The 142577-nt window shown below is 44.8% G+C and overlaps 6 protein-coding genes and 1 long non-coding RNA gene across 14 annotated transcripts in view; 6 read left to right on the forward strand and 1 right to left on the reverse strand.

The window, feature by feature from the left end:
- LOC125438690 (leukocyte elastase inhibitor-like) overlaps nucleotides 1–9580 on the forward strand; it is a 17453-nt gene extending 7873 nt beyond the window's left edge. For both annotated transcript variants that reach the window (XM_048507130.1, XM_048507131.1), the window contains exons 5-9: nucleotides 238–381; nucleotides 1650–1767; nucleotides 4160–4302; nucleotides 5744–5899; nucleotides 7696–9580. In XM_048507130.1, the coding sequence (XP_048363087.1) occupies nucleotides 238–381; nucleotides 1650–1767; nucleotides 4160–4302; nucleotides 5744–5899; nucleotides 7696–8097 (963 nt within the window). In that variant the 3' untranslated portion in view covers nucleotides 8098–9580. The remainder of the gene's footprint in view (nucleotides 1–237; nucleotides 382–1649; nucleotides 1768–4159; nucleotides 4303–5743; nucleotides 5900–7695) is intronic.
- Nucleotides 9581–21780: 12200 nt separating this feature from the next.
- LOC125438693 (leukocyte elastase inhibitor-like) lies at nucleotides 21781–32766 on the forward strand. Its single transcript, XM_048507137.1, has 7 exons — nucleotides 21781–21948; nucleotides 23921–24007; nucleotides 26192–26320; nucleotides 28522–28639; nucleotides 29185–29327; nucleotides 31161–31316; nucleotides 32362–32766. Exons 1-7 carry the CDS (start codon nucleotides 21781–21783, stop codon nucleotides 32764–32766), a joined length of 1206 nt encoding a protein of 401 aa, XP_048363094.1.
- An 11903-nt stretch (nucleotides 32767–44669) lies between these two features.
- On the reverse strand, nucleotides 44670–54164 carry LOC125438697. Its single transcript, XR_007245385.1, has 3 exons — nucleotides 53886–54164; nucleotides 50254–50365; nucleotides 44670–44724 (listed from the first exon to the last, which is right to left on the reverse strand). It is a non-coding gene; the product is annotated as an uncharacterized LOC125438697 (long non-coding RNA).
- LOC125438695 (serpin B10-like) lies at nucleotides 50521–57577 on the forward strand. The gene is made up of 5 exons (XM_048507139.1): nucleotides 50521–50622; nucleotides 51766–51893; nucleotides 54244–54386; nucleotides 54807–54974; nucleotides 56901–57577. Exons 2-5 carry the CDS (start codon nucleotides 51809–51811, stop codon nucleotides 57303–57305), a joined length of 801 nt encoding a protein of 266 aa, XP_048363096.1. The 5' UTR covers nucleotides 50521–50622; nucleotides 51766–51808; the 3' UTR covers nucleotides 57306–57577.
- Nucleotides 57578–61152: 3575 nt separating this feature from the next.
- Nucleotides 61153–77375, forward strand: LOC125438691 (serpin B10-like). The gene is made up of 8 exons (XM_048507132.1): nucleotides 61153–61210; nucleotides 63571–63747; nucleotides 65665–65703; nucleotides 67174–67308; nucleotides 70483–70600; nucleotides 72550–72692; nucleotides 74827–74994; nucleotides 76587–77375. The coding sequence occupies exons 1-8, from the start codon at nucleotides 61199–61201 to the stop codon at nucleotides 76989–76991; spliced, it is 1197 nt and encodes a 398-aa protein (XP_048363089.1). The 5' UTR covers nucleotides 61153–61198; the 3' UTR covers nucleotides 76992–77375.
- Nucleotides 77376–78400: 1025 nt separating this feature from the next.
- Nucleotides 78401–97703, forward strand: LOC125438689 (serpin B6-like). 5 transcript variants are annotated; one of them, XR_007245383.1, is made up of 9 exons: nucleotides 78678–78987; nucleotides 85304–85481; nucleotides 87595–87741; nucleotides 88556–88693; nucleotides 91984–92101; nucleotides 92261–92403; nucleotides 94667–94834; nucleotides 95636–96060; nucleotides 97428–97703. XR_007245383.1 is itself a non-coding variant. In XM_048507128.1 (8 exons), the coding sequence occupies exons 2-8, from the start codon at nucleotides 85314–85316 to the stop codon at nucleotides 96876–96878; spliced, it is 1287 nt and encodes a 428-aa protein (XP_048363085.1). In that variant the 5' UTR covers nucleotides 78401–78494; nucleotides 85304–85313; the 3' UTR covers nucleotides 96879–97703. The 5 variants fall into 5 exon arrangements, 4 of the variants coding, with proteins under 4 accessions (XP_048363085.1, XP_048363082.1, XP_048363081.1 ...); XM_048507128.1 differs by lacking the exons at nucleotides 78678–78987; nucleotides 95636–96060 and adding an exon at nucleotides 78401–78494 and having other exon boundaries at nucleotides 96474–97703; XM_048507125.1 differs by lacking the exon at nucleotides 95636–96060 and having other exon boundaries at nucleotides 78682–78939; nucleotides 96474–97703.
- A 4409-nt stretch (nucleotides 97704–102112) lies between these two features.
- Nucleotides 102113–142577, forward strand: part of LOC125438692 (leukocyte elastase inhibitor-like) — a 164189-nt gene continuing 123724 nt past the window's right edge. For 2 of the 3 annotated variants that reach the window (XM_048507135.1, XM_048507134.1), the window contains exons 1-2: nucleotides 102113–102275; nucleotides 106884–107068. In XM_048507135.1, the coding sequence (XP_048363092.1) occupies nucleotides 106901–107068 (168 nt within the window). In that variant the 5' untranslated portion in view covers nucleotides 102113–102275; nucleotides 106884–106900. Of the gene's footprint in view, nucleotides 102276–106883; nucleotides 107069–108790; nucleotides 108929–111323; nucleotides 111442–113665; nucleotides 113809–116311; nucleotides 116480–117329; nucleotides 118541–142577 lie in introns of those variants that run through there. The other variant, XM_048507133.1, reaches the window with a different exon arrangement.

The following is a 142577-nucleotide window of genomic DNA, read 5'->3' on the forward strand; positions in this document are numbered from 1 at the left end:
AGTCTCTATTAAAGGGACAAGAGGTTTTTTGCCAGGCAGTTGGCAACCATGACCAGAAATTATTTCCTATCTTTGGATTTGGGTTAAGGGTTTGGGGCCTTGTGCAATATATAATCAAATACCATCAGGCAAAAAAAATTAGCAGCCTTTTAAAAAGCATGCGGAAAATAGATTTGTTTAGGGTGAGCTGTTTTCGTTAGACACAGACTAAGTTGAACTATCGTTGGGTTTTTGAAGGGTGCAGGAGCCGTGTGCGACAAACCTGGAGGACCTCACTCCCAGTTCAAGACACTCTTGTCTGCCATTAACACTCACACCAAAAACTATGCCCTGAGTGTAGCCAATAGGATATATGGAGCAAAGCGGTTTGAATTCGAGCAGGTAAGGAGCCACGCTTCCACTTCTCTCTGTTGCTATTCATAACTGATTAATACATTGCAGAGAATTCACGATTTTGGTATCAATGCTGTGTTTTTTTAATGAATGCAATTTTTGATCTGGCTGAAGTTAGAACTAAGCCCCATTGAAAGCAAGGGGACTTTTGTGAAAGCAATTGGCCACTTTGGTTTCAGTAGCACTTAAGGGCCGTTTCTGCCCGGTCCAAATGTCCCGGGATGGGCAAGTGAAATATCCTGGTTTCAGTGGTGGGATTCAAATAATTTAACAACCGGTTCCGGTGGTGGGATTCAAATAATTGAACAACTAGTTGTTTGCAAGCAACATTTTAACAACTGGTTCTGCCGAAGTTGTGTGAACCTGCTGAATCCCACCACTGCCTGGTTTGTGCAAGTTTTCCGCATGATTCCTGGTGTGGGCCTGCCCTGGTGTTGCCCCGTGATATTTCCCTTAGCCCGGGATTTTCAAAAATCGCCAAATTGGTGGGTTCTTTTTAGATATAGCTTAAGTTATGGTTATACTATATATCATGTCCATATTATATTCAGTCTAAGATAATTTACAGTTGGCAGTAGTGAAGGGTTGCTATAATAAGATCCCACTTGATGATCGTGCTGTTGTGATCATAAATCTCTTGAAGACTTCTTCCTGGCATAGTTCCACTAATGCAGGGTTCGCTACTGTTTTAGTGTCCAAGATCCGTGACTTTTTGGGAGAAGTTCCTTACAAATTTTTTACAGTGTTTGCCATGGAGATCAGAGCAAAATAAACTAGTTGTGTTATCGGCAGATAAGGGCAGATGGATTATAATGAAAATGGCAAAGTATGTAGCATCAGTTATTAAGATATAGTCAAGAGTATTGAAGTAAATTAAATTAATAAGATAATGTAGTTATGGTCGATTATATCTTATATGATTCTATGGATTTTATAGATTTAGATTTACTGTCAGGGTTATGTTAATTTGTAGTACTATTTATCAACTATGTGATAGTTGTGTTGAATCTGATAGATGTTAATTTTGTTGATTTTCAAGATGTTTCAAGTGCTGCCCTAGTGTTTTTGGAATGGCGCCCAGCATGCCAATTACCACTGGGTCGACCTCAGCTGGTTTGTGCCACAGATGCTGATATTTTTATTGTAATTAGTATTAGTATTATTGTACTTCCCTTCTTTGTGCTGTATTGTTTACTACGGTTGTGCTGAAGCAATAAAATGATCAGTAATTTAAAACTTGTCCCCTTTATGCGCAGCAATATTTACGATGCACGAAGGAGCTATATGGTGCTGAGCTGGAAAGAGTTGATTTTCAGCATGCTCTTGAGGAAACAAGAAAGAAGATCAATGCCTGGGTTGAAAAGCGAACAAACAGTAAGAGGACACCAGCTAATTTAACTTATTCATTAGCAGGACCATTTAGACATCCGACAAACTGGTGGAAAAGTGGGCAGCAAGTACCACACATTTACCCCATGCATTTCTGAGGCCCCTTCTGCACAGCAAATGTATAATGGGATAAAAGAACCCGTTTTCCTGTTGTCACGTTCACATGCGTCTGTGCAGACAGCAATTGGAGCCCACAGAAACAATCCGGATTGCTATCGCGTCTTCGCATGGAAGCATGTCTATTTTTTTATTACTTCCCACCCATGCATAATTATGCAGGCATGCACAAATGAACCCCCACAGTCATGCTGATGTCCCACAATATGATCATTTGCACCTGCATAGCTACGCAGATGCAAGCTGCAAACATTTTTTTAAAGGAAAAGGGAGGTGGATATGATGCTTCCTGCCTGGTTGTTTACTTGCGAGCGGTTGCAACCCGGGATTAAAAATTCTTTTTGCTAGTTTAGCAATTTTCAAAAAAAATGGGTCTGGGGAAATAACCCCCCCCCCCCAAAAAAAAGGGTTTTTAAGCATCCTACACCCGTGTTTATTGGCCCATGTGGAAAGGGCGAGAGTTCCCTGCCACCCTGCCTCTTTTGCTCTTCCTGAGGGTCTAGTGGGCTGCAGAAATAAGGCAAAGCGTGTATGTCGCACTTTGCAAAGTCTGAAGATGATTGGATCCATACCAGTAAATTTTCTCACATGATTTGGATCAGCCAAGTTTAAAACTGGGCAACATTTCCCTCCAGAGCTGATTTTTCACTGTCAAAATGCTCCATGGTAGATCCAGGAGCTTACCAGCTGCAGTGCTTTTTGCCCTGCTTCTAACTCTTCGCAGCTCTCTGGCTCTTCTCAGGAATCTTGACTCCTTCTTCACGAGCCTGGTGCTTTTCCATTTGCGCCACGAGCTCTTCCACAATCTCTACCACTCATGAGTGGAAGAGCTCCATTTCCCGCATTCTGACTGGCTGATTCTCCTCCCATCCCCCCCCCCCCCGCTTTAAGTTTAAATGACTCTGAACAGAAAACAGACACTGAGAATCGGCGCCCTCCACCCCCTCTGTGTGTCAGAGAATCGGCGCCCTCCACCCCCCCATCGAAAATCCTTTCACACGTGAGAGAATCACTGCCCTCCACCTCCCTCTGTCAAAAATCTTTGCATGCATGAGAGAATCACTGCCCTCCACCCCGTCAAAAATCCTTGTGTGTGAGAGAGACTTGCCGCCCTCCTGTTGGCAGCGCCTGCACACCCTGCTTTTCTGTATAAAAACCAAGGTTTCTACCTCTGTGGTTTTCCTTCCACTACAATGAAAACCATGTCTCTTATCACACGCATGGATTTTAGATGGGGGGAGGGCACCAATTCTCAGCGCCTGTTGTTTGGTGGCCGCCCACCACCTGTTGATTGGTGGAGCAGGCCAGAGATGCCGTGGTGTTTTTCACGACAGCAGAAGCCACCAGAGAAACATAGGGGCATTTCAAAAGATCCTCAACTTTGGCAATTTTTCAAAGCCGTGGAGCAAAGGCAATGCCTCTTGTCCCTTTAATAGAGACTTAATAGACGTATTTACTTCCACGTCATTAAAAGTTTCCGGGACTTGTTTCCAACAGCATGGCAGACATGGTGCAGCACCAGGAGCCGTGAAGAACTCCCAGCTGCATTGGAGTATTCCCTGTGCTAACAACAGTACAGTTTTGCCATGAAAAAGCAGACCAGGTTATGAAAATAGATGCATTTCAGGTTCTTTGAAGCTTACGTCTCATTTTGGATCATTTTAAAATATTATATATTCCTCTCCAATCCTGCAAATTTTTTTAATTCAATAAGCCTTTATTGGCATACAGAACATGCAATATAAATACAGTTAAAATTACTAGATAAAAACTTCACACTGGATCATAAGTTCAGTTCGCAAACCTCAGCCAGAAACTTTGCCACTGCGAGACAACAGTCAAGGTCATTACAGTTTAAGAGCATATTTACTTTATCAAGCTCTGTCAGGGTTTTCATAGAGTCAATGATTTGTAATAATAAGCTGGATCTTGGATTCTGGTAAAGTGGGCAGTGGAGGAGAATGTGCGCAATGGAATCCAACTGCCCTGGGCTGCAGGGGCAAAGCCTCTTATCGTTTGGTAGACCCTTGAGTCTTCCTCTATGGAGCGGGGATGGCATAATGTTAAATCTAGCCAGCGTGTAGGCTCTCCTATATATAGAGTTGGTAAGCGCTGCAATATAGTAGGCTGGGTTTCCCTGCACAAATGGAATTGCCATGTTCATTGCAATCCTGCTAAATATTCCACGAGTGAATGATGAAAAATGATCTAAACCATTTCTCTCTCCCCCCCCCCCCTCCCCGTGTTCTCTTTCCAAAAGATAAAATCAAGGGCCTCTTTGCTCCTGGTGCTATTGATGAATCAGCTGCCTTGATCTTGGTGAATGCCATATATTTTCAAGGAAAGTGGCAAAGAGCATTTAACAAAACCAACACACAGGAAAAGCCATTTTGGATAAGTGAGGTATGGCATAGCTGGAAACTTGCTGACCAAGATAATTTTCAGTACCCAACATAATATGTAGCCTCTTGGATATGATGGGACAGAGACTGGATTTATGTTTTGGCACTGGCCAAGCAACACATTATATCAGCTGGGAGAGTTAACTAGCTACCAATACAATCCTAAGAAGAATGACTCCCACCTAAGCCCATTCATTTCAATAGGCTTTGACTGAAATAACTCTGCATGAGAGTGTGCTGTAAATTGTGTTGATTATCTACTCCAAGGTGAGATTCTAAAGGAGCTACTACTGGTAGGTTTGGAGGTAGTGTATTATCTAATGTACCTTCAGTCCCAGAGGTATGTAAGTATACTACAAGACTGAATAAGCTGGGAGAAGGCAGGGGACTGAAATTTTACATGAGGCATGAGGAACAGAGAAATCGTGCAGCGATGCTGGATGCACCAAGCAGCCAAATGTGTTCTTCCACTGTTGGTCAGGAACCTTCTGACCTGTGGAATGTTGCTGGAAAAAAGTGTTTGGGTCCCCTTCCTCTCTGTGGAAAGTCAGTTTTGTGCTTAGAGTTGCATTTATGTGATCCTGAATTTCACAAGCTGTGGACATGGAGAAATCTTGCGTTCACAACCACCAAGGGTCGTTTTTGTCAGTCACTGGCTTCACAGTCCCTTTCTCTTCTTCCAATGCTGCGTCATTCTTGACTCTGGGGAAATGAGAAATTCTCCCATCATAGTATTGCAGAGGCAGAAAAAGACCCATCCTCCTTAGTGAAATCACAACTCCTTATATTGAAAGGAGCCCTGACTCTTGGGACATTGGGGAGACGTTGGTAATCTCGTTGTTCAGTTATTTATTTAATTCAAACCACTTGCACAAAGCAAAGAACACGCTCTGGAAGCAGCTAGGCCAGTGATGGCGAACCTTTTCGAGACCGAGTGCCCAAATTGCAACCCAAAACCCACTTATTTATCGCAAAGTGCCAACACGGCAATTTAACCTGAATAACCCCCTTGAGCAGGGTCAGCCTGCTGTAGCCTCCAGCAAGTCCCACATGTTGTGCCGCTCTGTGCCTCTCTAGCATCTCTGCTGCCTCTGCCCCCCCCCCCCCGGGGGCAGCAGCCATCTGGAGCACAGGCACCAGGCCCGCCACCCTCCCTGCTTGCTGAGGTGCACTCGCATCAAGTCCAGCAACCCAGGCCAGTCTAGATGTGTGTGTGTGTGTGGGTGAATTCCCCCCCCCACATGACAAACTCTGTGCGCACGTGCCCACAGAGAGGGCTCTGAGTGCCACCTCTGGCACCCGTGCCATAGGTTCGCCACCACTGAGCTAGGCTGCACTGATGTCATTTTGCTCTTTAGAGGAAATGTCAAACTGTTCCTTAACTGCATTATGATTGTCCTTGTAGCAGACCCCCAACACAGTGGTTGCTTTGTTTATTACAGAATCAGAGCAAGAAGGTCCCCATGATGTACCAGAAACATAAATTTAATTGGGCTGAAATAAAAAACCCCAAAATTAAACTGCTTGAGCTGCCCTACGACAACAAGGATCTCAGCATGATCATTTTGCTTCCTGAGGACAAAGGAGGTTTGGACCAGGTAATGTGATTTGATTTCTGAAGTTGTTAACATATCACTGTTAATTGGCTTTGTAATGCAGATTAGCCACTCGTGTATTTCTGATTACCCGATTTGCAGGAGAACGGATACATTAGAAATGCAACTCAATCCCCCTCTCCTGTTTTCAATAGAAGTTGTAGAACCAAGGAATTGACCTGAATTGATTCTATACTCAAAAGACTTTCCCATGTTATGCAGTTTTTTTTAATTTTATAATATTAGACATTGTAAAAGTAAGTCAGTTATTTAAATACATTTGGTGCTCTGTGCAGAAATTTGGCTTTCCCGTCCTGCTACAGACAACAAAGATGAAAGAATCCCAAAGTACATAAACAATGAACTGCTATTATTTTCCTGCTTTTTCTATGCTTCCAGCTGCTCTCTTCAAATGTATTTGTTTAACTGTGACACTAAATATTTAGCGTGTTCAGTGAATATTTTTTCAAGAAAGCAATGCTTTTGCAACCCCGAATGTAAGAACTGTATCAGAGCATTTCTTCCAAGCAAAAGTTTCACTGCAAATGATTCCCTAGTTCCCAAACAATACATTTTAATTGGTCTTTAATGAATGCCGAGTGCTACCCATCCCGCCTTGCAGTGCAATCCACAGGGAAGCCGTTTTGCGTCAGCCAGGGGCAGCATAGCCATGCCGCCTCCAAAGAGGAATGGGGAGGCATGGCCGAGATGAGAAAACCATAAACTCAGCAAAACCCCCAAACCAGAGGTGGGATCCGGCAGGTTCTCACAGGTTCCCGAGAGTAGGTTACTAATTATTTGTGTGTGCCGAGAGGGGGTTACTAATTGGGGATTTTGCCATGCGACTTCTGTTTTACTGACGCCCCTCCTCTCAGCAGTAGCGCGCAGAACTTGAAGCAGTCTAGCTGGAGGTTCACCGGCGTGCGCGGCAGCCTGCGCCTGCGTGCATTCGTTTCCCGCCCAAGGACTGGTGCAGCGGCTGAGTCCTTACCACAGCCCCGCCCAGGAATGCCCCACCCCCAGAATGCCCAGCCACGCCCCCGTTGTGCCCCGCCCAGCCCCATTGGCGTTACACCACAGTTTGAATCCCACCACCAGGGGAACTTGTTACTAAATTTTTTGGATCACACCACTGCCCCAAACACACCATTGTTTTCCAATGGGCTGTGCATAGGTTTTGGTGGTACATCTCCAGGAGCTGAGGGGGGCATTCCTGGGCTGAAAGAAGAAGAGTTTGGATTTGTATCCGGCCTTTCTCTCCTGTAAGGAGTCTCAAGGCAGCTTATAAACTCCTTTTCCCTTCCTCTCCCCACAACAGGCACCTTGTGAGGTAGGTGGGGCTGAGAGAGTTCTCAGAGAACTGTGACTGGCCCAAGCCCGCCCAGCAGTCTCCACGTGAAGGAGCAGGAAAACAAGTCTGGTTCACCAGATAAGAGTCCACCGCTCGTGTGGAGGAGCGGGGAATCAAACCCACTTCTCCAGATTAGAGTCCGCCAGTTCTTAACCACTACAGAAAGCCGACTAAAGTTGGCTCCTCCTCCAGGAATGTCCCCATAACAGAGGCACACCAGCGTAGCAACAGTTTTTGCCTTCAGGTGATGCAGAGCTGCGTGGTGTCCCCCCACCAGCATTAGTGCCCATGTCAGTGGCGTAGGTGCCACTTACAGCACCTGGACTGGCAACAATGCCAGCAGTGGGATCATGCCAGCTCCGTAGCCTTTTCCCCACCCCTGCGGACTGTACTGTTAGAGACCCTTTAACTTCATGCTTCTGTGGTGTCCCTCTTTTTTACTGGACAGGTTGTGAAGGGCCTCTCCTACGACAAGGTGCAAGAGTGGACTCGCTCATCAAACATGAAAGAGGAGAAGATAGAAGTTTACCTGCCCAAATTCAAACTGGAAGGAAAATATGCGCTCGGGGGAACTTTAGGAAACATGGGAATGACAGATGTTTTCACACCAGGGAAGGCTGATTTATCCGGCATGTCAAAGAGTTCACTGGTTGTATCCAAGGTCATACATCAAGCTTTTATAGAAGTCAATGAGGAAGGTACAGAAGCTGCAGCAGCCACAGGTGTAGAGGTTGTTCCAGTGAGTGCGAGAATTTACCCAAAGGTCGTAGCTGATCGCCCATTCCTGTTCTTTATCCGACACAACAAAAGTCAGAGCATCCTTTTCAGCGGCACGGTTGTCTCCCCTTAATTGCTCAGTGCTTAAATATGCATTCTCTTGACAGAGCTATAGAAAATCCTATAGTGTTAAAAGAAGCAAAGTTATTCTGTTTTATTCATTAACGTTTCTAAGGCTCATTCCGCACATGCAGAATAATGCACTTTCAAACTGCTTTCAGTGCTCTTTGAAGCTGTGCGGAATGGCAAAATCCACTTGCAAACACTTGTGAAAGGGGTTTGAAAACGCATTATTTTGCGTGTGCGGAAGGGGCCTAAGTTTGGGCCACTTCTTTAAAAGCGAGGTCCTTTATGCTCACCTCTTCAAACTCATCTTGTCTTGGGAAGTCTATCTGTTCACATCTTCCTTCTCTGTCCATCAACAAGGCAGTGAGGACATCCTCAGTGACACCATTGGGGTTTCCAGCTCTGAATGGAGAAATACCTGGAGATTTTTGGGATGGCACCTGGAGGGGGAGGGGTTGGAGGAGGGAGGGATCTCAGAAAGGTACAATGCTATTCAGTCCACTCTCCAAGGCAGCCATTTCCTCCAGGGAAACGATCTCTGGAGATCAACTGGAATTGTGGGAAATCTCCAAGCCCCTCCTGGAGGTTGGCCAACCTAGACGCCATGCACCTTTTTCTTCTCATAAAACAGCTTAAAAGATATTTGTACATGTGCAGATTTAGTTAGAGGGCACAGCTTAAATAGAGGTAGATGACAAGACAGAGGCCTAGACTGCAAAACCTCCAGACCTCCCTTTCCGTTTTCATTTCTGTTATATCCAACACACTTTGCCCACTCTCAGAAACTGCTGAGCTTCTCGGATCTGAAGCGCAACGAGTTCTGAAGAATGGGAAACATGTGCACCACTGAGAATCTGACCCCAAGGTAATGTACGCTCGACTTGAAGAGATCAAACATGTGCAGAAGACCATTTGGTCTCGAGCTTATTTCTGGCGAGTGTTGGGGATTTCCCAAGTGGCACTGAAATTTTGTTTTAGGATTTTCCACTAGTATTAAAAAAGACAGACCCACATCAATACGGTACGTTTGGCATGCCCACTTCTCTCATCAACTCTTCGCACTTCAGACTGCAAAACTTAATAGGTCTCTAAAATTGATTTTTCACAGATTGTCGAAATATGTCTCTTAAATATTATAACCTGAGCCCTGGTTTTCACATAAAATTTATTTTACAATCGCCTTGCACAGGCTTCCTTTTATCTCCACCATTGTGCAAAGCAATATATTGCTTGCTCATGAGATTTACAGAGTGCAATTGGAAAAAAATCAACAAGCTTTGCCCGTTTACAATCATAACCAGAAGTGTATAACCCCACTTTCATATGTGCATGTTGCAAAATATTCTGTTGACTTTCCCTTGTTATTTTAATTACATATGGGTTTGTATTCCTAAGCATAATTCCCTAGAAGTGGCTTGTAAAGTAATGTCTTCTATGAAATGAATTCTTACCTGTAGCAGTGGACAAAAATAATAAAGCATTTAAAATACTGTTTTATGTTGTTCATAGCCCCACATGGGGCCTTTCCCCACTCACCATATGCTGTGGGGTAACCTCGTGAAAAGACCCGGGGATCCTCTGTGCTCCCCACCGCACCAGCGGCCGTAGCGCAGCCACCCCGAATCTGCTGCTCTCCCACCTCCTTAGTGCGCGCCAAATTAGCTCCTCTTAAAACAGCAACTTTTCTCAAAACGCCGCGCTTGCCGCGGGGTGGTGGAAAACTTGGGCATGTTTGCGCGAAGTTGATTCTGTGACGTTCAGCCCTCCGAGTAATCAGGCAACAGGCTTCTCCATTTTTTAAGGAAGTTGAGACGTGTGCACAGGGCGACGTTCCAACATCGCTTTTACTGCTTGAGCTCCACAGCTTTGCACCAGCCATTCACGGCAGAGTGCTGCTGAGTGTGCGAACTTGGCTTTTAAAGTGAAAACTGGGTTGCGGGGAACATAGGAGGTGGAAAATGAAACGTTTTGATGACGATGATGTTTACACGTGTATACGTGCCAGCCAATCAAAATAGAGACCCGCCCTCCGCTGGCCGCGACTGCCGCGTGTCAATGACGTGTACACCTGTTAGCCCATTTACAGTTTCTTTCTTTAATCTGAGTTCCATGGGCTTATGCCTTTTTCACCTGGGTTCCTGTGCTTTATAGGCCAGTCCCATGCGCTGATACCCTTCTAAATGCATTGACTTCAAATCCATTCAGAAGGTATTGTCAAAGGTTTTCATGGATGGGATCAACCGGCTGGGGATTTTGCAGGCTGCGTGGCTGTGGTCTGTGGTCTGGGATTCAGCAGGTTTGCACCACTTTGGCAGAACTGGTTGTTAAAATGGTGCTTGTAAATAACCAGTTGTTAAATTATTTGAATCCCACCACCAGAACCGGTGGTTAAATTATCTGAATCCCACCACTGGGTTTAACCATTTTGGGAAGGCACTGTTCATAGCTGAACGACAAGAAAAATTAATTAGGTGATTGATTTCTGTTCTTTGTGATGATGCAGAAAAGCAAGCATTTCTGCATTTCGATTTGAGGCAATTGTGCTATATTTTTAAAAAATCAAGAGTCCTGTCGAGTAAACAGTAGCAAATCTGGCATTCAAATTGTGTGCTGCAAATTTAGATGCTCTTCAGGGACAAAAACAGATTCCCCACAAAAAGTTCCATTTTAAAAACATTAGATAGCGTAATGTTCAGAAAGAATAGCTTAATGCCCAGAAACACCACAGAACAGTGGCATACCTAGGCAAACTGGCACCCTGGGCAAAACCTGAGTTTGATGCCCCTCATTGATGCCCCCCTTCCCAGACGGCCCCAGCAGCCCAAGTTCACCGGAGGTGGAGCTCCCCATCCTCCTGCTCTGCCTCTAGTGGCTTGTGTGCCACTATACAGAGTGGGCGGGACTTAGCCAGAGTAGGTGGGGCTTAGAAATCAGGCACCCTTACATGACTAACGATTTCTGCACCTTGGGCAACTGCCCACGTTGCCCAATGGGTGGTACACCACTGCCACAGAAGCCTATGATGGCTCCACCAAGTCATGGCAAGGCATGCCAATGGTCTCCATACATTTACCATACATGGAATAAGCCAGTCAATGCATGGGAGCACCAGGCAGCACACATGTCACCCAAAGTCACCATGTCACTCTCTGGTGTCACCCCGCAGGCCTGAAAAACACAACAAAGGAGAAACAAAGGAAAAGTATACCCTCAGCAGTATAAAGGGATTGAGGAATGGCCCAGAGAAGCTCTGTGACTCTTGTAATCTAGGGATCAAATTTCCTTTGGCAAACATCTATGCTTAATCATGTATGCACAAATAAAGAAGTCTGGGCACACCACATGGCTGTCTCTGTTCTCTTGGGAAGGCAGGCCCCTACCCAAAACTCCTACCCAAAACTCAGTTCAGGACCCATCATAGGGATGATGCCCCCAGGAGAAGATGGAGCTTTGTACATGGCCAGGTCAACAGAGACACAAAAGCAGGCAATAAGAGAAGACAAAATCATTGTCCTCTCCTTCATTGCTTATTGAGAAAAATGGTTAAAAAGGAGTATGGGTTTGAGTCAAACAAATACGAAGACCCCTCTTTTTCTCCTGGGCTTACAAACTCCTTTTCCTTCCTCTCCTCACAACAGGCACCTTGTGAGGCAGGTTAGGGCTGAGAAAGTTCTGAGAGAACTGTGACTAGCCCAAGACCACCCAGCAGGACGTGTGTGGAGGAGTGGGGAAACAAATCCAGCTCCCCCCTCTGTTTCTGTATGTGCATGTGTACTTCAAACAGTTCAGCACATGCGAAGGTCTTTAAACAGCCTGCTTTTGTCAACAGGAAAAGAACTCTATTTACTATATCGTAACAGCTCAGAGCAGATTATGTAAGGAAAAGGAATGTCCTACACATAGGCTATTGCAGAACTAGGAAAACAAATGAAAAGTTACAATCTCCGGTTGAATCTTAACTTTGCAGACTTTTACCTCCACATCCCTCCCTTGGATACACCTTTGGAGCAAGCATTGATCCTAATGTTGAACTTGATCCCTGCATTTCAATAGGTTTCTCAGCTTGTTCAACCATTCCTGCCCTTGCTGGCTGGAAGTTACTTATCCTGAGTCTGGGAGACTTCTCCTTTGTGGGACTGTAGGCTCCTATTTTCATGGAATGCATGCAGTGGTGGGATCCAAAAATTTTAGTAACAGGTTCCCATGGTGGTGGGATTCAAACAGTGGCGATAAAGAAGGCCAATGGGGCTGAAGCGGGGCACCCTGGGGCGTGGCGATGGCATTCCGTGAGGGCATTAATAATTTCTCTGTTACTGTAAAACTCTTTACTGTAAAACAAAGTTCCCAATTTCCAGCTCGTATCTTTCTGTCCATAATTTAAACCCCATTATAGCAAGTCCTATCGTCTACTGCCAACAGAAACAACTACTTCTCCTCTAATTGACTGCCTGTCAAATACTTAATACTTTCAAATACTTAATTTTGTTTCTAGAAATCAAAAGGAGGATACTTTCCTTAAACAAGGAACTTGACCATATTTCTAAAACATGTTTCTAAAACAGCCCAACAGGGAGAATTATCCCGTTTTCTACCTTCGCTAACCAGCCACATAGGAAACAACAGGACTTTATGATTTTTGGACCGAATGGAATTTCTAACGGAAAAGCAGACCCAATTAGTAACCCCCTCTCGGCACACACAAATAATTAGTAACCCAATCTTGGGAACTGGTGAGAACCTGCTGGATCCCACCTCTGAATGCATGTCTTAACATGTTTCATTGCCTAGCTCTTGTTCAGCCAATAGGTCCATCTTACCCCTCCTGGCAGTTTGTGGAAATGGTTGTCTCTTCAGAGAAACTTATCTCTGTGCTGCTGACACTTGGTGCTTTCTCTGCCCCCTTTCCCTGGGAAAGAGTGTTGAAAGAGAGTTGAACAGCAGAAGGGAATTTCGGTGAATTTCAGTGAAACACCTTAAATCTCATGTTGATGGCAGACACATGGTGTATTGTCCTAAACAAAAGGCCATTTCCCCAAGAAAGCTGTAGCATGCATGACACACCTGGACTTGGCTGATTCCCACTCTGCTTTTGCAAAGGAGGAAGGTGTAAATGACCATGGGACCTGAGACACAAAGGAATGTGAAACTGACTTAATTCAAGGGAGGGACAGACTCTCCTTCATCACTTATCAGGATTCTCTCACTCAAATTGCATTGGCTGCATCTAAAGCCAACCAAGATATGCATGTAGACAAGCTGGAATATGAGTGGAATGCAATTAGCTGCTTTCGAATTTCCTTGATGAAAGCTGAACAAACATGGCTTCTGTTTTCAGGAATTGCTTGCCTGGCTGGCTTTCTGTCTCCCTCTATCACGGACCACCCTGGGTTAGCATGGGTGTAGGCGCAGAACAAGTATTGAACAATCTTTTAAGTTTCCATACTGATATATTTTTTAATTACATTGCCTTTATGATTTTATGCTTTAATTATGATCAATTAAAAATGAACCAAAGTAGGCCTTTTGCTCTCTGCCGTCTGTTACGAGCCAGATCAGCAAAAGCCTTGGCATTATAAACTAAGTTGTTTTTGAGGTCTTCTTGTCCTTAACCGGCACTATGAGTCTGCTCTTTTCTGATACAAAGCAAGAACATGACTAAATGTTTAGGTTCTTTGTCTAGAAAAGTAGGACAGTAGAAAACAATAACTGATAAGGGGAGGTTGAGCCTAAATTCATGAGACGTCAAAAGCAGAGTACTGACGTCTTCCAATAAGGGCACTAGTTTGCCCCAAATGTTTTAAGTAAGGGGATGATCTCCACCCTTTCAAATGATTGATTGATGATGATGAACTTTGGGGTGTATTCTTTTTACTGCTATTCTGATGTAACCTATAAAAGTAAGAGACAGTAGCCATTTTAAGGGTGGCTCCCCTAATCCTTGCTTGCCTGTCTGTTGGCTGAATAAAATATTTCTCTGATTTTATTCATGTTCGGCTTGAGCTTTTTGGCTTAAATATTTTGAACCCGTTACCCTGCTGTAACATGGGAAGAGGAGTCCTTGGAGGAGGAAGACAACCTGCCCTCCAAGGCTCACTTTGGTAGACCCTCCCAATAAGAAAGACTTCCCAAGGTTTGTGGCTCCTGAACTTTACCAGACTAACTTTCCCAAAGGGACCCTGAGCCAGCAGGGCCTACTTATGGCCAGACCCACCGCAGTCTGCTGAAACACCTCAGGAATAGAGAAGGTAAAGGCTAGAGCTGAGGCATGGACCAGGTGCAGGAGTATGCACCTGGTGGCCCAAGGCCTTCCCTCTGCCAAAGAAATGTGAGGAGAGACCGATAAGTCACCACAAGATCTGGGCCTCAGTTCTCCTCACGAATAGGGGAACCGACTCAGCTTGTGAGGAGAAGCCTTACGGGGAACGCAGCAACACCTGTAGGAAAACTCTCTATATAAGGCTGCAGCCAGTATAGGATCAATTAGTGTCCAGCCACTGTAATGAGCCCATCAGTTACCTACCTTGTATAAGTTCTTAGAACATTGCTCTACATGGCCTTGGACTACTTGTGGACTATGATTCTGGACTGGACAAGTACCCCAGTAGAACTAAGAGAGTGTTCCCTCATAAACCTCTGCAGCTTGGAAAGATGGCTTACTGTGTACAGGTACAAAATTTGAAAACTGCTCGGATAATTGGTTAAGATCAGGGGTCCCCAAACATTTTAAACAGGGGGCCAGTTCACTGTCCCTCAGACTGTTGGAGGGCTGGACTAAAAAAAACTATGAACAAATTCCCATGCACAAATGATTGTAAAATGTTTGATTTCACCTTTCAGCCTTTCTGTCATGGTCTATTTTTAGAACAGTGACCAAAGTATGTCAAGTACAGGGTGGGCTCCAAATATTGTTGGGGAGGCTGTGGAATACCTTCCCCTGTTAAAAAAAAAGAGCAGAACTTTCCCAATGAAGCATGCCATCTAACCCAGGATCAGGTATCTTCCTGGGTTCTTTCCTCCCTAGCAGCCAGTGAGCGATTCGCCAGCCTGGCTGATGCCAATGGGAGTGAGGCGGAACAGAAAGCCTGAGAGCAACACATGGAGTAGCTGAGAGGGAAGGGCGGAGCAGGCATTGCCACGTGTAAGGTTTCCAACTCTGGGTCAGAAAATTCATGGAGATTTGGGGGTGCCATCATGTAACTGCAATCAACAGCCGTTGGGGCCGGTTCCTCCTCTCCCTCGAGCCCCCACTGCACATGAATGGAGCCATCACCGCCATGCCTGGCGGGCCGGATAAATGCCTTCAGGGGGCCACATTTGGTCCCCGGGCCGTAGTTTGGGGACCCCTGGTTAAGATGAATGGTTTGACCATTCATTATTCATGAAGAATGGTTCAGATAGGACAGGGGTGTCCAGCGGGCGCTTCAGATGTCCCTGGACTACAATTCCCATCAGCACCTGCTGGCATGGGCTGATGGGAACTGTAGTCCATGAACATCTGAATCATCACAGTTGGATACCTCTGAGATAGGAGTACTCTTGTGCTGAGCATTCTTCTTCATTCTCTCAAGCAGGTAGGACCTGCTTGCCACCTTGTGGTAGGACAGTTGATTTGCATTTGTTGTCTGAATTATCTTCCCCTAGGTAAGTTGCAGCAGACTGAATAGTCCTGTGTACCTGATCTTGTCGGAGCTTGAAAGCTAAGCAGAGTCAGTCTGGGTTAGTATCTGGAGAGGAAACCACCAGAATAGAGCTGTTTTGCAGCAGAGGGCAATGGGAAACCACCCTTCTCATCTCTCGCCTTGAAAACCCCATGGCTCTGGGGTTGCCCTTAGTTTTTTGCAACTTGACAACATAGTATTCCGATGATGATGATGATGATGATGATGATGATGATGATGATGATGATAAACTGTAGTGGTTGCTGACCTTGTGGCAGGCCCTGCCCCTCTGGGCCAGCTCCATATCCTTGCTGGTGCCGGCGGGAGACACCGCAAAAGTGAGGGGGGCTGGCAGCATTGCTGTGGTACCCCCGGGACATGCTCATGGCACCCCAGGGTACCTCGGAACCCTGGTTGGGAATCGCTGGCTTACATATTAGTGAGTATGTACATCTGAAGTTATAAAGTTAACTCTGTTAGGTCGTTTCCCCACTTACCATCGATCACCCTTTGCTTTCTGAAAGTGCTTTACTCTCAGCGTGCGTCATGCTTCGAAGGCGCCGCTTCCTCGGCTTCCCCACCCACTCGGCTCTAAGCTTCCGCGCGGGGTCATCAAAAGATGCCGTTTTGAGGAGCGCCAGGAATGACACACGCTGAGGGGACGCGAGAGCGGCAGCTTCGGGGCGGCTGCATTGTTGCAGCCCCTGTAGTGGAGAGTGCCGCAGGACCCCGGACTACTTGGCGAGAGTAGCGTGCAGCAGATGGTAAGTGGGGAAACGACCTTAGTTTGAGCACACCAGCACCAGCACCACCACCATGACCATGAGCACAAGACCACAGATAGGTACCAAGATGTAACCAAATGTACTGTAATGTAGATGTGTAACAGGAAAGAAAGGATTTCTTATTTTATCTCCATGTAACCCTCCCTGATAGTTTGTAAACTCATTTATAAAAAGCAACTGAGAATCTGTCCCTTTTTTTCTACCCTGAATATATACTATTCTACCTTTCTGTTCTACCCTGCATATATTCTGCCCTGCATACAGTACTGAAAAGAGCCAGTTCGTAACAAAGAGTCTCAACTGTGGGACTAGGGAAATATTTCAGAAGTTCAATTGGAAGCAAAATGTTGCAACAACTTCCTTACTTTCTTCATTGTTATGTTCAAGCCATATTATGTTCAAACCATAAATCAAATGTAAATATTGATCAAGCGTTATAGCCACACACCTTAACAACGTAGCATAAAACCAAACCAATAAAAGAACCAAACCAATAAAATGAAAATATGCAACAAGATAAAACGCAGTAAATCAGTTCCATAGACAAAAACAGAACTGACAGATCTATTGTTGTGGGTTGGCCAGGCATAAACCTTTTCCTTAATTTTATTTATCATTGGATTTATTCACCACCCTTTCCTGGAGGCTCAGGGCTGTTTCCGTCATCAGATAAAAAAAATACATAAAACATAAATACTTCAAAATTACATTTACAAAATTTCATTTAAAAAAATATCAGCGAAGAACTCCTATAGGCCCACAATTCAATTCAATACGTAGATCCCACCTTCTGTTATAAATTCACTATTTGATTGGAATGGGACCCCAATAGAGGGATCAAAGGGGACAAAGTAATTGGGGAGGGAAGGGGAGGGGGATTAAATTGATAACTACATAAAGGAGGCAACCCTAAATGTAATCACAGGGTTTTACATCTGCCAAAAGAAAACAGATGTGATTCTCATCTGACTCCACAGACTGTGGAATAACGTGGCTCAGTCTAGATTGAATACTGTCACATAATGGCCATAGAAAAAAATAGTGGCCATTGGTCTTCTTCGTGGTCAGAGGCACATGGGCAGAAATGAAAATCAGGAGAGGTTCTACTTTATCGGCCTCAATATAAGCTGAGGGCATTATCCGAAATTGGGTTCTCATACAAGCTCTTCTTTGAGATGCGTCTGTAAGCTCGGATAAATACTGTGAGAATTTTGAACTGGCTTAAAGCAAGAATGCAATCTCAAAAACTTTGAATTTTGAGCAAACAAAATGTCCTGACGTGCTTCCTTATTTTTACCCATTCACAAATGTTATTGTCGTCCCAGGCTTTAATAGTTTTGAGGAGAGTAAATCACAAAGTTATTGAATGGAAGTCAAGACCTTGAACCAATCATTTTCCTTCAGGTAAAAGTGATATCCATATGAAGTGTATTAGAGGCACTAGCCAATCTGAAGAGAAATTGCAAGAGCTTTAGATGAGTTTTCATAGAAACTGAAGACAGAACGGCCTTGGTATTTAGATGTGCTGCCAGGGTGCCCTGAGGGAGACCTAAGATTTTCCTCACAAAAGTATTCTGGGTGATGTCCAATTGATCCAACATGTTTTGGTTCCCTCCTTAGATCTCAACCTGATATAATAACTGGGGAATTACCTAATAAAATTCCTGAGGGCTGAGACAAGAAAGTGTCCTCCTTCAGTATAGAAAATTTTTATGATAGCCCTATAAGAGCATTGGGCAGATGTAAGAGTGCAATTTAGATGCGCCCGCCATGACAAGGAGGACTAAAATGTAAGTATTTAAGTAAAGGATAGACAATGCTTAAAATTAGGTTGTTGTTTAACCCTGTGGGCTTTGTGTCTGAGGGAAAGAAACACACACACACACACACACACACAAGAGGTACTATCTTAGTATTTCTATATATTATAAGATATGAATAAACAGTGGCACTGTGTGAATGAAACACTGGCCCCTTCTGCACACGCAAAATAATGCATTTTCAAACCATTTTCACAACTGTTTGCAAGTGGATTTTGCCATTCCGCACAGCTTCAAAGAGCACTGAAAGCAGTTTGAAAGTGCAATATTCTGCATGTGCGGAATGAGCCAAAGTCTGAGTCCTCAACCCAAAAACTCAGTGAGGGGCTATTATTAAAAAGGGTAAGCTATCCTGCCTGCTAATGTCTTTGTGAGTGAGAAAGAAGACCTGAAGTACAGAATCACCATGGCTGTCTCTGAGAGCAGCAGTGGAGTAGTGGTTAACAGCAGGTGCATTCTAATCTGGAGAATCGGGTTTGATTCCCCACTCTGTCACTTGGGTTACGGAGGCTTATCTGGGGAACTAGATTAGCCTGTGTGACCTTGGGCTAGTCACAGTTCTTCTGAGCTCTCTCAGCCCCACCTACCTCACAGGGTGTTTGTTGTGAGGGAGGAAGGGAAAGGAGTTTGTAAACTTCTTTGAGTCTCCTTAGAGGAGAGAAAGGAGGGGATATAAATCCAAACTCTTCTTTTCCTCTATATTTTAAAAGACACAAGAAGGGTAGCAAAAGTAACAGCCTGACCTACTTGTAGTCTGGAACCTGTGTGAGTGGAGAAGGGGCATCACAATATCACTTCCTGGAACTTTGAGCCAGGTGTGGAATAATAAATGTTCTTGCTCAGTCTTTTCCTAAAACCAACTGGGTTGAGAAGCAGCAAGCTCTTACATTGTGCCCATGCAGACATAATTTTCTCAACCAAGTTATGGATCTCCTATTTTTGCCGGGGATTTGCTTGTCATTGGAGCCTGCAATTAATTTTTAAACAGAAGTGAGATCCCACCACTGACCTATGACCTTTCACCAGAGGACCTATGACCTTTTACCAGAGGACCTATGACAGAAGTGGGGAGGGGGGGATGCAGAATGCTTGTGCCAGCTAATGTGGTGAACCAAAAAGCCACTGTTTCCTTTCAGCAAGAAATGCCAAGGGATAAAGGAACACGGCAAAATGCACTCTCTGGCAAAGGTAGCAGATTTTGACAGACAGCAGTCATAGTGCCGTAAGAAAAGGTAGTGGTGCAAAAAAGTGAGAATTGCTATTTTACCACATCATGGCAAGACAGTTAATAGCACATCTCTATTTTCATATCTATCCAACGCATTTTAGAAAAATGTTAATTGTGCGTTCGAAGTGCCATTAAGTCACAGCCGACTTATGGCAACTTCATATAGTGGACACAGCAAAGGGCTTTCATGGCAAATGAGAAGCAGGGGTAGTTTGCCATGGCCTTCCTCTGCAGAGTCTTCCTCAGAGGTCTCCCTTCCAATAACTGACCCTACTTAGGTTCCAAGATTTGAGGAGATCAGCCTCTATACCATGCTGCTTTCCCTCCTCCTTTATTTACTTAGAAAATATATATGTACTGCTTCTCCAGAAACTGCTCAATGAGACTTACATTTTTAAAAAGTAAACAACCTTAGTAAAACAAAACCAGCCAGAGCAAAATCATCGTAGTCCAGTAGGCATAAAAGCAGGAGTGCGTCAGCAGAGAAAGCTGCTCAAAATAATGTCAAAGTCGAGCACAAAACAGGAAGACTCCAAGGCCATAGAAAATATTCAAATGTAAAGTCCATATTATTGTCCCATCTGCTGGTCATATCCCATTCTTTCTGTTAAAAGCTTCACTGGGGCTGTGTAAAATTCTGTAATCTTTAGGTTTCTCTTTCACTCTTAAATGATCTTTTTGAAATCTAAAACCTGGAAAATGTTATCTTCGGGCGTTTTCCCACTCACCATGCGAACTCAAGTTCGACCTATGTTCAACCCAAGTGCTCCCCACATCTGCTGAGTTCGACGTAGGTTCGTCCTGCTCTGCTCCGTTCTGCCATTACATTTTCGAATCCATCACGATGGTGAGGTGAACCGACGAAGCTAGGTTGAACGCAAGAAAAACCGACGGAGTGGGAAACGTTCGTCGGGTCGATTCGCCGAGTCAGCCAATCACAGGCAAGTGTTTTGGGCATGCGCAGAACGGAAGACTCGCACTGGGTAACAGTGTAACACCTGATCATCGCGCGGTAATGAGGAGTAGATTGGATGCCCGCTCGTAGCAACGAAGTAGCAGCGTAAATTTTTTTTTTAAAAGGGGCGCTGCGTTCGCATTCCACGCCCGAGCGCAGCAGCCAATCAGATATGACGAGTGAATGATGAGTCGAGGTGATCCCGCCCTCTGAACTCGGGTCCGGCAGGACCACCTCGGCTGCTGTGGGAAGCAACGAAGGGATTAACACAGGTCGACTCTTTCAGCCTCATGAGTCGACACTATTCTACTCTCGAGTGGAAAAATGCCCTTCATGTCTCAACACTCACGTATAAGATTTTTCTAACACAAAAAGGTCCACTTCTACACGCTGTTCTTGCCTGAGGGCCTTTCCCCACTTACCTTAAGCCCCGCGCTACTCTCCTCAAGTAGCGCGGGGTCCCCAGGCACTCCCCACGACAGGGGCGGCGACAGTGCAGCCGCCCTGACGCTGCCGCTGTCGTGCCCCCTCAGCACACGGCATCCCTGGCGCTGGAGAAAATGGTGCCTTTTGATGACCCCGCACGGGGTCATGGGGACGCCAGGGATGCCACGAGCTGAGAGCAGCGTGCGGCATAGGGGGGATCATGGAGAGTGGGGAAACGCCCTGAGTAATAAGATAACTAGAAACACCTTTGCTTTATCAAACTTAATGCTGGCACCCAATATTGTAACGAACCCACATATGCTGTCATTCCAGTTTTATCAAGAAAACACCATGATACCAAGTTCACTGTGACTGTGGGCTTGCAGTTGTTCTTATATTCTTTCTATTGACATGTATCAAAATCCCTTCAAAATCAGAATTTCCACTTCATGTCTATTAGTGATTGTAAATAATGTGTGGCTCTTGATTTATTAAATGAGGAACAATAGTGGCATGTTATCATCATCGCTACGTCAGAGGCTTGAACGACGGACGGAAAACAAGGATACAGGGAATTAAGCAAAGTCAGACACATATTATACAAAACCATGTTATCGTATCTAGAAAACTTCTCCCAGGAAAACCACACCTGATGTTTGCCACTCAGGAAATATGCCTCATAGGTTAATGTGAAACAATATACATGGAGGCCTTCAAATCAGGTATTTCGTGCTGTGACGCTCTCAGCATAACAAGGAAGAGCCTAGTCTTTCTGTTCTCATCGGTTTGTGGGTGTCTTGGTTGCCGTCAGCTTGAAGATGTGTTCTCTGGATGCCGCTAACACCAAATTTTGCTTGGATCTGTACAAAGAGCTGTGCAAGCAAAATGCTGGAGAAAACATCTGCTTCTCCCCATTGGACGTTTCAGCCGTTCTGGCCATGGTCTTGCTGGGTGCAAAAGGGACCACCGAAGCTCAGATGAGAAAGGTAGGTATCCTACAGTTTCCTGAAGGAGACCTGAGAAAACATTATGGAGCCTAAGGGAACAAGATCATCATATTTTTTCTATTATAAATGCATAGGTACAAAGGGACATTTTAAATGCATCCTTTTAAAAGCAATTATTTGTCCCATGGAACCTAGGAGGGTGGGATCCTCACCATCAGCCACAGCCAAAGATCAGTTTGAGGAGGATTTGTTCAAAAGTAGAAAATTATTTGAAGAAGAGGGGGAGTTTGGATTTATACCCCACCTTCCTCTCCTGTAAGGAGACTCAGGCCCCTTCCGCACACGCAAAATAATGCATTTTCAAACCACTTTCACAACTGTTTGCAAGTGGATTTTGCCATTCCGCACAGCTTCAAAGAGTACTGAAAGCAGTTTGAAAGTGCATTATTCTGCATGTGCGGAATGAGCCTCAGAGGGGCTTGCAAACTCCCTTCCCTTCCTCTCCCCACAACAGACACCTTGTGAGGTAGGTGGGACTGAGAGTTCTGAGAGAACTATGACTAGCCCCAGGTCACCCAGCAGGAATGTAGGAGTGGGGAATCAAACCCAGTTCTCCAGATTAGAGTCCACATGTTCTTCACAACCATACCACGCTGTGCTGAGCATCTTTGGACTAGGACATAGACTCTGCTTCCTGTTATAGAGGCTAAAATGATTGCACTCACACTTGTGAGGACAGTCCCTCAAAGCCGTTTGGGACCCACAACTTATTTTATCGGAAATCCACATGGGGTTCCAGCAGAGGGGACTTAGCTTGTGGTGGAGGCTCTTGCTGGCGATTTGATGACATAGCCAGTGGTGTGCCAATGTCATTTCCTTTGCCCATGAGAAGTGACCTCAGTGCATTCTAAGTGTCCACAAGTAATGTGCTGATATAACTTCTGGTCAGAGGGGGGTGGCATCAGTGCACAAAAATGCTGCTACCCCCATTTTGACACCAGTGTTTTGACATCAGTGTTTTGTATTTGATGGGAGAGTGGGCGCGGGGGAGGGGGGGAAAGGGAGGGAGATGCATCCAACCGGTTTATTTTATGCAAATAAATATCAGGAAAAAATAGACTGAAAAAACCTTTAAAACATCTGTCAGCTCAGGCAACCACCGGGATCTAAGGTGGGAAACAGATTGAACGCTACAGAAAGTTTTGAACTTCAACTGTTGGTGCTGATCAGATCTGCCAGCAAAAAGCTTGTCAATGGGATCCCAAACCAGTGGTGGGATCCAAAAATTTTAGTAACAGGTTCCCATGGTGGTGGGATTCAAACTGTGGTGTAAGCCAATGAGAACAGGCTGGAACTTGCCGGGCTTGACGGGGGCTTGGCCGGGCATTCCGGGGGTGGGACATTCCTGGGCAGGGCTGTGTCAAGGACGCAGCCACTGCGCCGGTCCTTGGGCGGGAAACGAATGCACACAGGCGCAGGCTGCCCCGCACACCGGTGCACCTCCTGCTAGACTGCTTCAAGTTCTGCGCGCTACTGCTGAGAGGAGGGGCGTCACTAAGGCAAAAATCACGTGGCAAAAATCACCAATTAGTAACCCCCTCTTGGCACACACAAATAATTAGAAACCTACTCTCGGGAACCTGTGAGAACCTGCTGGATCCCACCTCTGTCCCAAACCCATAAGAATCAGATGAAACAAACACTGAGAAATTCTGAGACTCCTTTTAAAGGTTCTCTGTTAAAGGCAGTAGGACATTGCTGAAGTGATGGGGGCTTCCTAATTTCTTCAGGAAGGCTGTGCCATATGGCTGGAGTAGCTACAGAGGAATGGGCAGCCATGAAGTGCACCATCTCAGGATCTGTGATAACCCAATGATGTTACAGGCTGTGCTAAGTGAAGATGCCTCATGGAGACAGACTTGCCTGCTTCACAAAGAATGCTTGGCTTGCTGTGACCTACAGGACAAGTTCAAGACCAAGAGTGGCCAATCACTTGGTTTTTACCTTGCAGGTACTTCATTTCGACGAGATCAGAACCTCACGAGATGGAGACGTCTCTAAAAAGGGACCCCTCCAAGACCACAGTGCAAAACAGCAAGTAAGAGTACCTGTTAATGTGATGAGGGAAACAACAGTTAAAGGGGTGCTTTTCCATTAGGAAAAAAAAGAAATGTTTACATTTTAGGAGTGCGTTCGTGGTATTAAAGATCTGAGTTCCACGGAACTTCATCAAAGTCACCCTCCTCAAGAACTGGCATATCTGGCTGTTGGTCTGCCTTTCGGAAAGCAGGGAGCAGAGAAAACATTTAATATTAGTTATTTAAATGGTCACCCAGCACAGAGCATTCAACGGATGCCCTAGAACACAGGTGTCAAACTCGCGGCCCTCCAGATGTTATGGACTACAGTTCCCATCATCCTCTGCCAGCATGATGGGAACTGTAGTCCATAACATCTGGAGGGCCACGAGTTTGACACCTATGCCCTAGAAATAGTATAAGCAGAGGGGAATGATTAGCCAGGAAGCTAGAAAGGAAAATCACTTTCTCACGTGGGATTTTGTTAAATTTTCTCTGGAAAGATACATGTTCCATAAATTGGACAATCCAATCCATATTTAGGGTTGCCAACTCCCGTTTGGAAAATTGTTAGAGATTTGGGGTTGGGGATGCTGGACTTTGGGAAGGGGTGGGAGCTCACTGGGAATATAATGTTGTATTCTCTGTAGTCTGGAGATGAACTATAATTCCTGAGGAACTCGGGGCCCCACCTGGAAACTGTCAACCTTCGTTCACATGAAAGGAATGCATTAAGGCGACAAGTATTCACTTGATAAAAATACATGAGCACTCAGTCATACTGTGAGAATGCGGTTTAAATAATCTGTACCTAGAATTATTCAGAATTATCCTTCTTCCACAAGGAGGGTTTTCACTGTGGAAGAGGAAGTATGATTGTACATTTCAGGGATTTCCAGCAGTATTTATTTATTAAAATATTTATATCCTGCCATTGCATGGGGATGTGTGGAGACTCATTCCATCAAAGACACTGACACATACTTGTTGGAAAAGAAGTCGACCGCAGCCCAAATTTATTTAACATATATCCAAAAACATTGAAGCTGGGCGAGCAAAACAGAGCACATCCTGACCCCCAGGCAGCAAACCGCTGATCCTGGTTATAGGGCAGCCCCAGCTGTGCCGGGCCCTTCGGACAGAGCCCCTGTCCCAGCGCACATCCGGGAGGGAACCAGAACAGGGGTTGCTAGGTGCTGCAGCTGGGCCGCCAAATCCAATTTGTGACACCCCTCTCCCCTGCCCGAGACGGCGAGCTCTCAGCGCAGCCTCAATGCTTTGCTTTCTTGAGCTCTATGGCCACCACGGACCTCATATGAAGGCCCAGGGATTAGAGGAAGGAGTCACCAAGCAAAATTACCCAAGCTACTACCTTCCCAAAATAGGATGTGCTCTTCTTAAACAGCCCAGTGAACTACGACAATATACAACACAGCCAGGGCCTGGCCAGTCGCCCGTGGCAGCGAGGCCCGGTTCCGCCCGGCGCCCGCGCCTCCTCGTCAGCAGGCTTGAAGCCCCCTGTCACGTGCCGGTACCTGGCCATGTGACAGCCTCGGCTGGCCGGCGGGAAGGAAGGCTTCCATTCGTTCCTCCCCCCACGCAATTGCGCCTCCCGCCTGAAGCCTCGGGCGTGATTTCTTGTGGCTCAATGTGGCTGTTTGATGTTCACTGAACAACAGGGAAACCTTCCAAAGGACAAAAACTTCCTCCACATAGAGATCAAGGTACAATATGGTGTGGGGAGACAAAACTGAAGATGACATCAACACTGGGATCAGAACTAAGATCAAAACAAAGATCATGTATCTTCAGCACAAATTGTGGGTTTGAGGTACAGCCAAATTTGGAGTCAGTGGGCTTAGGAAAGTGTATTTACACTTTACACGTATTTACGCCAACTGTTGCTTCACCATTTTATTTTGGTGAAGATACTGAGAATTCTCTGTTAGAGATTTCTGCCTTTTCCCACAAAGCTACAATTCCTGGAGTTCCTTAGGGAGAAGACATGGCTATTAGAACTGAGTCACATCCCTGGGGAAATATGCTTTTAAATATAGCATCTATTCTAGCAAATCCAGGAATGTTTGCTTGTTTGGAGATTCTTGTGGCTATAATTGTGAGAAGCATAAGATATCAAGTCGCCGCCACTCAACTAGTTGTGCTGATACATTCTTCCTTTTTTTAAGATGGCTGCAGAATTACAGTGTGATAAATATGGAGGCGTTCATTGTCAGTTTCAGGAATTATTATTACAAATCAACAAACCCACCAATGACTATGAGTTAACTATTGCCAACAGACTTTATGGAGCAGTGGGTTTTGAATTCATTCAGGTAAGTTGAAGAAGAACTTTCAGTAAATGTCATTTCTGCTCTAACTGCCTACAGTTTGCTGTTTAAATAACAAACTGGATCTACAACAGCAGCTGCAGCCTTTGGTCCATGTTCTTGATATTATGCATGAATGAACAACGTAAGGAGAGAAAAAAAAATCTGCTTGTAATCTGGAAATAAACAATGGATGTCTCCACATAGTTGTTACCTGAATACACACCAAGCTGATTTATACTGAATCAGAGGTGGGTGGGAGAGATCCCTTCCTTCCTTCCTTCCTTCCTTCCTTCCTTCCTTCCTTCCTTCCTTCCTTCCTTCCTTCCTTCCTTCCTTCCTTCCTTCCTTCCCTCCCTCCCTCCCTCCCAACCAGCCAGCCAGCCAGCCAGCCAGCCAGCCAGCCAGCCAGCCAGCCAGCCAGCCAGCCAGCCATCTAACCTAACCTAACCTAATCTAATCTAATCTAATCTAATCTAATCTAATCTAATCTAATCTAATCTAATCTAATCTATTTTTCAAATTACTATCCCACCCTATTTCCGCAGGGCTCAGGGCGGGTTACAACAATCAATAACAATTTATAAAAACAGTTAAAATAGAACCGTACAAAAATTAAAACAATTAAAACAGTAGCACAATAACTCCAGATAACAACATACATACAGAGTTACTACAAGAACAGATGGCAAAACATCATCCCTTCCAAATCATCCTCATTCCCCCTTCCCACCCCCTTCCCACCTCTGATGCCATTTAGTTGGCCAGCAGCAAACTGAGTCCCAGGCCCTGTCACTGGGGATGCATCAACATCGCTTCCAGCATTCACCAGAAGTGACATCATCACATTGCCAGCAACATGGGGACACTCTGGTATTTGGGCAAAAAACTCTATGGTAAAAATGGCTTCTGCCATTGAGATTTTGCTCAAATACCAGAGCATCCCCATGTCACCAAGTCCAGTGTGTGCCAGAAGTTACATTGATGAGTTGCTCGTGACAGAGGCCTAGATCTCAAGTTTGCTGCCAGAAGTTCCTGCCTATCCCTATCCTCACCAGTTGCCAAGAGATACCTCTAGAACCAGACCTTCCGTCCGTCAAAGTCGGTATTGTCTACTAACATTGGCACTCGCTTAGGTGGAAGTATTTCAAATCACTTACTGCCTGGACCTTTTAAACTTAAAATGCTGGAGATTGAAAATGGGACCTTCCACTGAGCCACAACTTCTTCCTTCAGTGAGTTTAGGATGGTGTAACAATGCTCCGAATGGCACAGCTGGAATAGGGTGCGCTCTGCACTAAATAAGCCTTTCTGATCCAAAATATATTGAAAGTGAAGGACAGTCTCCTAACCTCAGACTTCAGAGAAGGACTTGACTAGACAGTCAGAGAGATAGAGGGATCAAGGCACCTTTACTCTTCTGCTCTGATGCTGTCCATTTGATGTGTAGACTGACACTCTCAGGGACAGATCCTTCCTTCCTGTTTCTTCTCCTACCCTCCCTCCCTCCATCTTTCAACCATGAGAGCAGGGCGCAGGTCCTGTATCGCCCTCCATCCTAGTTACTTAGGCTAGATCAGGAAACTGTATGTCCTGTCTAGAAATGGAGTTCCTACAAAAAAGTAGTATATTTGTTTGAACAGACAAAAGGCTGTGGGTTATTTTTGCTCCTGGCAGAGAGATGAAATGGGGCTAAGCTGTGTACTCTTGTTAAATTGCCAGATCTACAATCTAAGCGGTTCTTAAGAGACTAAGATTCTTGAATTCCAACAAAATATACTGGGCTTTTGTGGATTTGTGTGTGTGTCATTCAATGGACCTCTTTGTGCTGCACTCCCTTCAAAGAGGTTCCCTTTGTGCCAGAGATCTATTCCGAATCCGTTCCCAAGGAGGATGAGGTAAAAGAGGAACCTTCAAGAGGTACAGCTCAGAAGAAAGAAGGGAGAAAAACATGCCTGGCACAACACCCTCAACTATGCAAATTTCAAAGGAAAGCCACTCCTGGGGGTTGCTGTTCCTCACAAGAGATAACCCGAAGCACTCCCTCATGGGAGAGCTGTTGTTCATATTACCCTCATCTCCACAAGGATTGCGATGCTGACGATCAACAGTAATGTCCTAATAGCATAAGTCCTATCTAATGCATTAGGTAAGTCAGAACCTCTCAGTACTATCTACTTGGTAACATATGCTCTCACGTTCTCCAGCAATATGTACGTAGCACGAAGGAACTATACCATTCTGGGCTGGGAAGAGTTGACTTTTTGAATGCAACTGAAGAAGCCAGAAAAACTATCAATTCATGGGTTGAACGTCAAACAAAAGGTAAGCATGCATGCATTTCGTATGTGTTTAAAAACCAAATGAATGCATCACAAACACTGATAAATTGATGCTGGCATGTATTTACAATGCAGCCTCACATCCTTGCACATATATTCTAGGTTATTTAGCAAATCTGCCTTTGCATCTTATACCTGTTATATAGAATATTTTCAGAAAACACCCATTGCTGCACTGGCAGGATATTACCTCACAAGGTTCAGGCTAGGTTACTACTAGGAAACAACTCATGGTTTAATATGGAAACAACTGGAAGTGATGCATTTATTGGCGTATATTTACAAGACATTTGATATTCACATCCTATTAAAGACAAACTGTTAAAAGTATAGTTGTTGCTTTAAAATTTAGCTAAAAGAAGATAGAATTGTTCAGGTTTGTCTTTATATAACCTGATTTGTTTGTATTGTTTATTAGCCATTTGACCTTTCCAAAGATTGCTAGGGCCAGATCCCAAAAATGATTGTTCCCAATATGACTTTTCTTCTGACGCTGCTGACTTTCTTTGATTTCTTTTCACAACAAAGGCAAAATCCAGGACCTTTATCCCTGCGGTGTCCTTGATCCATCGACTGTTCTGGTGTTAGTAAATGCCATATATTTCAAAGGAAAGTGGTTGTCAAGGTTTAGGGAAGAATACACCAAAGAAATGCCTTTTTGGCTGAATAAGGTATGGCTTGTCCTGCAACTGGAATGGGGGAAATGCCTTTCAGGGGAAATAGGTGCAACCATTATCCTTCCATTCTTGGCCAGCTCTTCTCCTCAGTTTCTTGTTAATCACATTGCTGTTGAAAGGCTAACTAAGCAAGACATAAATCTGATCTTGTTGTGAATAATGCAGTTTGTACATAGTCAGATTTGGCACACACCTATCTTAAATGGGGGCAGCTCTGCATTTGCATTGGAACACACAGCCAGATGTACATCACCAGTAAACATCGCACATGACTGTTGAGGAGGTACATTCTTAGGCACACTGCTACAGAGATGGAACTCTGTATTCCCAGAAAACATCTTGCACTATCAGACTATAAAACCTTCCCTTGTGTTGGTATGTCTGGATTGGGGCTAATGTTTCCTTCCAGTTATTTTACACCAGTGCTTTGCTACAGCGTTTAAAAAGCAGTTCCTCTTCTTCTCTAGCTTTGTCTTCAAGATTAATTAGAGTCGCCATATTTACCTGTATTGCTTAATAAACCCTGTTCAAAGGAGAGCCATAATGCTCGCCAGGTTTAATGTTATGCCTTCTGCCTTGCTGCATGGCAGATTTAATAAGCAAGAAAAGGCTAAAAGATTGTGCCCATGTAACGATAGCTCAGTTGAATCTCTGGCCCACCAATTACTTCACTGTCTCAGATTCAAGGAAATCAGATCCAAGTATGTGAATCTCACTCCTTTACATTTACCCGATCTCCCCGATTTAATTAGATTACACTTCTTGTTGGACAACCCTGATCCTTCTCTCTGTATGATAGTGGCAGACTTTCTTCTGGAAATTACTAAATGCCAGTAGATTTCCTTCGTCCTAACATGTATATCCTGTATTGTATATGCTTTTTAATCTGTTTTTATTATTGTTGTACTGCTGTATATGCCAATAAAGGCTTGCTTAATAATATTTACTTTTCTCATCCCACTATGGTGAGCAGAAATACTGTTAACCACTGGGCAGCCTCAGCAACTGTCCTGATGTGCCCAAATAATTGAATTTTGGTTCAGATGCCGAAATCCCCCAAATCCCCTCCCCAATTTCTAGATGTATTTTTGGGGATGCCTGTGATACTCTTGGTTTAGTTCAGCACTCTAGCAAAATAGACCCACCTAAAATGAGAGCCAGTGTAATATAGTGGTTAAGAGTAGTGGACTAATCTGGAGAACTTGGCTTGTTTCCCCACTCCGCCACATGAACCCTGCTGGGTGACCTTGGGCGAGTCACAGTTTTCTTAGAATTCTCTCAGTACACACAGAAACAGGCAACGGCAAACCACCTCTGAACATCTCTTGCTTTGAAAACCCTACAGGATGGCCGTAGCTCATTTGTGGCTTGGTGGCACTTCCCACTATCACCAAAACCATTAAACTTGATCCCTCTGGAATTCAGCCTCAGTTCTTCTAGATCAGGGGTGTCCAACTTTGGTCTTCCAAATGTTCATGGACTGATTCCCATCAGCCCCCGCCAGCAATGTTGGGAGGGGTTGATGGGAATCATAGTCCATGAACATCTGTAGGGCCAGAGTTGGACACCTGTGATCTAGATATTCTTCATGTGGGGATTCAATGGGGACTCATACTATGGGGCTTCAAATAATTTAACACAAAACCAATTCAAAAATGTCAGTAGTGGAAAATGTATCTTCTGTTTCAAGGAATGCACATATTATATTTTCATTCATTTCAATGGCTATTTTGAAGTGGGAGGCCATCCCCAATAGGTGTTCTGTGCCATTTTATTCTAATTATGCTAAATTCTTATTTCAAAGACATTTTTTCCACTTTGTTACAGAAAGAGAGCAAAAATGTGCCAATGATGTTTCAGCTGGGAAACTTTAAATTGTGCAGAATTCAGGACCCTCCCGTTCAAATTCTTGAACTTCCTTATGAAGGCGAAGAATTAAGCATGATGATCCTGCTCCCTGAAGATGATGCTGATGTAGAACAGGTAATTAACAAAAGGAAAGATGTCTGAAGTTGTTAATGGGAAGGGCCACAGTTCAGATGCAAATTGCAGGATTTGCATTCAACTGGCCAGTACTTTGGCATCTCTAGCTACAAGGATCCCAGAAAGCTGTGCTGGGAGGGTTCTTCCTGAGACCCCAGAGAGCTGATGATGTCTACATTCAATAATACTGTCCTCAGGAGACCAATGGTCTGATTCAGAATAGATTAAGTTCAAATGGTGATAAACAAGATATTAACGTGGCGATATCCACCTATGGTCGTTTCTCCACTTACCTGCTGCTGCGCGCTACTCTCCCCAAGTAGTGCGGGGTCCCCCAGCACTCCCCACTATAGGGGCAGCGACAACGCAGCCGCCCCGACACTGCCGCTATCGCGCCTCCTCAGCACACGTCACTCCTGCTGCTCCTCGAAACGGCACACGGGGTCGTGGGGAAGCCCAGGAGCGCGCCAGAAATGACGAACGCAGGGAGTAGTGCGCAGCAACCTTTGGTCGAGGTAAGTGGGGAAACGACCCATGTCATTTCCTTGAATCGACTATTTCGGCATTCTAAGGGGCACTCTACTATCCATGGGTTTGAATCCCAGCATTATATTTTGCCATACAGACTGACTGCTACAGAGATGTCCAAACTCTCTAATAAACTTGGATCCACCTAGGTACGAAAGGAGTTCTCATTATGTAATTCTTCCATTTCTCCTTCTAAATCTTGATCAATTGTTAGGGCTGTCAGTCTCCAAGGGTGGCCTGAAGATCTCCAGAATAATACCTGATTTACAGGCTCCAGAGATCAGTTTCCCAGAAAAAATGGTTGCTAAGAAGGGTGAACATTATATCACCCTGGGGGCACTCCCTTCTCCAGCCACTTCCTCCCAAAGCCACATTTGTCAGTCCTATCCATAATTTTAATCTTGCTGAAGTTCAGCCTAAAGGCCTATTGAGGTTATATGACATGGTATACTATGAATGCAAACAGTTGTCCCAATCCATAGCGATATTGATAGGTCTGTGATTTTTTTCATTCAAGATGGCAAGTCGTCTGGACTACGAGAAACTGAAAGAGTGTATCGATCTGGGAAACCTGTGTCCCCGGGAAGTGGAGGTGTGGCTTCCCCGGTTTAAACTAGAACAAAGAATTGAACTTAAGACCGTGTTGCAATCAATGGGAATGAAAGACGCTTTTGTGAGGGGACAAGCAAATTTCACTGGAATATCTGACAAAATGGGGCTGTTTGTGTCTAATGTCACTCACAAGTCTTTTGTAGAAGTCAATGAAGAGGGCACGGAAGCAGCTGCGGCTGCTGGTGTGCAAGTAGTTCCAATGTGTGCGCAGTTTCCATTGGAGTTTAAGGCAGATCGTCCATTCCTCTTTATGATAAAACAGACAAAGGCAAACAGCATTCTCTTCTTTGGTAAATATTCATCACCATAAATAACATGCCATTTGAAAAAAAAACCCTCCTATTTAGTACTGTAGCAGGGAAAACTAATCGTTATATTAGACCCATCTTTACTAGGCTTTAGTTTTTCCCTTTTAGAGGCGCAAACGTAGCTTTAGCCCTATTTTCAACCAGGCATGTAAACTCTTCTTAGCTACATTCATCTTGGAGTGAATCTCTTTGGAGATGATCCTTATGCATATACTTGCTTGCTGCTATCCTATTGCACAGTTGACATGTTTGTAGTGGGCGAACAAGAAAGATTTCTCCAGAAACACAAGCGAAAACCACATTCTTCTCCACCTACTGAAGTCCAGACTTAGCCTGATTCTCCTGCACTGTGGCCAACCTTGGGCAAGCGCAAGAAGATGACATTCAGTGGGAGAGCTTGGTTCAAAAATTGAAGGGGCCACGTGGGCTGCTCAAATGTATTCTTTGTAGACACAAAGCCCCACTTGGTCCCTGATTTTTTTACCAGAAATACCTTTGGCAAAATAAATGAGCTCAAGCAATAATTCCTTCTTGAAGAAAGCTCCTTTGTTTTTGGTGTATTGTCTTTGCCACTCCTTTGGGACATCACCAATGAAGGCATGATCTCCTGGATGCAGAGGAATTGGGGGAGGGGTTGAGTGGATGATTTGCTTTTGTGTTTCTAGGTTTTAATGGCTGGATTTCAATAATTGCATGTTTTATGATGTAAACCACCTTGAACAGGTTTCTGAAGAGCAAGAATGCATAAGTTTTAAACAAATAATAAATGGCAATGATCATTTTCTCCTTCAGGATAGTTTCATGAAACAATGATCAAATATCTGTGAATACTAGTTGTGGCTGGTATTACCTACCGTACAGCATTCTTAATAAATGCTAGTAATCTTTCCCAAAGCATCCTGTTTTTATTGATGGAACTGCTGTAGAAACTTTGTGGTCTTTTCTGGGTGGTGCAAAAAGTGGCGGAGCAACCAGGGGACAGGGGGGTTGCGCCACGCACAAGGTGCATGGCTTTGAGTCACATGGGGCAGAAAATTCTCTTATCCCCTTCTCCCCACGCCCCCCCCCCATGGTGCTCCCCCCCACAACACCCCCCCACACACTTACTTTAACAAACCGAGCAGGCTGGAGACAGAGGCATTCCTCCCATTGGGTAAAGTGGGCAGCTGCTCAGGGCGCCACCTTGTGGTGGGCGACAAAAACGCAGGTTTGTTTGTGGGGGATTTTGTATTTTCAGTGTTTTTTTCCGGTTTTGGCCTGCAGGGGGTGCAGATTTTAGGCTAGCAGCACCAAAATTTCAGAGATTTTTTTGGAGACTCTCCTGATGGTATGACTCAGGTTTGGTGAGGTTTGATTTAGGGAGTCCAAAGTTATGTGGGCGCCGCAAGAAGGTGGTGTCACGGGTGGGCACCGTGGAAGGGGGTGCAAAAAAGCCAGAGTGCACACCAGGCGCACTCTGGCCCAGCTACGCCTCTGGGTGCAAATAATGGTGTTTAAACCTGCAGGACAGATAGATGCATCTGGCCTTAACTAAAAGAGTTGTTAGTGTGCTATTGTATTTGAGATAGCAGAAACTGTTTTTCTAGAATCTAGTAGATGACAGAGCCACAGTGAACTAATGAACTGAATGAGTCACTTCTGCATCACCCCATCTCCTTGCCACCAATCTTCACCCCGAGCAAAGTTAAACTTTTACTGAAGTCAAACGGTCAATGCATGTAGGGAAGAGAGGGGAACTTTGTGTCCAATGATTTCGAATGAACTCTGGGCAATGGGCTTCCAGTTCTTCAGTGTTGGCTTAGAATAGCAATTGCAAAGGTATAGCTCTGTAATATTATAACAAATGCATTATCCAATAAAATTCACAGTGTGTGTTGTAGTATGCTGGGAAAAGCTTTTTAATGCCTGAATAAATTTAATGAACAATTTGCCCCATTCTCTAGGATATAGTGGGTCAAACTCGCGGCAAGATGTTATGGATTCATAGTTCTATCACCCCCCCGCCAGCATGATGCTGGCAGGCGATGATGGGAACTGTAGTCCATAACATCTGGAGGGCCGCGAAGTTTGACACCTATAAAGTGATCGTAGTGGAAAGGACCTTTGGCACTCCGGATAGTTATGGGATTGGTTTCCCATCAGCCCCTTCCAGCATGGCCATGCTGGCAGGGGCTGATGGGAATTGTAGTCCATAACATCTGGAGTGCCAAAGGTTCACCACCACTGCTCTAGGATGACTCTTGACTGCTTCATTTGCTTACAATTTGGCACCATTCTCAAAACTCTGTGGGGCTTTTCAAACAGTTTACAATGTGAGGGCATGACAAATTTTGGACTAGTTTTGCCTCATGATCCCGTGCACAAATTGTTTTTCATTTTTGCTGGTTTGCGGGGGATGTCTGTGAAGCTACAGTGACACAAATAATGCACATATTGCAGTTTCTCGAATCATGTTGCCGTAGCTTTGCAGATGTCCCCCTCAAAACAAGAAAAGGAAAAACAACACGTGCAGGGGATTGCTAGGCAAAGCAAACTTTATTCATCTACTTTTTACAGCAAAATCGAGCACTTGGATAAGCTGCAAGCAGAGGAAACCTCCATGGGGAATCTCCCCGGAGAATCTGCTGCAGCACAGGAAATGGTCAGAATGAGGAACAGAAATAAAGTAAGAGGTTTGGGCGGGAAAAAGAAAGCATTTCCTGCCTGCTGGTGTTCGCTTAGCAGGCAGGGATTGTCCTCAAGTTTGGAATTTTATTTTAAAAACTGGGTTGAGAGGAATATAACTGGCTGAACTCATTTTGGGTAAGAGAGCTTTTTATAACATTCTAAAGACGTTATATTTGTGCTGTACAGAATCCACCATCCTTAAAATCTGCACACTGGGGAACATTACATCAAAATCTTGAACTTGGATATACATCAGGCAATACAATCTCAGTAAGCACAGAAGTGTGCTTCTGACCCCTTACAGGAAGCATGCTCCTTTGGTCGGGGTATTTGCCTAGCTGGGCCATTTGAGTAACAGTCACTCCTACCTTGAAGTGGGCAGTGGTGTATCCACTCCTAAAGAAATCTGCTGTGGACCTAGAAGAGTTGAATAACTACCATCAAGCACAAATGTACCACTGTTAAGCAAGGTGATTGAATGAATAGGGCCCGACCAATTTCAGAGATTCCTTGTTAAAGTTCATCTAGATTAGATTAATGCAATGTGCTCTACATGGGGCTGCCCTTGAAGGCTGTCCAGAAGCTACAGTTGCTACAGTATGCTGCTGCTAGAGTATTGACTGGAGTGGGTCATAATCGCTCCTCCCTTGTTCCTCTGAAGATGCCAGCTACAGATGCAGGCGAAATGTCAGTAGGGAATGCTGCTAGAACACGGCCATACAGCCCGGAAACTACACTTGATTCCAATTTGCATGTGAGCTTAATTCAAGGCGCTGCTATTGACTTTTAAACCCCTGCGAGGCCTGCAGAAAATGCCCTAAAGACCACTTTCTCCCATATAAACCTATCTGATGATCACTCAGGTCATCCTCAAATTGTGAGAGGTTTACAATTCTGTAAGACAGCCCTATGGAAAAGTCACTTCCTGTTTCTTCTAGGTTTTATTTATCAGGAATCAGTAACAAGGACAGAAGTATTGATCAACCACTAGAGGGCATGCCATATCTTTAGAAGTTGGATTTGACAATCACCACAATTTTATACAGCTTTTCTGTCTTGCATTCTGCCCTGTTGTTGTTGTTATTATTATTATTCATTCAATTTAATAAACCACTCTATCCCCAAAGGGCTCTAGGGCTCAAATAGACTGTGTACTATTTGTCAATGTGACTTTTTAAGAAATGATAACATTAGTAGGGACTGTGGACAATACTACTGTCTGCAGCATGTTGAAACAAGGATCCTATTATGAAATTCTGCAACATTTAATGTGTCACATTAATGGCTAAGCTTTGCTTCAGTTCTGTTTTTAGATTTCAGGTTGGTTCTACAACCCTAATTCTCACCCTGTTGCTTATATTGACTCACTCCGTGTAATCCACCTGGAGCCCAAGTGAGAAAGGCAGTAAAAATAATTTCCATTCTCATTCTAACTCTTCGATTTTTCCTATGATTTTTCCTTTACAACCCATGATGCACCAGATGACCAGTTGGAGATGCACACACACATAGGTTTTATTGAGCGTTCTGACAAGAAAGGCCAATTCCAGGAATCTTTTTTGATGATGTTATTGATTTTAAAAATATTAATTGCAATCACAGTCAATTGATTGCTTACAATCACAACCAACGAACAGTTTATCAAAACTCAAAATACAGCACCATATACACAAATTCATCTTCATGTTCAGATTCATTTTCAAATTCAGATTCATGGATTTGTTATGGCAATAAAGGCTGACTTGACTTGACTTGACTACACACACGGACATCCCACCAAACTGTCAAGAGACATACCTTTCATTGAGAACCGAGTTCTCTCTAACCAGATAGCAATTAAGGCTTATGTGCTAAGATAGCATAAGGAAAGGAATTGAGAATAAAACTGCAAAGATTGTCATGCCCTTATATAAAGCAGTGGTGCGACCGCACTTGGAGTACTGTGTTCAGTTCTGGTGGCCACATCTCAAAAAGGATATCGACGAGATAGGAAAAAAAGTGCAGAGAAGGGCAATGAGGATGATTGAGGAACTGGAGCACCTTCCTTATGAGGAGAGGCTGCAGCGTTTGGGACTCTTTAGTTTGGAGAGGAGACGTCTGAGGGGGGATATGATTGAAGTCTATAAAATTATGCACGGGATAGAAAATGTTGACAGAGAGAAATTTTTCTCTCTTTCTCACAATACTAAAACCAGGGGGCATTCACAGAAAATGCTGGGGGGAAGAATTCGGCCTGATAAAAGGAAACACTTCTTCACGCAACGTGTGATTGGTGTTTGGAATATGCTGCCACAGGAGGTGGTGATGGCCACTAACCTGGATAGCTTTAAAAGGGGCTTGGACAGATTTATGGAGGAGAAGTCGACACGGCTACCAAATTCATCCTCTTTGATCTGAGAGACTGCAAAAGGTTTAACAGTCCGCGTGCGCAGGAGCAGCAGCGTTATAGCGCCATTGCTTTCACATCCTGCATGTGAGCTCCCAAAGGCACCTGGTGGGCCACTGCGAGTAGCAGAGAGCTGGACTAGATGGACTCTGGTCTGATCCAGCAGGCTAGTTCTTATGTTCTTATGTTCTTATCAGTTTGCAGTTTCTTTTTAAGTACTAAATACATTTCTAATTTTGCTTAGACAGAACTAAGGCATTTATAATTAATTTATGATGTTATGGTGCTGTTTCAAATTGGAAGCATCTTGAGCAGTGCTCAGAAGACACAGCGTATAAATTCCCTCAGACAGTAAATAGATGATACATCAGTATCCCAAGTGCACAAAAAGCTGCATAGGTAAGATTTTTTAAAGTGTTTGGCCCTACATTGAATCTGCTAATAATAACAGAAGGATTTATATGGTCATGAGTTATGCCTGGGCTGGGCCACCTTAAAAGATCCTGGTGTCAGCCCCAAATAGGGTCAATTGCCTGGTGTGGGCAAGCCCAATAACAGCCCACAAGGGTGGAAATATTTAACCTTATATTTCTCTGGAGATTAAAAGGGACACTCAGAGAATGGTTTCTCAAATAGAGTATGCCTGCTTCTCGAAAGCATAAGCTTACATGCCTTTTGCACATACATTTGAAATATAAACACATATTTTCAGAATGACATCTTCCTTCCTTCTCAGCAGTTTTCAAGATAGGCTAGTCTGTCTTAGTCCAAATTCCAGGAAGCATCTCCCTCCTACCAGGCCTGGCCGTACCAGTCTCTTTAATCTCTTGGTTGCTTAACAACCTGTGCCTGTTACTTAGGACTTTGGGTGAAAACAGAAGAGTACACTGTACCACTAATTAAAGAAGAGGTAGGGGCTACGATATGCATAGACACACTAAGTACCAAAATTAATAATTGCTAATAATTACTTGCTACCATAGTATACACAGAATATATTTTTTAAAAAGCCACCTGCAATGTAGCTGAAAAAGGTTGTGCACTCAGTCACAAAAACCTCATATTATACTCCGTAACAAATTCTTTTGTCAGTAAGTATCACGTGTATAACACCATCGATAGAAAATGCATTTGGCATGAGCATGGATTCATTCAGTTTGATGTTGCTTCGATTTTGTACTGTTGTATCGTGAGATATATCCCTTATTAATATTGAATTCATTCTGTTTTTACTGTTATTAAGAAGTTTTTTAAATGAAGCAGAAATACACAATAAGAACTAACTGTTAGAAGCAAACTACGCAGTAGCATGAACCTAATAATTTATCCAAGTAACTTTGTGAATTATTTAGTGCAGCGCAAATCTATGGCCAGGAAAACACTAGAATGCAGAAAGTTGAAATTGTCCAGATTCTCCCCAATAAGAGTGATTCAGTGAAGCAGAGCTAACTAAACAAAATCCTCCGAAGAACCAACTCCACAGAGCTCCTCCCACACCACACCTGCTATAGAACTAAATGCTGAGTGAAAACCTTAGTGCACAACTTCTATGTTCTGAATCTGAGTCATAGTTTCTTTGAAAGTTGTTGCGACAGGTTATTTGAAATTCAAAGGGTGCATCCTTGTTAGGACTGAGGAGTGCCACCTGAAACTTAATAGTACCTAGTCATAGTTGAAAAAAAGGGTGCAGGGTAGAACGTGGAACGGAGGCATGTTGCCAGCCTGTTACCTAGCAACGGCTGAATAAATATTTACATTGCTTCTAAGAAAGTGGAGCTTGCAACACATAATTGCAACTGGAATTGAAAACTATTGCAGGGGGTAGGTTTGACTGAACAGATACTCCGGCGTAGCTAAAGCTTAGTCCAATATGTATTTACAAGTCAAGATTAGACATTTTTACACCATTATATACCCTGGTACAATGATATACAATTACTTTATGGTACAACCCTTCTTTGTTATTCCCTAGTCACAGTGGTCCATTGCCCATGGAATGCTTATCTCAAGGCTGTCCTCTGGACAATGGGCTTGCGGAAGGCTTTCCTGGTGTTTCAATGTTTACACACAAGGAGGCAGCCCAGTGCCTACCCTGCAGCTGCTTGCTGAAGCCTCAAATGGCTGCTGGTCACTCCGGTTCTCTTAACTCTGCCTGTCAGCAACTTTAAAGGCACAGATCTCATCATATGTGGGAGTTTCAACACTAGAGCTGATATTCTCCCCCTTCCCCTCCATACACACGCACGCACACTCTCTCTCGCTGCTGCTACTGCAAAAGAAGTGAAGAGAGAGGCTTGTCTTACAGTTTTAAAAGTCCTCCTGATCATCAGAAGGACAAAAGCAAAGCAGGGGAGATGGAGTGGAGCCCTGCCTATGCTGTACTTCACAAAAGCCCTCTCTGTTGTTATTTTAGATGGCTGGTTGTGGGTGAAGGGAACGTGTCTGGGGCAAAGCTGTGCTGACTGGCAAATCTCCCTGCTCTGGCGGTGAAGCAAAATTAAAATCATGCCAGAAGTAGTCTCGCTTGCCGCGGGGAGAATGAAAAGTGAAAAAAGAGTTTGAAGAAATACATCCATATAAGAAATCTTGCTGTGACAGACATTCACCCCCACCATGCAGCAAACACGTTGTGTGTCATTGGCCAGTTTGATGTTTCTCCATAAGCCATGGCATTGTCCCACCTTTAGCTTCAACCATCTCTAAACTTTGGGAAATCATTCTGGGTGGATTTTCTTGATTCTACGAAAAGCTTCACCTGCTGATTCTACCTCATCGGGCTTCTGCTAAAGATACTAGAGAAGGCCAGGATGGCGAAATGGATTCTTCTGGCTAGCTCAGGGGTAGGGAACCTTTAACACTCGAAGAGCCATTTGGACCCGTTTTCCACGGGAAAAGAAAACACTTGGAGCCGCAAATAATTTTTGACAGTTAAAATAAAGATAACACTATATATATATATAGGGTTTTTTTTACCTTTTACTCCGCTCATTCTGAGAAGCGCTGGATGCGCCCACCCTGCTGCCTGCAGGGCGGGCAAGGATGAAGCCGGCGGCTCGGGAAGCCGGCGGCTCGGGAAGCCGGCAGCTCGGGAAAGTGCCTGCCCCACTCCAACGGGGCGGGCGAGAGGGGAAGCCCACGGTGCGGGCGAGAGGGGAAGCCCACGGAGAGGGGAAGCCCACGACCGCAGGCAGTTGGAGCGCCTGCCCTGCTGCCTGCAGGGTGGGCAAGGATGGGGCCGGCGGCTCGGCTCGTGGAGCCATAGTGCAAGTGCAGAAGAGCCGCATGTGGCTCTCGAGCCGCAGGTTCCCTACCCCTGGTCTAGCTGGACATCAGGATCTGGCAGGCTCAGATAATCCGTGCTCTAACATCTCACCTCACTCGGGATCTCAAATTTCCTATGAGTTGCTGTGACGATAAAATGCAGCCCCAGATGGATTAATTAATTAATTCAGAGTGCGCTTTGTATATTTTATATTGTGCGCCTGAAGTCAATCAACATGAGCTGGCCATGATCCACAGTTCACCATTCGATTCCTTTGGTAACATGTTATCCTGGGAAACATTCATCTTATGGACACAGATTTGCATGGAAGATTTCAGCCTTCACATTGAATGGACAAAATGAATGACACATTTGTGGGATTTCCTGGTTTTCACAGAAGAAGTTTCTTCCAGGGCTTTTACTCAAATCCTCGGTGATTCGCTCTGCAGCAATGCTTGTGACCTTACAGATATTGTACTTTAATTATTACACCCCTTTTAGGTCATGCTCTTTTCTCACGCTTCAATCTTTCCACGGAGACGCTGCTTTGAGACAAAAGTGTATTGCAACATATAGCTTGAGGAACTAGGAAAGTAGCCGTAGGAGTAGTAAGAAATCCTATATAAACAGTCAGCCTTCCTTTTGGATTTATAGAAGGGAGCAGAGAGTGCCTGTGTGTGTAGCTGGATCCAACAAGGTATGTAAACTTTTGTTTCTTTACTTTGATGTTGGGTTATGTTATGAAACTGAATTTAATTCATCTCCTTAAGAATAGTGATGGCCGCACATTGTTCTAGTTACTAGTATAAATGATATGAGGCAAAGAAATGTAGCTTATGGTCTATTCCCACACAAGCTTACTCAGAAGTAAGATCCGCTGAGGTCAGCAGTGCTTATTCCTGAGAACATGTGCATTTATATGTATTTACTCATTTGCTCAAGTTTTTCTTTTGAATGGGGAGCACAGTGGTTAAAAATCATTCTCTCTGTCTTTGTTTCACCCTTACAACCACCACCATGCGAGGTCAGTCAGGCTGAGAGAATGTGACTAGCGCAAGGATACCCCGGGTATCCCCATGACAAAGCTAGCATTTGAACCTGGATCTCCCTGCTCCTACCGTGTTTCCCCAAATATAAGACAGTATCTTATATTAAATTTTGCTCCCAAAGATGCACTATGTCTTATTTTAAGGGGATGTCTTATTTTTCTGTGTTCTGTTTGTTGGGCATGCTTCCAAACAAAAACTGTGCTATGTCTTACTTTCGGGGGATGCCTTATAATTTGCACTTCAGCAAAACCTCTACTATGTCTTATTTTTTGGGGATGTCTTATATTCGGGGAAACAGGGTAGTCCAACACTCTAACCCATAGGTGTCAAACTCGCGGCCCTCCAGATGTTATGGACTACAGTTCCCATCATCCCCTGCCAGCATCATGCTGGCAGAGTATGATGGGAACTGTAGTCCATAACATCTGGAGGGCTGCGAGTTTGACACCTGTGCTCTAACCAGTGGTGGGATTCAGCAGGTTTGCACCACTTCGGCAGAACCGGTTGTTAAAATGCTGCTTGTAAACAACCAGTTGTTAAATTGCTTCAATCCCACCACCGGAACCGGTTGTTAGATTATTTGAATCCCACTACTGACTCTAACCACTACGCCACGCTTGCTTGCAGCCCTGCTATGGTTAACTTCCACAAAATTACTTTTTGTGGCATCAGAAATCAAAGAAAATCGTATCTTCTATGTTCGTTTGGTTAACATGTGATGAATTTCACATGATTTTTGGATGAGTAGCTCTGAATGAAGCTTACTCAAGCAGGCATTTGTGTAATTTCAAAGTTTGTCGCTAAAGACAGCAATTGTGATTTTTAGCTATCATGAATCAAAGCACTTGCCAACGTCCCCTGCTTTTTAAATGTCTGAAGGAACATAATATACATGGACTGCTGAGGCTAATTTGAGGCCCTTTCTGCACAACACTAAGGCCCCTTCCGCACACGCAAAATAATGCGTTTTCAAACCACTTTCACAACTGTTTGCAAGTGGATTTTGCCATTCCGCACAGCTTCAAAGAGCACTGAAACCAGTTTGAAAGTGCATTATTCTGCATGTGCAGAATGAGCCAAATAGAATGTTTTCAGGCAGGAAATAAAACGCTTCCTTCATAGATTTTTTAGCCCAAGACCTTTTAATTTCCTTCCTGAAAACATTTTATTTACATGCTGTCACTGGTAATTCTTTTTTGAAAATGCTTTCACTTGCTGCTCAATCTTTTTAAAGGGTTTGCCATGCCTTTCCATAGTCTTTGGACGTCCTCGTCAGTGCCATTGTCTGAGCTCTCGCCAGCTGTCTTGCACTGTATTTCTGTCAGTTTTTTTTTTTAAATTCAGAGGGGCCTTAGCACGACCCCCAGAGAACAGCAGCTCAAGGCTTTGAAGCTTCGTAGCTATGAATCTAAGAAGTTTTATTTAAATGGAACAACCACAAAATGGCATCCGGGAAGCATCCGGGAAGAGTTCCGCAGGGCCTGTAAGACTGAGCTATTCCACCGGGCCTTTGGGGAGACCAGCTGCTGATGTGGGTGCCCAAAACATTCTGAGAAACACTCTGAGGCCCACTGTCCCTCTTTCTAAGAAGAGTTTTAATAGCTGGATGCCATCTATTTTAAATCTGAATTAGTTTTGATAATTGAATGCTGCATTTTAAGTCTTAATTTAACTTTGTATTTTGTTTTTATGGTTTGTTGATGTTGTACACCGCCCTGAGCCCTTCGGGGGAGGGCGGTATAAAAATGAAATAATAAATAAATAAAATAAAATAAAATAAAATAAATTTTTGAGGGACAAACTGGGAGTTTTGAAAACATTTGCAAAACATTTGGAAAAATGTTTTCAGGGGCTTGTGCGGAAAGGGGCCAGGCTTGGCCCTGTATCCTACTAAGGTTGGAGACTATCTAGGAAGGAAACTTGCTAGCAGGGAAGGAAACTAGACTTCTACTGGGAGATGGTGATGGTTGTTTGAAGATTCTTCTTTGACAATATCTTGTGCCTTCAAGAATTGTTAGTCATGGAAAACCCTGGTCTGGATGGCCCATGTTAGCCCAATCTTAGAAGGTCCGCAAGATCAGCCCGTCAGTAAGTGGATGGGAGACCACGAAGTAAGATAACAGGGTCTCTATGCAGAGGTAGGCAATGGCAAAACACTTCTAAACGATTGAAAGACCCATACTGAGGTCGCCATAAGTTGTCTGCAACTTGATGCCCCCCCCCCCCCGAAAAAGAGATGTGGAAAAGTTCTCTAGATAACCCTTTTCTCAGCATGGAGATATTGTCTGGGTTGTTTTTAGCAAGTGTAACCTCTATCTGTGGGTTCTGTGGGGCAGAACTTGGAATGAGTTTGCAACAACAAATTTAAAAAACAAAATGGTTTACTTTCTTAACATATAACATATAACATCAACATTTAACATCACACTTCAGGTTGCATTTTCAAGTCCTTCTATTTACAGTCTACTGATACTGCCAAGTCCAATTCTTCTTTGCAAGTGGGTTGGCTCCTGAAGACTCCAAGGGCTTGATGAACAGGATTCAACACGATAAAGGTTTCCAGGAGAACTCTCACCCATTACAAACATAAAAAACCCTGAAACAATAAACTCCAACATTTACAACATAGCAAAAAATAAACTACCTTCCCACTAGTTCCCAACAACATTGCAGTTACCTTAACAAGGTGTTACGGGCTTATACAATTCAAGGTCCGAGTCTGGTAGCCTTGTCTCCTCCAAACTACATGAGCTCTGCAGCCTTCTGCTGCTTTGAGTCTCCACCCCTTTCTGGGTCAACTCATTCTGAGCATGGGGGTTTCACAAGCAGCCATGAAAGATGACATCAGGAGAAAAACAGCACCATTTAAACAATAGCATTTGGGGAAAGGCAAACTAGAAATGGGGCTAGAATAGGTAAAGTGGATTTTGACCAACAGAAATCCAGCAAGAGTCAGCATTGTGCAATGTTAACCATATAGTATGTGAGCAGCCCACAGTGCCATCCCAAACAGAGCTGCACCCTTCTAAGTCCACTGAGGTCAGCAGGCTTAAAAGGGAGTGACTCTGCTTGGGAGGGTAGTGTTAGTTGGGTGCCACTCAAGTATTAATTAGCAGAGAGTCTAGTGAGGAGAAAGGCAAGGATAAACTTGGCAGAAAAAAAAGTCCTTGGGACCAGGAAGGTGATCTGTGGAATCATGGTGACAAGAAACCTCTTTCTTTTGCAGCAGTTTTTCCAAGGCAGCCAAACCCTCCTGCTTAAGTCCCATTAAAGAAAAGTTTCTCAGGGACTGATTGACATAGGTGAACCTCAGGACCTATTGTGTGCTGCGGAGGAGTGCCGGAAGCATCACCGTTGTCCATGAATCATGGTCTTGCTTTGACTGATTGGACAAACAAAGGGTGGATTATTCTTAAGTTTATTGGAGGAAAGTGCTGTCAAGTCACAACCGATGTATGGCAACCCCGGAGGGTTTTCAAGGCAGGAGATAAACAGAGGTGGTTTGTCATTACTTGCCTCTGCCTAGCAACCCTGGCCTTCCTTGCTAATCGCCTATCCAAGTACTAGCCAGTTTAGCTTCTGAGATCTGATGAGATTGGGCTAGCCTCGGCCAGCCATGTCGAAGCACAATTTATGCCGTAATAGTTGATTAGAAAGCAAGACGCTGAGGAAGGAAACCTGTGCACTAAGTATGCTAAGTATTGAGAGCTAGCATGGTGTCATGGTAAAGAGTGGTGGACTCTAAGCTGGAGAACTGGGTTGACTCCCCCACTCCTCCACATGAGCAGTGGACTCTAATCTGGTGGACCAGGTTTGTTTCCCTGCTCCGACACATGAAGCCTGTTGGCTGACCTTGGACTAGTCAGAGTTCTCTCTCTCTCGCAATACTCTCAGCCCTGCCTACCTCCCAAGTTGTCTGTTGTGGGAAGGGGAAGGTGATTGGACGCCATTTTGAGATTCCTTAACAGTAGAGAAGCAGGCTATTATTTAATTATTTAATTATTTAATTATTATTTAATTGTATTAACTGCTGTTTATATGGAGTTTTAGTGAGTTTTATTGATTATTAACTGGATGGAGCTATGTTATTTGTTTACTATGTATTTTGGATGATTTGCTCCTTTATTTGATACTGTATGAATTTTATGCTGTACACCACCTGGAGCCCTTCGGGAATGGGGCCGTATAGAAATCCAAGAGATAGATAGATAGATAGATAGATAGATAGATAGATAGATAGATAGATAGATAGATAGATAGATAGATAGATAGATAGATAGATAGATAGATAGATAGATAGATAGATAGATAGATAGATAGATAGATCATGGATAGATCATGGATGGATGGATGGATGGATGGATGGATGGATGGATGGATGGATGGATGGATGGATGGATGGATGGATATATATATATATAAAAAAACACTCTTCAAAAGTTTGGGAAAGAGAGATTCTGCTAACATTTTGAAGGACGTGCTTGGCTATTCGCACCTTCTCATATAATGAAGGAACAATCATTTGTGCAATGTTGTTTTTATCTAGGCCATCAGCTGTGGACTTGCACAATGCATGTTCTTGCACATGGTTCTGAAGACATGTTTACCTCTAAAGACCTGTCTACTCATTTGCAAGAGCACCCAGTCTGCATTGCGCAAGTTAAAAGCGGATGGCACACTGTCTAGTTAAAAGCTGTTATCTTTGGGGAGCTGAAAACATGCTTTAAATATCCCGCTCCAGAGATGGTGTGTCATGACGAAGGGCTTTTCGGACAGGAAGATAATTTAAACCACACTGGTAATCTCTAATGGCACCAAATGCTTACAAGACAGACAATGGTTCCTGTGGTTCAGGCACTCGATTGTTCCAAAGAGTTTCCGGTTGCCTACATCAGAATTGTTTTTTGAGCGTCTTTGACAGAAGAAAGGCTGGAACACAGTCACCAATGAACTCATGTCAAATGAAATTTCTTCCTCTCTCTACCAGCTCTAAACAATAATGGAGGCTCTAAGCATGGCAAATACGGGGTTTGCCCTTGACTTTTTCAAGCATGTGTGCCAGATTCAAAATGACAAGAATGTCTTATTTTCACCTTGGAGTATTTCTACTGTCATGGCTGCGGTGTATCTTGGGGCCAGAGGCTCTACTGCCGAGCAGATAGCAGAGGTAAATTTGAACTCTTAATTTAATCGCTTTAAGAAATTGCTTGTGCTAATGTGCAAAACAATTGCTGATGACCTATACTGTTACCTATAAGGGAGTCTTATTTTGTTAATCTGTGAGCAGACAGGAACTATTTCTAGTTTTTCTAATTCCCAAGAGTAAAGCACGTGTCCCCCCCCCCCCCCCCGCCCCATAAGTGGCAAACGGTGCTTGACCCTTAGAGAGATGTACTTAGTCAGTTTGCAAAGGACCTTCGGACAAACAGCTTTGTAGAAAGCCAGTGTTATCTTAGTCTGACCTTGAGCCATGCTGATTAAGAAACCTGACTTCATTAAGCAAGCTAGTAGCAAACAAAAAGAAAGAGTATTGTCGAAGGCTTTCACGGCCAGAATCACTGGGGTGCTGTGTGGTTTCGCCTGCATCTGTGGCTGGCATCTTCAGAGGATCTGATAGTAGGAAAGGAAAGCAAGTGGAGTATATATACCTGTGAGTAAAGGTCAATAGGTCAGGGCATCTGAATAGGATCCTCTGAAGATGCCAGCCACAGATGCAGGCGAAACGTCAGGAGAGAATGCTGCTAGAACACAGCCATACAGCCCGGAAACCACACAGCACCCCAAAAAGAAAGAGGTTAGGTGAGGGTGATTCTTTGTATCCAGGTCTCTCAAAACCTACCTTTGTTTCAGCATGGTTGGGATATCCACTTGTTTTCCAGGAAAAGGCGGGAATTACTGCCCTTGTGAAAATTTCTTCAGACATGTGCTGAAGCACATAATCTAATATGCCAATAAAGGCTTTCTTCTTCTTCTAGTGAAGCACAAGGTGTAATACCTTAACATGTGGTGTCTGTTTAAGGTTACCTCCGTTTTTGATAGGTTGTGAGACCAGTCGACTTGGTCAGCCCAACACAGCGGTGGCGAACCTATGGCACGAGTGCCAGAGGTGGAACTCAGAGCCCTTTCTGTGGGCACGCGTGCACAGAGTTCATCATGTGGGGGGGGGCGTAAAATCACCCCCCCCACATACATCTAGGCTGGCCTAGGCACGATCCTTTACCTGGGAGTAAGCTCAGTTGCTGGTAATGGGGCTTGCTTCTGAGTAAACCCTCCCAGGGTCATGATTCACCCATTCAAAGGGTTGCATGGTTGCTTCACCAAGCTTACTCCTGAGTAACGCGCACCTCGGAGCCAGCCATTTTTTCTAAACTGAAACCTCAGTATTCAGGTTAAATTGCCGTGTTGGCACTTTGTGATAAATAAGTGGGTTCTGGGTTGCAATTTGGGCGCTCGGTCTCGAAAAGGTTCGCCACCACTGGCCTAACACATTTACTTGTATCCATTCTAATTGCAGGTGTTTCATTTTAAGAAAGCTGGAAGAACAGGGGGCAGGAGGACCATCACACGACAAGCATATTCCAACATGGAGGAGCTTCTGTATAACCCCTGCATCTCTATCCAGAAGGTATCTTTTTTAAAAAAATTAAATGTCTCTGAAATGTATGCAAACGTGCCTTGTTTTTAAAACAGGTTTGAAAAAGCTGGCGTTCGTCTCTGATTCTGACTTTCTCACATTTTCCAAAGAGCAAGACTTGCATGTGCCCTCATCTACATACAGTTTTTCCACTGACAATTTAACAGGCATGCCGGTCAAACAAGCTCAGAGGAGATCGTTATTGTGCTGTTGTGTGAAGCGCTGTCCCTTTTTGGTTTTCAGTTGCAAAAGTGTATATGGTTGGTCCAGTGATGTGCTGTATGCTGCCAGATCTTCTGCTGGCTCTTTCATACTCAGAAGTCAACTGCATTGATTTTAAGAGTCTTAGAAGCTTTCCCCACTACAGAAGGGAGCTAAGGTCGACTCGGTTCCCTTCAGTGGAGGGCGATTCCAGGCTGTCCCCACAGCAACTGAGTTGGCCCCCTGGAACCGAGCTAAGTGGGCAGGATCATCTTGGTGCCTGTTTAGCTCCTCGATCGTGATTGGTGCTTGTGACGGCAGGAAACGGGAGCGTTCTTTTTTTTTTTTACAGTTTTTACAGTTTACAGTTACATGTGCTTTCTGCCCGCCACGACTCTCCCGTTCTGTGCATGCCACAAAAGCGGCTCGTGATTGGTTGAACGGATGAGGTGTTGTTTCAATGCTTCCCCGCTTCGAATGGTATCGACCTTGTTCCAGCAGAAAAGTGTAGTTCATAACTGCGACAAGGATGTCGCAGTTCTGGGGGGGTGGGAACTGAGACAAAACAATGTTGAGCTCGGTGGCAGTAGGGCAGGGGTAGGGAACCTGCGGCTCTCCAGATGTTCAGGAACTACAATTCCCATCAGCCCCTACCAGCATGGCCAATTGGCCATGCTGACGAAAACTTTGATAGGGTAGCAGTTCCTGAACATCTGGAAAACGATTCTACAGTAAAGGGATTCACTGAGGCGAACCTAGGTAGAAACCAGTTCAACTCTGTCAGTGGGGAAAGCCCCTTACTCTGAGTACATTTATGTACAGGGTTGCAAATTCTTGCATGGTCTGTTGATCAACCTTTCTTTGGTGATGGTTGCCAATCTGTACGATCAGTTACAAAAGTTTAGCTAGTATTCTGTTGAAAATTTGGATAAAAGTCATGACACTAAAAGTACCCCTCCCCATTAAAATGATGGAGGGTGCACTAATATCTTACAGCCAGTAGAAATAGGACATAGACATCAGAAGCCAAATACCAGTGGTCAACTACAGATTTCAATAGAAATTAAGCGTAACTAAAAAGTTGGGTCCTTCTGAAATAAGATGGGTTCAAACACTTTTAATTTTCTGTTTCTAAGTTGAATCCATCATGTGCTGAATAGCCATTGAGGACTACTGATTTCGACCTCTGAGTATAGGGTTTTGTGGGGGGTGGGGGAGTATATTAGAAACTTCTAATACAATCTATTCCCAAATAAAGTCTTATGATATCAGGAGAATTGTTCTTACTACCTTGTTGCTGGAAATGGCAGGATAAGAGGTTTTCTCACAGGTGCATCTGTTTGCACGGAGCCTCTAAGATTGAAGATGGCTGACCTTGTACTTTTTGACTAGGAAGTGATGGCTACATAAACAAAGGAGGAAAAGTAAGAGAAAATGTAGGATAAAACAAAATGCAATAAAGAGCAATTGTATACACATGGTCAACAATTCTGATTAAATGTGAATTTCAATAAATGCTGCATTTCTTTTCTTTTTTAAAGACACCTCTCAATATAACCAACAATATCCATTCAGGATTCCAGGCGCTTAGCCAGGAAATCAACCAGCCTTCTAAAAACATCCTGCTAAGAAGTATTAATCAACTATCTGGCAGATCAACGCTGTAAAGCGGAGCTTTAGTTTTATTGCTGAAAATGTGAACCAAATCCACTAGCCGAACAGGTTCTGTGAGTTTGCTAGAAATGCATGCAAGGGATTGGGGAAAGGCCTTGGAATTCGGCTTCCTGTTGCCTCTAGTGTGTTGAAGCCATGTGATCTTAAGTGCTAACCCACCTACCTAAAAAAAATTATGTTTGTTAGGCAAAAGGCTGATATTTCCAAGTAAGCACCTTCATCATCCCAACTACAGAAACAAAATAATTTTAAGCTCATCATAAGTACAAAGCAAATGGTGGTGCTAAAATCCCATTCATTCATTCATTCATTCATTCATTCATTCATTCATTCATTCATTCAGTCAGTCAGTCAGTCAGTCAGTCAGTCAGTCAGTCAGTCAGTCAGTCATGTTTATTGTTTCTGGCCATAGGCTGTTACAATTGCCTGTGAAAGTATAAAATTAAAAACACACAATTTAGGAATCAAAATCATGCATCTTAAATAATGCGACAATCTTACAAAATCAAATAAATATCCAAATCAGGCTGCACTCTTTGCAACTACTTTGACCCTTAGTGGCTGGAGCAAAAAGTGAGACAGAGCAAAAAGTGAGACGTTATAAGCAATAGAAGATACCTTTTCAGATAACAGCATAACCAATTTATCAGCAAGGCTACCACTGCTTAGGTGCAATTTGTCCTGCATGTAAGGGACTATTCAGAACTATCTGTGGGTGTTTGGGAGGGGTGTCTTGAATGCTGATTTGCAACCAAGGATGTTGATGCTCCTTGATGTTCAAAGAAGGTTGGGTCCTTAGCCATTCTCCTAATGCAGTGGTGGCAAACCTTTGGTACTGCAGATGTTATGGACTACAATTCTCATCAGCCCCTGCCAGCATGGCCAATTGAGGTTCGCCACCATGGTCCTAATGCCTCTTCCACAAATTCAAAGGTTCGCCACCACGGTCCTAATGCCTCTTCCACAAATTCAAATTCTTCTCCAAACCTACTATTGGCTCTTGTAGGGAAAATGCACAGGTGCAGGCAGGAAACATCTATCTTTCTATAAGAGCCAATCGTAGCACGAATTGGTATCAATTTAACCATTTCATTTGAAATCATATCAGTTTAACAATTTCATTTGTTTCTCCCTTCAGGAATTCTTACAGTCAGTCAAGAAATATTACAACATGGAACCACAAACTGTGGATTTTCAGAACGCTTCAGATGAAGTCAGAAAAGAAATTAATTCCTGGGTAGAGAATCAGACAGAAGGTGAGCTCAAAATAGCTGTTCTGTCATTCTAAATCCTTCTCTAGTTTGGTTGTGGTGGGTTTTCTGGGCTGTGTGGCCGTGGTCTGGTGAATCTTGTTCCTAATGTTTCGCCTGCATCTGTGGCTGGCATCTTCAGAGGTGTACCACAGAGGGAAGTCTGTTACACACTGTGTCCAGTCTTCTCACTGGAGACAGTGTGTAACAGACTTTCCTCTGTGATACACCTCTGAAGATGCCAGCCAAATGCAAGCTGCTTTGGAACAGATCCTGAACCCATGACCACACAGCCTGGCTCCACCACAACTCAATGAATCCAACCCGTGAAAGTCTTTGACAATATTTCTCTAGTTACTTTTCTTGCCTTTTAAAACATTGGTGTATTCTATGTTTAAACATGTATGTGAGCATTTGTATGACATTCAACCTCCTTTCTTGGAGAAAAAAGTTGCCCTATAATGAGCAAGACCATTTGTCCACTTAAGGCAGTATTTTCTACTCCAGACAACTGTCATTTCTTCACCTGCTACCTGAGATTCTTTAACTGTAGACTATAGAGATTTAATCTGGGACCTTCTGTATGCAAGGTTTGTGCTACATGAGTCACGTCTTTACTGATAGCCATTTCTGAGATCTTTTGATCGTGCTCAGTTGTAGGTTGATCCTGATCTAGGTGCCAAAAAATGTGAAGTGGAAAAGAACGCACTGAATTCCCACTATATTGATGAGTCGTGTTTGTATAAAAACACACATCAGTATCAAAAGAAACTTATAAGCACAAATTCACCAGCTTAATTCAATAGGACTGGTTTAATGCATATTGTTCCATACATTTATAGTGCATGCTGTGATGATCTGTTTAGCATCATCAGGGTGTTATGGCAATTTATAAACTAACAGAGCAGGGGGAAAAAGGAATCCCTTAAGGAATGAACAATACACAGACAAAAGAGAAGGAAGAAGCAAGTGTAAATGAGAATGAATACACAAAATGCAGCGAATCATATGCAGTGGTACAATGTCTAGTTATGACATCCCCTTACATTTAACAATGTTGACAAACTGGTAATTTGTTCACTTGTTGACAAACTGGTGATTTGTTCGCTAAGAGCAAATGACCTGCATTCACAACAAGGTTTAGAGGCTGCTGTATAAGATGATGTATTTGTTGTTCATATTACAGTTGTTTTAAGTACAGAGATGGCAACCAAGATGGTTAAAGGGCGGAAGCAGCTTTCCAGTGAAGGAAGGCTGAAGAGTCTGGGTCTTCTCAGTTTAGAAAAAAGGTGACTAAGGTCGATTCCGCGCTTGCGTTATTGACCTATAAGTCTTATTCTGCGTTCAACCTAAGTGCTCGCAAGCATTGTCCACCAGGATCGGCGTGGTTTTGTACTCAGCTTCACCCCCGATGTAGCGTTCCAATTTCCGACTCCAGTTTGGGAACTACTACTTTTCAGGAACCAGCTCGAACTGGCTTCGACTTCCGGTAAGTCGCGAGATCTCTGGTGCCAGGAGGTCCCCTATTCAGCCAATCACAGCTGAGTGTTTGGGGCATGTATACAGCTGGCCATTAATCAAAAGCGCCACCCGTGGCCCACTCCATTCCTGTGGCAGTTTTTTTTTATAGCGTGTGTGGGGATAGGATGGAACATACGGCCGTGAGAACGGTAGCCAATCCGGAGCGAAGCCAGCGAAGAGGGCACAGGATGATTCAGCCCTCAAAGCTGGGATGCAAGCTGGTTGCAGTGGGGAACAACAACGGCTTTGACTTAGGTCAGTACCCTTCTCAGGGAACTGGGTCGAACCTATTTTACTCATGTGAGGAATCGCCCTAAGAGGGGCATTTATAGCTGTTTATACTGATCAAAGTAAACCTTTGCATTCCAGTGCCAGAAGGAAACATCAGGGAAGGCCTCTCAGCCTTTGTTCCCTGTAGTTGATATAATTGGTTGACCATTGTATGACGCAGGATTCTGGACTAGATGAACCACTGACCTGATCCAGCAGGGCTCTTCTTATATTCTGATTTTCTCAAATTCTCTTTTGGAAAGCTTCCTATGTGGACCAAAATATTGTATTTATTGCATATTTACCAATGTTGAGGAGACAACTGCAGGTGACCATGAACAGAGTTTCCTTTATAGCAAGAGAAAATGTGACCTTTAGATAACTCAGAGAATGGAAGTATTTTGGGGAAGGAAGTATGAGGAAGATAGGACAAGACCACAGAGTTCTTACAACTATGAACACATTTTGCAGAACTGGTAACCTCTAAATCCATTGCTATTTTTTTAAAAAAGAAATGAAATGAAAAACAGCTGCAGAAACATAACTTTCCCCTCTCCCTTAAAAGGTAAAATCCAGAATCTGTTGAAGGAGGAATCCATAAATTCACTTACCCGACTGATTTTGGTGAATGCACTTTACTTCAAAGGAGACTGGTCAAAGACATTTAACAAGGATGACACAACCGAACAGCCATTCAGACTGAACAAGGTACAGATCTGCTTAATACTGAACTAACAAATACTGTTTCCCCGAATATAAGACATCCCCTGAAAATAAGACGTAGTAGAGGTTTTGCTGAAGTGCGAAATATAAGGCATCCCCCAAAAGTAAGACGTAGCAAAGTTTTTGTTTGGAAGCATGCCCGATGAACAGAACGCAGAAAAATAAGACATCCCCTGAAAATAAGACATAGCGCATCTTTGGGAGCAAAAATTAATATAAGACACTGTCTTATTTTCGGGGAAACATGGTAGCAGTCAGATTCTTAGTCAATTAGCATGTCTGTGATGGCACAGATGGACTGTTTTGCTCAGAGGAATATAAACAAAGGTCTCTACCTCAATGCACAAGATAATATTTTGTTGTCTTCGAGATTTAGTATTAAATGTTACATTTGTCCTCTTGCAGAACACAAGTAAGCCCATAAAGATGATGTTCCAGCATGGAAAATTTAACTGGAACTACATTACAGAAGTCCAGACTCATATTCTTGAACTCCCATATGGCAATAAAGACCTCAGCATGTTTATACTACTCCCAAATGACATCAGCGACAACACCACTGGCCTGGAAATGGTAAGGAAAAGAAAACTGTTCATGCGAATTTTGTCAATTTTGCTTTTGCTTTTTAACTCAGATATTCAACGGATTTTGCTTTCTTTGAGTACAGCAGAAGCAGCAGGGCTACATGGAAAGACGTATGCAGATATGTCCAGTGGTGGGATCCAAATATTTTAGTAACAGGTTCCCACGGTGGTGGGATTCAAACTGTGGCGTAGCGCCAATGGGGCTGGGCGGGGCATGACAGGGGCGTGGTCAGGCATTCCGGGGGGTGCGCGGGCATTCCTGGGCATGGCTTTGTGGCAAGGGCGCAGCTGCGGCGCGGAATCATAGGCGGGAAAGCGAATGCCGCGCGAGGCGCCCAGGCTGCCGCATGCCGCGTGCACACCTGCTGGGCTGCTTGCCCAAGTTCTGCCATTGTGCTGAGAGGAGGGTAACTCAAAGACCAAAAAAATCGGTGGCGAATCACTCACCAGTGGCCCCTCGGCACACAGGCAATTAGTAACCTACTCTCGGGAACCTGTGAGAACCTGCTGGATCCCATCTCTGGATATGTCTAGTTAAATTGAAATTGACTCTTGGTATTTTTTCAACCAGTAAAAGATTTTCTGACAAATGTCATGCTGTGTGAAGTCATATAAAATTAAGAGTGGGAAAGTTATATCTTACTTCATCATTTTACACACACACGCTGAAAGAAAAACTAATCCAGTAAGTCAAAGGCTTTCACGGACAGAATCACTAGAGTGTTGTGGGTTTTCCCGGTTATATGGCCGTGTTCCAGCAGCATTTTCTTCTGATGTTTCACATGACTCCAGCCACAGATGCAGGCGAAACGTCAGGAGAAAATTCTACTTGAACACAGCCATGTAACTCGGAAAACGCACAACACTCCAATAATCCAGCAAGGTTTAAAGCAGAGGAGTCAAACATACAGCCTGGGGGTTGGAACCAGCCCTCCGAGGGAGCTTATCAGGCCTGTGAACCAGCTGAGGCAACCCTCGCCACCCCACTTGCTCCTGGTCTGAGTGAGGAGAGGGATTGCCCCAGCTGGCTCACAGGCCTGATAAGCCCCTTCAAGGCACCCACCTCACCTCACCTTGGTACTGTTCTGGAGCCAACTGAGGGAACTGCCGCCACCCCCACCCCAACCAAGGGCATAGCCAGTGATAGGATCCAAAAATTTTAGTGGTGGGATCCAAACAGTGGTGTAGCGCCAATGGGACTGGGCGGGGCACGATGGGGGCATGGCCGGGCATTCTGGGGGCAGAGCATTCCGGTGGCTGACTGTGGCGGACGAGGGCGCAACCTTCGCGCTCGTCCTTAGGCTGGAAAGCGAATGCCGCACGAGGCGCGAGCTGCCACGCCCGCCGGTGCACCTCCTGCTAGACTGCTTCAAGTTCTGCGCGCTACTGCTGAGAGGAGGGGTGTAACTAAGGCAAAAATCACGTGGGCAAAATCGCTAATCACTAGTAACCCCCTCTCGGCACACAAAAATAATTAGTAGCCTACTCTTGGGAACCTGTGAGAACCTGCTGGATCCCACCTCTGGGCATAGCCCAACCCAGTCACATTTAGGTCATATCCGGTCCTTGTAACAAATGAATTCAACATCCCTGGTTTAGAAGATTCATCAAGTACTACATATTTGGTTATATCTGGATAATCTTTCTACAGCTTTAGAGGTGATGGACAAGGATGCCATCTATAGATGTGAGAATGGAAGTTGGGTATGATTGGCAGGTTTCATAATAATTAGGAGTGTGTGCGTTTACACTGTAGATGTGGCAATCAAGAGTGGCTAATTTGGACCTGAGGGTAGAAAATACATGTTCTGAGCTAAGCAGACTTGCACCCAACTTGGATTCATTTGACAGAGCTGCATACCTTTTGTACTGATCATTTGCCAATTTCTTTCTCGCTTTCTTTAAACAACTGCAGCTAGAAAGAGAATTGACTGCTGAGTCTTTATCCAAGTGGACAAGCCCAGAAGAAATGGAGGAAACCAACATACGGGTGTATCTTCCTAGGTTCCAATTGGAAGACAGCTATGAGTTAAAATCCACTTTGAACCAGCTGGGGGTAACACACGCCTTTGATGCCGGTCAAAGCGACTTCAGCGGGATGTCTGACAAAGACAATCTGGTTCTGTCTCAGTTTTTCCACAAGTGCTTTGTTGACATTAATGAAGAAGGTACCGAAGCTGCAGCGTCAAGCGTCGCCGATGTAGCCAGCCGAAGCCAAGGGGATGCAGTTCTGTTTGCTGCAGAACACCCTTTTCTCTTCTTTATCAGGCACAACATAACTAAGAGCATTCTCTTCATGGGGAAGTTCTGTTCCCCCTAAGCTATTGCAACTGCATTAGCAGGCGGGAAGGAACTTGCTGCAACAGGAAGACACCATAGTCCGGCCACCACACTTTCCTGTGTTTTGAGGGAACAGAACAGTAAATGTTCACCAAAAGTCAACTTCTGTTGTAGAAACGACCAAAGCACATGTTGGCTGACCTAGAGTTTTTGCAGGGTCACATTTCCCACTCTACAGCTCTATCGATGGTAATATTTAGTGCAAATATAAACTGGAGCATTCAGGAAAAAAAACAACGGATTTTGTCGAAGGCTTTCACGGCCGGAATCACTTGGGTGCTGTGTGGTTTCCGGGCTGTATGGCCGTGTTCTAGCAGCATTCTCTCCTGACGTTTCGCCTGCATCTGTGGCTGGCATCTTCAGAGGATCCTCTGAAGATGCCAGCCACAGATGCAGGCGAAACGTCAGGAGAGAATGCTGCTAGAACACGGCCATACAGCCCAGAAACCACACAGCACCCAAACAACGGATTTTTCGTAAAAATAAAAAGTAGTCCAAGGAAATCAGCCAAGCTACCACATTGTTCTACTAACCCTGTGTGTTGTGTCCAGCAACATAAACGTTGACTTATTATAGTTCCATTGTGTGAATTTTTTGTTTCATGCTCCAGTGGACAAAATACTGCATGAAAGAACAAAGAATGTGCCTGCAGTTCTCCTGGTTTTTTTCTTAAAAAGACTTCTCGGGAATTTGCAGAAATGTAGAGTTTGGTTGCTTTATGTTTTACCTCTGCAGGTTGATATTTTGCATAATACTGTCTTATTTATTTGACTGCTGCCTAGATATTTCGTATAGTTTTGATGGTCTGAACAAGTTTTTGAATTGTACTGCTTTTGTTACAAAGATTTATTTATGTTACTGCTTGAAATATTTTAAGTCTGTGTGTCTGAGTATTTTGTTGAGAAGTCATATATCCAAATCCAAACTGAAAATAAATGGACAAAACCTGTGTCTGGTCTGTTGTGTTTCCAGTCCTATTTATCCCCATTCAGGTCTCTGCGGTGGCTTTAAATGCTTTGCAGTATTGTGTCTTGCTGCAAAAGCCAATCCCAAGGAAAAACCTGTTGGCAACACTGGATCTTTCTAGAATGTAATAGCATTTTGAGCAGTGCCAGATTTTCCTAAAGGTTTGGCAGGCCGAAGCCTAGGGCCTCAAAATCTAGGGGGTCTCTGGCCAAAGTGTGTAATATTTTTGACACTGTCAAAGGCCTTTCTTACACATGCTGTCATAATACACTGTAGCCTCTTAACAACCCTTCAATGATTTTCTTTGCAGAGTACTGAGAGCACCTCACATTGGGCCTTTCCCCACTTACCTTAAGTCCAACACTACTCTCCGAAAGTAGCGCGGGGTCCTCCTGCACTCCCCACTGCATCCCTGGCGCTCTTTTAAACGGCACCTTGTGATGACCCCGCACAGAGCGCGGGGTCGTGGGGACCCCCAGGTGCGCACCAGAGATGCCGCGTGCTGAGAGCAGCACGCGGCAAAGGGAGGATTAAGGTCAGTGGGGAAAGGCCCATATTGACCTATTCCACTCTTTGTCACGGAATCTGGAATATCAAGGAATCTAGAATATCATTATTGAAACCAAAGCATGGATCCTAATGATAAAATACCTACTTAAAATGTACTAGAGACCATTGACAGCAGATCTTATTTCACATTTTTTTTACTGACAATTATGTTTCACAATGGCCTAAAATTAGAAGTATCGGAATCTCCCTTGAATCGCTACAGGACTGTGAAGAACAGTTTATCCGAAACAAATCCAAGAAAGATTGACCACGAGCAGAGGCGTGGCTAGGAAAAATGGGGCCCGGGGCAAAATCTGAGTTTTCTGCCCCCCTTCCCCTGCATGGGCGGCCGCCCTCCCCCACCAAGACCACACAACGATTTTTTGTACCAGGTCATCTCAAAGTCACCATCACATTATAGAACATGACCCACCTCACAAATCTGAACACAGCAATGGTCCATGCCACACTAGCCCTGACCACTATCTGCTTAGGCCTGACTAGTATCTGGGATACCAGAGTGATGACACAGAGGAAAGCAATGGCAAACCACGTCTGAATATCTCTTACTTTGAAAACCCTACAGAGGCGCCATAAGTCAGGTGTGACTTGACCGCAGTAGAAAGAGAGAGCACATCGAAATATAGTTTCCAAATTTTATGGTTTTCATAGTCATTATACAGTTTAAAAGTGTTAGATTTGCTACCCAAACAAGAAAGCTGATATCTTACCACCCTTGTAGATAGAATGTGGTGCAAAATGAGCGCACATGTGAAAGTAGGTTCATTGTTCATTTAAATAAATGCATTCAGTTTTGCGACAGACCTTGTCTTACAATAAAGTGTCATTTTGCTGCCCCAACCACCTTTTCTTCTGGTAAACAAGGGCCAGGCTAACAATCTTGTCAATTCTCTGAAGCTAAGTAAGATCAGCCCTAGTCAGTTCTTGAATGGGAAACCACCCAGGAAGTTGCTATGTAGAGGCAGGCAATGACAGCCTACCTTTTCTCATCTCTTACCTGAGGGAAACTTGGGCGATGAAGGAGAGGCGCAAGGCCAGCAGGAGAAGGAGGCAACCCTCCAAGGCCCAGGGACCAGGTGGGGAGCTGTTGGGGTGGAGCCGTGGCCCCGCCAGACCCCCGGACCGGGGGAAAGCCCCTTACCATGTGCGGCCCAGGGACCGGCCAGGGAGCTATTGGGGGCAGGACCACGGCCCTGCTGAACCCCCAGACTGGGGGAAAGCCCCTCTCTGCATCTCTCCACAGCCCAGGGACTGGCCAGAGAGTTGTTGGGGATGAGGCCGCAGCCCAGTCGGACCCCCAGACCGGGGGAAAGCCCCTTGCCGCATCCTATTGCAGCCCAGGGACTGGCCAGAGAGCTGTTGGGGGCTCCATCTCAGGCAGTGGTTCCAAGATTAACACTTAACAGTAACCCTGCAGCCACTCTGGTTTGTTCCCAGTTACCTCCCCTTGCTTCCACCCAGATGCTTTGGCCTGTTTCTCCTGTAATGGTCCCTCACTAGGTGACTCCTCACTCTGGCCACCACATCTTCTGGTAGGGTTAATGCTGGCAGTGGGGAGGGGAGGGACTTCAATGGGGTATTATGCCATGGAGTTTAACTTCCAAAATGGCCATTTTTTTCCAGGTGAACTAATCTCTGTCATCTGGAGATCTCCACCCACTATCTAGAGATTGGCAACCTGAGGCCCTGGAGAGCTGGTGCCAATCAATGTAGACAATACTCATGCTGATGGACCAATGGTCTTACTCATTATAAAGTAGCATCATGTGTATCACTATTGAAGGTTATGGTGGAGTGGGTATTTGAACCTAGGTCTCCCCTATCCTGTTTAAATACTATAACCACTGTCCCATGCAGGTACTCAGAAAACATAGGCCAGTGGTGGCGAACCTTTGGCACTCCAAATGTTATGGACTACAATTGTAGTCCATAAGATCTGGAGTGCCAAAGGTTTGCCACTACGGACATAGGCATTGTTCATACATGAAAAAGCACCTATACAGCAACATAGTTGGGATATGTAGTAGTTTAATTGACAATTTTGTTGGAATAACACACTAGGTAGCAGATATCAGATAAGCTTTTGAATTGTAACAGCCTCCTTTTTAGCTGTGAGCGAACTCAACACTTTGCTACTCAACTTCTGCATTCATTCCAAAAACAAGCATTCTTTGAACAATGCTGAAAACTGTTGTATGTGGTAATAAAGGTAGAAAGTCAAGGATGTTGAAACGGAGGCTATAAGTAAGGAGAAGGATACGTTGCTTTATATTTCTGCACAGTGATCGACTAGTAGACAGACCCAGCCTGGCTGCAGAAGCACCTCAAAGCACCTCTATGGAATCCAAGGTACTGTTCAAATTTCAAACACGTATAATTTACTTTATTTTAATCTTCACCTTTCTTGCATGAAAAGGCAAAGACTGTATCCAGAAAAGGGTGAGCACAGAATTCAGCTTTTCTTTCTGATAGCAAATGTCTGCCAACGACTGTTGTAAGCATTGCCTTATCTTGCAATATATACAAATAAGGCCTCATTGAACTTAGTGGGCTTATGTTTCAGTAAGAACCTGAAGGACTGCAGTTCCCTAGTTTACCTCATTTATTTACACTTAAAAGAGTTACAGAGAATAGACCAAGAAAAGAAAAACAGACACACAAAAGTACATTGAACAAAAGGGGTCCTGAATTTGCTTGCACCAAATATTAACACATATGAAGATATTACGACTTGTTCTTTGATAACATAACAAAAATTACTCCTAAATTATTACTACTGATAAATTTCACACTTTTCTCTATTCAGCCTTATTTTTGATGATCTTATATTCCTCAGATACACATAAACTCGTTTTTTTCTGCTTAACCCAAAAAGTCTATCAAGGGTTTTCAGTTAACTAAAATTTCAGAAAAAAAAATCTTTTCTTCAAGCAACAAAGGGAGCTTAGCCATCTCAGCCAACTCTACCAAATTCACAAACTGTTCCTCTATTGTAGGTATAGATCAGTGGTTCCCAACCTGGGGATCGGGACCCCTTTGGGAGTCGAACGACCCTTTCACAGGGGTTGCCTAAGACTCTGTGCAACAGTGTTCTCCATCTGTAAAATGGATAAATGTTAGGGTTAGAACATAAGAACATAAGAACTAGCCTGCTGGATCAGACCAGAGTCCATCTAGTCCAGCATTCTGCTACTCGCAGTGGCCCACCAGGTGCCTTTGGGAGCTCACATGCAGGATGTGAAAGCAATGGCCTGCTGCTGCTGCTGCTGCTCCTGAGCACCTGGTCTGCTAAGGCATTTGCAATCTGAGATCAAGGAGGATCAAGATTGGTAGCCATAGATTGACTTCTCCTCCATAAATCTGTCCAAGCCCTTTTTAAAGCTATCCAGGTTAGTGGCCATCACCACCTCCTGTGGCAGCATATTCCAAACACCAATCACACGTTGCGTGAAGAAGTGTTTCCTTTTATTAGTCCTAATTCTTCCCCCCAGCATTTTTAATGAATGCCCCCTGGTTCTAGTATTGTGAGAAAGAGAGAAAAATTTCTCTCTCTCAACATTTTCTACCCCATGCATAATTTTATAGACTTCAATCATATCCCCCCTCAGACGTCTCCTCTCCAAACTAAAGAGTCCCAAACGCTGCAGCCTCTCCTCATAAGGAAGGTGCTCCAATCCTTCAATCATCCTCGTTGCCCTTCTCTGCACTTTTTCTATCTCTTCGATATCCTTTTTGAGATGTGGCGACCAGAACTGAACACAGTACTCCAAGTGCGGTTGCACCACTGGGGGGTCACCACAACATGAGGGTTGGGGGTCACCACAACATGAGGAACTGTATTAAAGGGTTGTGGCATTAGGAAGGTTGAGAGCCACTGGTATAGATGGAGTTTTTCATTTTTGTTGCTGTCATATATATTCTTGCTGCTTCCATACTTCCTTCCATACTTTCTCTCCAGATATCTGACTGTAAGTCTCAAAAGGAGTGCCTCTGATTTCACTAGTATATTACATATTTAAATCTGTTGACTGTAGTAATACCTAAAATCTAAGAAATGTTTAAAGATCCATCATAAATGATAAGAAGTCCCTTTATAGTGATCACATTTTCAACAGTTTTATGAAAAAATTATTGGTTGTGGGAAATCAGGGGTTGAATCTGGTATGAATGGAGGCAGCAAGAACATAATGGATCTCTCTCCTGTCTTTCTCTCTGAAGCCTCTTGATTCCTTCTCCCCAACTTCTGCCAAAAGCCCAGGAACTCAGGGTCTGGGTGGAGAATCCTTTCCCTTGTTGCATGAGATTTTTTACTACCAGCAAGTGCTCATGGAGGAAGAGTTGATTTCTGCCAATTCCTCTTTCTGAGCCTCACCCCACTCCATTCCCAAATGTCCTCAAAACTCGTAGAGAAGTTTCCTAGAGGTGAAGGTGACTGAAGGATGAAAGGAGAGGTCTGTCCTGTGAATTCCTTCCATTTACAGATTGCAGTAGGCTCAAATCCTTTGTAATTGAGGCTGCTGTAGGGTTCTTTTAAGCCAATCTGAATGTTTTGCTATTTGAGCCGAACTCTTGAAAACTACAGTCACCTTTTTCAATAGAAAAAAAGGAGAAGGGAACCTTAAGGCTAAACCATTGCTCTCTCATCCCCAGGTCTTATTTTGGGGTGATTTTACATAGTAGTTACATCCTGTATCTCATATTTACCACAGGTTTTAGCAATGGACTCCCTCGCAGTATCCAATGGCAACTTTACTTTGGACCTTTTCAAAATGTTGACTCAAGCACATCCAGGCAAAAATCTTTTCTTTTCTTCCTGGAGTATCTCATCTGCTCTTGCCATGGTCTATTTGGGAGCAAGAAATAAAACCGCCACCCAGATGGCCAAGGTAGGTTTTTAAATTTCCCTTTGATCACCTCACATTGACATTTCCAGATGGTTTGTAGATGTAATAGAACAGTGATGGCGAACCTTTTCGAGACCGAGTGCCCAAATTGCAACCCAAAACCCACTTATTTATCGCAAAGTGCCAACACGGCAATTTAACCAGAATACTGAGGTTTTTGTTTAGAAAAAATGGTTGGCTCTGAGGCGTGTGTTACTCAGGAGTAAGCTTGGTGGTAGTTGGTGGCTTTGCTTTGAAGCAACTGTGCAACTCTTCCAATGGGTGAATCACAACCCTTGGAGGGTTTACTCAGAAGCAAGCCCCATTGCCACCAACCCAGCTTACTCCCAGGTAAAAGATCGTGCTTTAGTTCTTCACATGAAAATCAGTGGGGTTTAACAGCGCTTAAGAGGGTTACCTACACTGCCTCCCCAAAACTAGGTCTTAGGTTTAATGCAAATAATCGAGCCCAGCGGCCCAGGCCAGCCTAGATGTGGGGCGGGGGCACTCTGCGTGTGCCCACAGAGAGGGCTCTGAGTGCCACCTCTGGCACCCATGCCATAGGTTTGCCATCACTGTAATAGAAGAACAAGATCCTGAATGTTACGTAAAACAGTCTTCACAGCAGCAGTGTTTTGTCAATATATGTTTTCTGGCCTCCACTTACTTCGGGATGAGCAGCTTTGTGAAAAAAATCCAAGAGGCCTGATTGGATCAAAAGAAAAATAGGGAATGTTGGGTTGCTCTATACAAGCTTACTGATTAGGAAAGCACTAACCTAATTCCCAGGCAGATGTGCTACAGCTGTGAAGTCTCATCTTGTGCATAGACACAGCCTTGGAAACCTGTGATTCTGGTTACACAGGAAACACCTCGCCCCCTTTCTTTGGAAAATGATGCCGAACAGCATCATCTGCCCAAACGGAAGAACCAATCTTAAATTTCCTAGGCTTCCTCAACACTGATGTTCAGAAAAGACCACAAATCAACACTTTTGCACATGCCGAGAGTGCCCACAGGTTCCTCTGTTGTAGTCAGATGCTTGGCTTAGAACCTCCCAATAATTTATTATGGTCCCTGCTCCAAGGCAGCCATTTTGTGGCGGCTTCCCGCCTTTTCTCAAGATCTCAACAGTGGCCACACGCTCAACAAGGTTGAGTACCCTACTTTAGAAGAAGAAGAAGAAGAAGAAGAAGAAGAAGAGTTTGGATTTATATCCCCCCTTTCTCTCCTGCAGGAGACTCAAAGGGGCTTACAATCTCCTTGCCCTTCCCCCCTCACAACAAACACCCTGTGAGGTAGGTGGGGCTGAGAGAGCTCCGAGAAGCTGTGACTAGCTCAAGGTCACCCAGCTGGCGTGTGTGGGAGCGCACAAGCTAATCTGAATTCCCCAGATAAGCCTCCACAGCTCAGACGGCAGAGCGGAGAATCAAACCTGGTTCCTCCAGATTAGATACAGGAGCTCTTAACCTCCTACGCCAACACTGCTTTACAGACTGTGTTGTATAGAGGGAAAACACCAGAAAAGGAAATGTTATGAAGTGGTTAACGTGCTTATGTGACCCAGTCCAGAGACAGAAGGTCGGATGCCTTCAACATGTTTGGTTACCTTGAGTGCTGAGTAAACAGAACAAGTTGGGCGTTCTAATGATGGCCTTATTAAGAAAAAATATCTTATTGTCTGCGTGTTGGATTCCATAGATATTTGCTACTGATAGGAGGGAGAGTGGTTTTTGTCAATTCTTCCGTCATACTGTTTTTGAGAGTCCCCCATTCCCTGGGGTCTATTGGGCTGCAGCAGGAAGGGAGAGGCAGGTAAATCTGCAGTGCTGATGGAAATCCCTTTGATCAACTACAGCGATCCACAGGATCCAAGCCACTAACTGTTTTATGCCATTCTCTTTACACTTCTTCTTGCAGGTACTTCACTTCGGCAGAGGTACTGAAAGTTCTTCCCAGGTAATATAATCATGCAACATTTTAAAACAAGCAAAAACATTGTATTACTTAACAGAGTAGTCACACAAAGTAATTCTCACATTGTCAGCAAGGCAGAGTACTTACAAATGAACAAAGATCATTGTACTGAATAGGACTTATAAGTAAACGTGCTCAGGGGATTTTGCAACTTGACTGCTTAGGAATGCTTAATTCCTATTAAACAATAATTTAATCCATATTAAGATAATAAATGTATACATATTCATTTAAGCTCAGTGAATTACCGTGTGCAATGAAACATAGAATTATACATGATGGTCTTTCTTAAACATTATTACAATAGCACAGGCTGCCATATAATTAGTATTGTCAAGTTAACAACATTGAACAAACATCTGTCATTTAGTTGCCCTCAATTAAGGTAGCATATTGCTAAATTGCTAAACAAAGAAAACATGGGGTTGAGCATTGTGTGTGAGTGCAAAATTGCATGAGGTCACAGCTGATAGACGGCCACTCCATCAGGTTTTCAAGAAAATTGACATGAGGAGGTGGTTTGCCATTGCCTCTCCCTGCATAATGACCCTGGACCTCCTTGCTGCTCTCCTACTCAAGAACTAACCAGGGCTGAACCTGCTTAACTTCTGAGATATGACAAGATCAGGCTAGCTAGTTGAGTATTACTACTGGCAAAGCATCATATGTGTTGGAGAAAAGCTTCTTGCACTAAAGAAATATGCAACCATTAGCTGAATGGGGTGGAAAAATAAATCCATTGGAAGTTCTTGTTTTGGATACGCATTGCAGCATACTGAGGCTGCCGAAACTCTGAAAATACTGACATCAGTCATAAGATTAACTGGGAAAAGTGGGTCAAACAAACTCCTAAGTAGGTTGCAACTTTCCAGGTTTGTTGGGCAGTTACTTCTACATCCTTCCTTGCAAAATGATGGCTTGGGGCTTTAGTAAGGATACTGTACTAACTGTATCACATCTTATAAGAAGACATTTTGATTAATGGTCTGTCTTGTACACAGTCTGCATTGGGTCGATCCTCATAACCTCCAGAAGGATCCAATAAAGATTAACAACTAAGACGTTCAGTAGAAAGGATGACTGAAGAAAGAAACTGCATCTAGACCAGAAGATAGTTTATAAGACAGCCATTTCGAACATGTGATGGAAGATGGCAAGGCTTCTTCAAAGAGAACAGTCCTCTTCTTCAAAGAGAACAGTTCCATTACTATTTTCTTCACACAATTCTCTTGCTTCAAAGCAGATCATGGGTAGGAAGTAGGGGTGCTAGAAGGTCCAAGTGGACCCTAGGGTCCTATGCTGCTGATCCCAAGATTAATTCCATGGGTTTCAGCAATGAATTTCTTTCCCTTGCTTTTTTCAACTGTATTCCCAATTGCTGATATGAACTTCGGTATTACTGTATACTTTAAAACAATGTGATTTTGGCGCTTATGGTGTTCCATTTTACAGAATCCAGATTCTGAAGATGAAAAAGTCCACCATGAATTCCAAGAACAGATTTTGCAAATCAACCAACCCAAGAGCACCTACTTGCTCAAAACTGCCAATAGACTGTATGGAGAAAAGACTTATCCTTTCCTTACTGTAAGTAGGATATTTGCACTAAGCTGCCCGAAATTCATTATTTTTAATTTAGTAATTTTAGACGTTATTAAATATTGTAAATTAGAGAGTATTGTTCTAATTAGAATTGAAACTGATTATTCTTGTGTTGTGTTTTATGAAGTAATACTGAGCCATATTACAGATCTGATATCAGCATAAAACAAGTTTGCTACAGAACATTTATCTTTATTGGCATCCTACATTTCCTCTAAGGAGAGCAGGGTGGCATAATAATATTTCACTTCTTACTATTAGATTGTTATTTGTTTCTACCTCGAAGGACTTCAAGATAATGTAGACATTTCCGATTTATTCTTAACAGTAATAACCATTCCTGAAAATTTTGTCCTGAAAATCACCTTGTTAAGGAGCAGCAGTGGCGTAGGAGGTTAAGAGCTCGTGTATCTAATCTGGAGGAACCGGGTTTGATTCCCCGCTCTGCCGCCTGAGCTGTGGAGGCTTATCTGGGGAATTCAGATTAGCCTGTACACTCCCACACACGCCAGCTGGGTGACCTTGGGCTAGTCACAGCTTCTCGGAGCTCTCTCAGCCCCACCTGCCTCACAGGGTGTTTGTTGTGAGGGGGGAAGGGCAAGGAGATTGTAAGCCCCTTTGAGTCTCCTGCAGGAGAGAAAAGGAGGATATAAATCCAAACGCCTCCTCCTCCTCCTCCTCCTCCTCCTCTTCTTCTTCTTCTTCTGTAGATTGAAATAAGAGAATGGGAGTGGTAAAAGATCACTCAGTGAGATAAAGGGATTTGAATCTGTCTTCTCCTGTCAATGAATAGTATTGCAGATACTAAGTCACATGAACTTGTAAAAGCGGCAGAGCTGGGTTGACTCCCTAAGTGACCTCAGCAGCTGCTGGGGTGCCAAATTGAGAGGGATGGCCTGGGAGAACCCACCCATCCACAAACACCTTTGACACAATAGCCTGACTTATATAGTCCATTTGGACTCAGCGAGGGTGGTACAGGACAAGGGCACTTGAGGAGTTAAAATGCCTTGATCTGCTCCTGACACGATGACCCCATGTTATCTTCCCAAGAACTCTCATGGGTGCCTGGATATTCTGAGCTCTCCCACGGCTCCTCAATGGCGTACCCACCCCAAAGTTAGCATTTAATGATTGGTGGTGGTGGAAAGTGCTGTCAAGTCATAGCTGACTTATGGCGACCTCATAGCATTTTCAAGGCAAGAGATGTTGGAAGGTGGTTTGCCATTGCCTGACTCTGTATGGGCCGAAAGAAGAAGAAGAGTTTGGATTTATATCCCCCCTTTCTCTCCTGTAGGAGACTCAAAGGGGCTTACAATCTCCTTGCCCTTCCCCCCTCACAACAAACACCCTGTGAGGTAGGTGGGGCTGAGAGAGCTCAGAAGAACTAGCCCTAGGTCACCCAGCTGGCCTGTGTGGGAGTGCACAGGCTAATCTGAATTCCCCAGATAAGCCTCCACAGCTCAGGCGGCAGAGCGGGGAATCAGGAAGAGCGGGGAATCAGGAAGAGCGGGGAATCAGGAAGAGTTCTAAGAATGCTGTGACCGGCCCAGGGTCACCATACAGGCTTTATGTGGAGGAGTGGGGAATCAGAGCTGGTTCTCCAGATTAGAGTCTGCCACTCTTAGCCACTATACCTCGCTAGCTCAGGCTGTAATCAATGTATGTGAGTGTGTGTGCCATCAAGTCCCAGCAGGCCTATGGAGTCCCCATGTGCTTTTCAAGGCAAGGGAAGTTTGGAGGTGGTTTCCCATTGCCTACCTCTGTGTCCCTGCGAGGCCTCGGAAGCCTCCCATCAAAATCCTAGCCAGGCCCAGCCTTGCTTAGCTTCTGAGATCTGATGAGATCAGGCTTGCCTGGGGCTTAAGGATTGAATACATATGAACTCTTCATTGTATTAATCATTGCTTAATGATTAAGCAGTGATTAATACAATAAAAGAGTTCATACATGTTCAGTTAAGCTCAGTACATTATGCAATGAAGCACAGAATTATGTACAATAGCCTTTCTTAAAACATTCTCACAATAGCACAGACTTCCACGTATTAGTACTGTCAGTTTAAAACACTGAACAACATGTTTTCAGTTGCTTCATATATTTTTATCCTTCTTTTCTCCCTGATAGGAATCCAAAACGCCTCACCAAAAAAAATCACTCTGCTAAACAAATTTACATAAACACACTATAAAGAGCAATACAGGATTAAAAAAGTAGACAAAACATCCTGGGGTGGATTTACCGGGTTAACTGATTTGGAAAAGGTTATAGGCCAGTGATGGCAAACCTATGGCAAGGGTGCCAGAGGTGGCACTCGGAGCCCTCTCTGTGGGCACACGCACACAGAGTTCATCATGTGGGGGGGCAGAAAATCATCCCCCCACATCTAGGCTGGCTTGGGCCACTGAGAACGACGTGTGCACACCACGGTGAGCAGGGAGGACTCGGCTGGCGGGCCTGGTGCTTGTGCTCCAGAGTGGCTGCTGCCCGGGGGTGGGGCAGAGGAGGCAGAGATGCTAGAGAGGCACAGAGTGGTGCGCGCGGGACTTGCTGCAGGCTAGAGCAGGCTGGCCCCTGCGCGAGCGGGTGGGGCGGAGGAAGAGGGAGCTAATCGCTTTTTTCTAAACTAAAACCTCAGCATCAAGGTTAAATTGCCGGGTTGGAACTTTGTGATAAATAAGTGGGGTTTGGGTTGCAATTTGGGCACTTGGTCTCGAAAAGGTTTGCCATCACTGTTATAGGCTGTGATCCATGGGTGAAGAGCTAAGTGCCAAGAGCTCTTTGGCTTCTGCCCTTAAGCTCACACTCTTGACCATGCCCAGACTAAATTCCTGCAGCAGAAGAGGCAGAAAAACTCAGACTGGATGTTTCAAGACAGCAGCCACCTTGTCTCCATTCCTGTTCCGGCCAGAAACTTAGGTTGGAAGCCAAAGAGCTCCAAAGGCACACCTCACTGTTTCTGTGTGAACAACAAACCTCTCCTAGTCCCTCTCACTTTTACTTCCCGGAGTCTGAGTCTGACCAGCATAGAGCCCCACAACCACAGCTTCTCCCCTGCAACTTTGGATGGCAACCTGAAGTCCAGCAGATGTCAGTCCATGGGGAAGTGTCATTTTGTCTGTGACTGTGCAGATGCGTTCTTTCTTCTATATCTTTCAGGAATACATGGAGCTTACTAAGCAACATTATCATGCAGAGGCTCAAGAGGTTAGTTTTTCGAGTGCTGCAGACCAAGTCAGAAAGGATATCAACAAGTGGGTTGAAAGTCAAACTGAGCGTAAGTTGATGCATCCATTAATCGCGGATTGTCACGCCAACAGGCACTGCGGTTCCAGGTCTGTGGTTGTGCCTCAGTGCTTTCAGAATCCAAGATCTGAACAAGGAAGCAGCTTTGACATACAGACTAAAGGGCTAACAACAGACAGTCATAATTAATGAACCGTTTCACTGGAGACCCTGGGACATCATATTCTACTTGCAATGTAAAGAAACTTTGCCACTGTGTGAAATATTAAGGACTTTCTCCTCAAGCTAAACATTGAGTCACTAGGGCAACTGAAATAACAAAGATGACCAAAGCCCCAGAACAATAGAGGCAATATTAGATGTCTCCTGACATCTCCATAAAATTGTCATTGCAGTAGAATGTGTGAAATTGACTCTATCTCGTTTGCATTGCAGGGGCATAAGCGTGCCTCCACAGGCCAGCACTGAAATCTTCCTTTAAGAGCAGTGGCTAAGAGCAGGTGCACTCTGATCTGGAGGAACCAGGTTTGATTCCCAGCTCTGCCGCTTGAGTTGTGGAGGCTTATCTGGGGAATTCAGATTAGCCTGTACACTCCCACACACGCCAGCTGGGTGACCTTGGGCGAGTCACAGTTCTTCGGAGCTCTCTCAGCCCCACCCACTTCACAGGGTGTTTGTTGTGAGGGGGGAAGGGTAAGGAGATTGTAAGCCCCTTTGAGTCTCCTACAGGAGAGAAAGGGGGGATATAAATCCAAACTACTCCTCCTCCTCCTCCTCCTCCTCCTCCTCCTCCTCCTTCTTCTTCTTCTTCGTAAGACTGATGAAAATGCATTAAAGTGCCCACTGGGAAAATCCCAACAAAATTTTGGGGAAGGTGATATTTGGTATAAATGGGGCTGTGGAAATTCCTGCCCAATATTTTTGAGCTCTAGATTGGTTTGGGAGTCTGGCTGCCTTGTTCTCTAATTCAATGTCAAAGAGATGCTGACAAACCATAGCCTTTGCCCTTCTAAGTCCAGGTTCTACTAAGTATTCTGGGTTTAAGACAATGTGTGTAATTTTTTTTAATAATTCTCATGCTCTGGGCATACTGAAGGGTAATTGAAAGGAACTTGGGTATAAGTCCTGCTGGTTGCTGATTGATTTTCATCCAATGGTTAAAAATAACCATCCAGGTCTTGGTCTCAATTTTTGGGAGTCCTGCCTGTTGTCACAGTACTGCATTAGTTGTACATTTGAGAACATTAAACAAGGCTCTCGGAAGGTTTCTGAGTAAGTACTGAATTTGACAGATGACTCTCATGATTGAATCTTACTCAAAGCCTTACTCGTGCAACTAAATGATTGAAAACAATAAACGTTTGCCGATCGAAGTACTTGACAATTTTGTCCATAAGAGCCCCCTAGATATAGTGTTTAAGGCATCTTTTAAATCAACAAACGCCTCAAATAGGAAGCTTCTTGCAGAACGTATGTTTTTATAAATTAGGTGGTGTAAAATAAGTCAGTGATCCAGAGTTGATCTACCTTGTCCGAATCCAGCTTGTTTGTCTCCAAGGCCCCTTCCGCACATGCAAAATAATGTGTTTTCAAACCACTTTCACAACTGTTTGCAAGTGGATTTTGCTATTCCGCACAGCTTCAAAGAGCACTGCAAGCAGTTTGAAAGTGCATTATTCTGCGTGTGAGGAATGAGCCCAAGACAGTCTTTCTGATCTAGCCAGCCCCATAACCTAAGGAAGATTTTTGAGTACAACTTACTACTTATAGCCTTATAATTCTGTAGCCTTATAGGTCTGTCGTTAGCCAGATCCATTCTATAGATCTTCTTAAGAAGAGGATCACAATAGCTAGGCTCAGTCCTCTGGAATTTGAGTCATTCTGCTGATATAAATGAAAAGTGCTGCCAAAATTGTGTCCCAGGCATCTACACTGTCACTATATTAGAAATCCCAATTCTTTCCTTCTCTTTCCCCAAAGACAAAATCAAGAATCTCCTGCCTGAAAATTCAGTTGATTCTCAGACTGCTCTGGTTTTAGTAAATGCCATTTACTTCAAAGGAAAGTGGGAAAAGAGATTTCAAGAAGAAGATACTACTACAGCAGATTTCAGACTGAGTAAGGTATGTGTATGTAAATAATGCCCCCCCCCAAAGAAAACCAGTGTTTAAGCAATATGGATACATTTAATTGATGTTTTGAATTTGTTATTGTGTTTGTGCTGAATATATAATACAAATATGGTAAAAGGAAAACTCTAATGCACTGTTGTTAAACAGAAGATTTAAGGTTCTATAATTCTGGGGTTTTAAATTCTATTTTTAATTGACTTGCAGCTAATCTCTTGGAAAGCAACTCTTGCTTAACTTTAGAACAACTGCGCAAAAGGGGAAAGCCCAACCCAAAACTGAACTAGAGACCTAGGAGGTCAAGGGTAACACTATAAAAAGGAATTAAACAAAATATATCTTTAATCCAGCAGTGCACATTGGAAACAAAACAAGTGTCTAGGCCATAAACTGTGCAATAGAAGAAGAGTTTTGGATTTATATCCCCCCTTTCTCTCCTGTAAGGAGACTCAAAGAGGTTTACAAAATCCTTTTCCTCCCCCACCCCCAACAAATACCCTGTGAGGTGGGTGGGGCTGAGAGAGCTCAGAAGAAGTGTGACTCACCCAAAGTCACCCAGCTGGCATGTGTTGAAGTACACAAGCAAATCCAGTTCACCAGATAAGCCTCCACAGCTGAAGTGGCAGAGCATGGAATCAAACACCAGTTCTCCAGATTAAAGTGCACTTGCTTTTAACTACAACACCACGCTGACTTTCACTACACTACATTATACACCTGTTGTAGTTCCTTAAAGTACCTCAGATTAATCCAGTTAAACAATATATATGGACCAGGTGTGTTTTGGCCAAGTAGCAATTTGACAAAGATTTCCAAATCCATTCACATGTACAACAGGAGTGAAGAAACTTCTGTGCTCATTGTGAGCACATCTTTACATTCCTGTTGATATGGCTATTAAGAACATGAGACAGAGTTAAAATTCTGAAAGTTATTTTCACTTTAGTATACATGTTGAAAAGCAACCATATGACCTCAGATAGTTTACAACAACATTTCATTGCTCACCCAGTATGTATGTCTTAGTAGACTTATGACTACTTCTTGGCCAAAATGCATCTGGTCCGTGTATACTGTTTTACTGGATTAATCCATGGTACTTTAAGAAACTGCAAGAGGTGTATAGTCTACTGCAAAGTTTGTGACTTATATAACCAAGAAGCCTGTTTGTTTTTAATGTGTTTTAAAGTGTACTGCTGGATTAAAGGTATGTTTTGTTTAATTCCTCACCCTTCACCTCCAAAGTTTATGGAAGAGCCACAGCAATTAAACTCTGCTTGAATCCAGCTGGGCAGTTCTTGTCTTAATTGCTGTTAATATTTGTGGGAAACTTTTTTTTAAAAGAATACAACAATGTAAGTTTAAAAGAGATCCTTCAAAAGGGGAAAACCCCTGACGCCATCTACTGGATGAAGCCATCAAAACACAAGGAACATTCTATTCAGACAAGGAAGCAAAAAATAATTCTAAGGTTTTAATAGGTTGACATTTCAGTTGTCATCCAGCGTTACTCTGAAAATCATATATAGAACTTCGTGTCTGGAAAGGGAACTACATAAATATTATCATAAGGATGCCTTGAAGACAAGCAAATTACCCTGTTTCACCAAAAATAAGACATCCCCTGACAATAAGACGTAGTAGAGGTTTTGCTGAAGTGCTAAATATAAAGCACCCCCCGAAAGTAAGACGTAGCAAAGTTTTTGTTTGGAAGCATGCCCGTTGAACAGAACACCAGAGCATGCAGCTGTGGAGCGGAAAAATAAGACACCCCCTGAAAATAAGACGTAGCGCATCTTTGAGAGCAAAAATTAATATAAGACACTGTCTTATTTTTGGGGAAACACGGTAGGAGCAGTGAATCTTTGAACATTTAAATCAGAGGTGACCAACTCTGGCACGTCAGATGTTCATGGACTACAGTTCCCAACAATTCCCATCAGATGTTCATGGACTACAATTCCCATTGGCCATGCCAGCAGGGGCTGATGGAAATTGTAGTCCATGAACATCTGAAGCGCCGGAGTTGGACATCCCTGGTTTAAAGCTTCTTTGACCTTTGTCTCCTCAGGATACAATTCATTTCAGTTGGGAAAAGGAGTAACATGTATTTGGAACATTATTACAGACCAAGTCAACATCTGTGCAAATGATGTCTCTGAAAGATACATTTCCAGTCTTCCATGAAAACATCTTGAAAGTCAATATCCTTGAGCTTCCATATGTGAACAATGACCTCAGCATGCTCATCCTACTCCCTGATGACATCACAGATGAGTCCACGGGTCTGGAAATGGTAAACATTTTTTCACATATATAAGGGACTGTTCCTTTGTATGTTAGCAGGGAGGCAGTTCAGACACACTACCTAGCAGGCATTTTATGTTATGTATAAACCAATGCATATTATCTATTAGGATCAATCAACATGTCACAGAACCATTTCCCAAGAACTCAGAAAAATGGCTGAAAAATGACCACTAAGAAATGAAATGCTAGAAATTTACCACATCACTATGATCTTTACCACAGAGATCAGGGAAAATTCCTAGATTGTCACTTGGAATCGACATCAAATCCTCCCCAAACTCCACCTCTACCAGGCACTGGCCTCTAAATCTTCCAGCATTAACCAAGGTAGTTTGGAAATAAGCCCAGCCTGGCAACCAATAAGATGACACACATACAAAAAACCTGCACTGACATCAGACCTCTCTAGGAATGACCTAAAACCTGTCTGCCTAGAGTGGTCTGACATCATTTATGGGAAAAGGTTAGAAGTAATGTCAGTCCTCTGTAGGAATAGTTAGAATACAATTTTAGCCTAGCACTTCCAACAATTCCTAGAGGTGTAACATCAGGAAAAAACAGATATCACACAAACTAGAATCTAGTACCCAAAAGGACAAGGTATAGTTAAAAGGGCCGCTAAATAAAAAATGGCGAAGCATCAATGTATTTATTACAAGTTAAAATCAAGATGATTTTATCTTGTAATAAATACATATGTATTTTTGATACTTAGCCGTTATATATTTAACGGCCCTTTTAACTATTCCTTGATCTTTTGGGTAGTTAAAACTGAACATTACACCGAAAGTCTTGTGCCCGTTTTTTTTTTTAAAATTATCCTGCAGGCTCATTCCGCACATGTAGAATAATGCACTTTCAAACTGCTTTCAGTGCACTTTGAAGCTGTGCGGAATAGCAAAATCCACTTGCAAGCAGTTGTGAAAATGATTTGAAAACGCATTATTTTGCGTGTGCGGAAGGGGCCCCCGCCATTGGAAATTGCAGCTGACATCCCTACCTGTATTATATACACAACCTCTAAAAACAGCAGATTGGGGAGTTGGGAGGGTCATCTACCAGGTCAGTATCATGCCTCTTTTATTCTTTTTTGATAGCATTTTGGGGAGCTTGAAAACTTGTGTTTTGGTTTGTCCTGATAAAAAAGGTATCATACAACTTCAGAGGGGGGAATTTTTTAAAAATTTTGTGTCTATCATCAAGAATCAAGTATAGCTGAAGATTTTTATCTGTTATACTACTTAACTGGAAGACCATTTGATAGCCAAGTCATTCTCTTACGTGGCCTACAGAAAAATAAACAACTTCTGCATTATCACAGCCGCTCTATTCTCTACACAGTGACCCACAACCTTGCTTTATCTTGCTGCATAAACCAATGACTTCTTGGCTCATCTCATTTTATAATAATGTCAGAATCACACAGCAGTAAGTCTGAAGGCAGTCTGGACACAGTTGTGTTGCGGAAACCCAAGGCCTCGTATTCCAAGGCTGTTACTGCCGTACGATTAAGATTCACTGTTTCTCATTTAACGCTCGTCCTTTATTCTCTAACACACATTCCTCTGTTGACTATAGCTGGAAAAGGAATTGACATATGAGAGATTATCCATATGGACCCGTCCAGAAATGATGGAGAAAGCAAAAGTGGAAGTTCACTTGCCCAGGATCAAGCTGGCCGAGAGTTACGACCTGAAAGCCACTTTACGCAGCATGGGAATGACAGACGCCTTCAGCCAAGGTCAAGCGGACTTCACAGGAATGTCCCAAAAAAACGACTTGTTTCTGTCCCAGGTGTTTCACAAGTCTTTTGTGGAGGTCAACGAAGAAGGCACGGAGGCTTCTGCTGCCACTGCGGCGGTCATCACCATAAGAACGTCTCAGAAGCCGATGGAGTTTAGAGCAGACCACCCCTTCCTCTTCTTCATCAGGCACAACAAAACAAAAAGCATCCTCTTCTTTGGTAGGTTCTGTACTCCATAGGAAGCTTTGCGTCACCTCTGTGGTCGGAGAGACGCCTGGTGATAGAACTCCGAAATGCTAAAGAGTCAGGCCTTTGGGATTTAGTGGGGTTTCCTTCTGAAATAAACATGTTGACGAGCAGGCTTGAAATGCTGTGAGCCAGTAGGGCCTCAGTCTTCTTCTGGTTTTAGGCACGATAGCATCTGAACACCTTCCAGCTTTCCCTCTAGAATCGTATCTTTCTCTCTTTCTCTCTCTCTGATGCCCAGTGCTTTCTGTGTCCTCGGATGCATTTTGTAAGAGGGCTTGCAGCACCCTGTTCTTAACAGTGGTCCAAAATTCAGGCAACCATGATTCATACAATATATATATATATAAACAATAAAGGCATTTTTGAAAACTGTATTTTTGCCGTTCCAAAGTGATGCTACTTTAAGTTTCTTTTTTGTTTCTCACGTGGCACCAACTGCCACACATAGTCCTTTAAATTTGTCTGCAAAGCTCCGTTTCATTCTATGCTTTTCATTTTGATTTTAAAAAAATTAAACATACTGGGTTTTCATCTGAAATGCTCCCTTCCCCCATGGCATCTACTTCTGGTAGGTGTGCAGCAGAGGGGACATTCAAAAGGAAGGGGATAGAGGAATCAAAAAAGTGGATGGCATTGCAGAGTGTGTGTTTGCTTGTTGCAAACCATGACATGCCTAAAATGTGGAGTTTTGAAGGCATCCCATTCCCAACGCAGCTTTCCAATGCATTGCCCTGCTATATTTCCTTAAACCCCCTTCCCACAAAGCTATCCTCCTCCTTATTGTGCAACCAGTCATCTGCAGGTGTTCCAACAGGACAGGCTGGCTGTCAGCAAGAGCTAGACTACTACAGACCTGAAATCGGCAGCAACTGTAGGCGAGAACAAGCTACCCCTCAGAGTGGCCACTTGCCCCGTCTCGCCTGCATTGGAAACCCCTCCGCCGCCCCGCCCCCCAGCCGTTTCCTTGCGTGCTCACGAGCACGCGGGCGCCACCTGGTGTTCGTTCCGTCATACAGCTGGGTCGATTTCTACCTCTTTTAACCCAACAACCCCGGGCCAGGACTTGGGGAGGATTTCCTTCCCTGTAAAATTGCCCTCTCCCATGGTGAAAAGACGAAAGTCACTGGAAAAGACAATATTGTTAGCATTATTGTCTACTCCAGTGGCTCCTGTCTTTTCAGGATGGGAGAGGGCAATTTCACAGGGAAGGAAATCCTCCCCAAGTCCTGGCTCGCGGTTGTTGGGTTAAAAGAGGTAGCACTCTACTCGACTGTATAACGGCATGAGACCAAGGCAGCCTCGGCGCTCAGTTGGCAGCAGTTTGACGGAAGGAGGCTCATTCCGCGCCCGCAGAATAATGCACTTTCAAGCTGCTTTCAGGGCTCTTTGAAGCTGTGCGGAATGGCAAAAACAGTTGTGAAAGCAGCTTGAAAGTGCATTATTTTGCGTGTGCGGAATGAGCCGGAGTTTCACTCCCAGAAAGTTCCCTAAAGGTATGGAGGGGAGGGGAGGGGAGGGGATCCTCCGAGGAAAGGCGCGCACGGGCCGGAGAGGCGAAGATGTGCGGGCTGGCTCTCAGCCTTCCTGCAGAAGAAGGCGCCGCGTGTTGGCCGAGAACCGCGTCCAGCGCCCCCTTCCTGACCCTTCCTGGCCATTGCTCCCGAGCATGTGCGCACATGCTCCGTGGGGAGGAGAGCGGTGAGTCACGCGCGCAGCCACGCAGGCCGTGCGCCTCCCCGGCCAGGGCGCGGCCGTGCGCCGGGTGGGCTAAGGGGGGGTGGCGGCCGAGTCTCCACCCGCGGCCCTCCCCGGCCTCGCCCCTTGTCCCGCCTGGCCCCGCTGCTCTCCTCCTCCTCGTCCTCCTCCTCCCTGTGCCTGAGCCCCGCGGCCACAGCCCGGAGGAAACGCCTCTCCGGCAGCCACAGCGCCTCCAGCCGGGTGGGTCCAGCCTCTCCGCTCGCCTGCTTCCCTTCAGCGCCTGTGCAGGTGTGTGTGCGCGCGCGCGCGTGTCTGTGCGAGGTGAAGGGGCTGGGGCGGGGAGGAATTTCACTTTCCGGGCTGGGATCGAGTCCAACCCACCTTAAGCTGTTCGGGGACCGAGGGCTGGCTGGCAGGGCTGGGGAGATCCTTGGCTGAGAATGGGGCGCAATGCAAAGCGCTCGTTCTGGGCTCGACTCGCTGGCGCCTGGATGAGTCCGGTTTGGGTCCCTGGGGGTCGCAACGGTTGCATGGGCAGCAGGAAGGTCTTCTTCAAGCAGGGCGTGGCTTCCCTGGGAAGGAGGGCACGGCCGCTGGTGATGGCTCTGCAAGCAGAGAATGCCAGTAGCCCTCCGGAGACAGGCGCAACAGTCAGATTGCGTCTGGCCAAATGCATTTGGGACTTTCCCAAGGTCATCCCTGGAAAAGCTTGCTGGTCTTCAAGAGGCTACTCCACCTTTCCTCCTGCAGACCGACAGGGCGACCCTCCGGAAACCATCCGCATGCAGAAAAAATAGATCATTTCCATGAGAAATGCCTGGAAGAAGAAGCTTGGGTTTATACCGTGTCTTCCTCTACTTTTAAGGAGTCTTTTTTGGCCCCTTCCGCACATGCAAAATAGTGCATTTTCAAACCACTTTCACAACTGTTTGCAAGTGGATTTTGCTATTCTGCACAGCTTCAAAGAGCACTGAAAGCAGTTTGAAAGTGCATTATTCTGCATGTGCAGAATGAGCCTCCAAGTGGCTTTCAAACTCTTTCTTTTGCTCTCCCCGCAACAGATGCCTGGGGAGGTAGGTGGGGCTGAAAGAGTTCAGAGAGAGCTGGGGCTAGCTAGGCTTCTTGTGGAATAGGCTTCTTGTGGAAGAGGGTGGAAACCAATCCCGTTCACCCAAGTAGAGTCCACACTCATGCGGAGGAGTGGGGAATCAAACCCGGTTCTCCAGTCAAAAGTCCGCTGCTCCTAACCATTGCCCCAAGCTGGTTAGCACGCGGTGGATTTTTGTAGTTCTGGATGCTGCTTGCCCTGAGGAAAGAGAAGTGCTCATTTGCCATTTATCTGGAAGTGTCTATTAAGCGGTGTGCCTGCCCTCGAGGAGGATAAAGGTGGAGTACAAATCCTTTCTGCCAGGCGTAAGTAGCATGAGGTTGAGATTTATTATCCTGGGAGTTGTTACATCCTACTGAGGTTGGATAGTTGTCCTAAATAGGAAAGAAACGTGAGGATGAAGCAGAAAGTTGCGAGATGTTCTCCGTCTGTGCGAATTCTTTAACTCATGTTTTGTTAGCTGCCTTGGGTGTTCTTGAGCGGAACGGCAGCATATTAAGATGTCAAACATGCCTTGATATGTGCTGTTTTCTGTTGCCTTATGTAGAGTGTGCATTTCCAGGTGGAGGGATTTAGAAAATCTACTACGTGTCTGTGGAGCCCCTGAGCTGCGGTGCTGCCCAGGGTGCCCCACCCGAGGGTCTCAGGAGCCCTCCCTCTGCCTCAAGGTGCTGCTGTGCTACCCAATACCCTCCCCATGGCTAACAGGTAATGAGGTGGGCTGTAGCTACATGGAGGCATCCTCCCCCGCCATCTAGGCTCTCACCCTTTTTATTCCCTTTCCCCCAGTATGGGTTTTACCCCTGGCCCTTCCTTCTCGAGTTTTTTAGCAGACAGGTAACTTATCTCAGTCTGAACTGACAGGCAATCATCATCCCCTGCCAGCATAACGCTGGCAGGGGATGATGGGAATTGTAGTCCATAACATCTGGAGGGGCGCAAGTTTGACACCTGTGCTTTAAGGGCCTTTAGCCAGGCCAATGGCCCTCCCCTTTCTTTCTGACCAGGCTGAGCTTTGCCTTTGCGCCGTTACTGCCCCAGAAGGGTGGAGGCTTCAGCTGGGCTTCCGGGCCTGCACCAGGCCCTTGCTGTGGGCCTGGGCTTCTGGGGCGGTGTCAGGCCTAGCCCGGGCGTGGCTCAGCCCATCCCTCCAGGCCAGGGGTGTCAAACTTGCGGCCCTCCAGATGTTCATGAACTACAATTCCCATCAGTCCCTCCCAACATGAGCATTGGCTATACTGGCAAGGGCTGAAGGGAATTGTAGTTCATGAACATCTGGAGGGCCGTGAGTTTGACACCTGTGCTCCAGGCTGTTGGGGTTGGGCAGCATTCTGTGCAGTTCGGTGGCAGCTGCCACCCTCCGTGGGGTCCAGGGCCTTGGGCAGGGTTTTATCTTTGGGGCTGGCTTCTGCCTGTCCACACCCTGTTGACCCATGTGCCTCCACAGACCAGGGAAGGTTTCCTCCTGGGACTCCCTCCCAGCAGGGAGGGTGTCGGGATGGGGGGGGGCACAGCTGCTGAACAGTGCCCTGGTATCATTGTTGGGTGTAAATTCTAGAAAGAACTGTGCTACTGGATATTCTGTCGGCTCTGTGCCAATCTTAGTATCAGTTTACTCACAAACAGCATTTTAACTCTTTCATGACTGAAGAGGTGACCCTTGCATATATCAGCACTCTTCCCAAGGACGTAGGTAAGGGGGGGTTCTCAGGTTTGAAACCCCCCCTCCATGTCCAAAGCTCCGCCCCTCCGTTTGTGGGTTTTAAAAACATTTTAGTGCTTTTTTGGTTTTTGGCCTGCAGAGGGCGCATTGTTTGGGCTAGCAGCACCAAACTTTCAGGAATTGTTTGGGGGACTCTCCTGATGATACTACTCGGGTTCGGTGAGGTTTGGTTCAGGGGGTCCAAAGTTATGGACTCCCAAAGGGGGTGCCCCCATCCTCCATTGTTTCCAATAGGAGCTAATCGAAGATGGGGGCTACACCTTTGAGGGCCATGCCCTAGGGGCAGGTGGGGGTGTGGCCCCCCCGAACCCACCTACGTCCCTGACTCTTCCTGTTGTGAAAAAAGGCTCAGTTTTCAAAGAATTCCTTCTCATGACACAATAAGAGTCAACGAGGCCCAACCACTGGGAATAAATTTTTAAAATAATTTTTTTATTGTATCATTTGAATTTTACGGGTTATAATAATTTCCTTCTTCATACATTTTCAAACAATACATTTTGCCCCTTTTCCCTCCTTCCCCCGTTTCATCTTCCTCATAGTTTTGTCACACAAACAGCAGTAAGTTCATTCTCTGTAGCCTCTTCTCCCATATTTCTTCATCGACTCAAGCTTCTTTCATCCAGTCCACGTATATTGTCCATATCTTCAAAATTTCATTCTGTTTATCTTGCCACGTCTTATTTTTGGTTAATATATCGAAAATATCAAGTGTCACTTGTTCCCAGATATATTCCAGCCAAGTCATTATTCAAATCAATATTAATCTTCACCAGTTTCTCGATATATAACAGCGATGGCGAACCTTTTTGAGACCGAGTGCCCAAACTGAAACCCAAACCCCACTTATTTATCGCAAAGTGCCAACCCGGCAACTGAACCTGAATACTGAGGTTTTAGTTTAGAAAAAAAACGGTTGGCTCCCTCTTCCTCCGCCCCACCCGCTTGAGCAGGGACCAGCCTGCTGTAGCCTCCAGCAAGTCCCGCGCGCACTGCTCTGTGCCTCTCTAGCATCTCTGCCTCCTCTGCGCCCCCCCCCCTCGGGCAGCAGCCACTCGGAGCACAGGTGCCAGGCCCACCAGCCGAGTTCTCCCTGCTCACTGCGGTGCACGCAGGTTATGCTCAGTGGCCAAGGCCAGCCTAGATGTGTGTGTGTGGGGTGGGGTGGGTGATTTTCCGCCCCCCACACGACGAACTCTGTGAGCGCGTGCCCACAGAGAGGGCTCTGAGTGCCACCTCTGGCACCTGTGCCATAGGTTCGCCATCACTGATATGTAACAATACATTTGTCACTGGGAATAAATTTTCATTCTGTCTCTATTGGGGAAAAGGGGCCTATAAATTGAAGAGATAAATAATAATTGTTTTCCGACTATTCCTTCTAATCAAAAAGTTTGCACTCCCAGAGCATCAGTCAGACTTTGCAGCAAAGCTTATGGGTTCAGAGCAGCCATACTTATGTTCAGAAGGTTACCTGAAGAGTTTGAAAGTGAGCAGTCTAGGTAACATTTTTACTCCTTCCAACTCTGTTTCCGCTCAGTTACCATTTGGGAAAGTTTGGCATTAGTGAACCAGTTCAGTTTGATTGAAGTAATGGTTGCCATGTAGCCAGAAAGATGCCAGATAGTAATACAGAAACACTGTCTGAAGAATCATTTGACTTTAGAACTAGACCTTTCCAGAAAATTCCAGAATGCCAACGGTTGCTGACAAAGAAACAACAAAGGTTTTGCCTATAGAAAAATGTGAATTCGTTTTTGAATCTGGAATGCTCATATATGGATGGAAAGATGGCTGGATACTGAGACATGCTGACTCAAGTTTAGGCATCACATTGAGTCTAAAAGGTAAATTAGACAGATTTGTAAGATTCTTTGTAAGAGCAGGTGCACTCTGATCTGGAGGAACCAGGTTTGATTCCCAGCTCTGCCGCTTGAGTTGTGCAGGCTTATCTGGGGAATTCAGATTAGCCTGTACGCTCCCACACACGCCAGCTGGGTGACCTTGGGCTAGTCACAGTTCCTCGGAGCTCTCTCAGCCCCACCTACCTCATAGGGTGTTTGTTGTGAGGGGGGAAGGGCAAGGAGATTGTAAGCCCCTTTGAGTCTCCTTACAGGAGAGAAAGGGGGGATATAAATCCAAACTCTTCTTCTTCTCTTCTTCTTTCATGTTGTTAACTTTTAGATCCACCCCAGTTTTCTCTTTTTACACTATCAAGTGTTTCCATTTTCAAGCTTCTGAGAATAATTTTTTATTTGTTTCATCTTGATCAAAGAGTACAACTATATTTTTCAAAGACAACTTTTTTTTTGCAAAATTCTTCTCATCTTTTTGTTATGTTCCATTGGATAAGCTTGTAGTTTCATTTACAAAGCATATTGATCAGACAGATGAAAAAGAGGCACCAATGTTGGATGAAAATGCGCCTAAATTAGTTTTCTCTTATTTTCCTAGGTTTGATCGGTCTAAAGGAACATTACACTTGGCATTGTAGTAGAAATTTGTAATGAGCTCTCCTGTATACCCCTACCAAATTAGATATCCTGAAGTTTAAAGCAGATACAGTTTTTACAATGAATTTTTTCGGTCTGCATGAGGACTAGTAGATTGTATATGAATGTCTGTTGTGATATCTCCTTCTAGTCCCCTACGTTTATGTGATACGTTTAGAGAAAGAACCTGTCTTTCAAAAAGAGATGAGTGGTTGATGGGTACAATGGGTGTAGTCCGATCTTCTTGTACCATCACAGAATGCGCCTCGAGAATCATATTTCAATTCATTGGTTATGAAAAAGTTTTCACTAATTTCCCACTGGTTATGTTATGCTAGGGAAAGTGGGGATCCCTTGATATGTATGAGTGAGAGTTGCTTGTTGGTTGCCAGGTAAATAAACATAGGTAGACAGACTGATTGCCTGAAATAATAACTCTATTACACATTCACACGTGTTAGAATGGTGCAATTGTGCAAAGGGAAGAATTCTTCCTAGGTGTCTTCATCTGAGTTGACAGATTTGAATGAATGAGAATTTTGAAGTTAAATATATGTGAACTACCCAGATTAGAATGTCTGATTACAGGCGATTTGGAAAACCACTACAGATCTTATCTGTGTAAGTTCTTTAATACTGTCTGGGACAAACTTGCTTGTTTTCTAATTGCTTGTAAAATTCAAATCAGCAAATGCGAGTTTTGCTGTTGTGCTAGAAAGCAGCTTTCCAGGAACGATCAAATAAAAATGAATGGTTAGTAATTGATGAAAGTCACTCCATAATCCATGTGTCATTGAGACTGCACTGGAGTTCACCAGTGTTTTCTGCAGTGAATGTACCCAGGATGGAGGAGAGGTCTGCTTCTATAGAAACAATTTGCCATTTCCATGCCCACAATGTTCCATGTGTTTTGGAATTCATGCCTCTTTGTTTACAGGGTGGCTCACCCAAAGGTGTGCTGCAGTAACCAAGTGAAAATTAGCTTGCATTGTGCCTATGTTATTGTCATTTTATATATGTATTTGTTTATTTATTCATTTACATCATTTATAGTCCACCTGTAACAGATTAATGTGTGCTACACTTCTTTCCAAAATGGTCCCTGGGTTCTCCTCCAGGGACTGTAGCTTCTCCCACACAGGAAATGGTTTTGGAGAGGAAGGCATGAGTTGCAGGAACTTGATTGGCAGGGGGATGAAATTCAGACCATCAAATCATTTGCTAAAGTGGTCACAGAACTGAAATTGTGGTTGAGGGTTTTGATCTGTGCTCATTTCGTAGGTTCTGCAACATGGAGCATGTCGCTGCAGCCAACAATGCCTTTGCCCTTGGCTTTTTCAAGAAGTTGAGTGAAGATGATCCCCGGAAGAACTTGTTTTTTTCTCCAATGAGTATTTCTGCTGCTCTGACCATGGTTTTCCAGGGTGCAAAAGGCAGTACTGCAGCCCAGATGTCAAAGGTATGTCCAGACAAGTGCTGTTAAGAAAGAAAACGTTGCAGTTGATGCTTTCTCCTCTTGCTGGCCATGCTGTGATACCAAAGTGTAGTATGCTTCTGTTCCTGCCTAAATTCAAGTTGTGGCTACAGCAGAATGTTGTTTTCTTGAATCTGGCTTGTGACCCATCTGTAGGCTAGGCAGATAACTTATGTTGCCACAAACTGCATAACTGACCACCAGCCATGTATCTTGGCATGCAAGGAGATTGCCATACACTTTGCAGTTCCAGACAGGTAGTAAAATGGAATCCTAGCTGGCCCTGTGGAGTAAATCTGAAATGTCCTTGCAGTGGTCCCTGACTCTTCTTAAATTGTTTCTGAAATTCTGTTAGTGGTATGGTTCTGCTGCCATCTTGGCTTTCCCTGGCCCCCTCCACACACGCAAAATAATGCGTTTTCAAACCACTTTCACAACTGTTTGCAAGTGGATTTTGCCATTCCGCACAGCTTCAAAGAGCACTGAAAGAAGTTTGAAAGTGCATTATTCTGCATGTGCGGAATGAGCCCCTGTCTCCTGAGCCCTGGTGAGAAGGTTGCTCAGAAGGTTTTGTTTGCCTGGATTAACATTGTCTAGAACAATGTTTCCCAACATTTTCGATGTCATGGTACCCTTGACCTCATTCTTCATATCTCACGGTGCCCCTACCATCCCCCCCACCTTCCCCTCTAAGTATTCCTGCTTGCCACCCTCATCCCCCACCACCTTCTCCTCCCAGGGTGAAGGGAAGCACTGTGTGGCAGGAAGTGGCTGCTGACTTTGCGGCAGGTCCTGCCCCTGGGCCAGCTCCATGTCCTTGCTGTCACAGGCGGAAGACACTGCAAAAGTGAGGGGGGGCTGGTAGCGTTACCGCGGTACCCCTGAGACATGCTCACGGCACCCCAGGGTACCACGGAACCCTGGTTGGGAATCACTGGTCTAGAATATAATTTCAGATGCATTGTTGTGCCCTCATTCAGACAGTAGCAGAACAGCCATGGACCTGTCCAAGGTACCATTGAGCAAAAAAGTAGCAACATTTCTTTTACAAGTGACAGAACTTCCTAAGTAATGTCCAATGCTAGATACAGTTTATCTGTCTGTGTTTTGAATGTACTTTTGATTTGTACTTCAGAAATGTCCGTAACGCTCTGGAGCCTATTTTAATATGCCCAATAAAGGTTGTTGTATTGTATAGTACCATTGAGTGGAAGAACACAGACTGTGTTAGAAAATGGCGCACGGGTTTTGTTTCGATAACTATTTTATAGACTAGTATAGGAAGACCTCATTCAGTGGTTTGCCCTTTGGAGCATGGTCACCAGGTCTAGAAGGATGAGCTTGGGTAACAGTTCTTGGAAATGCGTTTAGTAAATGTTAGCTCACAAATAGATAAGAAAAATGAACATAGTTGCTTAATATTATATTTAGGTGGAATGGAGAGCCTGTTGTGAAGATGGAAGTAATGGAGATAAAACATCTACCAATAGGAATTACAAAAAGAGGAATTACAAAAAGAGGATATATTACAAAAAGGGATATGATTGAAGTCTATAAAATTATGCATGGGGTAGAAAATGTTGACAGAGAGACATTTTTCTCTCTTTCTCACAATAGTAGAACCAGGGGGCATCCATTGAAAATGCTGGGGGGAAGAATTAGGACTAATAAAAGGAAACACTTCTTCACGCAACGTGTGATTGGTGTTTGGAATATGCTGCCACAGGAGGTGGTGATGGCCACTAACCTGGATAACTTTAAAAGGGGCTTGGACAGATTTATGGAGGAGAAGTCGATTTATGGCTACCAATCTTGATCCTCTTTGATCTGAGATTGCAAATGCCTTAACAGTCCAGGTGCTCGGGAGCAACAGCAGCAGCAGAAGGCCATTGCTTCCACATCCTGCAGGTGAGCTCCCAAAGGCACCTGGTGGGCCACTGCGAGTAGCAGAGAGCTGGACTAGATGGACTCTGGTCTGATCCAGCTGGCTTGTTCTTATGTTCTTATGTTCTTAAGAGGGCATTAAGATTTTCTAAAAATTTGGGGGCTTATTTCTTGATTGTTTTCAGGATATTTTATATTAACCTTTTGCTACCAGGTACTTCATGTCATCCACGATAAAAAATCTCAGCCTAAAGTGGAGAAAAGCAAAATACCCCGTGGTACGGAGCAGCAGAAAGTCAGTTCCGCATGGCCACCTAGTGTCACTTCCACATACCAACAAAAACTGCTGGAAGACCCCAGGGTAGAAGATTCACTCAAATCATATTTTCAAAACGGTGGTTGGAAGCTTTTGGGGAAGGATCTGCTGTAAGGGAAACCATCAGCCCAAATCCAGTCCTTTGCAACATGTCTAACTTGGACCAGTACTCCCTCGGTTTGGGAGGCCCACAAACGGGAACAGAAGCTATTTTATGCCTTTTAAAACGGAAGGCCTGCATTTATTGTCCTCCACAATTTGCAGTTTTGTGTCTCTGTGTAGCGCACATCTGCAAATGATCGATTAACCACTTTTAGCCAAATTGGTAAGGTTCCCCCCCCCCCCCATTTTTAGGTACTGCTTAAGCTGCATGATTAATAAAATTATACATTAAAAACTTTTTCCTACTGTTCTGCATTTTGGCTCAGAATGGAAAGCAAAGAACCGTAAATAGCAGAATTGGACAGGAGATGCTGCGTTTGTGATATGGCTGTAAGCGATTGGTTCTTCGGCGATGGTTTCTCATCTAAACTCCTCAAGGCTGCATTTCTTACCAAGGCTGGAAGAGGGACTGGGGGTGTACTTCGGCCTCTTCCTCATTATCACTAGCAAACTTCATCTGTTTTGTATAGCTATTGCCTCAAAAAGTAAACAAAGCTTGAATGACTTCATTTATTGAGGTGTTTGGTCTGAGTCTACCTAGTTTGTGGAAAGATTCTGAATTCTTTCTCTCTTTTTTTCATCCTTAAGGTTTGGGTAAACAGGGTCCTTCTTGGACCGGTGTCAGCATTGCAAAGGGATTAGTTTGAAAGGGAGCTACTTAAATAATAATGATGATGATAATAATATTATCCCGTAGGTTCTGTCAGTGAATAAAACTGAAGAGATCCACCAGGGATACCAGAACCTGATTTCCGAAATTAACAAACCTGGCACAAAATATGTGCTTAAACTGGCCAATAGGCTCTATGGAGAAGCATCTTACGACTTCCTTGCGGTAAGTAGTGTTGTTTGATTACACAGTGGGAGAACTGCTTCTGAAAATGGTCTCTGCTCGCCAGAAGAACACGTCGAGTTACGTTCTCCTACCTCTCAATCAGAGGGCAGGTTTGTGGCCCTTGCTGTAATCCCTGGGTAAAAAGAAAAAAAAATTCAAGCAACGTGAAGGGGCAGCTATGACTAGTGGTGGGATTCAGCAGGTTCGCACCACTTCGGCAGAACCGGTTTTTAAAACGGTGCTTGTAAACAACCAGTTATTAAATTATTTGAATGTTACCACTGGCTACAAGCCCTTTCAACTGACTGCAGGGCTGGGTTGCAGAGGAAGCATCTTGAAAAACCTTTCATTTTGTTTGCGTTTAGAATTTTATTGGGGTTCAGGAAAGTTCCAAGGATCAAATATATGGCAGGGGGACCCTTTTATTTAAGTAGGTTTATATCCAATATAGTGGAAGCTACTGAAAGCATAACCTTAATGAATGTGTGTTTCTGTAGCATCTGTTGAGTGCAAGTCTGGTTAGTTTAGGCATACTTAGGGTTTCCTAGCATGGCCTCTCAAAGAAGGGAGCTGCAGAAACGTCTTGCTTCTGGCAAGACCATGCAAAAGAAGGGTAGAAAAGAAAGTTACAGGAAAGGTAGGAAATTGGTAGCCTGACAAGAAGAGGCACCTATTCAGTCAGGAGATACCACACTGTGAAACATCTTTCTCATTACCGCCTTTCAGAACCCCTCTGACTCAGGTTCAGGGTTACAGGTAGATGAGGCCATCACACATCTACCCAGCTGCCTTAAATAATTGCCCCTCACTTAGACAGAGCTGGCCAGTTGGGAACTCAAACACTGTTCATCCACACTCGGCCACTATGTATTCCTTTCCTAAAACAGATGCAGACCAAGGTCTTCACTTGGCTCTATATGTGTGTGTGTTTCTTGCCCTGAGATAACCAACTGACAGGATTAAACAAATCAGAGTTTGTGGTTTGAACATAACAGTTGAAGAAAGTCTGGTAGAGGTGACAAACTGTCTTTTCCGTTGAACTTTTGAGCTGCTTCCCTGTTTCAGCATTTGGGATCATTTGTTAGAATCAACTGTTCTCGGTTAACTTTAAGCAGCATTTTCTCCATCGTTTCCCTTAGCCAGACCCACTTTCAACTCCCTCAGTCTTCAACTCCCTTAACAGCTGTTTTCCAATTGTCTCGCTGTAATGTTCTGTCAGCTTCCATCGGTCACTCTTAGGCCCCTTCCACACATGCAGAATAATGCACTTTCAATCCGCTTTCACAATTGTTTGCAAGTGGATTGTGCTATTCCACACAGCTTCAAAGTGCATTGAAAGTGGATTGAAGGTGCATTATTCTGAGGGATGGAGCCTAACCCATCTCTCTCTCTCTCTCTCTCTCTCTCTCTCTCACACACACACACACACACACACACACACACACACACACACACACACACACACGAGTTGATTCTAATGTAAAGAGAAATTATGGTGCCCTCCCCCAAGTGTCCAGTTACGCTAACTCACCTTGAATCTAACAGAGAGAAGAATCTGTTGCCCGGCACGCTTGGAGCCAAGAGTACAGCGAGTCTGTTGCTTAGCAAAAGTCACCTGATAGCGAGAGCAGTTTTGTTTTGGAACCACATTCTCCAGTCAGCTCTAGGTGCATCAGGTGTGCAGTTTCCGCCAGAAACAAAACAAGGATACTGTGTCTGTAACACAAAATATTCCCAATAGCCCTGTTAATAAAGCATCATCAGATCTTGCTTTGAAGTACCTGAACTGACTATAGTGGCATGGGCTCAAATGGTTAGTTAACCGTGGTTAGTTTCATTAAATCAAGGTATCTCATGACATCTGAACGAAGCCAGCAAGCTAGCTTACTGGTTGATTTCTGGAGCAATAAATTAAGAATGCAAATAACTTTTCAGACCTTCTAGTATTGTGGGTGGAGTAAAATGCATATGTTTTTGATCTGTGTGTTACAAACCTGTTTTTATTTTTTTTATTGTATAGTATAATTATGTAACAGATACATGCTATGCTTTTAATCAGACTATACATTTTTCCCTTTTTCTCCCTCCCTCCCTCCCCCCCTCCCTCCCCCTTCTTCTTTTTCGTTTTTTTCATGCAAGCAGCAGAAAGTTCATTCTTCCTATTCTTCTTTCCCATATTTCTTCGTTAAATCTGGCTTCTCTCATCCGTTTCTCAAAGATTGACCATATCTTCATAATGTCTCTTAGTTTTTCTTGCCATAACATATTTTTTGTCATCATCTCAAAAATTTCTAGCTGAATTTGTTCCCAAACATATTTCAACCATTTTAAGATTATCCATTTCTTTTTATCTTTCCATTCCCATGCAATCACCATGTGTGCAGCTCTAATCATAAGTTTGTACATTGGTACATAACTTCTATTCACCCTTTTTTCTTCAATCACGCCTGCCATTAATAAATCATTGTTTAAATCAATTTCAATTTTTACTAATTTTTCTACATACTTCAGAATTTTTCCCATGTGTGTTACAAACCTAAGTGAGATGTTATTTGTTGATAAATGATGCAGATTTGTCTTCTAAAGGGGCAGCCATGACTTATCACGGCCGCCATTGCTGCTGGGGAAGGGACAGCTTCCTCGGCGGCTGCCACCTTCCCTGGCCTCGCGAGCTCTCGTCCGGCCTGCAAGGCCCTGCTTCTGCAGCCACGCAGGCGCAGCGAGTGGCCTGGGGTGCATGGGCAGTGACGTCGGGGGGTCCCCCCCTGACATCACTTGGAGGAGGCCGGGCAGCCCATATAAGGCCATGCCTTGCCTTGGCTCCCTCCATTTGCCAGAGCCGGACGCGTTCCCACCCACCTCTCCCTGGTTTGGTAGTTTGTTAATGCATGTTACATTGTCACAGCTTGTTTGCGGGACTGATCTTTAGCTTTGGGGACAGCGGGTGAGATACCCGCTTTCAAGGAACCTCCTTAAGAGATTTGGGGTGGAGCAAGCCAATGGGTAGCATGCCCAAAAGTGGGCTTCTATGCAGTGGTGGGATCCAAAAATTTTAATAACAGGTTCCGATGGTGGTGGGATTCAAACAGTGGCGCCGCCACACACACGCACCTCCAGTCCCTATTGGGCAGGGAGGTTGCTTTAGTAACGCCTTCTCGGCACTCAGAAAAAATTAGTAACCACTTCTAGGGAAGTGGTGAGAACTGGTTGGATCCCACCTCTGCTTCTATGGCTTGCGTGATTTATCATCTAAAGCATTCTGCTACTGAAATAGCTCTGCTTGTTTTCAGACTTTCACAGATGCATGTGAAAAGTTTTATCATGCCAGTTTAGAGAGATGTAACTTCGTTAAAGAACCAGAAGGTTCTAGAAAACACATAAACACCTGGGTTGAAGAAACGACAGCAGGTAAATAATTCTTTTTTTTTACTTCTGCATTGTCTTTTAAAAATAAAGCTGACAAGTGACATCCTAGAAATATTCTGCTGTTGTTGTGGGTTACAGCATTATTGTGTGGGTTTTTTTTTAAAGCACAAAAATTTAACAGCAGTTTAATTTCTCCCAAAGGTAAAATCAAAAACCTGCTCCCTGAGGGAATAATTGACTCTCTTACAAGGCTGGTGTTGGTGAATGCCATCTACTTCAAGGGCAACTGGGCAAATCAGTTCCTCCAAGACCGCACAGTGGAACGGTCCTTCAAAATTAACAAGGTAGGCGATGGAACGTGTTCTGCAGCAGACCCCTCCCGCAATAGGATAGTCCTAGGGCCGTGGTGGCGAACCTTTGGCACTCCAGATGTTATGGACTACAATTCCCATCAGCCCCTGCCAGCATGGCCAATTGGCAGGGGCTGATGGGAATTGTAGTCCATAACATCTGGAGTGCAAAAGGTTCGCCGCCACTGTCCTAGGTACACTTGAGCTGTTAGAACGTTCTTCTCATCTGTCTGTGCATCCTCAAATGACCACTCTGCAACCGAATCCTGTAAATGCCAAATAGCAAATTACAGCAAGAGCGAGAAATCAACCTAGAAGAGCTGTGCTGCAGTGTGGAAGAGGAACTTATGTTATTTGCATTTCTAGATCTTTCTTTCATTTTTTCTAGTCCAATTGCAGCTAATTTGTGACGCCATAAGATTTTAAAGGCAAGAGATGTGCAGAGGTGATTCGCCATTGCCATTCTCTACATGGTGACCCTGGACTTCCTTGGTTATCTCTCATCCAAATACCAACCAGGGACAACCCTGCATAGCTTCCAAGATCTGGCGAGATTGGGCTAGCCTTGGCTATAGAGATCAGGGCCTTCTTTCCTACATGGTGGTGGTATTTGCTCCTCCAAGGTGTCCAGCTCTCCCATGTGATTTCTGGGAGAATTTAGGTATCTTCGGTAAACATTTTGCTTTTGCTGCCATTAATAATTGACAGGGAAGGCAAGGTGGTGGGCAAATATATGTAGCAATGCAAATATAATTAGTCCTTCCTTTAGAAACAAACTGTGGCCCAAGGAGCATAGTGTGGGATTTATTAAGAGAGTACTGCAATAAAATGATGCAGTTTTTAAGCACAAGGTAACTAAAGTAATCTTTTGAAATACTCTGGGGATCAACATTTATGCATTTTTGGCTTGTGACTGGACTTGTAATGCCAAGTCATCAGGACTTCGGGTGTTGTTACCTACCCTTCACCCTCCTAATTGTGGAAGGCTCAGACAACCTGTTAACTATGCTGGTCAGCTTTTTCTGCCTTCTCCTAACCTGAGCTTCTTGGATGGTAGCGTATGAGGTGTTTAAAGCTTATCTGCTCAGTCTTCAGAATTCCAGAAAGGTGGAGGGAGCCTTTTTAAAATCTTTTTCAGAACACCAGAGAACTGAAGCAGGCTTTTCAAATGAAAGTAAAATTTGTTAAACAAACTTGCTAGGGTAGGAGATATTTCAAATGTATGGAAATCAGGCAAGAGGTAACCCCACAAATTTCAGTATTTGACACAGTTCTTCATCAGGCTTTATAAATTCCTTCAGTTGCTTAGATGTTACAATAGATTCTTTCCTTAAAAGGGTTGGTATTACTGGCTCATGGATTCACAGTGTCTTCAGGTTATAACAGGCTGGTGGTACCCGTACATATACAACCTTGACCGTGTTAGCTGCCCACTTCCTATAAATCTTTTTCTTGAGATTACCTTAAGTAGAACACTAATTTGTCAGACTCAGAATCTACCTGTGTGTATAATTCCCATTCTAACTGGCAGGGGAATTCTTCTACCCCCAGAAGATGTATTTATGGTCACCTGTGGAAAGTCTCACTACTATTCCACCATCAGCTTTAACCATTAAATAAACTCCCAATGGAGGAGAAAAATCAGATGAGTTCACCCTTCTTTGCCATTGATCTGTTGTACATTCATCAGTTCCAACCTAAAGAGCCTGTCAGAGGAGCGATGGGGAATAGTCAGGTGTCTTTCTGGTCCTGAATCTCACTCAGCTCTAAATACTTTGTCCTGAATATTAATATTTGCATTAGACTTTGATTCCTGAAGGGCCCTTTAGGAAGTCAAACACTGATTGTAAACCCACAGATAAGTGGGATTACAGTGCAACAAGCAGCCATGAATTCACTTAATAACACAAGCACACATGCACATGTGAAGGTACAATGAGAGTTGCCATCTCCAGATTGGGAAAATCCTAGAGATTTGAAGGTGGAGCCTGAGGAGGGCAGGAACCTCAGTGGGATACACAGTGCCATAGAGTCCACCCTACAAACCATCCCGTTTCTTCAGGGAACTGATCTCAGCCGTCTGGAGAGAAGCTATAATTCCAGTGGATTTCCAGGGCCCCCCGAAGGTCAGCATCCCTGGCTATAATGCTTGCTTCATAATGTGAAGCTCATGTCTTTATTTTTTCAGGAATTTTTCTGAGTCATCCTGCTCTCACTTTGCTGATCTCTAACACATCTTCGACCTGTCCCCTTTTAGAATGAAAGCAAACCCGTGCAAATGATGTACAAGAAAGCAAAATTCAACATGACCTACATATCAGATTATCAAACCAAAATCCTTGAGCTCCCTTATGTCGAAAACGAGCTTAGCATGATCATCCTGCTTCCAGATGAAATCCAAGATAATTCCACCGGCCTGGAAAAGGTGAGTTCTTGTTACTAAATGGGCATGGTCGGGTGGATCTTCCAAGAACAGTGTCCAGTAGTTTATACAATGAATAAAGTGCACAACATACAGCTTGCATAAACCATGTAACATACAAGAAGATAATAAAGACAATAAATCGCACGTGCGCAAGCCAGTTGGCAAGCGCAGGAAAACCTTTGCAAGTTATTTGGAAGGCTGAGAACGCAAAAGTCCTGGTACCACAGTCTCAAAAACATCCTAGGCATTATCATATGTGAGTTGGAGCAAGTTAGCCCCAGGTAAGTAGTAGATGGGAAAATTTGGAGCTCACCAGTTTCGCTGCCAAAAACAGTTTCATCAGCATGGTTTGCCCATGTAGGGATTAGTGAAGTCCAGCCAATTTTGAAAGTAATGCAGCTTGCAATATTTTCCGCAAAAAGAGTCAAGGCTATGCAACCATAGCATCTTCTTATCAATACAAAACAAGCCATTAAAACCAAACAAGCCATTGGACACAAACAATATACAACTTATCCATAAAATAGCAGACCATTTGACAAGTTCGTAAAGTAAAACGCAAGTAAAACAATGTGTTTAGGGGGAGGGTGTTTCAAAGACGGGGTGCCACCACAGAAAATGCCCTTTCTTTTGTCACCACCTGGCTGACCTGTGAAGGTTGGGGGTACAGAGAACAGGGGTTGAGATGCAGATTTTCTTTAGGAGGGTTTCGGAGGTGGTGGTCCCTCAGAGGAGATTTGCGCAGTACAACTAGAATGTCCATCTTCCTTCAGTGCTTCTGATATTCTTCCTTTTTCTTAGCTGGAGAGAGAAATTACCTATGAGAAGCTTGTGGACTGGACCAACCCAGAGATGATGGACATAACAAATGTTGACTTATCTTTGCCCAAGTTTAAACTGGAAGAAAAATATGACCTAAAGCCTGTTCTGAGCAGCATGGGCATGGCAGAGGCCTTACTAACTGCACTCCTCATGCCTTTTTTGATACGTATTTTACTTGGGAGAGTAGGGGGTTCACTTTTGAAGTGATCTGGAACCCACTGGCGAAAGATTTTCTCAGGCAGCGTCCATCTTTTTCCAGGATGCTTCATACAAAACAAAAAAGTGCCATTATTAATTCAAAAGAACAGACTTTTACCAAAGGATCTTACACAACATGAATATTTGAGAAAGTTGTTTTATCATTGGCTTTAGGGTGCTCATTGTGGCACGGATACCTTGCAAAGGTTTGAGAGTACAGGGGCAAAATGTGCTAAACCAGGGGTCTGCAACCTGTGGCTCTCCAGATGTTCATGGACTACAATTCCCATCAGCCCCTGCCAGCATGCTCAATTGGCCATGCTGGCAGGGGCTGATGGGAATTGTAGTTCATGAACATCTGGAGAGCCACAGGTTGCAGATCCCTGTTCTAAACAAACAACAGGTGTTAAAATTAGGAGCCATAATAGTCCTGAATTATACATTTATTGAGCATACAGATGAGTTTGCATCTGTATCTGTGAACTGTATGTTGAACTGGGGATTCTGTTATTTTTACTGCTTTCACAAACTATGAAACTAAACAGCCTTTATATGTAACCACAGACAAATGGAATGTCCACCTTCCTTCACTGTTTCTGATATTCTTCATTTTTCTTAGCTGGAGAGAGAAATTACCTATGAGAAGCTTGTGGACTGGACCAACCCAGAGATGATGGACATAACAGAAGTTGAGTTGTCTTTGCCCAAGTTTAAACTGGAAGAAAAATATGACCTAAAGCCTGTTCTGAGCAGCATGGGCATGGCAGAGGCCTTTCACCAGGGCAAGGCCGACTTCTCTGGGATGTCATCCGGCAATGATTTAGTCCTTTCAGAGGTTGTTCACAAATCCTTCATAGAGGTCAACGAAGAGGGAACGGAGGCAGCTGCTGCTACTGCAGCGGTTATGATGTTGCGGTGTGCTAGGATTGTGCCGCGATTCACGGCTGATCACCCCTTCCTCTTTTTTATTCGGCACAACAAAACAGGAACCATTCTGTTCTACGGGAGGTTCTGTTCCCCCTAAAGTGCCTCACACTAGCACATTAGAGTTGCATTCATTTCTAATCTGTCATCTTATAAATGGTGTTTCTCATATTGGACCTCCTTTATTCTGCCTTCCGCAGGTTCCATAGAGCTCAATTAATGGTAGGCTTAATATAAGGAAAATCCTTCTATAGGAGCAAAAATTCAGAGGCCTGCTCACAATTCACATTAAGATGCCTGTGTCCTGGTAAGCCTTATCCAGTTAGGAGACTTCCTCATCACCTTAAGGTGAAACTGCTAAAGAATTAGCAGACCTTACTAACTGTACTCCTCATGCCTTTTTTGATACATGTTTTACTTGGGAGAGTAGGGGTTCACTTTTGAAGTGATCTGGAACCCACTGGCGAAAGATTTTCTCAGGCAGCGTCCATCTTTCTTTTTCCAGGATGCTTCATACAAAACAAAAAGTGCCATTATTAATTAAAAAAAACAGACTTTTACCAAAGGATCTTACACAACGTGAATATTTGAGAAAGTTGTTTTATCATTGGGTTTAGGGTGTTCATTGTGGCACGGATACCTTGCACAGATTTGAGAGTACAGTGACAAAATGTTCTAAACAAATAACAGGTGTTAAAACTAGGAGCCATAATAGTCCTGAATTATACATTTATTGAGCATACAGATGACTTTGCATCTGTATCTGCGAACTGTATGTTGAACTGGGGATTCTGTTATTTTTACTGCTTTCACAAACTATGAAACTAAACAGCCTTTATATGTAACCACAGACAAATGGAATGTACCTCGTTGAATCTATTACTTGGTTGTGATGCAAAAAATAAATAAAGGAACTTCATCTGAATTGTTCTGTTTCTCACATAACGAAAGTCTCTTAGTCTTCCACACAATAGAAATTCTCATGAGTGAAAATAATCACCAGTTCCATGTTTATTACACTAGGTTAGGAACAATACTCGGTGTCTTTCCCATGGGTGTGGTACATTGCTGATTCTTTTATTTAATGGAGCTGACCAAGATACATTTAATTCTGAACTGACATGTGGTGTTATACACATATGCTTCGACTATCTATTGAAAAAAGGCTGTGTTTTCTGGCACCTTTCCCTATTTTCTTGTCTTCTAGACAGAATTTTGGGGGTGCCGTTTTAAGAACAGTTTGTACTACTAGGTTAAAATGGATTCATCGCCCCTTCCTGGGTCTGTACAATTTAAGAATGTATCTTGGCTTTGGGGTTTATCGATGTAAACTTGCACACTTAGACACACAGAAAAAAAAGTTTGGGTTTATATCCCCCCTTTCTCTCCTGTAAGGGACTTACAAACTCCTTTCCTTTCTTCTCCCCACAGCAGACATCTTGTGAGATAGGTGGGGCTGAGAGTGTTCTGAGAGAACTGTAACTTGGCCAGGGTCACTCAGGAGGAATGTAGGAGTGGGGAAACATCTCCAGATAAGAGTCCACCGCTCATGTGGAGGAGTGGGCCGCCACACCCGCCTCTGGTTTTCTTTTCAGCCGTGATGTTTCCTATTCGAATAGAAGCTCCTGTTCTATCAAAGGGAAACTGCTGTGTTGCAAGTAGGGCCTGATGGGGATTGAGAGCCCCCAATTAGGCAGTGCACTCAGTGGCCCCACCTTTCTCCAGCCTTTCTGGAAGGGCAAATCCTTCCTCGAATCAAACAAGTAGCTGATTCCTAGAAACGCCTCATGCACATAATCCTCCAACAAAGATAGCAAAATGTGACGGGTGTCTTCCTTGCAGCCAGGTTGCTGTTGGGCACGTTTGCTCTTGCCTAATGACGCCGCCATAGGTGGTGGGGAGATGGTGGGGATTTGGGTTTTTGCTTTGTTTACACAGGCAGTCAGTCTGACTGAGAGCTTTGCTGAATCAGATCTAGAGGTCTGACACCCAGAGTGATTTCTGACAAGCTCGGCTGAATAATACGACGACGAAAGCTGCCCAGTGGTGACAAATTCCAATAAAAACGAATATTGGATGACCCGATTACTGGACACACCCACTATTTCCACTATGGAAATATGGCAAGTACCCTTTTACATTGCCCCAGCTGCTGAATAATTCTAGAGGGAATGTTTGATCACCGCCCAGAGCCCCCAGGGGATGGGGCGGTTTATAAATCGAAACAATAAATAAATAAATAAAATAAATGATCCGAGTATGTGAAGAAGAAGAAGAAGAAGAAGAGTTTGGATTTATATCCCCCCTTTCTCTCCTGCAGGAGACTCAAAGGGGCTTACAATCTCCTTGCCCTTCCCCCCTCACAACAAACACCCTGTGAGGTAGGTGGGGCTGAGAGAGCTCCAAGAAGCTGTGACTAGCCCAAGGTCACCCAGCTGGCGTGTGTGGGAGTGCACAGGCTAATCTGAATTCCCCAGATAAGCCTCCACAACTCAGGCAGCAGAACTGGGAATCAAACCCGGTTCCTCCAGATTAGATACACCAGCTCTTAACCTCCTACGCCACTGCTGCTCTAAAGTGAAGATCTTTTTTTTGTCGCTATTATCTTATATTCTAATTGCACAGTCAGTCAAATCTTTGGAGACTGAAATCCAGCGATTGGAGCCATGGAGGGGAATAACAGATCTTTCTACAAACTTGAAAAGGGCCCCAGATGGGCAGAAAATTTTGAAACTAAAAAAAAATCCACATCTTGTGGATTTGGACCTGGGTGAATTTGGACCTGCCACACAGCTTAACCTACCTCACATTTGAGTTGTCCTGATAAAAATGAAGAGAAAAGAGATTTGAAGCTGATTTGGTCTCTGCTGTGGAGAAAGGTGGGGTAAAAATGAAATGAATAAATAATAAAAAAAATAGTTGAAGAGGGGAGGCTGATAAAAGGCAGGTTGGCGAATGCCTGAGAAAAGAACGAGGCAGCAGACGGCAGAGAGGGGATAGTGCGGCGAGGGGTATACAGGGGAAAGTGAGGTGCCCTCTCCAGCAAGTCCTTAAGGATTCCCTGCTGTGCAAATAGGCCTGATCCAGTACCCCAGCACTGCAAAAGCGAGCCACAGTTTTCCTAGGTCAGCGGTGGCAAACCTATGGCACGGGTGCCAGAGTTGGCACTCAGAGCCCACACGTGCACAGAGTTCATCATGTAGGGGGCATGGAAAATCACACCCACACCCCCACACACATTTAGGCTAGCCTGGGCATGATCCTTTACCTGGGAGTAAGCTCGGTTGCTGGCAATGGGACTTGCTTCTGAGTAAACCCTCCCAGGGTTGTGATTCACCCATTCGAAGCGTTGTACGGTTGCTTCACCAAGCTTACGCCCGAGTAACGCGCGCCTCAGAGCCAACCGTTTTTTCTAAACTAAAACCTCAGTATTCAGGTTAAATTGCCGCGTTGGCACTTTGCGATAAATAAGTGGGTTTTGGGTTGCAATTTGGGCACTCGGTCTCGAAAAGGTTCGCCATCACTGTCCTAGGTCAAGGCTGCTGAGGGGGAGGAAGAGAGGGAAAGTTTGGGGCAGACAGACAGGATGGCTGTTGAGTGTGAAGGAGGCAGGGTTACCAACTCCAGGTGGGGAGCCTGGGGAATATGGCATTTAAGGAGGGGACACCTCGAAGAAGGTGTAACGCCACAGACTCCACACTCCAAAGAAATCATTTTCTTTATGGGAACTAGAGTTGCCAACCTCCAGCCAGGGGCTGGATATCACTCAGAATCACAGTTGATCTCCAGGTTTGCCTGGAGAACGTGACTGGGGTTTTTTGGGGGGGAGGGGGGTGCTCTACCACTTTGACTGGATTTGTTTCCCTCTCCAAATCTCACCCCCCCCCCAAAGGCCTCACACCCAAATTTAGCAACTTGGGGCTGGCAGCCCTAGTAAAGGAGAAGGCAAAGGTCATGACCAGAGCAAGGTGCAGCTCATTCCCCTCTGTCTATCTTCAAGGTCGTTTCCTTAACATCCCACGAAGTGAGCGTTGCTGTCGGTACTGTCCCAATGCTATAGACTCAGTCCCTCATATCCTGCTTTACTGTTCGAGGTATAATGATATTAGAACCGATCTGGGAGCTTTACTACCTCTAGAATTTGTTTCTCTCAGACAAACTAAAAATGTCTAAGCAATTGAACAGCCCTAATGTAGAAATTTCTGAAGCAGTTGCCACATTTTTAATCCATGTTCTACATGATATATAACAATGATCCTATTTTTGTATTTGGAATGTATGGTACTTCTGGTTTATGCCTAATAAAGGTTTTTGGATTGGATTGGATTGGATTGGAGAAGGCAAAGGGGAAAGGCCCTAGGGCAGGGGTGGCCAACCTATGGTGCTCCAGATGTTCATGGGCTACAATTCCCATCAGCCCCTGCCAGCACAGCCAATTGGAATTGCAGTCCATGACCATCTGGAGAGCCGCAGGTTGGCCACCCCTACTAGGGCTTTCAAGGAAGGGATAAAAGGGAAGGGAGGGATGAGAGGCCTCCGACAAGTCCTTGCAGGTTCCCACTTGTTTATTTTTCACCCTCCACTGTACTTTGTTCTGGTTATCAATAGAGACAGAGGAGAATTATTATGGGCTTGTGTTTGCCAAGGGAGAGGCCCATTCTCTACCTTGAATTCCTTCTGCTTCATACAGACTCCGAAAATCTGGACTTTCCCTGGTTCCCAACCAGGTCTTTCTCCCCCACCTTACCCCACCCCACCCCTTTCCTGTTTGCCAGCAAGGTCCAGCCTGGGGACTTGGGGGGACACAATTCTGGACATGCTGGTATTTTGGGGGGTGGGGGGGTGGGAGGCAGACATGAAACTGGACAGCCCATGTGACTTATCCTCCTAGGACCATGGTGGCGAACCTTTGACACTCCAGATGTTATGGACTACAATTCCCATCAGCCCCTTCCAGCATGACCAATTGGCCATGCTGGAAGGGGCTGATGGGAATTGTAGTCCATAACATCTGGAGTGCCAAAGGTTCACCACCACTGTCCTAGGACCTTAGAGTTGGGTATGGGAGCTGACGAAGGATGCAGGAGCAGGAATTTGGGAGGTGGGTGGGGCGGGAGGGGTACGGTAGGCGTCAGCAGCCTGATGAAGAGCTCAGTGTCATTCCAAAACTGGCACACTTAGGGAGTTTTTCGTTCTGGCTCTGGTTCTGGCTCTGAAACCAGGAAAAGGAGCCCAAGTCCACTCCCCTGCGGGTCAGCACCGCCTCTCCGCCAAGGCCAGGCTCCCAGCCGACTCGTTCCGGTTGTCTGCTCCGAGGGGCGGCCCTCCACGGCTCCAGCCCGCCTCCGCCGCTGTCCAGCGTAGCCCCGGAGGCGCGGTCTGTGCGGAGCCGCCGCTGCTGCTGCTGCTGCTGCTGCCGCCTCCAGTCTCTTTTGCAGAACCGAGTTCTTGCACCGCCCGGGAGCTGCTCCTGCCTGGAAGGGTCTCCTCGTGCGAAGTAAGGAGCAAACTCTTTGCTAATGTGCTGCTGCTGCCGCCCTAGAGGAAAGGGTCTGTGGGGAGAGGCATGGGGGGAAAGGAACGCATTTTGCTTCGTTTCAGGGCTGAGCAAACCTGCTTCACTTCCGAGATCAGTCTAGCCTGTCTAGCATTACCGGGGCGAATGTCTGCTTTGCTGTGCCAAATTGTATTGAGTGCAGCTGCAGTTTCCTAGCGTTCTTTCGGCATGAATCAGGCATAGGGGAAATGGGTGGGGTGGTCATCTCGTGGGCAGAATCGTGGGAAGGGGCTGGGGAACTCTTTAGAAACCCCGGGGGCTAACTTGGTGTTGCATTCTTACATTTGGGGTGTTGTGCCTTTTGCAAGGACAGAATGGCCGCTTGACCACTGTGGATTTGTGCACCTGTTGAATCCCCCGCCCCTTGCAGATTTCAGCTAGGATTAGATGTCTTGTTTGCTGGCTTTCTGCTTGCAGGCATAGCACCAAATGAGCCACTTTCTGGTTGTGGTGGGTTTTCCGGGCTGTGTGGCTGTGGTCTGGTTGATCTTGATCCTAACGTTAAGCAGTGGCATACCGCCAATGGGGCTGGGCGGGGCACGACGGGGGCGTGGCCGGGCATTCCGGGGGTGGGGCATTAATAATTTCTCTGTTACTGTAAAAAAACTCTAACTGTAAAACAAAGTTCCTAATTTCCAGCTGGTATCTTTCTGTCCATAATTTAAACTCATTATAGCAAGTCCTATCGTCTACTGCCAACAGAAATAACTACTTCTCCTTTAATTGACTGCCTGTCAAATACTTAATACTTTCAAATAATTTTGTTTCTAGAAATCAAAAGAAGGATACTTTCCTTAAACAAGGAACTTTACCATATTGCTAAAACATGTTTTTAAAACAGCCCAACAGGGAGAATTATCCCGTTTTCTACCTTCGCTAACCAGCCACATAGGAAACAACAGGACTTTATGATTTTTGGACCTAATGGAATTTCTAACGGAAAAGCAGACCCAATTAGTAGCCCCCTCTCGGCTCACACAAATAATTAGTAACCCACTCTCGGGAACTGGTGAGAACCTGCTGGATCCCACCTCTGGGTTTCAGCAAGGATTAGATGTCTTGTTTGTTGGCTTTCTGCTTGCAGGCATAGCACCAAATGAGCCATTTTCTGGTTGGGGTGGGTTTTCCGGGCTGTGTGACCGTGGTCTGGTTGATCTTGATCCTAGCGTTAAGAACCACCAGACCACGGCCACACAGCCCAGAAAACCCACCACAACCAGTTGAATCCGGCCGTGAAAGCTTTCGACAATACATTGAGCAACTCTCTGCTTGTGGCGTTTTCTGTGAATCACTTGGCCAAGGAGATATTTCTTATTGTTCTACCAAAAACACCCCCCTTCCCAGTTTGGGCTGCTGCAGATTTTAAATGTCAATTGCTGAATAGGGTGTTTGACTCAGTAAGTTGGCCAGTTTGTGGTGAGGTTTTTGGATAAAGTTGCAAATGGACTCCGCTCCTCCACACCCTCTGTTTCCAGAAAATCAGTAGCTTCAGCCGATAGAAGGCTAACATGAATCAATGGCTTTATGTCCAAAATGAACCCCACAACAAATGGAGCAAAGGTTGCAAGAATTATTATTTGGAATGCTCAGAGGTCTCCCACATCACACTTTTACAGAAATTGAACTCGATGGATTAAGATAATTTGAGGCTCACACATTTGTATCTACATAGGATAGCTGTACTCTGAAACCCCAACTCTCTCAAGTCTGGGGTGTGGTAAGTCCAGTCTTATCTTTTCTGGGAAGTCTTTGTAAGAATTTTAGAAATTGTATTTTTTTTTCCTTTTCATGTTTCAAAATCAGAGCACCTTTGTGCTCTTGATGAAATTAGTAAAATAACAGCCTTAATAACACTCAAACGTCAATGAAGTTCTTAAACTGAGGGAATATCGACTGGAATACAAAGTTTTCACCAACATCTGGAATAAGCTTCTGGCGCATTATGCATTGAACCCTCATCTCAGGACTCTTTTCTGCACTGTGGGCTTGCACTCCTTGCATTGTTTTGTTTACATACGAGGAGGCCGTCCCTCTTGGGTGTACTGTTTTTCTGCAGAGAACTCTCCAAGTCTGGTTCTGTCAACTCTGCCCATTAACTTATTCTTAAAGGCACAGATCTTAAAGGCACTAATTCTTAAAGGCACAGATTTCATTACACTTAGTAGTCAAGACTTCAGTCTTTAAACTGAACTTTTATTGATATTGCTGTTCCAAAAATAATTCCTCCTCCCAAATGAAAGGGCACAGAAGTTCCCTGGACCACAAGCAGCTAAAGAAAGGGATCACACCTTTGAGCTAATATGCCCCCCCCCCCCGTTGCTGCTGCTGCTGGAGGACAAAGAGGCTTGTTATTTCCAAGCACTCTCTGCTATTATTATGTTGAGATATCAATTTATCAATGCAGAGGGTGAGTGAGCTTCTTTTCTTTCTCTTGAAGGAGCCGGCAACATGGAAGGGGGGAGCAAGGGGGAAGGTGTAGATGGTTGTGGGCAGGAGTGGGAAGACTGATTGAGGGTGAAGGGAAGATGTCCAGGCAAAGCTGTGCTTACTTCCAAATTTTTCCACTCTGGCAGCAAAGCAAAATTAAAATCATTCTAGAAGTGGTCTTGCTTGCTGAGGACAGAATGAAAAGTGAAAGCAGGACTTGAAGAAACATGTCCATACAAGAAATCTTGCTGCGACAGACATTCACCCCCACCACACAGCAAACACATTGTGCATCATTGGCCTCTGACAACTTTCCAGTCAGAAGACTGTTTCCTTTACAGAAGAATCATTACAAAGTCTAATCAGTCACAACACAACACAGTAATTTCAATTCTCCGCTTTCGTTCTAAGAAAACAATGCCTCTGAACATCTACAGAGTACTTTTGGCTGCTAGACCAGACAAAAGAATGGGAGTCCTGCCTGTAGGAGTTGGCTTCTGCAGGGGTTTGGGCACAAGACTGCTTTGGCTGTTGTGATGTGCTTTTAGTTGATTCTGGTCTAATTTTGAAGAGGGAAGTAATATTCAGAAAAGGAGACCTAGACCTTTACGTACACCAAATCACTTCCCTTTGGCCCTGTGTAGTTGCAGTATGTATGTGAATATCAGAGAATATCACATGAGGGGTGGGACTCCTAGCTTGTGTCTTTCCTGTGCACTTAGCTCCTTTCCTCTTATTGCTTTCTGATTTGGTGTGTGTGTGTGGGGGGGGGGGGGAAGCTACACGAACTAAGCAGCTCATCTGGTCGTGAGAGACACAAATCCTATTTGTAGCTCCATGCAATAAGCACCTTTGGAAAGTGGTGCCCATGCTGCTCCATTCGACTATGTCCGTGGTGGCAAACCTTTGGCACTCCAGATGTTATGGACTACAATTCCCATCAGCCCCTGCCAGCATGGCCAAAGGTTCGCCACCACTGGACTATGTAATGGTGGGGTTTACTTTGATCCATGAACAGCAAGGCCCTGGCCTGGGTGTCCCAGACCAACCTGATCTTGTCACCTCTCAGAAGCTAAGCAGGGTCAGTCGTGGTTAGCACTTGGATGGGAGCCCCCCCACCCCACCCCTAAAGAAGTTCAGTGGTGTTTAGCAGAAGCAGGCAATCCCACTTCTGAAAGCCTCTTGCCTTGAAAAGCCTACAGTTTCACCTTAAATCAGCTGTGACTTGACAGCACTTTATGCACGTATATTCGCATGTGCATGAAGTATGAATGGGATTGTCCCCCTAGCCAAACTCCCAGGGCATGTTCAGTACAATTGCTAAAGACCCTGTGGGACTCTTCTTGGGGCTTTCCCCACTGACAGAGTTGAACTGGTTTCTACCTAGGTTTGCCTCAGTGAATCCCCTCTGTCACCGAGCTCAACATTGTTTTGTCTCATTCCCCCCCCCCCCTCAGAACTGCGACATCCTTGTCGCAGTTATGAACTACGCTTTTCTGCCGGAACAAGGTCGATACTGCTTCGAAGCTTCGAAGTGGGGAAGCATCGAAATGACACCTCATCCGTTCAACCAATCACGAGCCGCTTTTGTGGCATGCGCAGAACGGGAGAGTCGTGGCGGGCAGAAAGCGCATGTAACTGTAAACTGCAAACTGTAAAAACTGTAAAAAAAAAAAGAACGCTCCCGTTTCCCGCTGTAACACAAGCATCAATCAAGATCGAGGAGCGAAACAGGCACCAAGATGATCCCACCCACTTAGCTCAGTTCCAGGGTGCCAACTCAGTTGCTGTGGGGACAGCCTGGAATTGCCCTCCACTGAAGGGTAACGAGTCAACCTTAGCTCCCTTCTGTAGTGGGGAAAGCCCCCTTGTGCGCACAGCCTCAGGTTGCACGTACAGCTTGTGTGTGTGTAGGCTTTTGTAGATGTTGTGCTGAATACTCTTAGGCCCCTGCCAGTGAACGTGATTCTGCTTTGCTCCTACCTGTGTTTACTGTGTGCAGATGTAACATAAACACAAGTATCCCGTGCTCTGTGGAAAGCAAGATCCGGCTTCTCATGGCCCTTTTAATTGGTCAGCTATCATGGGGGTGCTCCTAACACAAGTTCTCCTGTGTTTCAGGCTTTCTGGATTTCAACATGGACAAACTGGCAAGTGCGAATGCTCATTTTGCTCTCGATCTCTTCCAAAAGTTCAAGGAAGCCAACCCGACAGGCAACATCTTTTATTCCCCTTTCAGTATATCCAGTGCCCTCGCCATGGTCTTCTTAGGGGCCAGAGAAAACACAGCGGTGCAACTCGCAAAGGTTAGCCACCCTTTCCCCTTCTTAATTTTGGTGGTGGCTTCTTCTGATATATGGCAATTCTGTCATGTACTTTCTACTGTTTGCTCTTTAGATGGAATCCTTTGTGGCCTGAGATGATAGTTTAAACTGGTCACACCAGCCACAGAAGTCTTTATTTGGATTTAGCAATGAATTGGGCTTTTCACGGGAGTTGCTTTTGTATTACCATCGTGCTGTTAACAATGGAGCAGCTCCACCCTCAACAGGCTTAGACTTTGTACAGAAATTGTCTGTGTGCCAGACAGAAATATGTAGTACTGCAGCCTTAACTGGGGAAGGGTGTAATTCCTGTCTGGCACTGACTGACTGGTGCTTAGTTGTTGAATTTATGAGCAAGGAAATGCCATCCTTAAAATACTGCAGGAAACCCCATTCAGTAGACCTGCTTAGGACTGAACTGTAAAGTGTTTTAATAAAATAATATTGATGATTCTGAAACTCTAAAATTATAATGCCTTGTGCTTCAAAATCATATTAGAGCACTCGCTGATTCACCTACTTTTATCTGATACTCAGGCTAATCCATGGTTCTCTCTGATAGAAAGAAAGATTGAATCACTTGGTATATCTCTCAACTCGCTTTTCCCGCTATCTAGTTCAGAATCCTACAACTTGTTAAAACAAAAATTGTTGGAAAGCGAATGGATTAATTTAATTAGGGCTGCTATGAAAACTTGTTCACCCTTACATCTTTCAATACCCCTATATCAAAACAGGATGGTTCCCTATTTGTATTTTTTGACTAATCCTATGCAGAGAAGAGCCCTCACACTTGGTCGCTTCAATGTTTTCCCCTCCGCTTTATTGCATGGTAGATTTAACAACTTGGAAATGAGCGAAAGGGTGAACAACACTTGTGGTGAACAACAAATTGAAACATTGGTACATCAACTGCTTTGCTGCTTTAAATTTGCTAATATCAGATCAAAATATTCCAATATGCTTTCTAGGATACCTAGTGAAATGGGAGAATCAGGTAGACTCCCTTTCCTTCTGGACAATTCTGACAATGAAACTTGTGAATTGGTAGCACGATTTTTACTGGAGGTGATGCACAATCAATAATTTATATTCTATCTTAAACCTTTGTATTTGTGTACCTTTTATCTCAGGCTTTTTATTGTGTTATGATTATTGTTATGCCAAATAAAGGCTTATTATTATTATTATTATTATTATTATTATTATTATTATTATTATTATTATTATTATTATTATTATTATTATAAAATCATATTAGCTTTGATTCAGCTGATTAGCTGGAATGCATACAGCTAGGAAAAAACCCTCTTACTAAAAGTATACCAAGCATTTGTTGCACATTTGGGTATATAGTTTACTCCTTGCCAAAATTAGTAATGGTAGAAAATGCTTTTTTAAATATATAGCTCTTGATTCCGAACAGCCAGACTAAGTAAGAAAATGTGTACCATTTCAGAATGCTTATGGAGTTGTCAGGAATCCCTTTCTTCTTCTTGGTGTAGCTGCAAAGAAAAGGATTAGACTCTTGTCTTTTAAAAAGGAAAGCCGACTCTCTAGGTAGTGGAGGAAAACTATAAACCATTCGTGCCACCTGTCTGTACAAACCCTCTGAGAGCAGGTGCAATTCTCCAGCTTCTCAGTAGAGACTAGTTTAATTGGTGTCTCTGATAATGATGTGGTATATTCTCCTCCCCCTGGCAGACATTTCATTTTGATGCTATTCAAGATCTACATTCAAGATTCCAAGCACTCAATGCTAAATTGAACCCAACTGATGCCCCATACGTATTGAAGGTTGCTAATCGGCTGTACGGAGAAAAGTCCTACAGCTTTTTGCAAGTAAGTTGATTTCTGGGGCAAAAAAAAAAAAAAAACTTTGAAAATTTATGTGTTTTTTTATTGACCTACAGTGTCTCTCCTGGTATAGTCCTTTGCAGTGCGGATCTTTAATCAGTTGGAACGGAAAAACGTGGACTCATTCAAAACCAAACTCTGTTTGAGCAAACAGATGTAAAAAGCCCACTTGCGTTTCTTGTAAGATGTTGGGGTTTGGGTGCCTGTTGCCCATAAGGTAATGTCCACTAATCCTTCAAGGTTTGTGGTCACCCAGCTCCTAGCGACGTAAGAGAAAATGGTCTTTACCCAGAGGTGGGATGCGGCCTATTCGCACCTATTTGGTAGAACTGGTTACTAAAATTTTCTCAGTTCGGAGAACCGGTTATTAATGATTAACTCCACTAGCGACAAGGGGGTAATCTCTATCCCTGGGTACAACAAATCTCGTCAAGTGGGGGATGCAAAATCACCCCCCCCAGGGCCCCCTGCGGCCCCCTGTCCCCCATGGCACCCCCCCCCACACATGTGTATGAACTGTATGAAGTACAATATTACAATATAAACAGAGCCCTTCGGGGATGGGAGCGGTATAAAAGTTTAAACAATAAATAAATAAATAAATAAATATATAGTAATTTTATTTTTTGTTCATTGGTATAAAGGTTGGGAAAGTATTATAGGTAAAGATTTTTCATTTTCTTTTTTTCCCTTGAAATTTATACTGGAAAGAGAGGAGCTTAAACGACTCTTTTAGATTAAGGATTCTGGATCTCTCCCTCCATTAGTTTTCTTTCAAGTGGAATAGATAAAGTAGTTATAGGAATCTAAAAGGGAAGTAGAAAGGAGGGAGGCAGGGAAATATGGGAAGGAGGGAGGCAATATAGGACGTTTTAGTTGGGGGGGTTGAGAGAGATAGACAATTAAATATGTTTGTAATATGTTAAGAATTGTAAACAGTTTTTGGTTTCTCTCCTTACTTATGTTATTATTTAAAATCAATCAATATAATTATATAAAAAAGAAATAACACACTACCTTTCGGTATATTGCTTTTTTAATACTTTAAACAGTCATTATTTGAATCTAGAGGCGGGGCGAAGGGGAACTGCACCTGGGGTGCGCGCACCCTGCGTCCTTGCCACAGCCCCGCCCAGGAATGCCCCGCCCGTGGAATGCTTGGCCACGCCCCCGTCGTGCCACACCCATCCCCACTGGCGCTACGCCACTGTTTGAATCCCACCACCATGGGAACCTGTTACTAAATTTTTTGAATCCCACCACTGCCTTTACCGAGAGTTTGAGGCCATTTAGGCACTTGTGGTTTGCTTCAATTTGTATGTGCATTCCCTTCAGGTTGGATTCTCAGATGCGCACACATTTTTCCCTCTCTGGAACTCATTGTGCCTCAGATCAGAGAACCTCCACAGTTTCCCAACCCTCTGAAAGCATGATTTTCCCTTTTGCTTCAAAGAAAAAGCATGCATTTGGCTGGCAGGTTTTTTTACTCCTCTCTGCCTTCCCCCACCGACTCAACAGCAGTTCTTTCCATGCTTTAAGAGCTGCGATACAAAGCGATTGAAAGAATTTTCTTTACTTTTTAAAAAATTTTAAACTGCCAGTTCATCACTGGAGCAATAGACCAGTGAAATCCACATGACATTTACATGATCTATCAAAATAATGCTAGACCTAAGATGACAGTCAAATTTCCAACTCTAGTTGGGAACCACGCTCGAACTCAGCTCGATTCCAGTAAAGTGCGGAATCTCTGGTGCCAGGAGTCCCCCATTCAGCCAATCACAGCTGAGTGTTTCGGGCATGCGTACAGCTGGCCAATCAAAAAACGCCACCTTCGTCCCTCCATTCCTGTGGCAGTTTTTTTTAATAACGTGTGTGGGGATAGACGAAACATGGCCATAGAACAATAGCCAATCAGAACGGAGCGGCGAAGAGGCACAGGATGATTCTGCCCTCTGAGCTGGGATCAAGCTGGTTGCAGTGGGGAACAACAATGGCTTCGACCTAGGTTAGTACCCTTCTCAGGGAACTGGGTCGAACGGAATCGCCCAGGGTGGTTGGAGGAAAGGTTTCACTGGGGAGGGGCAGCGTTTGGGCTGCCCAGCATTCAGATAAGGTCCCATTCTGTGCCTCACACTGTTAACAAAATGGTGTGGCTATGGCCAAAATATTTTTCCCACAGATATGAGTGTGGTGTGGTTATTGGGGGACAGGGGCAGCACTGGTCCTGCCCTCGGGGGGCAATAGCATGAGGATCAGTACACAAAAATGTTAGCATCCAGAAATGGGGGTCAATTGATTCCAGCCTGCAGTTCACAGGGGAGAAGGTGGCTAGACCCTTGTGCTGAATATTGAAAGCCATCCTGCATTATTTCTCCAGGACTTTCTGACTAGTACTCAGAAACTATATGGAGCGGAGATGTCTCCAGTGGATTTCCAAAATGCTGCTGCTGCTGCCGAGAAGGAAATTAACCAGTGGGTTGAAAAGCAAACTGAAGGTGAGAGAATCTTAGAGCCTAATTCAAAGGGGTGGTGGTGGTGGTGGTGGTGGTGGATGCACCAATGGGAACAGTAGGGTGATTGTACTGGCAGATTCACCCCATCCAGCGCATTTACCCCAATGGAGGGGTGAAACCGACACTGTGCAGCTGCGGCGGCCCTCCCCCAAGGGTGAGACATGGCATAACACCACGACAACATCCCTGCTTCTCTGCCACTGGCATAGCAGGGGAGACCCAGGAGCAGGGTCAGGGGGCGTCATCTCCCTCCCAGTCTTTGCTAGCATCGCAGCCCATTGAGGCTTGTCAGTGGTCGGGAGGCAGTCGCACATCACCAGCCTCCCACAACACCAGGAAGCCTCTTTGAGAGCGGTAGGGCAGTGCTGCACAGGTAGTGCGGCCTTGTCAGGAGGCCTGCATTTGGGGGTTTCGCTTATGCGGCTTTCTCAATGCACAGGGGGAGGTGGAAGGGGTTAAATGCATTTCTAACTGTTTCTTCACTGTTTCTGTAGAATGTTATGCAGTGCCAGGTGGTGCCCAAGGTCACTGTTTGACCATCTCGTGTTATCTTCCTGACGGTTACTTTTAGGCGTGCTTTCCCAGGCTGGGGGGTGCAAGGTGTTTTAATTACTGGGTTTTGCGCGGGCAAATCTCAGTTCTGGCTTTAGCCAGGGAAGATCCAACACCATTAAAAACTACTGCTCTTCAACAAGAGTTTGCGTGTGTTTTTGGGATTCTGACAGGCCTGCTGTCTCCACTGCGGCTGGGCTATTAGACTTGGTCTCCTAACATTTTGTCTTTCTCTGGATTAGTCTATAGGTTAGTCTCTTCCTTGTTAGAATAGTGCACCACTTCTCTAGTTTCCATTGCAAGAAGAGGTGGAACCCGCTGACTTCCTTTCTCCAGCAAAAGTGTTATTTAATTCAAGCGTGTTGCAGAGGGTTAACGGCAGGTTGGTTGAAAATAACTGAGTCTAATCTAGTCAAATTAAACACCTGGATTCGGATAGCGGTTGTTAAAAGCACGCTGCCACACTGACGTGGACCTGATCCGGGAATTGTCAAGTTTATATTCTGCATCTATTCTTTCCACTTGGATTCTGGGAAAATAGAAAGATTACAGGGATATTATTGGAAATACCATGTTATGGTTCCCTCATGTATTTATGTATTTGCTTCTGATTTATGTATTTGCTTCTGACTATGCCCGTGGTGGCGAACCTTTGGCACTCCAGATGTTATGGACTACAATTCCCATCAGCCCCTGCCAGCATGACCAATTGGCCGTGCTGGCAGGGACTGATAGGTCCAATCTCCATTTGGAGATTATAAATCATACCTGAGTGCACACCAATAAAGCCGTTCACCACTGGTCTGTTAAAAAGCGGCGGCAAAAGGCGTATGTACAGCATATGCATGTGTATGTATGTATGTATGTATGTATGTATGTATGTATGTATGTATGTATGTATGTTTGTATGTTTTTTACTGTTCCCAATAAATTAATTGATGAGAATTTATGCAAAATAATCAGATTGGGAGGTTGATTGCTGTTTCCCCAATCCAGATACAGTTGAAATGAGAGTTGTGTATTTTAGGAAATTCACGACTGTCTAGGCAGGCAGGCAGGCAGAGAGAGAGAGAGAGAGAGAGAGAGAGAGAGAGAGAGAGAGAGCATGCACACTCTGTGTGAACATTCCCATGGGTGTTGTTAGTTAATTACCTTCATAGTTCGTCTGTTTGGAAAAAAAACATTTTCCAAAAATACAGAACATTTCGGCGGAGAAGGGCCCAGGTTTCCTCGAGACATAATGGGTGTTAAGTACTACAAGCACACAAGGAAAAGTTTGTTTGAACTGAACACCTTGAGTCCCACTATGGCATTGTGATGATATCCAGCTTAGTGTTTCATTAACGATCTGCTTACTCTCTGTCTTAGGTATTGATTTTTGTATGACTTGATGAGAATTTATGCAAAATAATCAGATTGGGAGGTTGATTGCTCTTTCCCCAATCCAGATACAGTTTTTCATAACAATGTTACTCTCTGTCTTAGGTATTGATTTTTGTATGACTTGTTTTATCGTTGACTTTGTTGAAAGCTGCCTTGGCTCTCCTTTGCCAGAAAGGGAGAATTATAAATTACCCAACCAACAAATCTGATGTGCGCCTTAAGTGTTTTTAGAGAAAATTCCTTAACGATTTCTACTAACTTTTCCTTCAAGGTAAAATCCCGGACTTGTTACCTGAAGGTTCACTTAATGAAATGACCAGACTTGTTCTGGTGAATGCAATCTACTTCAAAGGCAGCTGGGCAGAGCAATTTCGAGAGAAGGATACGGAGGAGAAGCCTTTCAGAGTCAGTAAGGTGAGTTGTAGTGTTGGGTTATGTCTTACCTGTATCTGCTATTTGTGCCAGATGCATTTTGAGGGGATGGATGTGATAAGGACAACATTATGCCACATGAGCTCTAGTGACGCTCCATCCACACTAGAGAAATAAATTTTTCTGCCATGACTAGTTGTACGTCATAGTAAGAGCCCTACAGTGCAGACTGATGGCATTCTTGTACAGATGTGCATCCCGTATGTGCACTTTGATCCTTTGTTGCTGTTGTTTTTGCTGGTAGTTCCTGATGGGCAAAGTGATATGTGAATGGAAACCTCTTCTTACACACAAGATTCCCCCAGGCTGCACTGAGCCACGACTTTTATAGTGTTCTCCAAAATAAGTACCGCTCTTCCCATTTTCAGTCTGCTTATATATTTAAATGAACCAAACCAATATTTTGGTTGATTAAAAAAATTGTGCTGCCCTAGATTTCTGTTAATCTACTTACCTGCATGCAAGAGAACAGGTGAAAAGGTTGAATCAAAATTGCTTTAGCTAGTATGATTCACCATTCATCTCTTAGATTAGTAGATAATTATTAGATAATAAAATTATAGCTTTGCATGTGCTATAAATTGCTCATATATGCTGTAAATCAGTGTTTCTTAACCTTTAATCCACTACTGTCCACCAAGAACATTAATGATCAACTGATCCCCACCCCCCACCCCCTCTGGCTGCAATTAAAAAAATAGGATCTGGACACAGACAAACATCCGTATGTGATGTATGTGTGAGATCGTTTTAATCGTAAAAAGGCCAGGTTAGTGATCAGACGATTGTGCTCGCCCCATTCAAAATCAGGACACTTAAACAAATAACATTTATTGAAAGGTGAGAGAAGCAATAAAGTCAGACCGGAAGACTTAAGGAACTGTATACATTTTTTAAAAATGTAATGGCAATCCCAGATATGGGACAAAAAAATAAAAAAGAGAGAGAAGAAAGTATTTCCCCCCCCCTTTTACTCAAAAGCCCCTTCCGCACATGCAGAATAATGTGCTTTCAATCCGCTTTCAATGCTCTTTGAAGCTGTGCGGAATAGCAACATCCACTTGCAAACCGTTGTGAAACTGGATTGAAAACGCATTATTCTGCGTGTGTGGAAGGGGCCAAAGTCTCTGAGAAGTCCATCCACACCATCCAGAAGGTAAAGGCCTCATCTCCTTCTCTGACTCTTTTCCCCTCTTGGTGCTTATAACTCCTCATGCCCTGTTCCTAGGCAACCACACACCCTGCTTCCTCTGTAGGAAACACCTCCCTCCAGAGGACCATGTTTCCAAGCTAGGGACAACTATGCAGACAAACACATGCATATTTTTACAAGGCTTGCAAATGTATGTGATAAACAGATGTTAAATAGAATTCAATGGAGGCCAGTAGCTCCTTAGAGACCGACAACGTTTTTGGTGTATGAGATTTCGGGAGCCGAAGCTTCCTTCATCTTGTTCTACCTCTAAGGCACAAGTGTCAAACTCGCGGCCCTCCAGATGTTATGGACTACAGTTCCCATCATCCCCTGCCGGCATGATGCTGGCAGGGGATGATGGGAACTGTAGTCCATAACATCTGGAGGGCTGTGAGTTTGACACCTATGCTCTAAGGTACTCCTGGACTCTAATCCAGATGTTCTCCTGCAAACCAACACGACTCCACTCCGACAAAATCGGAAGCAATGAGAACGATTGTCTGATGGCAATTAATGTTATATTTTAATCCTCTTTGCTGCGCCCCAGTTTTTAAAGGGCCTGGACTGGGGATGTTATCCTCGGAGTGGTGCAAACAGTATAACAGAACTCTACTTTGGTTGCTGACAGAAGGCCATTGTAAGTGGGAAAAAGGAATTTAAAACTTCAAATGTCCCCATTTATCTCTCGAAATTTTGAATGCTTCCTAAGATTTACTGATGGCCAATTCTGGGGCCATATTACCCCTTCGAGAATCACTAGACAGTATCTTAGCTCAGGTTGAAGGAATTTGTATTGTTCAACTTAACCGGCTCTGACATTAGAGGAAGAGTTAATGGCTGTTGGAGCTACAAACATATGTTGTTTTAACATATTGTTTTAACAATGATAAGGAGCCACGTGGCATAGTGGTTAAGTGCTTGCACTGCCACTCACACGGTCGGAGTTCGAGCCCCCTGTGGGTCAGATATCCTGGCAGCTGGCTCATGGTCAGCTCAGCCATCCATCCATCCATCCCTTGGTCGGTAAATGAGTACCTAGCACATAGCTAGGGGGTAAAGAATAGCCAGGGAAAGCAATGGCAAACTACCCCACAAAAATGGCTTGTCTATTAAATCACTGCTTGCAGTGGTACCCCAGGGTCGAACACGACTGAAGGGGAAACTTTACTTTTTTTACTTTTTAACAATGATATTGTTTTAACAGTATCATTCCTGTATGTGTGCATTCATCCCTGTTCAGCTAATGGTGCACGCACATTTCTTTTTTCATTTTCTCAATGCTGCATCCAGAAGGAAAAAAAGACTGTGAAGATGATGTACATGAAAAAGAAGTTCCCCTTTCGGTACATCCCTGAATGCAAATGCCGTGTCCTGGAACTGCCTTACAAGGGAGAAGAACTTAGTATGATCATCCTGTTGCCGGATGACATTGAAGATAACTCCACTGGCTTGGAGCAGGTGAGGCCTTCAACCCCCCCACCCCCCATTAATGTAAGGTGACCAGATGGTCACCTTTGTAAACCGGGACGGGCAGCTGCGTGCGCGCATGCGCACACAGCCACAGGAGCGCACTGTCTTCTGGGGCGCTCCTGTTTCCCGCCCTGTCACAGGGCAGGAAACATGAGTGCCCCAGAAGGCCGTGCGCTCCTACAGCCACACGTGGGAGGCTGCCGCACTGCCTTGCACCCCAGAAGGCAGTTCGGCAGCCTTCAAAAAACCGGGACACTTGAAAAAACCCGTGGGATGCGGGACAAATTGTTTGAAGGCGGGACTGTCCCGCCAAAAGCGGGACATCTGGTCAGCCTACATTAATGTAAATTATTCTGCCTCAATACTGATATACCACGGATATAAAAAATGAATGCAGATTCAGAGAGGCAGCCAGTAGGGTCTGTTCCTTTTACATTCAGAAATGCAGCAGGCAGGAACAAGGGTATTCTTCAGTGGGTGAGAACATTGCTTCATCCAGCCCAGTACTGTGTACTCAAATGGCCAGGGGGCTGCCAATGACTCAGACAGAGAAGAGGATGCTCCTAGTTTTGCTTCCTCAAACCCCTTTTCCCTGGAGACTGAGGCTCAACAGTCATGCTTGAAGGAATGTGCTCTACCACTGAACTGCAGCCTCGCTGATAATAATTCCTCCACGCTGAACCACAGAATGTAATCAAGCTCTTCTCCACAATAATTTCACACACACAGCAGTGATCTCCGGTTGCTGCTCATAGGAAATTAATTAAATGTAAATCTTTATGTCTAAGCAACACTTATGAATGATCTACTGATCTTCTGTCTCTGTCCACCTTTGCAGCTGCAAAAGCAGCTCACCTTAGCAAACCTCCAAGAGTGGACGCAGCCAGGAAAGATGTCTTCTTTCCATGATGTTCATCTTCACCTCCCTAAATTCAAGCTGGAAGAGAGCTACGACCTTAAGTCCAGTTTGTGCGCGTTGGGAGTGCTGGATGTCTTTGACAGCAGCAAGGCCAATTTGTCTGGAATGTCAGGACGCCGTGACCTTCACGTGTCAAAAATTGTTCACAAGTCATTCATCGAAGTCAACGAAGAGGGTACGGAAGCGGCAGCAGCAACTGCTGTGATGGCGATGCTGTGCAGTCTGCCTATGGAAGAGGATTTCAATGCTGATCACCCCTTTCTGTTTTTCATCCGTCATAACCCAACGAAAAGTATACTTTTCTTTGGAAGATTTGTCTCTCCATGAAATGTAAAACAAATGGCAGAACCATATATTAGAGCTCCCAAACCAGGTATTCTTAATTTGATTTTAAAAGGAGTGAGATCCTATGCAGTTTCTCCAATCTAAGGCCCCTTCCGCACACGCAAAATAATGCATTTTCAAACCACTTTCACAACTGTTTGCAAGTGGATTTTGCCATTCCGCACAGCTTCAAAGAGCACTGAAAGCAGTTTGAAAGTGCATTATTCTGCATGTGCGGAATGAGCCTAAGTCCACTGGTTTCAGTTGCTTAGATGGGAGCAGGTCTGCAGAGCATTGCTTTGCAGATCACCGATTTAATTTCTACCTGAATTCTCTTGTGCTTTTTAATTGATTCTGTTACCATGTTACAACACTGTGTCATGCCATTTCTGCTCTGAATTATTCCAATTTAAGTCTACTGGCATCCATGGTTTAGATCATAAGTGTCAAACTCGCGGTCCTCCAGATGTTATGGACTGCAGTTACCATCATCCCCTGCCAGCATCATCCTGGCAGGGGATTATGGGAACCGTAGTCCATAACATCTGGAGGGCCGCAAGTTTGACACTTGTGGTTTAGATCAATCTACATCGGACTGCACTGATTTCATTTCCACTTGGATTCACTTGTGCTTTTTTGCTGGCTCTGTTAGCACATTTGAGCACTGTGCTATGCGGCATCTGCACTAAATGTTTCTTGTAAAACCAAGTCAAGCATTAGTTGCCTTAAATGAAGATGGCCTTTGGAAGGGGTGTTGAAGCAGAGCTGGACATTAAAGAACTTGCAGCATTTGTTTGCGGACAGACTTTCCTTAGAGTTGACTATTATTACAGTGTGGTGCAATTTCTTAGAAAGCTGATTTTGCCCCAATCCTGCAGTCTAGTTTCACTTCAAAACGGGAGGTGGTAGGGTGTTCTTTTAGCAAAAGTCCTGGCCCTGGGACAGAGTCATTTAGAAAAGACAATGCTGAATGATATAACCACCTGCATATAAGCAAACACACATTATATGGAAGGGAAAAATGTTTTAGGGTACACTTTATTATTCAGTAGTTGGAAGATGGGAAGGTACTGTCTTTGAATATGACCTTTGAATATGACCTTTGAATATGAAGCAAGATCTACTTCAAAAAAATTGAAAAGCATGTTGCGAATCCTTTAATAGGAGAGATCCTTTACCTGGAACATGTGGAAAAAAGCTGAAATGTACGTCCTTGCAGCGGTTCCTGAACCACTATAGACTGTTTCTGAAGCTCTGTTAGTTGCACGAACCGTTGCCATCAACTTGACTTCCCCAGTCACCTGGTCCTAGGCAGGCAGGCTGCTCACTGGATTTTGTTTGCCAGGATTAATACAGCCCAGAATATAATCTCAGATACCTTGTTGGGCCTTCATTTAGGCCAGGGGTGTCCAACTCTGGCACTTCAGATGTTCACGGACTACCATTCCCATCAGCCCCTGCTGGCATGGCCAATTGGCCATGGGAATTGTAGTCCATGAACACCTGAAGCACCAGAGTTGGACACCTCTGATTTAGACAGTAGCAGAAGAGCAGCAGCGCTCTCCAAGGTACCATTCAATAGAAAACTTGTTTGAAAATGGCATGTGAGGGACGTTTTAAAAGCTATTTGACTTGCTAGTATAGACTGCTTGCACTTTGGAACATGATTACTTTGTCTAGACAGGTAGACATTTTTGAAATGAGTTAGTAAATATTAGCGAAGAAGAAGAAGAAGAAGAAGAAGAAGAAGAAGAAGAAGAAGAAGAAGAAGAGTTTGGATTTATATCCCCCTTTCTCTCCTGCAGGAGACTCAAAGGGGCTGACAATCTCCTTGCCCTTCCCCCCTCACAACAAACACCCTGTGAGGTAGGTGGGGCTGAGAGAGCTCCGAGAAGCTGTGACTAGCCCAAGGTCACCCAGCTGGCGTGTGTGGGAGTGTACAGGCTAATCTGAATTCCCCAGATAAGCCTCCACAGCTCAGGTGGCAGAGCTGGGAATCAAACCCGGTTCCTCCAGATTAGATACACGAGCTCTTAACCTCCTACGCCACTGCTGCTTACCTAACAGATAGGTAAAAAAATATACATTGGTGCTTAACCCTATATTTAGGTGGAATTGATAACGTGTTGTGAATAATTTTTTAGAAGACAGAAGTAATGGAGAGAAAACATCTACACATGAGAACTACAACAGAGGGCCGTTAAGATGTTCAACTGATGAGGGCTTAGTTTTTAATTTCTTCCCCAGGATATTTTGTGTTAACCACTTGCTACTGGACACTTGTGCAAACCACACCATAAACATAGTTGGGATGTGACATCACCGCATGGGTCAGTAGTAACTTGTGAACGTTTACCTTTATTTTGTGTCACCCAAGAGAAAAGCAAAATCTAATACCTGGACCTCTTGCAAAGCTGGCCTTGGCGAAATTGGGCAAGTGAGTTCCTCCAAGACTTTACAGAAGAACAGCCGTTCAAAATTAACAGGACAGGAGATGGGACATATTTATGCCAGCTTTTAGAAAGTTCTTCTCTTCTATCTTTTCATTCCTTAGACTTGACAACCAAATCCTGTTAATGCAAAATAGCTAATTAAAGCAAGGGTGGGAAATCTCTTTAGATGTGCTTCAGCGCAGAAGAGCAGCTTGTACATACTTTTCTAGATCTTCCTTCCTGTATAGTGGTGATATTTGCTCCACTCATATTTCAAACACTCCTAAGTAGGTTTCTGAGAGACATTGTGGGTTTTTGGTGGATCGTTTATATCCTTTGTTTTTGCTGCTGTTAAAAATTGGCAGGGAAGGGAAGGGAAGGGTGTGGGCCAATGTATTTAGTAATGCAAATATAATTAATCATTCCTAAGGAACAATATTGAAGGAGCAGAGTCTGGGGTTTCTGAAGAGATTACTGCAATAAAATGATGCAGTCCTTGAGCAAACAGAAGGTAAATTCACCTGTAGAAACGTGCTTGAGTTCAAAAGTTGTGCATGTTCTTGAGCATCTTATGACTGGGCATGGACGTCAAAGTAATTGTGAAATTGAGTGTTCATTCACCCGTTGCCCAATAATCATTGGGGCTAACATTCTTTCACACCCTGAGAGTGAATCGTGAACCATGATCCATTTTCAAGCGTTATTTAGTTGATGGCTGATAACCACACATCTGGTTGCCCCTTCCTTCCCTGGACTGGTTCCTGGGTCTCTTAGCTGCAGTTGAGGATGCCGATAAGAAGAAGTGATGGGGCTCATTTGCACCTCACCGAGACAAACAAAAAAAATGTGGATTTTGACTGCTGGAGCTGCTGGGAAAAGGCACCGGCCCCTCGTTCTGGATGCTGAGTGTTAGTTGAGAACCCCAATCACAATAAGTAGATTCACTTGAATAAAACCTCTTACTGAGACATTTGCCCTCATCAAAGAGCGGCTACTAGCAATGGATTATCAACAACTGCAGAGCTTGGCCAACAAATCCTGCTCGCCAATGAATGTGGCAATTCCATTTGTGCAGGGAAACCCAGCCTACTATATTGCAGCGCTTACCAACCCTATATATAGGAGAGCCTACATGCTGGCTAGATTTAACATTATGCCATCCCCGCTTCATAGAGGAAGACTGAAGGGTCTACCAGTAACAACTGTGAGTAGCAATGGAGATAGCAAGGTCAATAGGTGAGGCATCTGAATAGAAGTAGTGTGGCCTTTAGTCTGAACGTCTATTCAGATGCCTCACCTATTGACCTTGCTATCTCCATTGTTACTCACATGCTACACTTCATTGTTACTCAGTTGCCAGGCCACTCCTATTCAGATGCCCTCACCTATTGACCTTCACTCACAGGGATATATACTCCACTTGCTTTCCTTTCCAACTATCAGATCCTCTGAAGATGCCAGCCACAGATGCAGGCGAAACGTCAGGAAAGAATGCTGCTAGAACACGGCCATACAGCCCGGAAACCACACAGCACCCCAGTGATTCCGGCCGTGAAAGCCTTCGACAATATATTGTATTGGATTGATGTGGTCTATTATTTCAGATAGGTGTGGACTTTGTTTCCATCATAGTTATGCTTCTTTATCATGTTCTATGATGCATGGCTGTTACATGTCTTCTGATTGGGATTCTTGGCTGGGACATTGTACTTGCCCCCCACATTTACAGACTCACCACTGAATGTGTTGGACTCTCAGATTGGACAGTTTGAGCCACTCCCTCAGTTTCATTGCATACTGTTTGTATACCCCATGCTGCCAGGGGTATGATGGGGATTGTATTCCATAACATCTGGAGTGCCAAAGGTTCGCCACCACGGCCTTAGGGGATAGGGCGGTATATTAAATGGAACTAATAAATAAAATAAAAGATTCATAAAGAAATCCCCTCTACCTGCAGCCGCTCTCTCAGAGCTGTTAGCTTTCTAGCAGGGAAGTATTTTGGAGACAAACACAAAAAAAGTGGAACCTACGGGATACATATCTGATACCAGATGACCTCTGTATTCTTAGCTGTAGCTGTTCTGATTGCATTGTTTTAACCCAGTGCTGATTCACATGGGTAGTTTTTTAAAATGTTTAAAGGTTTTAATATTTTTTTTAAAGTTCACATGTAAAACAGGCAAACAAGACATACAAACATAAAAAACCACCAACTGCAAATCATGTATTGACTTCCAGCTATCTCATCTTTGATTAAACGTTATCTCTAAGTTCAAGCATATATATTTAAGATATCAATTCAGCAGTTATTTCTTAAGTGTATTCTAGTGGTTACAGTATACTGTTTACTGCAGATTTCAAACTCTGCTACTATTTCTCTATTTGAATAGGCTTTCAAAAAGGGCCACGGGGCCCTATTCAGTACTATCCATGCCTTGAGAATCTCTCAAACCTCTCTAACCCGAATCCCTTCTCTCTAGACACATAGCAGTGAGGGACCTCATCAGGAAACATTCCTGATTTAAGGAAATGTGGGAAGTCAGGACTATTAGGGGGGCATTCAAGGAATCACCAATCATCTAAGTACAACACCAAGAGACTACTAAAAGCAAAACACCTTTTGGTTGGGCTCAGTTGCACCCACCAGGCCAGTAACCCCCCCCCCTGCCCCCGAGTCTTGACAGTTGCTTTGGCACCCATTTGGCATGGGGAATGAAATTAACTAGTGGGACTGAATTTAGCAAAATGTGCATTTTTTAGTTAAAAAAAGGGGGGACCCTATGGACGATTGTTCCAGTTGAAAAGAAGCACAACAGCAGGGGAATCAAGGAAGTTACTTGAGGAAACAACGAAGCTACGGCCTTCTTTCACTTAGCTGCAGCTAAGAAAGACAACTGGTTTAGCCAGCTCCTGGAACATACGGAAGAAAACAGGCACAGTGCAGCAGTTACTGCTCAGAAGTTGCCGCTTTGGCAAGAGTCCCTTGTGGAGACATTAAAGCATCAGGCGTCAGTGCCGCGGAAAGAATTTGTAGGAGGTGGAGACGGACTAATCTTAATCTGCCCTCTGGTGGTTAACACTAAAGCAATTGGTATTGTGAAGCAGAAAGACTCCGTTCTTTATATTCAACCTCATGTCTATCCGCTCCTAGAACTCAACACTCTTTCTGTCATTAAGTTATTGTATCTTCCCAGGCATGGAAACTGGCCAATATAGATCTAATTTATTTCCCATTCAGTAAATTTCCAGCACACTCACCTGTCGTCTCATTTCACTCTGGCCTATGGAAAAAAATTTACTGAGGACTAGCGGGCCCGGCCACGCTTTGCTGTGGCAATTGTCCTCTCATCACAGTCTGCGACCCACACAGGTGTCCATGCAGGTCCAATGATCCGCAGCATAGCCTTTTGGGGTGGTCAAATGGAATCCCTCTTTCCCTTTTCAATGCACATCGTTATATGGTGCTTTCTTGTTTTTTTAGTATAAGGTAACCCTTTCCATTCCACAGCGGAACTGTCCAGAGTGCGAATCCCGCTGTCCATGAGGCTGGTTGCCACGCACAGTCCTGACTTGGGTAAGGCAGAACTGGGGCAAGGAGGCTATCCCAGTCGGGCAGCAGAGGCAGGGTGGTGAGGCGCTCAGATCGAGGCCAGCTCTCTGGGTTCTTAAAGGGCCATGTGCAAAAGAAGCGGAGCCGGTAGGGTTGGTTCGCCCCCACCCTGCGGATTTTCTTAGAAGAAAAAGGCAAACTCCAACTTGCTTTTAGTAAAAGAGAGCTGTGGTGAATATGGGTGAGGAAGTGGGTAAGTGGTGGTTGGATGTGAGGGAGGGCAGAGTGAGGTGTGTGAGGATGAGCTGGATGTGTGTTGTGTGTTAGCAGTGGGTGAGGCACAGAGAGTGAAAGTTACCTGTGTGTGGGGGGGGAACCCCACCTGACGTCTCACACGGCAAAGTGTGTATGTGTTTCACTTCCACTCGTATTACCTAACAGTATTACCTATTTACTGTTGTCACTGCTCATCTCTGCCCATCTCAGGGAACATTCTAAGCCCTCAGGCCACAGACAGACAGGCTGCACGAACATTCTAAGGGTGACAGTTAAACAGAGGCAGCTTCATGGCCTGGTGCACCAGGAAAAAGACGTTTTACCTGGCTCAGGTATGGACTTTCGGCAGTTTGAAGGTCCGAGTACCTGCCAGCAACAGGGAGGGACGTCATGTGAAAATTTGGGGGCGATCTGTCCAGCAGTTTCTGAGGGAGACCATCAGGGACAAACACACTGTTAGATTTATATATATATATAGATTGTGAGGATTGAAAGCGGTTTCAGTCAACTAGGCAAGACCTCTTTGTTTGTAATCTTATGTGGCTCATAGCAAAGATGGTCATTCCTTGATTTTTTAAGAGTTCGATATGGTTGTTCCCCACCACATTAAGGCTTTTTCGTCATGATTTCTCGGCCCAAATTTAGTGTTTTGTTGGATTGAGAATTGTGCAGAGAAGAGGGAGAAGGAACAAACTGTAGTAGCTTCACTAATGAGCTGGTAAGGAAAGGATATAATTACATTAAAGGGGATCAGCCAGACTAATCCACGACATTTACATTTTGACAGAGCACTTTATGAGCCACTCGTAACAAACTTATGGGATATCAGTCTGCTGCTGAATTGGTTATTACTGGTGCCTGGAAAATGACTATCTACCCTACTCCCAATGGGGGGGGGGAACTACTGTGATAGTATGGGAGGGTCACAGCATGTATTCATAATAATCCAGTGAATTTTCATTTTACTGAAAAAAGCGTGAACCTCACGATCTTCTACTTACTAAAAATACCAAATTCCAGCTCCTTTGTAAATATAAATGTAAAATGAACGTAAACAGCAGCTTTTAGTCAAACCCTCTGAAGCACTGATGATGAACTGCAGGGGACTAATTTTAATAATAAGGGCAAATTTTTTATCAGCGGGGCTGCGAATGAAGATAGGCGCTTCTTTCAAAATTTATTTTTGGTGTAATAAGGACTGTGAGAGAAAATACTGGACAGCTTTTCTTTCGCCCAGCAAGTGGTAGTTTTGTCTATTACACTGAAATAGCTCAGAGATATTGTGGCTTGGGTAATTTTGGTATTCTTTGTAATTTGCCAAGAGGCTCAAAGTTATTATACTTGATTAAATGAGTGCTTCTTCTTTGGCACTGGATCAGAAGTGTAATATTCAAACGTTGGATATAGAGATGTCAAAATCCATGACACGGATGGATATTAGTGTCTGGTCTAAAACATTTTTCCTCCTCAAAATTGCAGTTCTGCATCAAAAGCTTAAGTTACATAAACTGTGTTTAACACTTAAACACCAATAAGGAGCTAACACTGGGGACATGATCCTTCTTTTCCCTGAATAAAGTCCAACACACAAAACAGTTTGTGGCTGCGTAAGTATCAAATAGAGCAAACACCACTGTACTAAGTGCTTCAATCAAGTATATATTAACAAAATATAAGGTAGATATGTGCTACAATTTAACATAGAGTGCACAAGCGAAAATACAAAAGCAGCGAGACGGTTAAGGAAACATAATATCAGATACAAGAGACGTCAGCAAACAGATGGAGGGATTCCAATAAACTCCATATCCACGCTGGAAGCAAAGAGAGACAGGTTATCTGGTAATGTCCCCGTTTTGCTCTGTGAAGCTTCATGTTGGCTGCATTGCTGCACAGACCTGCCGGGACACTTTAGGACTTTGCTGAGTAGCTTTTAAGCTTGCAAAGAGTGATCCTTGCAATCCATTTGGGTGAGAGAGTTTACATCTCTGATTGAGGACGTGGGAGCTTCTCCCAAAACAGAGGAAAAATACCAGATAACCTAGCTCTCTTAGCTTCCAGTTTGGATATGGACTTTATTGGACTCCATATATCTGTCTGTTGATGTCTCTAAAAGACATTTGTGTAAAGAGGTGGATTCATACATTTGATGTTGTGGTTGCTGATTACTGTACATTGTACTTGGGCACTGTATTACATTATGGCACATATCTACCTTATATTGTGCAAGTATATACTTGATTGTAGCCCTTAGTATAATTATTTTTGTTCTATTTGATACTCTGTATAAAGACAACACCTAACATATCCATAGCAGGATACCCATAAGGCTAAACAGAACGCTGGCCTGCATCTAATCACACTTAAGGACAGTTAAGTATTCAAAAAAGGATATGGTGACTTTCAATGGTTTCTCCTTAGGCTTTGGACCCTAAGCTGTTCTGGATCATTTTCTGACCCCAATCCACCCAGCCCCAAATTGTACATGTGAAGGAGCTGCCCTGAGCCGTCTTGATGGGAAGGGGTGGGCTATAAATCCAAGAAATGCATAAACAAACGCAACTCCAAACTTCAGGGGACTCCGTGAGCTGCATTAGGGAGAAGTAGGAGGATTCCTTTGCAAGATCCATGGATGGTTGAATGGACCATACTTTTCTTCCCTCCAGCCTCTCAGCATCTGTCTAGGCTAGGGTGAAAGGAGACTCCAAGGCATGGGATGTTTGCCTGCACCTTATCTTTCCCCATTGTTGATCTAAGTGTTTATTCATTCGTTTTTTTTCCCTGCGTGATGTCGCGTCTTATAGCCTTGGCCAGGCTGTAGTTCCTTTTCCCAAGTATCTAGGAGACCCAGGTTCAAGCTCACTGGACAAACTTAGGCTTTCTCAGCATGATCTACCTCAAAGGGTTATTTTTTTAAAATATATATTTTATTGGAGATTTAAAAGGAGTGTTATACAGAGTTCTAGTGAACAACTTAGAATGCCATGCACACAATATTTTCTATATTGGTCCAAAGGTCTTAAGGCTCTGTTGTTTGGGGAAAGGAAGCTAAGGAAAGGGGAAGAAAGGGATAAGAGTGAGAGAATTTACATAAAATCATAACATCTCACAAAAGCCTAAATAAAGAAGAGAGATAGGAAAGTTGAGGGAATAAGAGAAAGAAGAAAAAGAGAGTTTAATACAAATTAATATTAATAACTAAAATCCAAGAAAAATAAAAAAAGTTAAGCTAAGCTTAACTGTTAAAAACATAAAATTCACGCATTGCGTTTTAACCAGATGATTAATTCCAACTTGGCTTCCTGGTCTTTACGAGACTTACATTTTTTCTTGTGTTCACCATGTTCATATTAAGTCTATGGACTTAACCGTCCGTATACATTAGTGTCACCTTTTAAATCAGGATGACAATTGGTGTAATACTCAGTAAGTTTGCATAAGAATTGCTGCAGAACTTAGTTTCGGCAACCGTTTAACATATGGTTCTAACAATACAATTTAAACAGCTTATAAAGTTCTGACATAGTGTCTGATGGTCCATATCTTGTATAATCCAAAACATGTAGTTATATTATGCTATTAGCATCCGAAAGCAAGAGACAGCAGTGTATTTCTGATATTAACAAAATAAAAATAATTGTTTTATCTTCTCTTTCACAAGTATTGATCCAGAGGTTTCCACGTCGAATCATATTTTTCCTGGTTATTCCTTTTAGGATGGAAGATAATCTGTCCGTATTTCTTAATTCTAGTACAGTGTCTAACCAGCCTTTGCATCTTGGGCTTTTGGTATTTTTCCACTTTCTCGCTACCTGTCGTCTCGCAGCCGTGGAAAGATTAAAAAAATAGATTAATATTGGATGGAGCTATATTGTCCTGAAATATTCCCAAAAAGATAGTTTTCTGGGAGCATCTGGAATTTATGTCCCAGAATCACTTGTGAAATCTTGTGAATTTTTTTCCAATATTTTTAAAGTTTGGGGCATGACCACCACATATGAAAGTATGTTCCCTGGCTTTTCCCACAGTTCCAGCATAATGGTGAATGTTTTTTATCCATATGAGCTAATTTTTGTGGTGTTATGTACCATCTGTGGAATATTTTTTGATAATTTTCTTTTAAGTCCATACAGAGGGTGAATCTTTTGGCTCTTTTCCAAGCTTCCTCCCACTTTTCATAATATATGTTTTTACCCAGATCCTGCGCCTATTTAACCATTACATCTTTTATTAGTTCATGCTCCAAATCTATCTGGAGCAGGAATTTATAAATTCTACTGATCAATTTTTTTATCATTTATGCCCCATATTAGTTTGTCGAAACTGTTATGAGCTTTTTCTATACCACCATTTTGCATATCTTTCGAGAATTCTTCTTTTAACTGTAAATACAAGAACCAGCGACAGTCTTCAGCACCAATTTTTTATTAGGTTTCTTGGTTTAAGGGTCGGTTTGCTATTATCCCATGAAAGGGTATCAGAATATCTTAACCAAAGTCTATCCTCTTGACCCTGGTACCCTTGTAAAGCTTCATGCCTTGAAACCCATACCGGAGTTTTTAAGTAAAGTTTCATCTCATATTCATCTTATTGAGAACGTAACATGGAGGAAGGGAGAATGCTGGAAAGCTGTTTTGGGTCCCAGTTTGGGGGGAAAAAAACTGTGGTATAAATAAATAAATAAAAATAAAAGTGGAAAATTTTGCAGAAAGGTCCCACGTTGCTGCAATCATTGGAAAGATGCACATTTGTTCAAATTGAGACCGGAAATGCCGTGAAGAGTATGGATTTGTTCAGACGAAGCTCACCTCCTTTTCCTTCTACAGGTATCTTGCAGGTTGTTGAAATCATCGGCCCTTTCCCCACTTACCTTATGCTGCGCACTTCTCTACGGAAGTACCGTGGGGTCCCGCGGTACTCCCCACTACTGGGGCGGTGACAACGCAGCCGCCCCGATGCAGCCGCTCTCGTGCCTCCTTACTGCGCGGTTTTCCACTCCTCTTGAAAACTGAGCCTTTTCAATAACCACGCGGAGAGCGCGGGGTTGTGGGGAAGGGCGGGTGGTAACCCTGGGGTTTCAGACTTCCCGCCGCTCTGAGTGACGTGCCCCATCCCGTCCAATCAGGCGAAGGTGGGGCGTGCGCACTGCGCGCGCATCGTCTTCTTCCCCCATTTTCTTTACCGGTAGCCAGGTGTCTGCTCGCAGCCTTGAGTGCACGCGGCCATTTTCATCTGCTCATTCTATCGATTATTCGTTCATTCGTTTATTTGTTTATTCTATCGAGTATTCGAGCACTCGTTTATCTGCTTATTGCATCGATATTCGTTTATTCGTTTATTCGTTTATTCAAGCATTCGAAACGCGATGGCTACCCCCCCCCCCGCCGCTCCCCTGCCGCCAACGGGAAATTCTGGTAAGCAAACTGGCCGTGGAGTGCAATGGCGGGATGATGAGACGAGGGATCTCATCGGTATATGGGGTGATCATGAGATCCAGAAGACACTAGGTAGCCGCCATAGAAACATTGACGTGTTCGAGAGCGTGGCGGCAGAGATGCGGAGAAGGGGCCATGGTAGATCCGCAGTTGAGTGCCAAACCAAGGCGAAGGGGCTTAAGAGAGACCTGAAACGCTGCAAGCAAGACAATAGAAAATCCGGAAACCGTCGTAGGACCATCCCCTTCTACGCAGAGTTGGACGTCCTCCTTAGTGGAGATAAAAATGTGAACCCTACCCCGCTGATGGACTCCACACCGTGCGTTGTGGCCGGTCCAAGTGCTTCAGTGAATTCCAGACCGGCAAGAAATTCTGATCAGATTCTAGAAACGATCAACGAGATGGACATCCGTCCCACCAGTCCATCTGTGCTGGCCCCTAGTTAGCATCTCGGGAATTCTAAATCTTCTAGGCAGCCTTTGTGGAACAGCCACCGTTGGGGGTGGGGGGGTTATGGCTAAGGCTGTACAGCCAGAACTCAAAAAACTAGATGGGGTGGGATTTCAATGTGCACATTTCAAGCGTGTTTCTTCTCTCATTATCATGCAGAGGCCATTACATCAGTGCCTTCACATGGCCCGCTAGAGCATGTAGGATCCCAGAGATTTTCAAAAGGAACTGCACTCTGAAATGATTTCTCTGCATTACTGTGAATGGGGATGGCAGGCTGTCGGGAGTTGGAATTCTGGAAGAGCGGTCTCGAAACGTGCAGGGTCCCCCAAGGCTAGGTTCTGTTCTGTCCATAGTTGTGCACAATCAACAATGTGGACCCTTTCCTCTCATGGGCTCAAATCGGAAAAAAAGGCGGGGGGGAAGCACATTTGAATGACCCACAATTTTAACTCTGAGAGACACGCATTATCAAGCTTGCAAACGCCTGAGGCCAACATTTGGAAGCAAACCACAGGGTGTTGCCCTAAGCAGGTGCCCACACTGCCCGATGGGCGTTTAGCTCCTGAGAGTTTGCGGACGTGGTGGTGCTTTGGGGAAGGGGGGGGCAGTTCACGTGTTTTTGGAAAATAAGCCTTGCGTGCAAGGTGGCATTCCCTTACTGTGCAATGGCAACAAATGAGCGTGGGGGTTGCTTTGAGCAGAGAAACTGTGGGGCTGGTGAGAAAATCAAACTGGATGAACTCTTGCTTTTTGCACTATCCCCCACAGGTGCCGCGGTGGTTGGGCCAGTTTCCCGCCAGGTGGAGATGTCTCCAGGTAAGAGTGAATGGCAGGGCATGTCAGAAGCATTGCCGAAGGTCGGTCATGGGCTGCAAGTGGTGTTTCATTGGGGGGGATGGAAAAGTGCGGTTGGGGAACCTTCTGGCCATGGTTCCTCAGCTGTGGCTATGCAAATGATTTCCCATGGTCGGGTCACAGTGACTTCTGCCGGTGGGAGCTGGGTCTCCCTTCGTAAACAATTTCGAGGGCTGATGCGTACTAGCTTCTGAGACACTACCCTTTTGCAGCTAAGCTCAGCTTCCATGGCGGCCACCCATGAGAGCGATGAGAGGAGCGCAAAAACAGCTAATGGGATTCTTTCTGTTCAACCCTCCACAGCTGACGCGTCGGGAGGACCGCTGCTCCACCAGGGACAGCTGTGTCAAGGTGAGGGTCCCACTGATTGATGCAAAGGCCATCTGCCCATGCGAGGGCACTGCCTTCAGAAAGCTGTTGAGGCGGCTGCCTCTGCTCTGCTGTCATGCATGGCCTTCACAGGGGTGATGTGCCGTGGTAACTGCTTCCAGCCACTCACCAAACCCCTCTTACATTCTCTGCATGGACGTTGGCAAGGGGGGCTGGGGTTGAGAACGTTTCAGTGCTTTTCGGGTATTTGACCTGGGGGGGGGGCCATTGCTTAGACTAGCGACACCAAACCTTCAGGAATTGTTTGAGTGACTCTCCCAATGATGACACCCAGGTTTAGTGAGGTTTGTTTCAGGGGGTGCATGGTTCTGGACTCACAGAAGGGGTGCCCCATCCTCCAATTTTTCAAAGGAGAGCACATAGAAGAGCGGGGATAAACTTTTGAGGGAAGCAAACTTTGGACCTCCGTATTCAGACTGCAGCAAACCTGGGTTGAACTTTCAGGAGAATCTGCTAATAAGAACACCCTGGTTTGTTGAAGTTCGGTCCAGGGGGACCAAAGCTTGGGACGCCCAAAAGGGGGTGCCCCCATCCCCCCTTGTTTTCAAAGGCAGCTAATTGGAGATGGCAGCCACACTTTTTGAGGGTCCATTACTTTGGGTCCCCTGGTTCACACTTCAGCGAACCTGGGAAGTATTATCAGGAGAGTCTCCTATAGACACCATGGAAACTTTGGTGCTTCCTGATTAACAGTTGTACCCCTGACAGCGGACACCCCCCTAATTTCCCCAGATTCTTCTTTTGAGCCAAACCCCATTTGGCATGAGTTTTAAGGGACAATCTGAGGTCATCAGTTTGGATGAATATTAGGATTTTGGATTTAGATCCCCACTTTCACTCCTGTAGGAGCAGCAGTGGCGTAGGAGGTTAAGAGCTTGTCTATCTAATCTGGAGGAACCGGGTTTGATTCCCAGCTCTGCCATCTGAGCTGCGGAGGCTTATCTGGGGAATTCAGATTAGCCTGTGCACTCCCACACGCGCAAGCTGGGTGACCTTGGGCTAGTCACGGCTTCTCGGAGCTCTCTCAGCCACCACCACCTCACAGGGCGGCGGTTGTGAGGGGGGAAGGGCAAGGAGATTTTAAGCCCCTTTGAGTCTCCTGCAGGAAAGAAAGGGGGGAAATACCTCCAATCTCTTCTTCTTCATGGGGGCTCACACTCACCCGGCCCTTCCTGCCTCACAACTGCCGCCCTGTGAGGTGGAGGGGGCTGAGATCTCCAAAGAGTTGAGCCAAGCCTGGCTGGCGTGTGCGGTGGTGCACAGTCTAATTGGAATTCCCAGGTTGAGGGGTTTGGACCCAGCCCCGAACCCAGCCATTAAACCTCCATAAGTACGTCCCAGATTCTTTGATCTGCGGATTACAAAGCCGGGTACCATTGAGTTGACTTTTCTCTGTCCCATCTAATTGTGGTGCCCTAACATTTTGAGTTAGGATGCGGACAGAGCATTGATATGGCCAGATGTTTGAATGATTGATGTTCGCCAAGCGGGAAGAGGCCACTGTGGTGTCATGCCAGTCACAATGGGACGCACTGAGACTCACTGCCTTCCAGAGGGCCAACCTCGGCCAAATTCCCCCCCCGTCTTGCCCGGAAAGTGGGTTACGTGGGTTATGTCTTGCCCAGAAAGTGGGTTATGTGGGCACAACAACCCCCTGTCTGCCAGTCACATCTTACTCCTTGTGAATCCACCAATGTTTTCGTTCTTTTCCCCTCCAACCTAGCAGAACGAGATGACGAGTCAATCTTGGACGAGGCAACACAGATTGATGAGGGTGGGTTTCATGGTGAGTGCTTTCTAATTCACAATGCGGTCGGGATACAATGAAGGGGTGTGATGTGGTGCAGGACATTGCAATGTGCAGGGTGTGAAGCAGGGGCGTTCCTAGGCAAACTGGAGTCCAGGGACAAGTCATGAGTTTGCCCCCCCCGCCGACGAATGGCCGGCCACCCTCCCCCGCCATGAACGAACAATGATTTTTTGCACCAGCTCACTAAACACCTCCCACTCCCAGCTGAACACACAAGGCTCTCTCCGTGCCAACTCTTTCCCTAATTTCCTAATCACAACAACCCTATGAGGTAGGTTGTTTGCCTGAGAAACAACTCCATCACTTTCAATGGTGCTAAAACTGGGGAGATCAGATTCTTCTTTGAAATCCACCTTAAAGGGAGATTCCAGGGTCCCCGGTTAAAACTAACTTGAAAGTGATGCTGATTGGGGGTGGAGTCTCCCCCACCCTGAAACAGCTTAAATTTGGAGGGTTTGAGATTCAGATGAGAAAAATACCAGATTCAGCTGTGCAAATTTGGGCACGTATGGACAAATAATGTCTCATTACGTCCTGCCCAAATATGAACATATGTGACAGCAAGGTGTTTGGTCCTGGCTGGGGGTGGGGGTGGGGGGGTTCGGTGTTTTGCGGCCTGCGGGGAGGCCGTTATCAAAGCTTGTGGCACCATGATTTCAGGGCATCATCAAGAGATAGCCCTGATGATATCACCCGAGTTTGGTGATGTTTGGTTCAGGGAAAGCAAAGTCATGGATGCCCAAATGGAACGCCCCCTCCCCATTGTTTTCAATGGGAGCTAACAGGAGATGGGGACTGCCCATTTGAGGGACCATAGCTTTGGCCCTCCTGTGCCAAACTTCACCAGACTTGGGAGGCATCATAGGAATAGTTCCCAGATGAAACCCAGAACTATTGGCGTTACTAGCTTCAAAAAATACGCCCCTTACAGGTACACCGAGTAATTTGCCCAAGATTCTTCGTTTTGCAGTGCCTTTGCTCCATTGTGGCCAATGGGGTATTTCTGAGGCAGGTTGCACATTTTGGCAGTTTGAGGCACCAGACGTTCAAGGAGGCATCAGGAGGCCCTCCTGTTAAGAGCATCCAGGCTTGCAGACCTCTGCTTCTGAGGGTCCAATGTACTGGGCCCCCAAAGTGCTTATCTCGCTTCCACGCTCCTGCACATTAAGCCTACGGGCTGAGTTCTCACAGAAATCACTCAACTCAGCAATTTCTGTGATGGGAAAAATTTCTTCTCCCACAATTGACTGCAATGGAGCTTTCCATTATGCCCTGTTGGCTCTGTGGTAGAGGTTTCCACACGAGGCAGTGTGGTAGTGGTCTTGCTGTGGGTGGGGGCAATAATCTCCTGCCGGGCCGCTGGTGTTAGTCTCCTGAAAGGAACCAGCCAACCTTGCGACAGTTGGCTGTGGCCGAATACTGTGGGCATCAGGTTCACCGTCAGCATTGAGTCTACGGTGTAAGCCCCTTTGGGGTTCCTTAACATTTCTCCCCCAGAACCAAACATCACCAAACTTGGGTGGTATCATCCGGACAGTCCCCTGTAATTTTGGTGCCGCTAGACTTAACAATGCGCCCACTGCAGCCCAAAATTTTATAAACCATTTAAACCTGTTAAAATCACACAAATGCACCTAAACTGGTGGCGCCCACCCCCGCGTTACCAAAGGAGGGGTGCCAGGGGACAAGGTGTGCCTACCCCCTGTCCCTAGGCAGGTGTGCCAGTGGTGTGTGATTCATTTGTTCCTGGCTGCACAATATGTCTTCCTGATCTCCTCTGGCGTGGGTGCCCTTGCAGTCATCTCACTAGACTCCTGTTCTGCATTCTATTTTCAGAAGATGCAACAGGTGCTGTAGCCACGGTAATGCAGGGACAGGAAGCAGAGCGACGTGGCCGCGTTGCCTCTCCAAGGCGTGAAGGTATGCATATGCTTACTGGGACACCGATTGCACACCTTGAGGGGTGCCGTGTGTAGGGTTTTCATGGGTTTGCGGTACGGCAACCGGCAGTGGTGTGCCTGCATTTTCTCTGATATATTATCACCTAAGCAGATGTCATGTCCTCTTATTCACCACAAACAACAGGGCAGCTTGCTGGCCAGCCACAGGAGGAAACATCGCCAGAACGCAGAGCAATTCTGGAGAGAAGAAGAGTGCGCCGCGTGGGTGTGCTGGCGGACTATGCCCGTGCGATGGTGGAGCAGGGCGAGGAGGAGGCTGTGCAAAGGGCAGAGGATAGAAGGGAATTCAGGGTTCTCATGGAAGAGGGCAATAGGAATGTGCGCAACCTTGTGGCGTTGCTGGAACAGAGAGTGGCCATTGCGGCGCGGACTGAGAATCGAGCCTTCTCGGTAGTGGAGAGGATTCTCAACCTGATGGAGCGCAACATGCTCACAGTTGCACAGAGCCCTGCTGGGGTGGAGGTGGCAGCCCCTGTTCCCACAGCACCCACGGTACTCTCTCCCACATCCAACACGCACACAGTTCAACGACCAAGAAATGAGGTGCTTGACCTATTTCATGATTTTAACATCATGATGCAGTGGCGCCCAGACACAGGGCAACATTCACGTTCCCCAGGTATTTTGCGCGCCCACTGCAATGCCGGAAAGTGATGAGGAGACCGACTTGGACTGTGTCCCAGCCACACAGGAAAGCACCAAAACATCAAGCACTCAGTGTACCACAACTTCCCGTGTGCTGCAGATCAGAAACAAAGACCCGGTTTCAAAGCGTGTTTGTGTTCGTGGGACTGCGAGCGGGCCCCAGGATGAGAACAGCTTGCCCTTGCAGAGAGATAAGGGGAGGGATGCAAGGGTTAGAAAGCAGCGACACATGCTTGACCTGTGATGTCGCCTCCACGGAAGCATGGCGTTGGGCGGGTTTAGTTGTGCTTTGGCACACTTTCCCCTTTGCCAATGTGGAAAGGGTGTGGAATCGTGAGAGTTGATGTTAAGGGAACGGATTCAGGGGACAGGAACCTACGGCACGTTCTACAGCTTGGGTTTTTCCTGAATAGTTACATGGTAAGTGGCGGGTTCTGTTATGTTTTGTCTCACTCTCCCCTCTTCCACCGTTGGAAAGTTGTGTGAAGTTGCCAGTTCATGATTAGAGGAGGGATTGGGGGGGATAGAAAGCTGAGGCATGTTACAGAAATGTGATTTTGCCAGAACGGTACTATGGTGGGTGTTGGCCTCTGTTTTGTTTTGCAACACTCTCCCCTCGACCAGTGTTGGTAAAGTATTGGAATTTCTCCAGTTAACGATAAGGGGAGGGATGCAAGGGATAGAGAACGAAGGGATGTCATGCACGTGTGTGTTTTTTGCATTCGTTTGGCGCAAACCAATGCTCATTTCTGGTTTCCATTGGTGAACACCTGGAGCACAATAACCACTGAGGTGCAGCGCAGGAAAGAGTTGCAAGGATGCAAGGTTTGGAAAGCAGAATAGTGTTTGTCAAGAACTGCACAGTTTCTGCTTCTTTCAAAAGTTCTTACTTTCCACTGTCTCTTCGCAATTCCTTTATGAGATGAGTTTTGGAAATATCACTGCAAATAAAGTTTTTTGTTCGCATCTTTTGTCCTCCATTTTCCAATCATGTTCCTGTGGTTTGAGTTAAGGGCCTCAATCTTTTCTGGGAGAGAAAAGACTCCTGGATGAGTCTGCCATGTCCTGTCCCTTCACTCAGAGACAAAACCACAAAGGCAACCAATTGTGGAGGTTGATAAAGGGGGGGGGGAGCTCCAGGGTTTGAAGCACCACCACTCTTGTCTGAAGCAGCAACCGGGGGATGCGTTGTTTGGATTAACAACACCAAACTTCCAAGGATTGGTTGGGGGACTCTACTGAGGATACCACCAAGGTTTGGGGAAGTTTGGTTCAGGGGCTCCGAAGCTCTGGAACATCACAGGGGGAGTTCCCATCTTGCAGCAGCTGCCATGGGAAGCAAGGGAGGGTGCGCGCACCCCCTCTGGGAGTCCACAGCTTTGTCTACTAAAAACCTGGGAGGTGTCAATAGGTGAGGTTCCCACGGATACAGTGAAAGTTTTTGGCTTCAAGCTTTGCCATCGCACCACTGACAGCTGGCACTAACCAAAGTTCCCAAGATTCCGCTTTCTGAATAAATCCCCTTCTGCATGGACTAACAGGGAGAATCTGTGGTCCTCAGTTTAGCAGAAGAAAAGGAGTTTGGTTGTATATCCCCCCCCTTTCTCTCCTGTTGGAGAATCACAGGGGCTCACAATCTCCGTGGCCTACGTCTCTCGCAACAAACACCCAGTGGGGTGCGTGGTGCTGAGACATCTCAGAAGAACTGTGATTGGCCCAAGGTCACCCAGCTGGCGTGTGTGGGAGTGCACAGCAAACTTTGAATTACCCAGAGAAGCCTCCACAGCTCAGGCAGCAGAGCTGTGAGTCAAATCCGGCTCCTTCAGATTTGGCACTTAAGCTCTTTGCCTAACACGCCACTGTGTCACCAAATAAGCGTACACCGTTCATGTGCTGGAGTGGGGAATCAAACCTGGTTCTGCAGATCAGAGTTTGCCATAATGCCACTTATTAGAAATCATCATGTACTTTAGTCACGCTCCATTTTTCATCCCAGTTGGTTGTTCATGGTGAAGTGACACCTGCATCCACACCACTTTATTGTGCACAACTGAAATCGCACCAGGGGTGGCAACGGTTCCCTTGGAGAAAAAAAGGGGGGAATGGACATTGGCAAAGTGTGTCCACAACTTTGGACCCATGCAACGAGACGACAGCAAGCCGGGGGGGGGGGGGCATCAGGAGAGATTGCAGATGCTGACCTGGATGGTTGGTTGCAATTAATAAAAGCATGCACCGCTTGCAGGAACTTTCACGAAATATGCCCAATTGTCTTTGTTCCGCAATCAGCATACCGCAGTATGGTCAAGTATGGTCAGTATGGTCAGTGGCAGGGGGTGGTGGGTAGATTGGTGAAGGCACAGCCATTGAACTGACAGGCTCTGTTTTGGAGACTTCCAAGATGCCACCCACCTGGTTTATTTTCAATCTCTGGAGCAGATTAAATGGGAACTGAGAACCCCAGCCCAAACTTCCATTGAGTCCCATCTGAAACAATGGGGGAATGTGGAAGCAACTTTGGGTGTCCGCAACTCTGAAACCATGGAAGAAGAAGAAGAAGAGTTTGGATTTATATCCCCCCTTTCTCTCCTGCAGGAGACTCAAAGGGGCGTACAATCTCCTTACTGTTCCCCCCTCACAACAAACACCCTGTCATTTATTAACCTATTCATAAATGACCTGGAAGTAGGGGTGGGTAGCGTGGTGGCCAAGTTTGCAGATGATACCAAATTATGTAGGGTGGTGAGAACCACAAAGGATTGCGAAGAGCTCCAAGCGGACCTTGATAAATTAGGTGAGTGGGCTAAGAAATGGCAAATGCAGTTCAATGTAGCAAAATGCAAAGTGATGCACATAGGGGCAAAAAATCCAAACTTCACATACAAGCTCCAAGGGCCAGTGCTACCAGTCACAGACCAGGAAAGGGATTTAAGCGTCTTCAGTTGAGGAAGTTCCATGGGAATGTCAACTCAATGCATGGCAGCTGTGAAAAAGGCAAACTCTATGCTGGGGATTAATTAGGAAAGGAATTGAGAATAAAACTGCAAAGATTGTCATGCCCATATATAAAGCATTAGTCGCGACCGCGACTTGGAGTACTTGTGTCCAGTTCTGGTCACGCCGCATCTCAAAAAAGGATATTGAGGAGATAGAAAAAGTGCAGAGAAGGGCAACAAGAATGAGTGAGAGGACTGGAGCACCTTCCCCATGAGGTTTGCAGGCTTTGCAGCGTTTGGGACTCTTTAGTTTGGAGAGGAGGCGGGCTTGAGGGGGGGATATGAAGATTGAAGTCCATAAAAATTATGCATGGGGTAGAAAATGTTGACAGAGAGAAATTTTTCTCTCTTTCTCACAATCACCTAGAACCAGGGGCATTCATTGAAAAATGCTGGGGGGAATAATTGGGACTAATACAAAGGAAACACTTCTTCACTTAAACGTGTGATTGGTGTTTAAGAATATGCTGCCACAGGAGGTGGTGATGGCCACTAACCTGGATAGCTTTAAAAGGGGCTTGGACAGATTTATGGAGGAGAAGTCGATTTATGGCTACCAATCTTGATCCTCTTTGATTTGAGATTGCAAATGCCTTAACAGACCAGGTGCTCGGGAGCAACAGCCGCAGAAGGCCATTGCGTTCACCTCCTGCATGTGAGCTCCCAAAGGCACCTGGTGGGCCACTGCGAGTAGCAGAGAGCTGGACTAGATGGACTCTGGTCTGATCCAGCTGGCTTGTTCTTATGTTCTTATGTTCTTATGAGGTAGGTGGGGCTGAGAGAGCTCTGAGAAGCTGTGACTAGCCCAAGGTCACCCAGCTGGCGGGTGTGGGAGTGCACAGGCTAATCTGAATTCCCCAGATAAGCCACCACAGCTCAGGCGGCAGAGCTGGGAAATCAAACCCGGTTCCCCCAGATCAGAGTGCACCTGCTCTTAGCCACTGCTCTTAGCCACTACGCCACTGCTGCACCACATGTGATCACTCTGGTGGGTTGGCATGGGGAAAGTCTCCTGCGGACTCACTGTGGCCGTTGTCTCCACATGGCAGCATGTAAACCCTCAGAGTGAACCTATCTCCTGGTGACAAAAATTTTGTGAACCGTGGTGTGGTGTAAGGCCGGGGTGTGTGGGTGGGGGTGTTGGGGGCTTAATCCTGCTCTGGTATCCCCCAGAGTTTGCGTTTGCCTTGTCACGCACATGCATGCCAACCCGTCTCTCACAGGCACACTTAACAGAAACAGAAGTGAAACAATCTTTGAAAACAGGGTTTATTGCAAAACAAGAAACATTTTAAACAATATTGCTGTGATGGTTTAAAAAATCAGCATGGCCTACATCCGCTCTACATTTCCACTATACATGTAGGCAGCCAGAGCATCTCGGACCACTTTTCCCTCCTCTAAGTTTGTATCGTCGTCGGGGAGTGGACAGTCATTTTCCGCAACGAGCGGCTGCTGCTCTTCCATTTGTGACAGAAGTGGGCCGGCCAGTGCAAGGCTCTCTGGGGCGCGGTGCCCCTCTGACTCACAGATGTTGTGAAGGACAACACAGGCTGCGATTATTGCATTCACATTATCAACTCCAACCGGCAAACAATTCCAAATACATCGCCAACGGGACTTTAGACGGCCGAAAGCCTGCTCAATCACACACCTGGCCTTGGAGAGTCTTCTGTTGAAGTTTCTCTCAAGTGCATTGTGTGGTGGAGAGTAGGGCTTCAGCAACCACTTGCGCATTGGAAATGCGCCATCCACAATTACAACGGACAGAACATTTACCCCCTGAACTGCGAGCGTGGGGTTGCTTTCCAGAAATGCACCCCTGTCCATTGCATCAGTGAACTTGCATTCACGGAACGCGAAGCTGTCGTGATTCCTTCCTGGCTGCCCAATGTTGGCAACAAAGAATCTTCCCTTGTAGTCACACACGGCCATCAGCAGAACAGAGGCGACATTCTTCCTATTCACGTAGGCCTTGGTGTCAGAGGGGTTCAGGATGCGTATGTGGCAACCGTCAACAGCGCCAACGCACTGCGGGAAGCCCAGTCTGGAAAACCCAGCCATGACCTGCAAAGAAGTAGACCACAGAGTTTAGGCAAGAAACATTCCCCCGTCTTCTCAACTGCGGGGCGGCTTCATAACTGAGCCAGGCATCCACAGGTTGAGGTTTTGGAGTATTGAAGGCTGTGACATTTACAGGCTTGGCAATACATTGGGTGGACATTCGAAAATGATGGTGGGTTGTGGCGTATTGCCCACCACCGACACAGCATCACTGAAAATGTGGCGTGTTGTTTAAGAGCGGGCGCGTTCCACTCTGGAGTAAACGTTTTGGATTAATCGCTCTGCCACTTCTGCTTTGAACGCCCACTTTGGGTGTTCAAGGGCATGGAGATTGTAATCTCCATTGAGTCACCCACAGGGTGGAGAAGGGGGGGGGCTGACCAGACTGTTCCTCTTCCTCCACACAGAGGACCCCAGACTCCAAGTATGAGTCCATTTCGACAGTGGTGGATTTGAATTTAGTGTCTGGGGAGCGTTGGGGTTGCGAGTGGGGTCCTGCTCTGTTGTACTGCTACTGTGGACCCTCTGAGATGCGGCGCCAGTCGTTAATTGGCATTCAGGGGGAGCAATGGAGGATGAGGAGCCTATAGACCACGCTTCAAACACCCTGGGGAACGCCATCAGGAGATTCCCCCGGTCAACCCCTGACAGCTGGCCAAAGGTTGCACGAGCAATGCGCCACATGCTGGTGAAAGTCCGACATCGCACATGATAGGGGTAGGGCATTGGAAAACAGGGGTGGTTGTCATTAACAGAGAAGTGCCCCCACCTCCACATATCTGGGTGGCTGGCAGGGAATGAAGGGTAAAGACTGAGAGCGCCAAACCATTAGTCAGCATAGTCACATCATTGTAATACCATCTCACCTGGTCAACGGGGTCTGCAAAGCGGACTACCCTCTTGAACAGCACCTCCCCCACAGCACGACAGAAGTCATGAACAGCATCTGCGACCGTTGTCTGTCCTGTGCCGAATTGCTGCTTCACTGTCCTGAAACATTTCTCATTAGCGAGGTACCAGATCGCCATCCCGACTCGCATCTCCACTGGCAGGGAGGGCCGCATGTTAGTGTCCTCATGCCGCATGAGGTGAGCGACGCTCTCGGTGATTCGACAGAAGGTGCGTCTGGTCATCCGGAAGTTTCCCAGCCACTGCTCATCATCCCAGGAGGACCAGACACATCTGACCCACCAGTCCCTGCTCCTGTGTGGGTAAACCCAATAGCGATGGGGTGTTGGAAGTGCCGCAAGTGTCTGCCAGCTACGCTTCCTTCGCATTGCTTGCCCTGCTGATTACTGAACTGAACCTCTTTTTCTTCTGGCAGCCATAATGAGCCTCTGTTGCTCAGCGAGTACCGCCACGATAAGCGCCTTCAAATCCATGATTTCCTGCAGAGCTGCAAGCTGCAAGGCCAACATGAATTCAAGCAGAATCAACACCGCATTCCATTCCAAAATTGGCATGTTGTCTGCACGAAGGTTCGAATACAGGAGGTGTTGCCTGAACGATTCCAGGAATTAATGGCGCCTGCGACTGTAAAGCTGAGCGAAAATCCAGGAACAGGAAATGGTTGCGCTGCATCAAGCCAATCAAAAGCTGTTCAGACAAAGGGGGCACATTTAATTGGAGAGATTGACGAAGGCTCTCAGTGATGACGTCTGTTCACGCATGCGTCTAGTTGAACAATCGTCTATTCGAATGCACGAACAGATTTCCATTCAGACTTTCGGTGAAACGATTGCGCCCGTGAGTAGGCAGTCTCAGCGTTTCATTTCCGGGAAAGTTCCCCTGGGTCCTGCAGCCTTCACGGAGAAGCTCAACGTCCCCACAGGGTCATATGCACTTGGCTCTCCTCAGCTCTCGTCGCTTTCAAACAACGGTTGTGCCCTGGGGCGCACCTACGCAAGCTGGCACAACTGACATAATGCCCATTGGGCAGGGTAGGCAGCCGCCCGGGGCATCACCTTGTGGGG

The sequence above is a fragment of the Sphaerodactylus townsendi genome, linkage group LG09 (assembly GCF_021028975.2).
Source record: "Sphaerodactylus townsendi isolate TG3544 linkage group LG09, MPM_Stown_v2.3, whole genome shotgun sequence".
NCBI classification, from domain to species: Eukaryota; Metazoa; Chordata; class Lepidosauria; order Squamata; family Sphaerodactylidae; genus Sphaerodactylus; species Sphaerodactylus townsendi.

Coding starts and splice junctions, on each gene's coding strand:
- LOC125438689 (XM_048507128.1), top strand. CDS start 85,314: ATGGAGCATGTCGCTGCAGCCAACAATGCCTTTGCCCTTGGCTTTTTC. Junction 85,482..87,594: donor CTGCAGCCCAGATGTCAAAG/GTATGTCCAGAC, acceptor TTTTGCTACCAG/GTACTTCATGTCATCCACGA. Junction 94,835..96,473: donor ATTCCACCGGCCTGGAAAAG/GTGAGTTCTTGT, acceptor CATTTTTCTTAG/CTGGAGAGAGAAATTACCTA.
- LOC125438693 (XM_048507137.1), top strand. CDS start 21,781: ATGTGTTCTCTGGATGCCGCTAACACCAAATTTTGCTTGGATCTGTAC. Junction 21,949..23,920: donor CCGAAGCTCAGATGAGAAAG/GTAGGTATCCTA, acceptor TTTACCTTGCAG/GTACTTCATTTCGACGAGAT. Junction 29,328..31,160: donor TGCCTTTTTGGCTGAATAAG/GTATGGCTTGTC, acceptor ACTTTGTTACAG/AAAGAGAGCAAAAATGTGCC.
- LOC125438691 (XM_048507132.1), top strand. Junction 65,704..67,173: donor GTACTGAAAGTTCTTCCCAG/GTAATATAATCA, acceptor TCCATTTTACAG/AATCCAGATTCTGAAGATGA. Junction 67,309..70,482: donor AGACTTATCCTTTCCTTACT/GTAAGTAGGATA, acceptor TATATCTTTCAG/GAATACATGGAGCTTACTAA.
- LOC125438695 (XM_048507139.1), top strand. CDS start 51,809: ATGGAACCACAAACTGTGGATTTTCAGAACGCTTCAGATGAAGTCAGA. Junction 51,894..54,243: donor GGTAGAGAATCAGACAGAAG/GTGAGCTCAAAA, acceptor CTCCCTTAAAAG/GTAAAATCCAGAATCTGTTG. Junction 54,975..56,900: donor ACACCACTGGCCTGGAAATG/GTAAGGAAAAGA, acceptor AAACAACTGCAG/CTAGAAAGAGAATTGACTGC.